This window comes from Solanum lycopersicum, chromosome 2 (assembly GCF_036512215.1).
Source record: "Solanum lycopersicum chromosome 2, SLM_r2.1".
Lineage (NCBI taxonomy): Eukaryota > Viridiplantae > Streptophyta > Magnoliopsida > Solanales > Solanaceae > Solanum > Solanum lycopersicum.
Genome location: NC_090801.1, coordinates 55,722,743 through 55,865,812, shown reverse-complemented (window position 1 = coordinate 55,865,812; position 143,070 = coordinate 55,722,743). Strand labels below are relative to the sequence as shown.

The 143,070-nt window shown below is 33.5% G+C and overlaps 15 protein-coding genes and 1 long non-coding RNA gene across 34 annotated transcripts; 8 read left to right on the top strand and 8 right to left on the bottom strand.

The window, feature by feature from the left end:
* Positions 1-644: 644 nt before the first annotated feature.
* On the top strand, positions 645-4,273 carry LOC101262172 (kxDL motif-containing protein LO9-177). Its single transcript, XM_004233123.5, has 3 exons — positions 645-871; positions 3,488-3,640; positions 3,835-4,273. The coding sequence occupies exons 1-3, from the start codon at positions 756-758 to the stop codon at positions 3,935-3,937; spliced, it is 372 nt and encodes a 123-aa protein (XP_004233171.1). The 5' UTR covers positions 645-755; the 3' UTR covers positions 3,938-4,273.
* A 7,251-nt stretch (positions 4,274-11,524) lies between these two features.
* LOC101265200 (protein ANTI-SILENCING 1-like) lies at positions 11,525-23,922 on the top strand. The gene is made up of 17 exons (XM_010318662.4): positions 11,525-11,646; positions 11,779-11,840; positions 13,038-13,115; positions 13,678-14,070; positions 14,162-14,330; positions 15,856-15,996; positions 16,078-16,203; positions 16,308-16,433; positions 16,522-16,598; positions 16,995-17,021; positions 17,208-17,300; positions 19,470-19,548; positions 19,649-19,739; positions 22,690-22,798; positions 22,892-23,008; positions 23,113-23,186; positions 23,551-23,922. Exons 3-16 carry the CDS (start codon positions 13,083-13,085, stop codon positions 23,176-23,178), a joined length of 1,647 nt encoding a protein of 548 aa, XP_010316964.1. The 5' UTR covers positions 11,525-11,646; positions 11,779-11,840; positions 13,038-13,082; the 3' UTR covers positions 23,179-23,186; positions 23,551-23,922.
* A 5,027-nt stretch (positions 23,923-28,949) lies between these two features.
* On the top strand, positions 28,950-30,213 carry Lehsr203 (Abhydrolase superfamily protein). The gene has a single exon (NM_001329737.1). The coding sequence runs from the start codon at positions 29,015-29,017 to the stop codon at positions 30,020-30,022; it is 1,008 nt and encodes a 335-aa protein (NP_001316666.1). The 5' UTR covers positions 28,950-29,014; the 3' UTR covers positions 30,023-30,213.
* A 1,130-nt stretch (positions 30,214-31,343) lies between these two features.
* LOC101263271 (DNA-damage-repair/toleration protein DRT111, chloroplastic) lies at positions 31,344-35,628 on the bottom strand. The gene is made up of 2 exons (XM_004233127.5): positions 34,497-35,628; positions 31,344-31,926 (listed from the first exon to the last, which is right to left on the bottom strand). The coding sequence occupies exons 1-2, from the start codon at positions 35,382-35,384 to the stop codon at positions 31,633-31,635; spliced, it is 1,182 nt and encodes a 393-aa protein (XP_004233175.1). The 5' UTR covers positions 35,385-35,628; the 3' UTR covers positions 31,344-31,632.
* Positions 35,629-36,831: 1,203 nt separating this feature from the next.
* LOC101262982 (uncharacterized) lies at positions 36,832-57,630 on the bottom strand. 2 transcript variants are annotated; one of them, XM_026029330.2, is made up of 20 exons: positions 57,198-57,630; positions 53,709-53,812; positions 52,251-52,337; positions 52,032-52,107; positions 51,849-51,923; positions 51,318-51,371; positions 50,838-50,897; positions 50,637-50,753; positions 50,429-50,527; positions 50,170-50,264; positions 49,850-50,052; positions 47,906-48,003; positions 45,566-45,669; positions 45,287-45,452; positions 45,055-45,177; positions 42,566-42,648; positions 40,642-40,783; positions 39,697-39,726; positions 37,914-37,984; positions 36,832-37,828 (listed from the first exon to the last, which is right to left on the bottom strand). In XM_026029330.2, exons 1-20 carry the CDS (start codon positions 57,240-57,242, stop codon positions 37,207-37,209), a joined length of 2,454 nt encoding a protein of 817 aa, XP_025885115.2. In that variant the 5' UTR covers positions 57,243-57,630; the 3' UTR covers positions 36,832-37,206. The 2 variants fall into 2 exon arrangements, with proteins under 2 accessions (XP_025885115.2, XP_004233174.2); XM_004233126.5 differs by lacking the exon at positions 50,429-50,527.
* An 840-nt stretch (positions 57,631-58,470) lies between these two features.
* Positions 58,471-67,789, bottom strand: LOC101263568 (WD40-repeat domain-contaning protein). 2 transcript variants are annotated; one of them, XR_740116.3, is made up of 8 exons: positions 67,089-67,789; positions 65,882-66,218; positions 65,369-65,593; positions 63,302-63,524; positions 62,986-63,161; positions 60,305-60,370; positions 59,223-59,376; positions 58,471-58,842 (listed from the first exon to the last, which is right to left on the bottom strand). XR_740116.3 is itself a non-coding variant. In NM_001329740.1 (7 exon segments), coding segments are annotated over 7 exon segments (1,551 nt in total). In that variant the 5' UTR covers positions 67,535-67,677; the 3' UTR covers positions 59,081-59,298.
* Positions 67,790-70,407: 2,618 nt separating this feature from the next.
* Positions 70,408-73,688, bottom strand: LOC104645905 (probable E3 ubiquitin-protein ligase ZFP1). Its single transcript, XM_010318668.4, has 5 exons — positions 73,481-73,688; positions 71,775-71,959; positions 71,103-71,126; positions 70,874-71,008; positions 70,408-70,777 (listed from the first exon to the last, which is right to left on the bottom strand). Exons 2-5 carry the CDS (start codon positions 71,952-71,954, stop codon positions 70,640-70,642), a joined length of 477 nt encoding a protein of 158 aa, XP_010316970.1. The 5' UTR covers positions 71,955-71,959; positions 73,481-73,688; the 3' UTR covers positions 70,408-70,639.
* Positions 73,689-84,269: 10,581 nt separating this feature from the next.
* LOC101264174 (probable choline kinase 2) lies at positions 84,270-94,064 on the top strand. Of its 7 annotated transcripts, none has more exons than XM_026029329.2 (10): positions 84,384-84,711; positions 85,703-85,828; positions 88,321-88,696; positions 91,712-91,833; positions 91,938-92,133; positions 92,631-92,748; positions 92,878-92,925; positions 93,118-93,218; positions 93,509-93,617; positions 93,713-94,064. In XM_026029329.2, exons 1-10 carry the CDS (start codon positions 84,512-84,514, stop codon positions 93,715-93,717), a joined length of 1,401 nt encoding a protein of 466 aa, XP_025885114.1. In that variant the 5' UTR covers positions 84,384-84,511; the 3' UTR covers positions 93,718-94,064. The 7 variants fall into 7 exon arrangements, with proteins under 7 accessions (XP_010316972.1, XP_025885113.1, XP_025885114.1 ...); XM_019212252.3 differs by having other exon boundaries at positions 84,433-84,711; positions 85,743-85,828; XM_019212251.3 differs by having other exon boundaries at positions 84,545-84,711; positions 85,747-85,828.
* Positions 94,065-95,139: 1,075 nt separating this feature from the next.
* Positions 95,140-105,644, bottom strand: LOC101265508 (lysine-specific demethylase JMJ18). Of its 5 annotated transcripts, none has more exons than XM_004233839.5 (13): positions 104,826-105,644; positions 104,583-104,662; positions 103,226-103,371; positions 101,201-101,272; positions 100,717-100,794; positions 100,153-100,632; positions 99,827-100,051; positions 99,330-99,491; positions 98,490-98,858; positions 97,100-97,805; positions 96,890-96,993; positions 96,196-96,396; positions 95,140-95,818 (listed from the first exon to the last, which is right to left on the bottom strand). In XM_004233839.5, the coding sequence occupies exons 3-13, from the start codon at positions 103,229-103,231 to the stop codon at positions 95,456-95,458; spliced, it is 2,766 nt and encodes a 921-aa protein (XP_004233887.1). In that variant the 5' UTR covers positions 103,232-103,371; positions 104,583-104,662; positions 104,826-105,644; the 3' UTR covers positions 95,140-95,455. The 5 variants fall into 5 exon arrangements, with proteins under 5 accessions (XP_004233887.1, XP_019067793.1, XP_069149644.1 ...); XM_019212248.3 differs by having other exon boundaries at positions 105,303-105,360; XM_069293543.1 differs by having other exon boundaries at positions 103,226-103,301; positions 105,303-105,348.
* Positions 105,645-108,994: 3,350 nt separating this feature from the next.
* LOC101264693 (CASP-like protein 1B2) lies at positions 108,995-110,617 on the bottom strand. The gene is made up of 3 exons (XM_004233131.5): positions 110,334-110,617; positions 109,417-109,540; positions 108,995-109,340 (listed from the first exon to the last, which is right to left on the bottom strand). The coding sequence occupies exons 1-3, from the start codon at positions 110,555-110,557 to the stop codon at positions 109,101-109,103; spliced, it is 588 nt and encodes a 195-aa protein (XP_004233179.1). The 5' UTR covers positions 110,558-110,617; the 3' UTR covers positions 108,995-109,100.
* Positions 110,618-111,443: 826 nt separating this feature from the next.
* On the bottom strand, positions 111,444-116,698 carry LOC101265799 (protein LSD1). 6 transcript variants are annotated; one of them, XM_010318672.3, is made up of 8 exons: positions 116,281-116,698; positions 115,742-115,820; positions 115,465-115,578; positions 114,986-115,096; positions 113,493-113,605; positions 112,097-112,174; positions 111,932-112,003; positions 111,444-111,825 (listed from the first exon to the last, which is right to left on the bottom strand). In XM_010318672.3, the coding sequence occupies exons 3-8, from the start codon at positions 115,574-115,576 to the stop codon at positions 111,787-111,789; spliced, it is 525 nt and encodes a 174-aa protein (XP_010316974.1). In that variant the 5' UTR covers positions 115,577-115,578; positions 115,742-115,820; positions 116,281-116,698; the 3' UTR covers positions 111,444-111,786. The 6 variants fall into 6 exon arrangements, with proteins under 6 accessions (XP_010316974.1, XP_025885110.1, XP_010316975.1 ...); XM_026029325.2 differs by having other exon boundaries at positions 115,742-115,823; positions 116,281-116,538; XM_010318673.4 differs by having other exon boundaries at positions 116,220-116,292.
* A 3,938-nt stretch (positions 116,699-120,636) lies between these two features.
* Positions 120,637-126,745, top strand: LOC109119566 (uncharacterized). Of its 2 annotated transcripts, XR_011214727.1 has the most exons (3): positions 120,678-120,999; positions 125,474-125,633; positions 126,421-126,745. It is a non-coding gene; the product is annotated as an uncharacterized lncRNA (long non-coding RNA). The 2 variants fall into 2 exon arrangements; XR_002026836.3 differs by lacking the exon at positions 126,421-126,745 and having other exon boundaries at positions 120,637-120,999; positions 125,474-125,972.
* Positions 120,993-123,435, top strand: LOC101265300 (cation/calcium exchanger 4-like). Its single transcript, XM_004233133.4, has one exon. It carries the CDS (start codon positions 121,217-121,219, stop codon positions 123,155-123,157), a length of 1,941 nt encoding a protein of 646 aa, XP_004233181.1. The 5' UTR covers positions 120,993-121,216; the 3' UTR covers positions 123,158-123,435.
* A 2,939-nt stretch (positions 126,746-129,684) lies between the features above and the next one.
* On the top strand, positions 129,685-131,680 carry LOC101265606 (monolignol oxidoreductase AtBBE-like 15). Its single transcript, XM_004233134.5, has one exon. The coding sequence runs from the start codon at positions 129,878-129,880 to the stop codon at positions 131,519-131,521; it is 1,644 nt and encodes a 547-aa protein (XP_004233182.1). The 5' UTR covers positions 129,685-129,877; the 3' UTR covers positions 131,522-131,680.
* A 117-nt stretch (positions 131,681-131,797) lies between these two features.
* On the bottom strand, positions 131,798-136,588 carry LOC104645908 (vacuolar protein sorting-associated protein 2 homolog 2). Its single transcript, XM_069293539.1, has 11 exons — positions 136,128-136,588; positions 136,001-136,045; positions 134,516-134,550; positions 134,281-134,335; positions 133,298-133,398; positions 133,137-133,208; positions 132,909-132,980; positions 132,666-132,746; positions 132,546-132,581; positions 132,386-132,447; positions 131,798-132,026 (listed from the first exon to the last, which is right to left on the bottom strand). The coding sequence occupies exons 1-11, from the start codon at positions 136,171-136,173 to the stop codon at positions 131,963-131,965; spliced, it is 669 nt and encodes a 222-aa protein (XP_069149640.1). The 5' UTR covers positions 136,174-136,588; the 3' UTR covers positions 131,798-131,962.
* Positions 136,589-137,933: 1,345 nt separating this feature from the next.
* On the top strand, positions 137,934-142,758 carry LOC101264994 (alpha-glucosidase-like). Its single transcript, XM_004233132.5, has 5 exons — positions 137,934-138,265; positions 139,058-139,761; positions 140,456-140,686; positions 140,806-141,452; positions 141,783-142,758. Exons 1-5 carry the CDS (start codon positions 138,015-138,017, stop codon positions 142,659-142,661), a joined length of 2,712 nt encoding a protein of 903 aa, XP_004233180.1. The 5' UTR covers positions 137,934-138,014; the 3' UTR covers positions 142,662-142,758.
* Positions 142,759-143,070: the final 312 nt, after the last annotated feature.

The following is a 143,070-nucleotide window of genomic DNA, read 5'->3' as shown; positions in this document are numbered from 1 at the left end:
CCTCGCCTATGTCCTCCCTCTCCCAATCTCTCTTGCCATATATACAATTACATATCTATAATATACAATTATCTAACCAATATACATATACAATTCACCTTTCTCCCACTCTTTTCCCCCTCTCTCTCCCAGTCTCGCTCACCTCTTTTCTCCAAATAACATGTAGCTTCCAATTATAGTTATCAAACTATAGCTATAGAAAGTAATTAATTATTTTTAAGTTGTTATATATGAAAGTTTCTCAATTTTTTTTTATTATAATCAACATTTCAAATTACTCAGATGGTCCTCGATTCATCATTTTTGAAAAAAAAAAAATCTTAAAAATTGAGAAGGCTAGCCATGTCAAAAATACTTTTGGAATATTAACTATTCGAATAGACGATAATGGAAGTTGAATCGGTAACACTATACCTCTTTGAGAATACTAATAAAATCGATCCTCACATTATTTAGCCTTCAACCAAATACAACTTGCTAATTGAAATCAATATTCAACAATACTCCTTTGCTAAAATAGAAATTCAGACAAAAAAATATTTTTTGAACACAAGTTACTATTTTAGGAGTTTTTTTTTTCCCTTTTTGAAAATTCAGACAAAATATTTTTTGAAATAAGCAAATTTTTTAGGTCTTTTTGGGTAATAAGTGTAGTTTTGCAAACTAGAGAGGCTAGACTTGTAAATTATCGAAGAAGCAGAATAAAATCATACCCCATGGTTTATGCAACATAGTTTAACCCCACTGAGAAAAAAATGGAGGAAACAGAGAAAGAATCCATCAAATCTGCATCCGAAGAGATTTCCAGTGAATTCAAAACCCTAATCAACGCTAAGGATTTGGATTCTTTGAAGCAATTGCAAAACCTCATGTAATTCTCTTTTTTCTTTTCTCTTGGAACTCATTTGTTGACGGAAACTTTCCTGAGTAATTTCTACTTTAATACTGTTCCCTAGTATGCATTGAATTAAAGGGTCAATTGGGTTTCTTGAATGCTATTTTGTGGAATGTTTGATGTATTTGAAGTTGTATTAACTTTTCATTCTGTTCAGTTCTTAGGGATTGCCTCATCAGGCCCAAGATTGTTTTTTCCTTGATTTAGATAGAGTGATTGGCTTAATATGGTAATTTAGGATACTATATGAGTTGGGTAGTTCCGAAAAAATGTCTGATTGATAAACCAGCCTTCGATCACATAGAAGAGTTCTAGGTGTTGTTGGGAAGGAACTCTAAAATGGCTTTCTTTTTACTTGATTTTAAATTATGGGGTTCCTTTATTTTTGCTGAGTCAAACCAGTTTGGATAATTAAGATAAGAAGTGTTCAGTTTAAGATGGAAATGAGAGGATATGTTGTATGTGATTGACTGATGGATTTGTGTGTCCTCTTTTTTGGAAACCAGAACGTGAATGCATGTATGAGCTCTAATATTAGTTTCATAACTTAGTTGATGTTAGGATTAAATGATGACATTTACTTTTTAGAATTTACTGACTCGCAGAGCCTCGCCTGATAGCCAATATTTTTTGCTTATGTTTAGCTCTCTTTTGTTTTGTTTAGAGCTAAGTTGGTAGGACTCGGGCGCGGATGTAGAGGTTGGATCCTTCATGATCTAATTTTTGAGATTCGGGGATATGGATATGGGTGCAAGGATTCGCCTAAAACTAATTAAAATATCTAACGATAGAGCTATAATACCTAAATTATGAGATACTATATGGAGAACTTGAGGAGAATCCAGGAGATTAAAGGAAAATGAGTGACATAGAAATTCCTATATAAAAAGGTATTCCATTTCTTGAATTTCACCTTAGTTTTTGTATTGGTTAAAGAAACCATTAGAACTGTTTCCTCATCGATTTTGGTCAAAGTACCCAAAATCGGTTGACCAAATCGGACACGGATCCCACACCCATGTCGTGTCGACAGGGGTGAGGCACCAAAAGTGAAGAGTTTGAGCAATTTAGGTTTAGAGTATGCTGTAATGGAGCTTTCCTTTTTTATCTTTTCATCTTCTTGATGCCAGCAATACAACATCTTACTTCTACCAACAAAATCATGTTTGGGTTTCCAAATTCCTTTGGCACTACATCAGTGAATGTGTAGTGGGTGCGGTAGCATTTCCAAAAGTCAAAGTCTCCTTTGTTGCAAAAAAATAACTTATAATAGTTGTTGAGTCTAGTTGTAAATCAATTGTTTTATATGTAAGCAATTAGACCCGGGTATGGCCAATTCTCTCTCCTTCTATGATTAGCCAAGCTGTTAAAATTAGGATTTGGGAGCTGTATAGTGAATTAATGATACCAATCTTTGAATGCACTTAAGAGTTTAGATTGTCTATTGTATCTGATCTAGGTTAAAGATCATCTGGTCCTTATTTTTACATGCCAAAGCTCTTCGTGCATCAAGAGTTTGGATTATGAAAGTGTCTCTTTGAGATATGTTGGCTAACAATTGCCAAGTCTCGGAACATTCGGTACGCATTGTGAGACTACTTTGGGTTTTGTATATTGAACTTGTAAAATTCCCTCTTTGAGTATGTAAAATTTGTTGCAATTACCCCCAAGGCCTAGCTCGAGTGGCAAAAGGTGGAGGATATGTGGCTTAGGTCGCAGGTTCAAGCCCCGCACCACGCAAAGTGAAGCTTGGTATTTAAGTGGAGAAGGGTAGAGGACAGACCCATTATCCACCGAGTTTAGAAGGCTGTGATTGGTCCAAAGGGTGGGTCACATACGGATTTCTTGGTTATCCAAAAAAAAGAATTGTTCCGATCTATCCATTACAACAACATAAATCATCAAAAAGCTCATATATATCATATGATTGGGGTCTAAACCCCTTAGATCAGAAAGAAAGTTCCATACAGCAGTATCAGAATTTAGCAACCTTGTGATTAAGAATGAGAAAATATATGGGAACCAAAAGATCACCTGCTTAGTGATCTCTTCTAGTGTTCTCATTTGATTGGAGAAATTTCTTTAAGAAATTTCCCTTAAGAAGCTTTATTTCAGTCACTTATCAGGGGAAAAAGAAGAAGAAAAAACGATTCGAGAGAATTTTTGTTAGTGTAAAGTTCACATAAGGAACTCCTAAAAAAGTTGCTTCCTGGAAGATCATAAAGTACCTAATGTCTTGTTTAGGGCTCTGACTTTTGGTTGAGTTTCGGTTGTTTCTCTATGAAGTCACCCATATGCTACATTCAGAACTTGCTCAAAGCGTTTGAAATCATGATTTTTCATCTGAGCACTAATACTGTTATGATTAGAATGTGGTCATAAATATCAGCCCCTTCCTGAACTCTTCGATGCTTCCGCCTCCTTCAAACTTAGCTTTTTCCACCCTTGTGATTGCTTTTTGTCATAATTCTTGGAAGTGTTTTTTTACCATGTGATATATAGGTTCGTTCAGTCATTTTTGTTCATTGTCTTATTGTCATTCTTGGTGCCTTTTTTCATGATTAACTTATGTCTTGTATGCTCAAACTGCAGATTGGGACGGTTGCAGGACAGCAATGCAGTCCTTTCTCACTTCAATGAGTACTCAGAACATTGTTACGCAGAGGTCTCGGCAGATTTCTCTAGAAATACACGTCTCTTAAAATCTATGAAGTCAGACCTTGATTACATATTTCTGAAGTTGAGGTATGATATTTCTTTTCTTCCCTTGTGTTATTCTTTTCTTTCTGAATTTCAATATCAGTTTTCAATATTGTAATGTTACATAGAGATACCCGGGCATTCTTAGACTACTGGCTCTACTCCCAAAATCGGGCAACCTCTTTGTTTAGTGGTTAATCATTTTCTATTACTTCTAAATGTTTGTTTTCCGTTTTCAGGAACATGAAGGCAAAAATCATATCAACGTACCCAGATGCTCTTCCAGACAATACAACTATTCAGGCACTTGATCAAAGGCCTGATCTTGAAATGCCACAATAAGTAAGTTTGGTAATGTAAATGGTGGGGAAATGTTTGGCTTCTTCTATTTCTTCCTTTGCAAGTATGGAAAAGCTGGTTTAGGGTGGATAGTCTCAACTGTTTTTATCTGATAGTTCTGCAGCTGTATACTTCAAGTCGCGTTATGATAAGTTGTGGTCTCTCCTGAACAGTAGTTGTGCTTCGATTTGTGCTTTGCATATACCTTTTCGGGGGCAAGGCATGGATCTGTTTATCGTAAGGATTCTGAGTTTTCGATTAAAACTTTGATTGATGATGACATGAAAGAGAAGATATTTCGTTCTCGGAATGAAAATGTATGCCTTGTTATTATGCTTATGACGTTTTTCTTATGCTTATGACAATTTTAAATACTTGGCAAGAAGATCAACAGGAACCATTAGATTAGGCGATAGATTTTGTTAGTAATCACAAAATTGCTAATTTATTAACTTTACATATTTATAATCTATAGTTGTAAAATTAATTTTGATTACCATTATTTTCTATTGTGGAATTTACAAATGACAAGACACTGAGGTGATGGAGTGACATTATGACTTTGACAATAAGATCTTATTATAGGAAAGTATAAAATTTCGAGACGTATATTGACGTGTATATCAAAACATGTAATATAAATAGCAATCTTTCTTTCTATTTTTATTTGTCATTGATCTTTATTTTCTTTAGTAGTGTGTATATAATCGTATATTGTTACTAATTTTACATATAATAGTAAAATGAATTTTTTTTAAAAATAAAATTTTAAATATAGAATTTACAAAATGACAATTATATAACGAGCGACATATCATAAATTAATGACAAAAGTTTGGCGTTTCTTTTATTTATATTTCCTAAATAATTTCCACACAATTATTTTTTATATATATATATAATATAATGTAAGTTTTGTTGAGATGGTTTGAAAGAATTTCTGGACTATCTCTAGATCCGCCCTGAATTAATACATCTATATATTTTATTCTTTTCCCGCAATTATTTTGTTGTGAGTTCTAGTAAGAGAACTAACATCAATTTTTAGAAAATATAATCATAATTTATAAACTTATGCTAATGCAATTGCATACTGAATTTGTGATTCTTTTTAGTTGTTATTTACTATATTTTTTGGATGTGAGAAATTAAAGTAGATATTTTTATTACAAAATTAATCGGAAAAAGGATCAAAAATACTTCTAACTTATTGAAAATGGTTATAAAATATCTTTCTTTCATCTTTGTCTAAAAATGTCCCCCTTTCACCTTTTAATCTAAAACTACTCTTAACATCAATTTAATTAAATTGAATTCTTTACTAATTAGTTAATTCTTTTATTTATTCTATAAAGTATATTTTAAATTTAGATTCTTGATATTAACTCATCCCAAAATATTTAAAATATTTAAGTCGAAGAAATAAAATAAAATATCTATTGTGTAAAACTAAAAAAAATAAAATCTCAAATTTCTTATTCTTATTAAAATAAAAAAATGGAAAATCTTAAAATTTATGTTCTTTCATTTTTTACATAATAAATTCTTTATTATAATAACAATTAGAGTGACAATGTTTGTGATATTATAATTGCTATTACTGTATAGTTTTTAGATTTGAAACGTAATACTGTATAATATTTCCACGCTAATCCAAAGCAGAAAAAGAAAATAAGAGAAAATATAGTTTGGGACACCAAATTAAATTACTTTATAATTGATGCCACAAGAATGTGTTTTTCTAAATGGTGTCGAAAGTTTTATTATTTAAACTAGTTTTGTTATTTAACAATATCAAAATAAGAGAGGTGAACGGTAATATCTAAAATCACAAGAAATATTAGGAGTCGATTTCCTAAATGGTCACCCAAGTTAAGAGAATTATTTTAAAATATTATTTATGTTTCATTCAGGATCAAAGTATCACTCAACTATCACTATTTTTCTCAAAATATACTTAACACTTTAAAATCATTACTCTCTCCTAGTTGGCAGTAGACTAATATAATTCATTCAACCTAATTAACTAAAATAATAATCATATTATTTTTACTTTATTTTTAACCTACTAAGAATAAATTTTCATACTTGAAATCTTTAATCAAAATCAAACTTTTTATTTTTTATGTTATGAAAAATACATTTTAAAAAATGTACTATAATTTCATTATTTTTGAATACGTTTTTTTATGTTATGAAGAATACATTTTAAAAATGTACTTTAATTTTATTATTTTTAAATACTTCTAAACACATACATTCAAAAAAATATTGGTATACAAATCACTCATTAAAGCTAATTACATCAATTAATCATAAGTTATTTAACAAATCAATAACATCAAAGGTCAATTAACTATTACAATAATATTAATTGTATATTATGCAATTTATGCTTCCGATATTATTTTTTTTGAAAAAAAAAATGAATAACATTATATTTTTTATCCATTAGAAATACTAAATACCTCAAACCTCAAAAGTCTCCTTAAATTCTAGTTGATATGCCTTGTCATTAAATAAAATTTAAAAAAATAATAGACCTATTTAATTCATCAAACTTATGTCTCTACAAAATAAATATATAAATTACATGAGAATTTATGAAGATTATAAGAAAAGTAATTTAGAAAGTCTAGTAACTTTATATATTATCACCAAACAAAATTCAATGAGAAAATCTCTGTGTGCACTTATTACCTGATAATTTTAAAATTCCTAACTAAATTATTTAAAAAATTTAAATAATTTTTTAAATAAAAGTATTTAGATAAATTTGTAAGGTTGACAAAAAAATTGGTAAGAAAAAGAAAATTATAATTTAACTTTTTTTGATTTTATTGTTATTTTTATTCTTTTATTCTATATTATATTATAACTTTTCATACAATTAAAAATCAATAAATGAACTAATAATTAATTGAATTTACTAATTTAATTCGACAGTATACATATTATATGAGATTAATATACTAATAAATAAATATCAAAATTTTATTTTCTATAAGTATCATTCACTTACTATTTTCTTTTAAAAAAAGATATTGTAAGTATATATGGATTTAACAGCACCCAAATAATTATTTTTTAATAATTAATCGATCTTTAATATTATTGATTTATTATACAATTTATGATTAATTAAAGTAATTAGCGTTCATAAGTGATTTGAATATCAATATTTTTTGAATCTATGTATTTAAAATTGATGAGATTATAGTACGTTTTGCGTAACATAAAAAAATAAAAAGTTTAATTATGATAAAAGATTTTAAGTATGAAAATTTATTCTTAATAAGTTAATTAAAAAAATTAAAAATAATATGATCATTTTTAGTTAAATGAGTTTAATGAATATAATTGGTCTATTATTAAAAAAAGACTTTAATGACATGTCATGCTAACTAGGAGAGAATAATGCTTTTGAGTTGTCAAGTAAATTTGGAGGAAAATAGTGATAGTTGGCTGAGATTTTAGTCCTAAATAAAACATAAATGATATTATAAGGCAATTCCCTTAACTTGGGTGACCATTTGGAAAATTGACTCAAATATTAAAATTATAAAGCTAAATGAGAAAGATTATTCTGTAATTATTTCATCGATTATTCAAGTTTCTGATTCATTATTATATTTATTTATTAAAAAGTAAATCAAGGAAAATACTAAATATTGATATAATTAAATTTTAATATGAAAATTTAATCTAATTTTTAAAATCACTTCAAATAAATTTAAAAAATGATTCCACAAAGTAAAACATAAAAAATATTCTACAAGACATAAAATAAAATAAAGATTTTACTGTGTAAAAATTAAGAATAAGAATTTTAAAAATATTATTGTGTTATTTTAATAATGAGAAGGGGAAAAATACAAATATATCCTCAAACTATCTATCATAAATGATATGCAAATATACTCTTTCATATTTTTGGGACACTGGTGCTTCTATCGTCCGAAAACTAGGACATATATGTCTTTCAATCTAACGGAAGATTAAGTAAAGACACATGGAGCAATCTTACCCGTCGATCCAATATTTAATAAGTATCGAATCAGCGAATAAGATTATGATATCTGTATGTCCGTTGGTGCAAGCAATATATATATTCCACTTTTTGGACAGTAGATGCATCAATGTCCTAAAAGTATGATGGATGATATCTGCATACCATTTACGATAGTTCAAGAATATATTTATCCTTTTTCGCTAGTTCAAGAATATATTTATCCTTTAATTTGTCTAAAGAATAGGAGACTCCTTTTTGTCCATATTAATTAGCCCTCAAACGTTGCTGGGGAGATTAGAGAGGAGAGTTGCCATGAGTTGATAAGGATCGAGATGGCCTTGTCCTTCTTGTTTTCATCTAACGTAATACCTATGGAGTAGAGTTTGTCCTTGATCTCATTAGTAGTCTTTGAATCTACAATTTAAAGACTGCCGCGTGTCGCGCGCCTGAGGCCTCAAATTGGCCGTTTCGATTTTTAGTATAAATAGGGTTTTATTTTAGTTTTATTATCATTCTTTTTCTAATTTCGAACGGAAACACTGGGAGAACGAAACTTTGAAGTTTCTAGGGTTCATTTGCTATCTTTTTTCTTTTCAATCATATTGTGATGATTCAAAAACATTGTAAAATTGATTATCCAATTATGAGTAGATAAATATCCTAGTTATAATGAATTATCATATGAATTTCTCTTATGTTTTTGCTTTTGGTATTTCATGCTTGATCACCATAGAAATAAATATATTGTTCGAATTGAACTCGAGAAAGAAATAAGAGGATAGAATGTGGAGCATAAGGAGCCTGTTTAACTCTAAATATCTAGGGTTGATTCGTTTCTAGGAAAGGGATATACTTAAAACCTTGCTTGGGTCACCATACAGGAAGATATCTTAATGCTCAATTTTTAATCATTCTATCCCCGCTCAATGATGTAGTTATGGTATTAACTATTGTAGGCGATTAGAGGTTAGGAGACCATGATCATACATCTAACCTTATTAACATATATTGATTACATGATTTCTGGTAAAAGCTGAAGCCCTGGATCTTACCCAAATCATTGTTTGAAACTTAAGAAATTGAATTGTAATAGTTATAAGTTAGTTTAAGTAGAATTAGCTAATTAAAAATCTTCACAAAATCTGAAAATTTCACTTGTGTTGAATTACAAGTTGGAGAAATTGATAAATTCTAGTCATAAGTCTTGTGGGTACAAGTTAGCTGAGGCTCGATGCTTGTTGAAGCAAGTCAATCTCAGCCTTTACGTCGTCTTTGAAGGCGTTGTTCGAGAGTTCGTTGAAGACAAGCTTAGGAGTGCGGTTCCATTCTGATAAGCTCAAGCATAAATCTCTTTTACAATGTCTCTATCTAACCATAATTCTCTATGTTATGCACACCAACCTATCTATGAAGAATTATTAAACTGACATATATCCTGGTTGACTCCTAGGGTAAGTAAATTAGACATGAAGAAAACTTCCTTGAGGATGTCTTATCTAGTAATTATCAATTCTTGCTTTCTACAGTCGGAAAAATGAGGCTCGATCAACCTAGCTAATATAATAATCGCTTTCATTCAATTTATATCTAATGAATTGAACCCCACATAGGATTAAAACCAACATCTAGATTTGGATCTATGAGAAAAAAATACTAAATGTATGAGATTGAGTCCGAGTCTAAAATTATATAGCACCAACACCAGACTCATATGTGATTGGCACAATTGAGGGCCACAGTCTCAAGCTAAACTCATAGGTGAATTGGACAATAAACTATCTAGCAGAACAAAAGTTAATACAAATTCACCCGTCTTAGATTTTTATCATAAGATGCACCTCAAAGCTCTCACCAGGTGCATAATACGTAATTAATATAATCTAATCCAGACGAGATGAAGAGTACATACGAGAGACTATATGATTTTATTAACAACCACTGAACCGTCATAGGTATAAAATGAGCTAAAATAGACTTAACAAGATTGTCTTATCATAAAATGGGGAATACCCTATTTCTCTGTATTAATTATCTTTCTGTCTACAACTGATATATCTTGAAACTATTTAAATTCAAAAGTACCTGCAAAATTAATAGCTAGGTTAGTGGAATAATTCACAAGAATATTTTCCTTTCTTAGAGGTGTGTTGTATTCTTGTTGTTAACAAAACCCTCATTCTGTTAATAGAATTGACTTCCAAAGTAACACTCAAAAGAGCAATTCAATCTCCTTTCAACATATTAATTAATGATAAAGACTAAGATTCCAGTATAACTGATGAAAATGTATTCTCCAAACAATATTCAAGTCATTCCTTCAAAGCCATAGCCTTAGCATTAGCCATTATATTTGTTGTGTCTTGCACCTTAGCCCCTTTGCTCCCACCAGATCACCAAAAGAATTCCTAACATAAAATGCAATAGTGCTAGGGCCAATATTACCTCTTGATGCTCCATTTGCATCACATTTTCACCACCCAAAAGGAGGTAGATTCCACCTTTACCACCCTAAATGTAAAAATAGGCCTAAAACCATTCAGAGCAATCATGTGAGGTCAATTATTTAAAATATTGAGATATTTAAATTTCAACTTCATAAATTTTTTATAGTGTTGAAAATACCCCGAATAACCTATATTAGTAGAGTAGTATTTTTTAGTATTATATAATTTTTAAATTTACAGTCAAGTAGTTGAACGCCCCTCGAATCTTCCTTGAGTTGACGTCACTGGGACATCTACCGCTTGGATCCTGCCTTGTTAGTCATCCGTAGAGCTAAAGGGAATTTTGGAAGCCATTCCCATTCCCACACACCAATACCAACCAGGGTAGCTGTTCAGTAAGTTCTACCCCTAAGAGAAAGGAGAAATTGCTTGCGCACTTCGTCAAGTAAGAGAGAGGATCTTAGGCCTAACAGATCACCGGCTCCGAAGTCGCGCTTTGGTCCTTCTTACAGAGACTATCCTTTGTATAAGTTATGATCCATCCAAGGAATGAGCTTCCCCAAAGTAAAATCCTATGGGCTACGAGGAAAAGATAGAATCTCGCCCGACAACAGCAGTTGATTCAATAGCAGATGGTCTTAGAAAGAACCTTTCATTCAATGCTTCTGATTCAACTCCCAGACAACCCATGAAAGTATGCGCGAAGATAGAGTTAGCCCCTGCAGCAAGCATTATCCGAGAACGATTATCCAGGAACTGGAAGATGGTTGACGTGACACGCCTAAATCCCCCACCAAAAGATATCACATTCAAATTATTTTTGCAATTATTCAAAATAATTAATATTAAGAATGAAATTGACTCTAAAAAAAAAAGAGAGTACAACACTACTTAATTAAGGAAGCACGTGGTGTTGTGTTGTGCATGAGAGAATGGTGCCAAATGTTAATCACAACTCCTCCACGTAATTACCGCTTTAATCCTCATAATTTTTATTTCTTAATGAAGAGGACTTCCTTTGAAATTATTGCGAATTCCAAGACATTAACAAGAAATTAGTCTTTAAGTACTACTCCTACTATGATATTATTTATAGTAAAAAAGAAAAAGAAGCTTGCAGCTCATCACATTAGTGTTGTCACATTTTCTGCAAAAACAAGTACTGCACAGAGAAGAAGAAGACGATACGCTAACTCCAGTAACCGTCTCTGTTTTTTGTTTTTGTTTTTGTTGTATTAGTATCTCCATTGCTCAAGGTTTGAATCAGCACTCCTATTTTGTGTTCACATTACCGTTGTCCACGTTGTTTTTGTGGGCGATTGTATTCTAGAAACTTCTAGTATGTTTTAGGATTTTTATGGAGTTTATTTGATAATTTTTTTTTTCAGTGCACTTACTTGCTCTGTTTCCCTTTCCGTTCTCTCTCTCGGCAACTTTTTCTATTCTTCAGGTATGTATGCGATAGGTTGGTTTCATAGGGTTTGGATCATTTGGTTTTTGATCATTGCTGTGTATGGATGTATGGTTAACCGTTCTGCAGTTTCAAGTAGACGGAAAAAACTTTGGATCATTTGGTTTTTGATCATTGCTGTGTATGGATGTATGGTTAATCGTTCTACAGTTTCAAGTAGACGGAAAAAAACTATGTACTCTATGGGTTTTAATGTTTCGAAAAAGATGAATGTGTGTTTTGGTAAATTTTACTTATTGCTCGTACATTATTTTTTTGCTTTCTTTTCTGGTTCAATTTTGTATATGTTCTTGGTTTTTATAGTTTATACTGTGATTTTATTGATCTTTTGTGTATTTGGGTGAACTTGTGAAGTGTTTTTTGGGTAAGTGATTGAAAATTTGTGTGATTTATATTTTGCTCATCTCGTGGATGTGTTGGACTTTAGAAGCATAAAATTTTTACTTTCTTATGGCATTGATGAACTATTGAATTTGTCTTTTATTTTGGTGGGTATTTTCCTTTGCATTGCATTCTAATAGCTCTCCTCCATTTCAACCATCCTATTTTTAATTCTATCTGTTGCATCTATCATACTGTTCTTTTGGAATATAATGTCTAGATATCTAAATTATCCACATTTAAGCCAGGGTTGTTGAAAGTGAAAAAAATTCTAAGGTCGCTCTAAGCGCAAAGCACAAATAAAGTGTGAGCTGGGTTTTAATGAAAAAAACGCAAATGAAGAATAAATACAACTATATATGTTTAGTCCAAGACTAATACGTATAAGCATGAATAACATGTATGGACAATGAATTTGATTTTTATAATGATAAAATAAGATACCAATTGATTAGTGTCGTCACTTTGGGAGATACTTAGAGCCTTGATGACGGCATTCAAACACGCAATAAGCGAGGCAAAGCGCCGAGCATGTTTTGAGCCTCGCTTAGGGTTTAAGTGTGCTTTAAACGCGCCTTTGACAACACAGATCTCAACACTGTAATCCCATGTACATTGCATTGTAGGAGCTAACATATATCGCATATATCATGTCTTTTTTGTTTAAATATTTATTTTGGACAACAGCCGATACTTGTCATCATTCGACAATCATGGAACTCCTTTTTTGAGTCTGGTAAAGTATTGTGTATATCAGTAAAACAAATCTTGTACTAAGTTGGTAGTTGGTACCAGAGAATTACAATCATCGGAACATTTCTGCAAGAAAAACAGAAGGAAATGGTTCCATCTATACACGATTCGAGTCCTGCGGTGAGTTTATGAATTCAATCAAGCTATTCTAATCATCTTTAACATCTTGTAGGTTGCATAAAAAATCCACAAGCATGAGTATTTAATTTACTGTACAGTTTCTAGTTTCTCTTCGAAACATCTTGCATTTCTCTCTTTCCATGTAGATCTAGTAATCCTCTTATGGTATGTTTTCTGGAATGAGATACTCCAGTCATCGCGATGCTCCATCTTCTTTTCTAAGAAAAACCAAGTTCTATGTAATGTGCTAAGATACTCTTTTGAGTTTTATTATATGTTTAATTATTGAATCCCACTTCAAACTGAAAATGATACTTAAGAGGGAACATAGAACATTTTTTCTTTGAATGGCTTGTTCTTTTGGAGTCTACCTTTGTTTGCTTTCTTTGTTTCCTTCTTCTAAAGCGAGGTCTCAGTGTGTGGCTTTCTGCTTTCTTCGAATTCTCTATGAATTTTGGGTCTTTGTATATTATTATGCTTTTATGTAATTGTAGTATGTGCACATCTACTTTTTTAGATGGTTGTTAGTTGTCAATGACAGGCATATGTCTTTCCATTCCAGATCTTCGAAAGATTAACATCAAATTGTGATAAGTATCAAATGTTCCCCCGTCAAGAAGCAGTGGAAGAAGATAGTCCCGAATTTAGTTGGGGTGCCAAGAAGGGAAAGGGTGCCCTTAACAAGGATGTCCAATTTTACAAGTCATTCACTTATGCTGGAGTCGAATTCAACTTATATGATTGTGTTTACATGTATCGTCATGGTGAAGAGGAGCCAGACATTGGTAAGATTGTTAAGGTGTGGGAAACGAAAACACGGAAAAGGTTAGTCAAGGTGGTATGGTTTTTCCGTCCCACCGAGGTAACTCATTGGTTGGGTAATACCAAGGTGCTTGACAATGAGTTACTGTTGGCTTCAGGAGAAGGCGTAGGGCTTTCAAATTGTAATCCACTGGTAATTCTTTCACTCAGCCTTTTAAAGGTATAATTTTAATCTCATCTGTTTTTAGATGTAATGGTCTGACCTCTTTGAGATATTATTACAGGAAGCCATCACCGGTAAATGCAATGTTGTCTGCATATCAATTGATAGGAGGAACCCTCAGCCAAAAGACAGAGATTTGGAAACAGCTGAGTTTTTATTTTATCGCACCTTTGATGTCGGCACTCAGGAGATATCTGAGGAATTTCCAAGTTCAATAGCACAAATTGAAGGTAGCGACTCTAATTCTGTTGCTTCATTTCCATTCAGTCCCACAGTGTTATGCATTTTATGGTTGGATGGAACAGCTTGTTAAATGCTTGAATGGTTTCTGCTTCTCAGATTTCTGTGTCATACATTTGGTTTATTTCGTTAGAACTGCTTTAACATATGATACTACCTTTCAGAATTTTGTTTTCTCAAAATTTTGTGCAACTTATTTGAAAACAGTTTATAAATTCTTCGGGAACCTCGGTTTTATAGTTGCTTAGGATTATGTAATACATTCGAGGACATTGTCTAAATGAAGAAATCAAATAAGTACAAGGATAAAGATATATAAATACCATAAAAAAATTCCCACTACATTGCTGTTTAAAGGGGTAGGACTCTAATTTAACTGACGCAGGTGCTTATTGGTTTTCCTGTGCTCTCGCCCATGCACGTTCTTGTTACAGGATTATTTCCATCACTTGATGTCTTCTTTATTTTGATAAGACAAAAGAATAATAGACAGAACTAGATAATTTTTGCAATATATAGCAGAACATCTTAATATACTATTTCACTTGAGTGTTTTAGTCAAATTGGGATATGTGAAGGCAATATTGCTAGCATTCAGGTTGCTTCTTCTATAGAGGTGGAAAATGGAAGAATAGTAATAAATGGATGTTGGACCTTCATGGCTATTCACAATTACACATTCATTTATGCATTCCCATTCATAGTCATTTGGTTTCAGCCTCTATTTTTTGTCACCTGTTCACCCATTAGTGTTGCCTTTTATCTGATGCATATCTAGAGGGTTGGGTTTCCTAGGACTCTCCAAAGCTCTATGACTTCTGGTGCAGTATTTCTTCAACGTTCTTGGAATTTAGAGCAAGGTCTTGTTTCTTTCAGTTTTTACCTTTCATTCACTGCTTTTTAAGTCATGGCGCCAGTTTTTCTTGAATTTAAGGAGCTCTAGTGATGGATATATTGGTATAAGTTTCTTAGAAGTCTTTATTATGGCTGACATCTTCGTTTAAATGAATGCATTGGATAATGTACTAACCAAAGAACTGTAGTGATGGACATATCTAAAGAGATGTAGTCATGTCTATGATAATTTGACGTTTTATGGTTGGCATTTTGCTTAGCTTTTGATCCAAAAATAAGTTTTGTAAAATTCTCCTCAAAATCTTGCTTATTAATAAAGAAGAAACATCTGCCAATGACTCTATGTAAGTGTTTGCTGTGACTTGTGAGTTGTCAGTATAGGGAGGATGCTGGTGTCAACCGAAGTGGACATGTGCTCTTTTTATTGTATCACACATCGCCAGACACGTGAGGCGAATGATGTAAATTTCTTTGGGATGAACCAAAATGTCTATTTCTTTTTGCTTAGTTTACTTGTATGCATGAAGGTTTATATTGAAACCTAGCCTCTGAGTATAAGTTTGCAGTATAATCTGCTTCTTCAGTTTTTACATTCTTACTCTACTGCATTTAAATACTGAAAATCAATGATTTGAGGCATTTCACTCACTCCTGCTGCAGTGGAGCACTTCTTTAATAAGGTGACAGATCTGAAGCAGCCTCTTCATTATGGAGGAAAAGCAAGTCTTGACAAGCCACATTCATTTGGAGGAGCAACAGTTAAAACAACACTGAAAGACGACCAACCAGGAAGAAACAGTCGTAACTACTTGTAGACATGTGTGGTAAATTCTTAGTTGTGATGTCGACAACCTGTGTTTATTTTCAATTCGGCTTTTGCAGAGTCGACATTGCCACGTGTGGCTCTGGTCAAGCAAACTAAATCCTCCACAAAAGATGTTGCTATGGCAAGAACGGACAAGTGCACTACCATTTCACAGTGTCAGGTGACAGAATTGGTAGAAAGAGGTGATTACTCGGAAAGATAATGGGTTGATTCTTGTAAATTCATATATGAGCTTAACTGTTAATCTGATCATTCCCGGAACTGAATAAAGTCCCAATTATTTTAGGCGGACAAGGCAGACAGGGCAATGTTTCTAAGACGGACAAGACTGTTGCCAGAACTGAAGTAAAACATTCATATTGTACCCCGTCTACTAATGCTTTGAAGAAGAGGAAGCTTCAACACTTATCAGGTTTCTTTCTTACCTGTAACTTTCTCTTAGAGACAGTGAACAAATTATTACGGATGTTGTCTGATCGGGGATATGATGATCCTTGCAGATACTAAAGCATTTGACCAACATAAGATCATGAAATCCACAAATCAGGTCATTGAAGTAACAACAAGAGCGAAGGAGGTATTCCTTTTTTTTTTTTTTTTTTTTTTAAGTATTAGGTCCTTTGAAGGATTTGATTCACATAGAAAACATTTTCCTCCTTTCGTTTTGTAAACAGTGCTACGAAAATTGAATATTAAGGTTTCCCTCTATAATCTGAGTGCTCATACCTGGCATAGTGTTTCTTTTTTGGTTCCGGATTTTTGAAGTACTGCATCCTTGTTTGATGAGAACGGACACTGGTTTTTATTTTTGTTTGTACTAAACTTGTAACTTGATTATTTGTATCTGTTTGCTGGCCCCATCTGTTGTATAACTAAACTTCAGGTTGATAACTGATATCAATGATTGGATACTGTAAGAGACCTCTTAACCTGTTTTGAATTTAGTTCTGATATGATATCTTTTTACTTGCAGGCTGCTAGCACATGGTTTAACGAAGGGGTTAGTCTCCTATCTCCATTGTTATATTTATTCCAAAGTGTTTTCTTTTGAAGTTAAGTTGGTGGGAAAATGATGTAAGCTTCAACTATTTAGGCAAAAGTAGAAGATGTACATGATGTGTTTAGCCTCGAAACAGTTACTTACTCTATATTTTGTGATTTACATATATTATTTTGTTCCGCCCAGCCATGGTATGATAGACTCCAAGCAGCTCAAAAGCGTGGCACACTTGTGTTACTTGAGAATCTTGATCCTTCATATGCATCAACAGAAGTGGAGGTACATAGAATGAATTTTAAGTCTATTTCAGTTTAATATGTGCTTTATTTTGTCCATTTGAGGAATGGAAAATGAAATATTACTGTGTCATTAGGTGTAACTCTTGTGTTAATTCATTTCGTAGACATGTGTATGTTTCCATTTCTATTTCGGGTAATATTGTTTCCAAAGCTCTTGTAAGTCAAAATGTATGTGGTAATAACTTGTTTTCCCTTTTGCTATCTCTTTTCTTCTTCCTTTTTTGACGAAAATAAAAGTTTTACATGAATTACATTTCTTGTATTTTAACTAACTTCTCTTTTGAATTATTGCTATACCTCTTGAAAATTCCAAAAGCAAATTTTGGAATAACCTTACATAACTTATGTTAACCAAGGTTATTGCATCTAGTTTCAGAATTGTTCTATAAATTTGTCTACTTACAAATGTTAATTCTCATCTTCAAGCCACTATATTTAGTGAGTCCATTAGTGGTGATGGTATGTTATGAACTTAAATAGCAGAATTAAACAAGGAAACAAACAATAATTGCAAGTGTTTCGGGGATAATTCACTGTCATATATATCTGAAATTGAGATTAGAGCTAAGCTAAAATATAATGACATAGAAATGGAAAGTTGGAGCTCCATAATAGCTCAAATCTGCAGAAAGTAGTAGAAGAAAGGAGGAAGAGAAAGAGAGAGAAGAGAGTTGAGGAAAGAGAGGAGAAAAGTTCATAAGTTTTCCAGAATATGGATGCCTCTGCCGTTTCTATTACTTTTACTACTGGCTTCATCTCAGCCTTTGAGCATTCATTAAACGCTAAATGATCCTGGCCCTTCATTCAATTTCCTGTCTAATCACTTCTCCCCAATACTTCTATGGTCTACCTCTACCTCTCTTGAAACCATCCATAGCCAGCCTCTCATACCTCTACACTGGGGCATTTAGACATCTCCTCTTCACTTACCCAAACGATATCAATTTTGATTCCCGCATTTTGTCTTTCACTGAAGCCACTCCCACCTTGTCCCAGATATCCTCGTTTTTAATCCTATCTCTCCTAGTTTGCCCACATAGCTATTGTAGCATGACTAGTATCGCCATTTCTGCAACTTTCAACTTTTGAACGTGAGAGTTTGTGACTGCCAACGCTCCGCCCCATACAATATAGTTGGTTTAACTACCACTCTGTAGAACTTGTCTCTAAATTTTGGTGTCACCTTTTTATCACACGAACTCCATATGTAAGCCTCCATTTCATTCACCCTGCACTAATGCAGTGAATGATATTCTTGTTGATCTCTTCATTTTTTTCTATAATAGATCCAAAACTTGAAACTTTCTCTCTTTTAGATGACCCCAATGTCGAGCCTCACTTCCATATCTGTGTCATACATTACATCATTGAACTTGCACTCCAAGTAATTTGTCTTGATCGTGCTTAATCTGAATCCTTTTGACTCCAGGGTCTATCTCCAAATCTCCAGCTTAGCATTAGCTTCGTCATGAGTCTCGTCAATCAGAATTATGTTGCCTGCAAATAACATACACCTTGACACCTCACCTTGAATTTGTTGTGTGAATGCCTTCATCACCAATGCAAATATAAACGGGCTTAGCTTTGGTGCAACCTCATAAAAAATGGGAGGTGCTTTGAGGTCTTACCTCCATCGTACATGTCCTTGAGCTCCTTAATATACTCCACATCAGACCACATGTGTTCAAGTATGTGACCATCTCATCTAAAATCTTAAGCTCTTAGAGAGAGCATACTTTCTATTATTTTATTATATTCTCAACAACAGGTACACTTCTAGCCTCCAAGCATCTTTGTAGAACCTTCCTTGGAGCTTTGTTGTAAGCCTTTTCTAGGTTAATGAAAATCATGTGTGTCTCCTTCTCTATGTACTGCTCCACCAAGCCTCCTTACCAAATGAATGATTTCTATAGTTGAGCATCCCGGAATGAATCCAAATTGATTCAAGAAAAGTTTCACGCCTCTCCTCAAATATTTTCTTATGTCCTTTTATTTGGTAGAGATAGATATATCAGGACAAATTTTTCGTCTGATATATATTGTGGTGGGTTTTTTTCTTGAATTATTCATTGTTGTTTTTGCTCCTAGTTTTATACTCGAAGAACTTGTCTCATTTATCTTTCTTTGTGTTTCATTTTCTATATTCTAGGATATTGTTTGGCATGCCTTAAGGCAAAAGGTTAGTGCAAAAATGGTGCCGCATAACACCTTCTCTAATCCCCTAAATGGTAGGCCATCGTGTATCTTATTCTAAAATCCTGAAGTAAAATTTATTGACATTTTTCTCAGTGAACTCTATGTTTTTTTCTCTCGCATGAACACTACCAGGAAAAGCATTTGTTATCTTCAAATCAAGTGAGGCTGCAGAGACCGCCATTTTTGAGTTGAAAAGGACGTGCCTTATGTTAGGTGATGGAAGGTACTAGATCGGCTTGGCAAGTTTTGTCTCACCCTTTGTTTGTCTTGTTGATTAGATGTTTTTTTGTATGTTCTTACATACACCTTGCCAGTTAACATTCCTTTTTGACAAACTATGCTTTTTGTGTAATGATCTTCAAAGTCCTTGATAACATGAGTTAGTTGGTAATGTTTCAAAAGGCAGGGTGGGGCGAGACGTAAGCCTTGAGATGCAAGGAGTAAGCAAGGCCCATAAATATTTAATTTTTTGTTTTTGATAAATTAATATAATAAGCATATGAATCACAAAAAAGTAAAATTACATTAAATTGTTGAAAATTATAAAATTAGTGTATGTTTATGAATGTAAGAGTGAAAGATGAAAGATGCATCACACCTATAGCCTGGTGGTTATCTACTTGGAGTTTTAAAGTGATAGTTCCTAATAGTTCAAAAAAATAAAAATGACAATAGTATAAAGTTATTGTTTGAAAGCATAAAAAAGGAATTCACAAGTATTTGAAGACAAAGCTTTTGCTCTGTAGTCTGCACTTTGCTGATAAAGAGCCAAAGAATGATTCGTTGCTATAAACGACAGAGAAATGATTATGAAATTAGGATAACAATTAAGAGGAGACTTTGACTTTTGAGTTTGTTTCTTTTTAGTGAGAATTTAAAATTAGCTATCTTTTGAGTGTTTTAAGTAATAAAGAAACTTGCTAAGCAATTTTGATTTTAGGTTTGAGTAGTTCTCTGAACTTACCCCTCAAATGAACTTCCGGAAGATTGAAACCTACGCTTAAGTGAGCATATGCTCGGGAGGTTAGAACTTATGCCCCACGATAGTTTTCCTTTGCCAATCCGTTCTTGTGAGATATAGCCCTCCTAGCTCCATGGCTTGCCCCGTGGGTCGCCGTTGAAAATACTGATTTAGTTTTTTTTAGTAAACTGTGATATATTACCATACCAACAATCAAAAAGTTACACCGAAAGAGCACCCATTATCTCGACCCCATTCTAGGAAGATTGCCAATAATCAGTAGGCCTCCAAAATCAACCAGCTAATTACAAATTGTATGTATTAAATCAAGAGGCACACTTCCTGCCTCTTTTTGTGTATTGAAACATATCTAACCTCTCTCTAACATATCTTCACACATCACACACATGTGGTTATCACACTATCATCAGAAATCTATCCTTTGTGAGTAACCTCCCAAGAGACAGCTAATTACAATATAACCTACGTTTGTGCATTGTAATTCTACTCCATATTAAGTCAGCGTTATACATTCTTGGTGCAGCTGGCAGCACAGTACCCCTTTGAGACAGAGTATTTCCTGTTAGCAGGTAGACAATAATGATCATCTCCTTGTCATCTTCGGCTTTAGTTTTTGCAGCTTTTTCCAGTTGCAGAAATCATCTCCTCCTTTTATATACATACCATTCACCCATTTTATCCATAATAGATCTTTTTTCTTCATCACCATGCATATAAGTTTTCCGAATGCAGCCATATTCCACAACCGACAATTCAGACCTTCATACTTCTTTGGTTGACATAGCTTATCCAAGCCACAAGTGATAGTTTTTTCTTTTCATCAGTACCCCACCAAAGGAACTCCCTACACTTCTTGTCTACCTCCTTTAATGTGATTGGGGAATTATTAATACAGCCCCCCCAAAAAATTGTGTAAGGTGATGTGGTGAACAATACAGAATCAGTGACATGAAGCTTACTAGCATAAGATAAGTGTCTTGCCTGAGACAGCCCTGATCTCCCTGATCTTGTCTGTAATCTTCATCTTTAGTTGGTGACACTCCAATTTGTTCCACTTCTTGGGAGAGAGAGGAAGGACCAAGTACATTATTGGAAATGATCCCAAGGTGAAACCAGTTAGGTTGAGAATTTCCCCTCAAGTATTCTCATCTACACCAGCCATAAACAGACTAGATTCATCTATGTTAAGCCACTAGTCCAGTTGTATTAGAGAAATGTTGTAAGGCCTCCATAACACTTTGTACAGATACCACATTTCCTTTACAGAAAATCATGAAGTCATTAGCAAATATGAGGAGAGTCAACTATTGCCCCTTACACATGGGATGGAATAAAAAATCAGTCAGCTTACACATTTGAGTCGTGGTTCTAGACAGGTACTCCATTACTAGCGCAAATAGTAGGGGAGAGATAGGATCTCCTTGTCTCAGCCCCCTCTTGCCTTCAAAATAATCACGAGTGTTCCCAGTAACTTTGACTGAAAATTTGGTTTTTGTGACATGGACCATAACCAACTGTATGAACTTTGGAGGTAATCCATATCCATTTAGCATTTCTTCTACAAAATTCCATCATACCTTTGAAAACACTGATTATGATGGTGTGATATTACCTTTTCTGTCTTAGAGAATTATCGAGAAGCCTAGAGGTACTTTAATTTCGATAAATAATACTGTCAGCTTTGTCTATGTAATTCCTCCTGATGGTCATCATGGTAGATGTCATATATGTTATTTATACTCAACCATCTCATGGCACTGGATTTTTTTTTCATAAAGAGAAATGATTAGGGTAAATACCTTTCCAAACAAGCTTTCGTTGAGTTTAAGCTTGATGCACCAGGAATCTCTTCTATACTATATTTCCTTCCAATAACCCTCTAACCTGCTCACTATAGAGGGACAAAGAAAAATGATGTAAATCTCATTCATGATAGTGGCCTGTGCTTCTTACTGGAAAGAAAAATGATGTAAATCTAGTCATGATTGTGACTTGTGCTTCTTATTGGATAGAGAAATGATGTAAGCCTCAGTCATGATAGTGGCTTGGGCTTCTTATGGGTGATCTCTATTTGACATTATCTTGGATGAACTTTTGTCAATCCTACTATTTTATTAGAATAAGATGAATGAAGTATGAGAAATAATTAAGATGACAGAGATAATGACATTGTTGTTCATGTCTTGTTAAGGCCAGTTGTTGCTCGGAGGGGGACTATACAGGAGCCGGTGAAAAGTAAAGACTTTCCTGGCCATCTGTCCATTGAAAAAATCAATTTTCAAAAGCTAGGAGAAGAAATGGTACGCATTTGACTGCACACAAAAATAACCTCTTCTCCCTTAATTTGCTATTTGATGATCCAATTTTCATATTCCAATTTCTTTCTTGTAAAGAGAAAAGCAGTATCAACCTCTCACTATGCCCAGAGTAACACAATAGAACATGAGCTGGCGGTCGAATGGCGTGTACTGCAGGAACAATCAAACCGGTGGTGGAAAGCTTTACATCAGGTGATTATGAAGTGTTTATTCCCTGTCATTCCTTTTTAACCCTCTCCAGATTGTTGCTGTTTTCCGCCTGTCCTTTCTAAGTCTATGATTTTTCTTGTTGCAAGGAACAAGCAGCAGAAATTGAACAGCTTAGTAGCAAGTTGAAGAACCCTATTAAGAACTCTGTATAGGATCTAACGTAAGTTCAATCCTCTTTTTTTAGTGTTCTTTAACTAAAGTCTCGGTTGATATCTAGACCCTCCAACTTTGGTTGTGCACATGTAGATCCTTAAAATTTATTGAGTTGAACAAGTGACTACACGCATCCTACATGGAATAATACACTCAGAACACGAATTGCTATGTAGAACACACATGTCAACTTATTTTATTTTATACAAGTTTACTTTCCTACTTGTGTACATCGAAAGTTGGAGAGCATAGACGTCAACTAAGACCAAGTTAAAAGACACATTTATGTATTATGCCTTGATTATCCTTTTTTCTTGTCCTTGTATTATTGTCAAGTTTCACGTAGATTGATATTATTTTCTTTTAAACAGGACTCGTTTTGTTGGGTTTCTTGTGTCCAAGAAGCATACAGATGTGTGGACCCTTTCTGGATATGGGGTTTTGCACCTTAGTACAGAGTTTATGTTTTTGTATAATAATATAAGGCAGCTTTTTTTGCAGCACAAACAATGCATCTTGTGTAGTTCACTGTGTTGGTGTGACTTCCAGAGCTGTGGGCAGAAGATAACTATAGGATTAGTCAAATTAGCCCTTTTGATGAACAACCCTTGATTTAAGGTCATTATTAAATCCATTAGGTGAAATTTTACAAACTTTTGTTGGGGACACCAAAAGTGTCCTTTCGCAAACTTATAATGGGCTATTTATGTTCATTGTGATATTACAGGACAAAGTTTAACAAACCCTTAAACCTGAGGGATAGTTTTGACATTTTCTCATGGGTCGTTTTTGTTGCATGTTAGGAAGGTAGATAGTCATTCCTGCATTAAAAAAGTTAGCATAGCTTATATATCGTGTTTAGCTCTTTAGTTGCTTGATATAAAATTTAGAATATTAAGTATGGTGTTCGGTTATCATTTTACAATTCCCAAAAGAAAATATGAGTAATTTATGAGTCAATTTGTAAATAATTTCATGCAAGGTAGAAGTTGGAATGATTAATACATTTAATAATTAATTTTTGCACTACTAATAGGATGAATACATCAACAGAGTGAATTTTTTTAAAACACTCGAACTGTTACATATTCTGATAGAGTATGTGAACATGTACGAACATATTGTCAAGTGTCTACTTACGTACATGGTACTATTTAAAATATATCACCTTATTCATTAGCCCCATGAGTTGTAATATTCTAGGTATGTTTAAATTGAATATGTAAGACATTTGTGTATATGTGAAAATGTTGCAAAATGTGATGTGCAAGCAGACTACCCGTTGGTGAAATTACTTTTATCTCCTCCCATGTGTAATCAGCTTTTAAATAAATAACAAAAAAAAAAAGACTTTCTTCCCAGTTCACACATCATAACAACCAGTCTATTGTTTTTCCCCCATTTCCAAATTCAACGTTAATCATATATGTGGACTCTTCCAATTTATTTGACTTGATTCAGACTATGAAGCAAAAATCAATTAATGTTTAATGTTAATTTTATTGAAACAAAATTTATTTATTTTAAAAATTACTATATAATAATAATTACTACGTATAACTTACAATAGTTTAATAATTCTAAATATTTTTAAAAATTATGATAAATATATATGTTTTGATCGTTTAATTACTAATTAAGATAAATAAACTAAAATAAAAGAGACCAGGAGTAATATCAAATTAGTTGAAGTGAATGACATCAATATTTTCTCTTTTTCTAATTGTTTGTCGAACTTTTTTTTTTTTTTTACTTATATCTTTTTACTTGTTCATTTTGACAAATTAAAAAAAAATATTTTTTTTACCTATTACATTTTTAGTTAATTAATTAATTTTTTAAAAATAAGTCTTTTTTAAAGTCTTAAATTTTTAGTTCATTAGCTTCATAATTAATATGGGTGATTTATTATGTCAATCATTATTTATTTTAATAGATTTTCTCTCCCTCTGTTCCTTTTTATATCTCATACTTATTATAAATAGTTGGTTCATAATATTTACCATTTCATAAATTAATACATAATTTACAATATTATTCCTATTTTACCTTTATGAATTATGTAGCCTTGAGAATATACAGTTGACTAATATAGAAAAACTAAATAATGATTTATGTTCATTGATTAAATTAATTAATGAGAAAAGACATAAAGTCATTACTGAAATTGTCTTGAATTTTCAAAAAGACACTTTATCTTTGTGGGTGTCCTACTTCTGGATTGAACAGTTTAAGAGTGTTATAAATGTCTATTTTTTTACCCAACCCCAATTGCTAGAAAAAAGGTGCAATCACGCACCAATAGTTGTTTGACACATATTAAGTTTTTTAATTTTTAATTTTATTTTTCAGTTTCATTTTATTATATATATTTTTATTAATTTATTTTCATTTTTTCCTCTTTCTCCTTAAATTACTCAAATCCTTTGTTCTTTGTTGTAAATCCTACAAAAGTAGCAGCCATAGTCACCTTCAATGTAGTCTCTATGATGCTTCCATGTTACAACACTATTTTCGTCACCAAAACATTACTAAATAAAATTAATTCAACTCTCAAGTTACTAAAGCAAGGTAATGAGACCAGAAAAAAAAAAAAGAAACAAAGAAAAGCAAGAGACGAGAAATAAAAAGGATAAAAATGGATGAAGTAAGTAGATCTTCTAAGTTGAAGAAGATGAAGAAAAGGTAATTGGATTTTTAAATTTGGGTGAAGAAGATAATGGAGAAGATGATGTAAATTAATTAAATAATTAATATTAAAGAAATATAATGACACGTCGCACTTTATAACTGATTATGGTAGTGGAAAGACTGAGTCACGCGCCCCATTTGCGTGGTAACAATCCAGACGAGAAAATGGGTCAAAGTGACCCATTTACAAAGATATTAATTAGTTCGGGTGATAGGATAATTTTAAAAGTAAACATGTAATTTACAAAGTGACCCTCAGTTTGACTCATCAATTATTTTTCTAAAATACATGTTTACTTTTATTTGTTATTTTTGACATATCAAAAAGGGAAATTTTTCAAAATGTCAATATTTTAGCATTTAAGAGGACTCATTAGCAACAACTTCAATATTTAGTAAAAATGTCATTTTAGTTTGTTATATATGTTTTTATTATTTATTTTTATTTAAAGAATATAATTATTTAATAAGAGAAAATTAAGGGGGGAATATTTCAAAAAAAAAGGCAAGCATCCTTAATTTTCTCATCAGTTACATTTTCAAATAAAATTTAAATTTTATTTTTTTTTCTCCAGAATTTTTACCTTTTTAAATTATATTCATTCCACAATATATTCTATTTATATTTATTATAGTTTTTTATTAGTTTGTATTCATTCCAATAGGTATGCCGAATTTATCTATATAGTCATTTAAAAAATATATTTGTATTTTCATATATTTTTTTCCCTATATAGTTATTTTTTTCTTCAAAAATCCTGTATGTATTAATTTCAATATGTATTTTATTTGTATTTCTATTTATTCTAGTTTTTATTTAGAATTTTGTATAATAATATATAAAATACAAAAAATTAGTATGATGAAAAAGTGAATGAAATATAAAATTGAAAAGAAATAATTGAATATTTGGTGTACTCATTCTTAAATAAAATACATAACTAGTTGACATATCTTTAGAATAAATACAAATTAGAAAAAAATGTCACATTCAGTTGACATACCTTTATTAGTTTGTATTCATTCCAATATGTATGTCAAATAAAATATAGTTATTTAAGAAATACATTTGTATTCGTATATATTTTTCACTGTGTATTTATTTTTCTTTTCAAGATCTTGTTTCCCTTTCTAAGTCGTATTCATTCCAATATGTCTATTATTTGTATTTGTATTCGAATACAAATAAACTAGTTGACATACATTTGGATGAATACAAATTAGGGACAAATACAAGATTCATAAACCATGCAACATGAAATTTTTAATAAATACAAATATTGATAGTATACATAGTGATTTGAATACAAATTAAGAAAGCATACCAAATTCTAAAAAAGAACTATAAATACAAAACAAACTAATAGAAAATTGTTCGCGATCTTCGTCGTTTTTTTCAAGATCCTCACGAGTAGACAAAGATTCTACATTTGCGTTTTAAATTTGAGGAAGGTTTTGCACACCAATGAGTCTTGTAAATGTTCTTACCCTCTTTCTTCCCTTATTTTAGCAGCGGATCATACATTATACACTATTTGTTAAATAATAAATAAATTAAAGGATGAAAAATCACCAGAAATTGGTTGATTAAGATGAATACCTCTAGTAAGTCTCTTGGATTCAGCCATTGGAGAGTAAATCATAACGGAAGTTGAAAAATACAAATAACATTTTTTTAATATTTAAACAAAAATAAAATTGGAAAAGAAATCTGAAAATAGGATAAAGATTAGAGATACCTTAATCAAAGGGATTCTTGTTGATTCAATTTTGGATTAAAAAAACAATCAAAATATATGGCAAAAAGATATTTGCAACTTGAATGTTGGAGGAAAATCATAAAAGATAACCATGAGAGAGAGAAAATTAAATGGGAGAGAGAATTAACAATTTGAAAAGATAAATATGAGAGAGAATAATTATTTTTTTTAAAAAAAGGATATATAGAATTAATTGAAAAAGAGAGATAAAATAGGAAGAAAATTGAAACACGTAAATTTTTTAAAATAATGACATTTTTGACATTATTGCTAATATTTATAAAATATGGATATTTTTATTAAATATGTTATTTATTTTGACTAGTTTACTAATTTTTCCTATCAAAAAAGAATAATAATTTTTTTCATATGTTACTCTCGACATTAAATACGTATTTTTCAAATTACTTTGAACATATTAAGAAGGGATAATAATTTTTTTCATATTTACCGTCTATATTAAATATTTATTTTTCATATTTTAAGACATCACTTAAAATGAGTATGTCAAGTAGAAAGTAACTTTTATACTTTCATTTGTATTAAACTAGTTAACATATCCGCACTTCGGGCGGACCTTATTAGATTTATAAATAATTTTTTTCGCTTAAATATATTGAGTCGAATATTATTATCATTGAACCTAATAAATTATATTTCTGTCTTACTTCAAAAATGTTTTCTTCCCGGAAAACAATTTTTCCATATTTATACTTTTTTCTTTTTGTGCTCCCTCTACTCATCATTTATTTTTCTAAATATATTTTAGTTTTACTTATTATTTTTGATATATCAAGAAAGAATAATAATTTTTTTTCATATTTTACCCTCGATATTAAATACGTATTATTCAAATTACTTCAAACATATCAAGAAGGGGTGATAATCTTTTCCATATTTACCGTTTATATTAAATACTTATTTTCCATATTTTAAGACATCATTTAAAATGGATATGTGAAGTCGAAAAAGTAATTTTTATACTTTCATTTATATTGAATTTCCATATGTAGTTTAGTTGTTTAAAATCATATAAAAATTTATGATTCTTTTACAATATTTTTCTTTATCATCTAATTTATCCCAGTTTTAAATTTTATTTATTCACTTCCCTTATAAGTCCAATTTGTAAATGTGAACGAAAATCTAAAAGTGGAATGACCCATTTTATGAAATTGTGTAGAAAATGCTCTGTCAATGCCATTACTCTTCCCACTATCTAAAGTCCAAATTTTGTAAAACTCTTTGTATTTTCCATTCAACAACTACTTTTTTTTCCCCACAATTATAAATAACCCATATTCATGCAAATTTATAGTATACCCAAGAAAAAATAAAATTTTTCATAATTTGTGTTTATTTTACTTTTTAGAAATTTCCTAAAATGGTTCATGATAAGCAAGTTAAAGATGTAGTTTCCGGTTGGCTTACAGTTTTTGACGACGGTTCAGTAGACCGGACATGGACTGGTCCACCTGAAGTCAAGTTCATGGCTGAGCCTGTTCCACCGCATGACGACTTCATTGACGGCGTTGCCGTCAAAGATGTGGTCGCCGGGGAGAATTCCGGTAGTCGTTTCCGTATTTACTTACCTGAACGTAATGATAGTTCGGTTGATAAGCTTCCCGTCATTCTTCACTTCCACGGCGGTGGTTTTTGTATCAGCCAAGCTGATTGGTTCATGTACTATGCTGTCTACACTCGCTTAGCGCGTGTGGCAAACGCTATTGTTGTTTCCGTCTTCCTACCTCTGGCGCCGGAGCACCGCCTCCCTGCCGCTTGTGATGCCGGCTTCGCCGGCCTCCTCTGGCTCCGTGACGTATCCCGGGAACAAGGTCACGAGCCCTGGCTCAACGAATACGCCGATTTCAACCGCGTATTCCTCATCGGAGACAGCTCCGGCGGAAACGTCGTCCATCAAGTTGCCGCCAGAGCCGGAGAAGAAGACTTATCTCCGATGAAGCTCGCCGGCGCAATCCCGATCCATCCAGGCTTCATGCGATCCCAGCGAAGCAAATCGGAGCTAGAACAGGAACAAACCCCCTTTCTAACCTTAGATATGGTGGATAAATTTATGGAACTGGCTTTACCGATTGGTAGCACTAAGGATCACCCGATCACTTGTCCGATGGGTGATGCGGCACCGGCGGTGGAGGAGCTGAAATTGCCGCCTTACTTGTACTGTGTAGCGGAGAAGGATCTGATAAAAGACACTGAAATGGAATTTTACGAATCACTGAAAACAGGGGAAAAAGATGTTGAACTGTTGATTAACAATGGCGTGGGACACAGTTTTTACCTGAACAAAATTGCTGTTGATATGGACCCTGTTACTGGTTCTGCAACTGAAAAGCTTTTTGAAGCCATTGCAGAGTTCATCAACAAGCACTGATCAAATGAGAAATTAATTTACTATAAGATTTATGAGTGCAAATAAGCATGATATTTTATGAGAATTTTTTTGCATGCTGAACATCTGAAACGATTGTATCGTATTGTTAGTTTAAATATTCATGTTTGTTTTGATGATTGTTATTTTAACTATATTGTATCCAATTATAAAATATTAAAATTTCATAATAATCGATATGATCGGACTACATCTTTATCATAATATCTTTCTTCTCGTTATGGATTTACTTATCATTTAATAATTCAATTTTTGTTGTTTAGTATGTCTTTATTTAGTGTAGTAGGTTATGTTTATCTTGTATAGTATATTATTTTTTGAAGTGTATTATTTAAATTATTAATATATGATCTAATATAATAACGAAAAATCATACTATCTATTCAAATAGTTACATTCATTAAAACAATATGCAACTTTTTTTTAGTGTTATTTTAAATCATTAAATTCTTTTACCATAATGTAATAGTAAATAAATAGTTATATTTATTAAAACAATATTTACTTCATATCCAACTTTTTGAGAAGTGTTTTTCTTTTTATTCATTAAGAAATTTTACCATAATGCAAATTTCTTCTGCCATACTATTGGGGCAATGATACCCCTGCTATATAAAAGCTAGAGCATATACACCCTCTACTTTAACAGAAGACTAATAGGGATACATAACACAATCTTATCTGTCATCAGATATTTAATTAGTGGATAAAATTACGACAATATATATCCGTTAGTATAAAGGACGTATATGCTTTAATTTTTGGACGGCATGAACATCAATGTTCAAAAAATATGACGAAAAATATTTGCTCACTATTTCCAATAGTACAGGGATATATTTGTCCTCTTTTCCCTTTAAATTAAGTCGATCTCAATCCATTTGATTTTTTTTTTTTAATTGACCACAATGTAATCTCCAATTTTAATTCATTTTAAGACTCTTTTTTAACATTGGTGGAATATATATGTTTATATTGAAGGTATAAATTACTATTTCCTTTATATCTTCTAGATTACATCATTGATAAGACTATATACCAACTTCCACATTACAGAGAACTACAGATGTTTTTTAGTATGGTGGAGATATGTAGTGTGTTCCCCTTTTTAGCAACACATTGATTATCTTTTTTAAAAAAAGAATAGTCATTACAAGCCACTCAAGTTTATCACTTCAAAAAACAATCTCAGATCTTCCTGCCACCAAAAAAGTAAAATAAAAATCGATTACTTGTAAGTTGCAACACACAGAACTTCAAAATTTATGTACACTTAATAATAATGTATAAAGTTCAGGTGGTGTGCATCGAATAAACCTTATATATATACTAATATATGAAAAAGTTAAGACAGTAATGAACCAACGGTAAAACAATAATTCTCTAATATCTTGCATTACAATGAAAACTAAGGACCCAAACCAATTTCCCTCAAGAGTAATAATGTGAAGTTTTTCGATACATAGCTTTGTGTAAACTTGAGACGATAGGTACAAGGAGATGTATCACGTAAGGCACGCTAAACAAGCTTGCAAAATTACAGTCCCGGTTAAAAAATAAAGAGAAGTTACATTTGGACAATAACTGTTTGGTCAAAAGCCAGGAATTTCTCCTGGCATGGGAGCTAATTCGTTATTGCCAAACCTCTCCTCGTCGTAGAAACAGGCATGAACAATCCTACCGCCAAAAAATCGACCTTCAAGTTCTATAAGGGCTTTAGTTGCGTGTTCTGCTCTCTCAAATTGAACGAATATCCGAACAGCTTCTTCATGAGGGAAATTTGTTTCTGTAATCTCAAATATTAAGACACGAGTTACAGTACCAAACTTAGAGCACTCTTCAGCCACCTCACCTTCTAGGTCATCATCAACCTCGCCAGGACCAACCTTCAAAAGAAGGAAAATAGGAACAAAAGATAGGTCAGATCATAAAAAAAAACGCGTTAAAGATTTGTTCGTGTATTATATCCCTACAGATGGTGCATCAGTTCCCTTCACTGAATAACTTCTCTTTTTTTGGCAGAGGGTCTATCGGAAACATCTCTACTCCACAAAGGTAGGGTAAGGTCTGCGTACATCTTACCTCATATGTTGTTTTTGGGTCTACTCTATAACTTGGACACCCCCCCCCCCCCCCCCCACAAAGCCATTCACTACAGGAAAGAGTTCAATATTGCAGATGTGAAGCTCTTGGAAAAGTGTAACCTCATGCAAGCCCCACTTTTCATTAATGGCAAAACTATATTTGATCCAAAATGTTTCAGTAAAAACCAGGAGATCCAGAAAAGAATATAATACACACACAAAGCAATGCAGCAGTCTGCCATTAACTCTCTTATAAGCGAAACATTTAATTCCAAATGATGTGTAACCTAATGCGCTCTTAGTTCCAAACCTCCACCTTATTGCCAGTTCACCATAAAGCATGCGCTCCACCACCCTAGTCCATCTTCCCATCATTCCAAATAATTCTTTAACTAAATTTGGTCGAATTACTTTAAAGTTGTATTTCATAGCTTTATACAACTTAAACCTCATTAATCAAACAAAGAATACATATATCCAATCCATCAACAATTCTTCAGATATAGTTCACTTTAACTGCAACCAAATTCACCATGAACCAGCATTACAATCCTTCCTAAATGAATCTCTACTTCCTCCGCATTGTAATACCATCTATAATCCAAAGGTATCTATGCGTGTATATCCTTGTCCAAAGACCCATACAAGCTAGAGAAGTTTGAGTAAAAGCTAACCCCTTGGTTCATTCACTAAAAGTGACTTCCCCGCTGAGCAGAGCAATTAACCATATTACAAACCCTAGAGTGAGTGGAGAAATACTTAGAATCACAAGAATAGAAGCTAATCAAGGGTTGTACCCTCATTTATGAAGATATTGGTAATCACCAGCACACGAGACCTTAAAGGGGAAAAGAGGTACTTTTTTTCCCCTATATCTAGAGAAAGTTGATTCCCCTTAGTGTAATGTGAAAGCAGTCAGCAAATGCACAGACAAATTTCTGAGGAGATGTTTTAAGTAGCCAATGCCAACAGAAAATGATAGACAGAAGTGGATAATGTTCTAATTAGCTACTTTAGTATTTAACTTATCAGGCAATCATTAAAGATTGATAAAAAATTATACTAATACTCAATAGTTCTCATTTTCCTTAGAAACCAGTAGTACTTATTGTTAGACCCCAAAATAGTTTGGTAGGCACAAATTAATGAAATAAAACATAAGGGTTAAGACTAATTGGTCCTTTATCCTTTTTTAAAAAAGAACCTATAGATCGCATAATAAAAGGTTAAAAAGTTCACATAGATAAATCTGTTGAACAGGTTCAGTATACTATATAAAGACCAGTCAGTGAACCTTATAAAGAAAAAGGATTTGTGAGTGAATCTTAGTACATTAGCTACCACAATTAAATAACTTGTCAAAGTATACGAGTAGCACACTGTCTCTCAAGACCTAACAAATGTCAGAAGAATGAACAATTCAATAGCCAATTATACATAATACCTTTTCACATGATTAAACTACATGACTGCCTCTAGAAACACAAATTCAACAATGAAACGTTAACAGTCTTAACACCCATCATCTAATAAATAAACAATCAGAAACACTCACTACCAAATATTTGACCTTAAATGAGCTCATATAGATAACCAATCAGAAACTTGTTTCTGATAACAAAGGCAGAATGGTAATTCTCTTCTCTGCTATATTAGAAAGATAGCTTTTTTTTTAAAAATGGAAAATAAAAAATGGGGTAGGGAAAGGGGAAATGAGGAAGGGGATTACAAGGTGGGGAATCCAACCCTCACCAACAAGGTGAAAGTTCAGGTAGTCAAACAACTAAGCTACTAAGATAGATTAAGGTGGAAGCCAAATTCTTCTTTTTCTCAATGAGGTGAACAATTTTATTAGGTGGAAGCCAAATTTAAAAGACTATTCTCAATGGCATGGCTGAGCACTTCACTTTTACGGGCCAAAAATAAAAGCAAATTGACGGGTGTGTTGGTCAGAAATCACTAAAGGACGAAAGTTTTTCTACTTCAAATTTCCTCAGCGTAAACAACTCTGATTCAAAACACAGCTGAGCCCCTGGAAACTACTTGCACTAAGTGTAAGACTAAGCCAAAGTTCAAACGACTGAAACCAAATTAACTCATATGAAAGAAACTATTCTAGCAAGAAACCATCATAATTTGTACAGCTAAAAAAGCTCATATAATAAAAATCCCAAATCAAACAGAGCAAATAAGTAAGTCAATAGAACATCATAAAAATCCATATCATATTCCTGAGCGACTTAACTATATGAAAGATACTATTCTAGCAAGAAATCATCATAATTTATGCAGCTAAACAAGCTCATAGAGTAGAACTCCCCAAGCAAGCAGAACAAATAAATAAGTTGACAGAATATCTTAACAATCCATACCATATTCCTAAGCAGCACGACCCTTGTTGGAGGCATATTGAAATTGACACTCTTAACCTTCTTTTCAGGTGCCTGTTGTTGTTGTTGTTGTTGCTGCTGCTGTTGCTGCTGCTGCTTTGCTTCACTAGCCACTATAACCCCACCTCTCTTATCAGTCTTCTTAGCCATCAATGGAGTCGTAATTCCCTGCTCCAGCTTTCCAAGTCCCTGACCCTCCTTCCAACCCATCTTAGCCATCATCCTTTGTGCAGCTGTCATCTTTCCTTCCGCTCCCAATCCCAAACCCCCACTCTCTGACCTCCCAATACTAAACTCATTCCCTGATGGTGGCGAAGGCGAGCGTGGGGGAGCACTGCCTCCTCCTCCACCACCTCCACTCATTGCCGCCCTCCGCCTCCATGCCTCCTCACCTGAAATATTCAATTCTCTCTCTTTTTCTCTCTTCTCCTTTTCCTCCCTCTCTCGCTCCCTCTCCTTTCTCTCTCTTTCTTCCAACTCTCTCCGCACCTCAGCCTCCATTTGCTTCCTCTTCTTCTCCCTCCGATAATCTTCGTAATCATTCGGCCGAGCCGGGTCGTATTCTTCTAATACACTGCTGGTAACAGCCACCAGGGCTGGTTGAAACGACGTCGTTGCAAAGGTGGGATTTGGATTAGTGTTCTCGTCAAGAGGGATCGATGGATTAGGTTTTGGAGCTGCTGAAGGCTGCGGTTTGGGCTTCGGCTGAGGTCGAAGAAGTGTTTGGGGTGGGGCGAAGGGTTTGCGAAGGGCTGAAGGAGCCATCTTAGCACTGCTGGACCACACATTAGCTGTGGTGGCGTTGGTTGGCTTGTCATCGTCGCCGGAGGACGACGGCGGAGGGAGATCGCCGTATAAGCCGCCGAGCATTGTAACGGAAAGCGATCGGAGATTCTAAATTGACCAAATGAAGTTGGACGGAAGTTGAGATTTTAATATGTATTTTACTGCTTTGGTCCTAAATGTTTTTCTTCTTTAGTTAGTTTGCAATCAAAAACATAATAATATTAGGAATAATAGAAATATTCCTATCATAATATTAATCCACTCCATAGTTCAAAAAATTACATAATATCGCATTAATTAATAATTTTGTACTAATTTTCAAGTCAAATATATCACTCATTTCACTGTCAAATTAAATACATATATGTTAAACACATATATTTTTTGACAATAAATACGTTCTAAAATATAAATATATAAAAAGAGAACGACGGCGGGTGAATGTTACGTGTATCTTTTGATATTAGACAAATACATTTTGAAAATCAGATACACAGGGGGAGAGACAAGAGAGAATCAATGTATTCCATATGTGCGTGCTAATCACACTTAAATACGATATATTAAAAAATAAATTACATCTAATTTGATCCGCGAATCTAAGTGAATATGGTATGGAAAATAATTTCAAAAACTAAGCAATACACACATAAATCATAATTATACCCTAAATTAGTGAAATTTATATTTTTTTGCTCTTTAAATTATGACTTTTTTGCAAGTTCCATATGTAACTAATGATTGCTTCTTTTACCTAATGTAACCTATTCTTTTGTATTAAAAGGCATATAAACTCTGAGTTAGTCGCATATCATTTTCTGTTTTCTTTTTTTATAATCATAGTGGCGATGTCAACTTTCACATGCCTCGATTAATTTCAATAACATCTAATATGTATCAAGTATCACATAACTCTATCCATCAAGATAAACACATGAATCTTTTTATGAAAAGAATCACTCAACAACATGCATGTGCAGGCCAACTCAACATCGAAAAGTATTTTACCATAAAGCGAGTGATAAATTGTGTGAACATAAAAAATAGATGGTTAGGATACACCAAATTACATAATCAATGCTATATATTTGTTTAAAATGCATCCCATTCAATTGTTTAAGCGCACCAAAGTTTATTTGTTTAAAACTATCCTATAGCCTTGTGTATGTCAAGACGAGAATGCGTTTACATCTCAAAGTTGTGAAAACTATCAAATGGTACATTTTATTTTGTTTTGGACTACCATAAGTTTGCATATGAAACACACAAATCGACTTGAAAATTGAGAACAAATTAACACAAGTCATGAAGAGAAGCCAAAAAAGGCTTTAAATTATATTGACATCAAATTTTTTTATGGGAAAAGTACGGTGGGAACTACTGAATCGATCTCAACATCTTATTAACTGGGAACCTGCACCGTAATGCTGTGTGCAAGTGTCGAACATAACCTGGTTGACGATTAGGTCTATACTTCACCAAACATGGTCCAGTAAATTTGGCGATGAGAGTGGATCAAGACGTAGAAAAATGACAAAATATGAGATGATATAAAACGAAGATCCTTTCAATGTGTACAGCAACACAACTCCCTTTGGCAGTTTGGACACATCTAGAGGCAGTTGTGTGTTAGTAATAAAAGTATGATCTACTGAATCACCTGCACTAAAGGCCTTTAATAAGTGAGAGGAAAGAGAGAGCATTCTTTACCTATGAGTTGAGGAAAGAATCATCTGTGGCTAAATCGACTTTTAAGCCCAGTAATATACATCAGGCTCCAAAACCACATATTAGTCCCAGCCGATAGCAAGCGCTGAGACTCTCATCAGTGCACCAGACCAATAGCAAAAGTGCCAGGTTTTTTCTCCCGCAACTGCACCTCGAGAATTCACAGTGGTTCCACACTTCACTTTTTGGTTTCTCCACTAGATGATCCCACCGTTCCAGCAGGGGGCTTCTCCACACTACTTGAACTAGCATTGCTAGCGCTTTGGCTGCCACCTGATTCTGGAGGCTGTGAGGTATCACCTGATGATCCTTCTTTCACATTACTGGTGCACACATTAGTGGGTGGAATATGAGCATTTTCTTCTTTTGACCGAGTAGTATCCTTTGGAGCTTCTGATTCCTTTTTGACGTCGCCATTAGGTAAAGGAGGCCCGACCACATCAGCAACACCAGCTGAATCCGAGGTTTGATTGGATGTTGCAATTGTATTAGAGTTTTCTCGCCATTCAACCCATTCAGGAGGCTTAATGGTTTCATTACTTGTAGCACGATGCAAGTCCTCAGACAAACTAGAGGGTGCAGGATGATCAGAACTTTGTTTTGGCTCAGGTCGATCAGATGAGGCAGTGTCTGCCAAATCATCATCTTCATCAGCAGCTGCATCATCATTTGTCCTGGGCCTAATAATATTAGTTTCTTCTGTGTCAGGTGAAGGAGAAGCAACCAAAGCAGTGTACTGTTCACGAATCTCTTTGTCATCCTCAAAAGCAAACCAGTTGGAATTTGTAAAAAGTGATCCACTGAAAAAACAATTATAGGTAACATCATTGTTACTAATAATACTGCGACAGACACAAAGCATTTTGAACACTGTCTTTTACCCACCTTTCCTGATCGTCCCCCAGACGTAGTGAAGATATCACAACTTCAGCAGACTCATCATCAAAATAGACATCCTACAGAAAATCAGAAGAGTTAGTGTAAATGAGTTGCCTGAAGAGGCACAAGTTGTGCATCGCCACAGGCAAAAAGCGTAAAGCAACGTCATGACTACTAAGACTTGAGCGCAAAGCACAAATAGGTCCAGAGAAGAGAGCACTAATGAAGAAAAAATAAATGTAAACACACCAATTATCTGGATTAAGGAATTGAAAGATTAAAATTAAATATATGAAGCAAAAATCATGTCACTGAGTTCAAACATAAATTTGAAGTTCTGATTTAGATGTAGGGATGCAGTGCCAAGTTTTAGTGACTAGGTATTTATACCAAATTTTACTAATTTCTAGTTGTAATCACTCGAACTCCATTCATAATGTTCTATTAGCAATCAATCTACTACTTCACGAACTATATTTACTTTCTAGTATGGTCCTCCTAAAGCCAGAGCCATGGTGATAAAGCATAGGTCCTAGAACCTTGGTGACTGCACTAAAAGGTCATCTAAGCTTAGCCAAAACACCCAACCTGCGCTTCACCAAGCTTTAGGCTTAAGAGGGTTTTTCCATGTGAGCCTTAGTGACATTGGTCATGACAACATAATTAATACTAAATAGGAGGATTTCCAAAAGAAAAAATTAAGTTGGAAAAATGCTTTTGAAATTTCTTAAGGAGAAAGCACACAAGTGAGTTATAAAATCGACCATTATCTCAGAACTGTTATACATACCCTCTATGAGAATTTTAACAAGATATCTATAAATGCTCCAAACTCAAGGTTAAAGGGTATAACAGTTTGTATGAGATTACCCTTTAAACTTTAAAGTCATTTGTAGAGCCTACTTCTTTGAGATATATATATTATAAGATATGACAAGGTGGACATACAGCTAGCAAGAAAATTCCGTTAGATATTCCTACATGCAATATTATATCGCTTCATTCTTCCATCACAAATGACATGTTTATTTAATTAATAAAATAATAAACTAAATATGCACAGATAACTAACTGGCTTTAAAGCAATCAAAAGCTAAGGGCAATGTGGGTATTTTGATAAGCTAATAGGTGACTTCAGAACTACTCCCTCTGTCCCAAAGTACTTGTCAAGTATCGTTTTCTAGAGTGACTAATCTTCGGAGCTAAATTGAATTAGATTAATTTAATATTTTAAGAGTAAAACTTATCGATTCATAAACTATATGAAAAGTACTATAAGTTGCATTTTTTCTAATATCAATACGGTGGAAAATACATCTTAGAATGTTGGATAAGGTTTATGAAGTTTGACCCTCGAAAAAGGAAATGTGACAAGATCCGGACGGAGGGAGTTGTTGGAAGTATTGCTAATGACCAAAAAGAAGTTCCTGTCAGCCACATTGAATTAAAGGGATGATCAGTATTGAAGGTGGAACAGAGGTGGTCTGCCTTACAAATCGACTCAACTTTCTCTAATGATCATCATTATGAAGAATGATATCAATCAATCAATACAATTGACTATGCCTTAGTAACAAATTAGTTGCACCTCCTCTAAATATCTTCCCGCTATATGAAGACGCACTTCATGGCTGTGAATGAAAAGTGGAGGTGAGGGAGAGAAAGTACGCCCTGTACCCTCTCACTAGAGCATATGCAGAAACAGCATATAGAAGTACGGTAGCAGACAGTTCGTATATCTCATTAACTAAGTAATCACTGAAGGACTAAATAAAACCTCAACAGTTACCTCATCATCCCGCTCAAGTGAACCACGAGCCTGCACGCAGATAAAGTCTTCCTTTAGTACATTTTTAATGATTATACACTTAATGACCATGTGCTTAAAAAATTGATATGTGAAGATTAAAGATGAAGTTGAACAAAAAAAGGTTCAAAACAAGAAAAACCAGGAAAGGAAAAAAAAAAAGCAAAATCAAGCATCCATTGTTTTGGCACTTTAAGATATAACTTGTATTGAATTGCTTGCAGACAATCTACAGAGTGCTCCATAGTTTAGGCTACTTGAGATAAGGTTTCTTTAAACTTAAAATGAAAGTCATTTAATAAGGAAGATCACTAAATACCAACATTCCTAATTATGACAGAATTAGGAAGATGCTATTAACAGAATAAAATTCATTCTAGCTCTCACTGGTTTCTGTCTTAACCTACTACATCTAGGCTGTTATACCATGACCATATAACAGTTACAAGAGGCTGGCACAGATTCCCGGACCCTCTGTCTAACCCTGCTACATCTATATTGAATTATGGATCTTATACCATTTTCAGCAGAGGCTTTTTACAGTCAAAAATTCAACCACCGATTCTGAACAACATTCCTGTGATTGGGACTTGCAGATAAAAATCAAAACCACACTTCAAATTCAATTATAAATAATTAGATATGCAAAAAGGTGTGGGCACTTAATATGAATCAAAAAGCACATTTACTGTGCTCATTTTACTTCATCTCTAAAGATTATACATAGCATGCAGCTCTAAGAAAGAACTACTCTAAATATAAGAAAGATAAATTCTCCAACTACCTATCAATGTTCCAAACCTTCTGTCATTACCTTCTCCAGATATAAACACAGGAACCTAGCCAGCACTATTAAATGCTAAAAGATAGAGAGAGATCAAGAAATGCACAATCATGTTGTCTTTTGTTAAGGGATATGAAGAACACCTCATCAAGTTCATCGTTGTTATAGATTCCATAGCGGAAGGCCTGGCTTAAGTTATTTGCCAGAGCTGCAACATCATAGTCTCTATCTTGATAATCATCATCATCACTGTCCCTCATTCGGTCATGCAGTGATGTGGGTCTCCTGAGAGAGGTTACATGAAATAAAAGTCAATATTATGCTGGTATAAAGACTAACAAACTACAATCATGATCAATCCAATGAAAAGATGAAAATATACCATTGGTATTAGAAAGGATGTAATGATTATATTTTCTTCAAAATGTTGTGTCCAACTCAAATGAAAAAATGGCGTACTTTTATAAAATTTACACAAACGATCAAAAGTGAGGAACAGTCAAATCTGGGCATGATTCTCTCCTTCAATCGCGGCAAGAATTTCTTGTAAGGTAAGGTAAATATCATTAGAGGAATTCGGCTAGGAAACTCAAAATGCTTTTTACAGAATAAATGAGACATTCAAGGCCCACAATTTGTTATATATCATGAAACATGGTACTCCCTTTTTCCTAAACTATGTGACACTCATTCCTTTTTAGTCAGTTCCAAAAAGAATGACATCTTTATATACTTCTCCCAATTTATGTGAGGCAAGAAAGAAAGAAAGGCTTTTGAAACTTGTGGTCTCAAACAAGCCATAGATGTTGGTGTGGCTATAAATCATCTCACTAAGGGTAACATAGACATTTTAAAAAGTTTAATTGTACTAAATATAGATATGTATCATTCCTTTTGGGACAGGCTAAAAAGGAAAGTTTGCCACATAAATCGGGACAGAGGGAGTAACAAATGAATTTTATACTTCCCATTCTACCCTTAATGAGAAGATTTTTAATGATACAAATATCTACGGCTTGTTCAAGACCACAAGTTTCAAAATTCATTCTTTCTTAAACTTTGTGCCCAATCAAACACCGCCACATAAATTGAGATGGAGAGAGTAATTAACAAGAAAAATGTCCACTGCCTGAGGCCTCCTGAAAGAAGGTATTCTTTTGCATTGCACTTCTTAATCAAACAACACCAACAATTTAGTACACACACAATCCTTGTTTTCACTGCCTCACACCCCTGCTGTATCAAATAAAAAACAAGCAAAATAAAAATAGAGGTACTAACAATGCAGCTACTATTTGCCTTATTCAGAGTCCAGGTAATGCCTTTTCAACAAGATGGCTAGCAAGTGTTAATTTTATTTTTTTTTGTGTGTGTGAGAGAGAGAGAGTGAGAGTGAGATCTATCATGAGTATCATCCATGTTAACCAACAAAAGGAGAAGCCAGAACTTACGCAGCTCAATTTCTGTTTTTGAATAATTCAACAAATATGTAACCAACTCTGTTTTTGAACTTGGGCAGCTCAGTGTCTGTGAATTTCAGACTTCCATTCCTAAATCGGGATAAAACAAGTTGCAGAACTCAAACCTTTTCTGAATTCTGATAAAGGTGGATGTGTATAGGTTGACAACCAATCTAGAACTAGTCAATTAACAAAGACTCCTCACAATATTATTTGGAGCAAAACGAATAATGAGAAATATAGCTGAGCCAAATTATTTGTGTTACTCACAGAGATCAAGTTATGCCTTTCCAACAAGAAGGTAGCAAGGGGAGGGGGGCAGTAGTGTGTGATTGATACATCTCTTGTATTAACAAACAATGCACAACACATCCCACAACAAAGACTGCTCAATTCCAGTTCTCAAGTATTTCATAATCCTAGTAATGCAGTCACGGTATGACACTACATGAATCTACCTAATATCTTCATATTTGCATCACTATCCTTTGTGCATGCCTTCTTCTCTGCAGGTGGTTTATTTACTTGGAAGCAATCCCCCATCCCCCTACACTATAAAAAAAAAAAATAACCAGCACAAATTGATAGCAGGCAATAAGGCACTCACCCACAAGCCCACTGGAAAACATTTTCCACAGCATTCCGTTTTTGAAGAATATTTGTCTGCCAATCAATCCATTCACTATTCTCCTGCCAAAAAGAACTTGCATTTAGGACAAGGAATTTACATTTAAAAAAAATTGCAAATGTCAAGCATAAAAAGGAACTGTGAAGGGCTCCTACTTGAATACATAACGGAGGCAATCACTAACAACCTCGCAAACTAATGCAGATAGGAAATTTGACCATATCAAATCACTAAAGTGAGACTGCACTAAAGAAAAACAATCAAATAGAAGAGACTTGACGTGAGTAGGTGAATTCTCTATATAATAAAAGGCATCTTCTGAAATTAACCTCAAGGTACCCAAGATGATTATCCCCAAATGATTATATAGATTTTTTTCCAAATGGTCAATTGAAAATCACTCCATCAGAGGTCAATGTAATTTCTCAGTACGTATAGACTAAATAAGTACAGGTAATACACTATACAACTTATAATCATGTGGGCATATCGCATATTTTAGGTAATGGGTAAATAGGTTTTAAAAAGTAGTTGATAGGTGAGTTGGATCTTCTTGATAATTTGTGTACATATTTTGTACTGGAAATTGTTCTTCCACATCAAAAAAATGTGGGCTGGACTTTCTGTTATTTAAATGTAGAATTTAAGTATATTTTAGTTTGTTTGTTTTTTTGAAACTGAAGGTATATTTTAGTTATAAAACTTACATTAGGTACTAAATAACAACATACTAACTGTAGTCCCACAAAGTAGGGTCTGGGGAGGATACCCTACAGTAGAGGTAGAGAGGTTGTTTCCGATAGACCCTCCGCTCAAGGAAAAACAGTACTCCAACACAGTACAGAAAAAGAATAAATAGAAGTGAAAGCATAACAAAGCAATCTGATCGAAGTACAAGAAACAACAAAAAGTAACACAAATCAAGGGACAAAAAAATACACGAGCAATACAACAATTACTAGCAGCAGACAACACACTACTGCCTACTTACTTTAGGTCAATGAAATTTAGCCAAAATCATTCGTCCACTACCAGCCATGAAATTTTGCCAAAATGAAGCTATGTTAAGAAATATGATTAGGTATTAGAGCAACTTTGTAGGTAATCTAAGAGAAACAAGAAAAAGAATCACCTCAACATCAACTTCCCAAACACAGAGCTTTTAGTAAGTCAAGCTTCTTCTAGCAACACAAGTAAACTACCAGGAGAATGTAGCGTCTAATGCAACAGATTTGTAAATCTGCCCCCAAGGCTAGCTCTAGTGGCAAAAGGTGGAGGATTTGCGGCTTAGGTCGCCCTGCACCACACCACGCAAAACGAAGCTTGGTATTTAAGTGGAAAAGTGTAGAGGGGCAGGCCCATTATTCCCCGAGTTTAAAAGGCTGTGATTGGTCCAAATGGCGGGTCACGAACGGATTTCTCAGTTATCAAAAAATGATATGTAAATCTACATTCAGTCTCTAGGAAAAGGTGTGACAATCAAGATGTGACCCATCCATTAAAACAAGATGGTTGAAATATGAGAACACAATGACAGTGTTATGCAATAGAAATTTACACAGAGTGGTTGTATATATGTAATCAAATATTGGGTCTCACAAGATGGATGTCATAAAAATATTAATCCTAAGATGGATGTGCGGCAATACAAGATTGAAAAGACAAAAAAAATTACCACAAGGTGCATATACCATGCAGAGGATAAAAACAGAGAAAGTTGTCTAAGATGGTTTGCACTGTCATATGTGAACCTCCATACGTACAGCAATCTAGGTGCAACACTATAATGAGTAAAGGTGCTAAAAGAGGAGGTAGACCTAAAATCATACACACAGAGTCAGAATCTCTCATATAAAGGATTCATATATGCAATACCAACTAACTGAAATAAAGTTTAATTGTTGATACACTTTAATTAAGTTTGGTATTTGTCATAAGACTCATTAGTCTGCATATAGACTTAGATAACAATGTACATGTGGGATTTAGTGACTTTTTTAAAAGACATAACTTAATATTGGAATGAAATGGGCTCTAATAAAGCAGAATGAATATTGAGGATTCATATAATTAATCCCAACTAGTTAGGGATTGAGGAGTAGTTGATTGAACATCTATTACACTACCAGGTAGTATGAGTAGAGCAACTTCTGCGATGACCAATGAAATATGCATAAAGAAGTCACTTGTGTCCTGTGAAAATTCTCACTCCCTCTATCCCTATTCAATAGTGTCATGCTTCTCATTACTTCCCCTAATTGCCCCACTTGATGAAAATGCAGAACACATTACTTTAGCAACTGCCAAATGGACCTTAAGAAATCTCTATTTATCAAATGCAAAATCAGCTACTCAAAGTGCAAACATCCTTGTGCCTTGTGTAGCTGAATAGCACAGTAAAACAGGACGTAATCAAATTGGAAGAACTACATGAACAAATAACACATGAAACAAGATATTTCAAACACCTGCAGACGCGACTGTATGCCATTATTATTGTTCCCTAGTTGAACAAGTTTGTTAGCTATTCGCGTCACATGCCCAATGTTTCCAATCCTGGGTGGGGTTCTTCCCTCAACAGAGGCCGTTGGCTGCATCCACATTTAAAAACTTAAGTGACCAAAGGTTTCAACATATACAGCCCAATATACAAGTAATATTAAGAATATTGAGTCAAAACACCTAAATTTTGATTAATACCTTGGATTGATCAGCAGCAAGCGTTGAGTTTTTCTCTGCCTCGAGAATTTTCAAGAGAAGATTACAGTCACTAAGAAGATGGTCAACAAATTGAATATTCTTACTCTCCAGGCACGAAATTATTATAGTCTCAACATGATGATGCAAAAAGTTGTTGTATGGATACCTGGATTCAATAACAAAGAAACCGACATCAAATACCTAGACACTCTATCAAGTAACAGAAATCAGAAGGTTATTTGATAATATAGTAACATAGTAATTATAAAGAGCACTTACTCAAAAAACAATTCTAAGATGCGTTTAACAGCACCAAGCCGAATCAACTCCTTTTCAGCAGCTTCACTGCTAACACTCACCAAGACTGAAACAAACTCTATAATCTGAAATTCCCAGTTGATCGAAATCAAAATTTGAGGAATCAAAGTCTAATTTACCACCCAGCATAACATTAAAACACAGTGCAGGTGGACGGGAGGATTTTTTTTTTTTTTGATGAAGTAAATGTTTCATTGAATGGAACAGCAGAGGGCATCACATGATTATTCATTTTTTTGGAGGGACAGTGCAAAGGGGCCTAGGGAAAAACCAAAGAAGTATGAAAAATCTCTGATAAAGGAAGGCTGATAGAGTATAGTCCTCTTATTCACATACTCAAAAATCTTTTTTTACAAGTCTAAAGAGAGCTCGAAAAGCTTTATTAATTTATTTACAAAAAATATAATACTGACGGACTCAACGAAGTACAACAAACACGAGGACTTGCCGCTACTTTAACGCTTAAGCTAAATATTGATCTCCAAACTAGCCCCCTCATTTGTCAACTACTGAACTACACAGTTGAATTTTGAGGGGTTCAATTACCCACTTCCTTGTATCTCACAGCACACACCCTTTTTTTTTTATAATGGTAACTTTACTTCTATATATCCACAGGTATACTACAACCATAATGTAGTACCCCTTCAAAAGTATTACAACTTAAATATTGTGATTCAGTTCTGTGCCTTACAAAAGTTTAAAACATCAAATATCTTCTGCTTGAGCTAGTAGTTTTTGCTCACACCAAAAATAATAAAGGCCTAAACAATTCATTTTAAGATTCTGAATGTTGTTTTGAGTCCCCTCAAAGCACCTTTTGTTCCTCTCAATTCAGATTGACCACCAAATACATGCTGGGACGATCTTCCATTTTTCTTCCTTCTTGCTCACATTACCATCCATATTCCAGCATCTTAGGACATCTAGAATGCTTCCAGGTCTAAGAAGTATTTATTTACCCAAATGAGAAAATGTGTTTATATACACGTGCTGCCACCATGTCATTACCCATTTCTCCTTTTTTTCCCTATTTTAGCTTCACTTTCATCTTCCCTTTCTATACACAAAAACCTCAACTTTCACCACTCGAATCAACAAATCACACGCAAAAAAAACTGATCATTCACTGAAAAAGCAAATGCAAAATCCTAGGACTAAGTCTAACAAGCTTAAGTTGGAGCTATAAGCATCTCTTCAGAAAGCACCTATATAGAAGGTCCCTTTAGATGGATCTAGGATGTGGTTTTGGACTGAAGTCTGCAAGGTGAAGTAAGTGGATTTTGTTATGGGGTAGTTTCCTGCACATGTTAATTGTTTGTTTGCTACGGCTAAATAAGGAGCTCTTAGTGTGATAAAGGAGTTGGATTGGATGTCAGTGAGATAAGCTCGATGTGGGAAGTGGAGGTTCTGGAGACAAGCTACCTGAGTCATGTAGCTCGTTTAATGATAGATAGAGTGAAGTAGAAGTTGAATGGTACAGCTTGGCCGACCAAAAGTTGAGTTCCCAAGCCAAGAGAGTGTTTTCCCGATGCCTCTCATGCGTTTTAAGAGAGTAAATCAATCCATGCTATGTCAGCAAAAGAGGGAACAATAATTCCACTTCAAAATAGTCCGCCGAAGTATAGGAAAAACAATTTTAGTAAGGGGGTGGGGTGTACTTGTGTTTTATTCACAAAAAAAAACCAATTAAAACTCTCAAATAATGAAAGAAGAAAAAGTTTGAACACACTTTTCATTTCCTGCAAAATAAAATTCAGCACAATGTATTCAAGAATTGTGTTGCGCTTAAAGCTCATCAGACCCTGACGTTGTTAAGCACTTTTCGTCTTTGACAATGCTGACCTCTCTAAGTTAGATCAAAAGTGATACTAAATTATATCCATTTCTAATTCCAAGACAGAAGCTTGAAGAGCATTTACTTGATGATTTGAAATAATTACTCAAACCATAAAACTCCGCCTCTAATCCTCCACGAAAAGTAAGAAAGTCTGCATATTTTGACCAATTCAAGGTGAAAAGATGGTATAGTATTTGGTTAGCCTCATAAGAAAGAAATAATCACAACATAACTGCAACGTTTGGTTGGAAGTACTAACTAACACAAACATTAAAGTCATGTGGAATCTAAAGATAGAATGAGAATCGAAAATACGTGTATTAGCAATACGGGGAATAAACTATTCAAAGACAATATTCTGTTCAAGTAATTCATGTATAAAGATCTCCTCATTATTAATCTCCGCATAAACAACCTTTGCATTTACGATCTCTGCATACAAGAAGATGTTTGATAACTACCTTCAGACGATGCTTCCCAAGAGGTGGATGTAAGCTCCCATATGTTGTTGGCAAGACATTATCCTCTGATGAGATATCCAGAAGCTTCAGTAAATTACCTGTATAAACAAGTAATGACAACAGTTATTCCACTTGAATCACAACATACAAGTTAAAATCAGAGCCTATAGATCTAATTTATATGGAAAACATACCGAAACCTAGATAACTGGTATAGCACAATGAATTATCTCAAATTCAGTACTTCCAAAAAAAAGAGTCAGACTTATCCAGCGGAAAGCAAAACAAAATACAACGGGCAGCAGAGAGAAACAATTATAACATCGAAAGGATCTCCAATTAATTAGGATGTAAATTGTTACAGTTGAGGTATGATGCAATGAACCAGTGTACCACTTATTTTTTTCAATAATGAGTGTCACAAAACTCACAATAGCATGTATATATATGTGTACAGGTGTGTCATTTGTATATAGTTGGGTTCATTGCATCATATTTGTATATATGTGTATCATAATACACGACTCATAAAGGGAACCTAGAATCCAAACTTCGCATGAAAAAGAGGTCATAATTAGCCTTTTTATTGAACCATGCATATCTTTGACTTCCTTTGTGTGTTTTTCCTCCAAGAATCCAACTTTGCTGAATTAACACTTCACCATGGAAAGCACACTCCGAGATCTATCCTTCAATCATCACTAAAATAAACAAAACATATTTGTTTTACAAGTGAAGTCACAACACCTACTGAAATTTGATGCCAATCAACACCCTTCAATTTAACCAAACTGTTGCAGGCTCTCTTCTTCTTTTTTTTTTTTCTTTTTTTTTTTTGAAACTGGTGAGGTTGTATTCTACAGCATTAAGGGCATGCTATCCACCACCAAAAAGAGTCAATTAAAAACTTCCTATCAAATCTACAATCTGATCTGTATCTACTATACACAACCGTTTACACCAAAAAAGTAGATATACTATACAATTCCATTTGACCTTGTGTATGGAATTAGATCTATTGTCGAAGCATACACTGTTCCTTCCTTCCAAACTGACCACCATATACATGATGGTATTAACCTCCACCATCTCTTCTGGCTCTTCGTACCTCCTCTTCTTACCCAGCTCTTCAACACGTTTGATGTACGTTCTGGCATTGTCCAATTCAGATTTGTGATGCTAAGGAACAAATTCCAGATTTGAGCAGTGTAATTTCAGTGCAAGAAGAGGTGGCTGTTGGTTTCACTTGTCAAATTGCATAAAAAATTCCTAGGGACCAGCTGTCTACCCTTCTTCTGAAGTACTTCTTGTGTTAAACAAGCTCTCTTTATCACTAGCCAAGTGAAGCATTTCACTTTTGTAGGAATATCCCCCTTCCAAAGATAGTTCCAGAGGTGTTTTGGTCTCCCTGCCATCACCTAGAGACCTCTTCTGTAAGCACTGTTGCCTGAGAAAAAGCCATCTTTGCTGTGCTTTCACAACATCCTTTCTGTGGCATTGGCGTTGATGGTCACTCCGCCTAGCATCCCTAGTATCTCTTAAACCTGCAGGTAACCCCTCTCGAACATAAGATCCCTAGAAGACTTCCCCTTCCCTACAACATCCAGACTAAAATTTGCTACCAAATGGAGACTTTCAGAAACCTCAAGAGGAAATAAAGGCACCACATATTTTTTGTTTTAAAGTGTACTAGTAACGGACAGAAGAGGAGAGAGTGATGTCTGCAGGGTTAAATGTACTAATGGTATAACTTGGAAAAACTTGTATCATGTACGTCAAAAGTCAAATGTATTAAGCACTATAACAGAGCCTAAAATCACTATGGTGCAAGATAAGAATGTCAAAATCCTTTCTATTTAAGGGGGAAGGTGGAAGTTCAAGAAGATGCACAAAAATATTTGTCCACCAATAGACACTGTTCAAAGACGACCAGTAAATCCATACCTAAGCTTCCCAACATCCCTTCCACAGTCTCAGGATTTGCACTTGCTCCAGAGCACTGCATTGACTGGCGACCGTACATGTAATATGTTCCTGAAGCTAGCCTCTTAGGGTCTAATAACGATATGCACACAGATAACGAGTTAACCAACACAGATTTAGGTCGTGACTCCTCCAGAGCATGGCGAAATAACCTCTCAATGAAACTGTGGAACATCATATAACCAAATATGTTAGTGAGACCCGAGAAAATACAATAGTATCACAGGACTAAGGCTTCAATCAAAATCCAAAATTAATGAAGATTCAGAATATTAGAACACCTAGGGCTAGAGATTTTGGCAGCAATCCCAGGAGGAGCATATCGAGTAATGGCACACAAAGTTTCTGCTGCATTAGCATGCACTTCAGGGCAATCCTGCAATTACAGTGAATTCCATTACCATAGTAACCTACACCAGCAATTACAAGATTTGTAGGGTACTCAGTCACTAACTAAATTAGATGAACACCAGACCATCAATATTTGATCCATCCCTACTGAGCACATTATGTTTAACATTTAAATCGATAAAATATAACCTTCTCATCAGCCCCAGCACCTTGGTCGCCTAGAAAGCTGTCATCAGGCATGCAGTAATTCCTTTTTTCAGAATGGCAGCATAAAGCAGGAATGCAGTACTATCTTAGTTCCCCAAGCCAGGTTAGATATCGAAACACACAAATCATGTAATGTCTAATGACTGGGAAAATTAGAATGTTAGTAAATAAATTCAGGAAAATGACATACTGATGAGCTAAACTTATCAACGATCATCTCCAGCACATTTGTATCTTCCAACCACTGCATGTTCTCCGAGAAGTTGCTATACAAATGTTCATCGGTGCCAATTAGGCGGATTAACACCTTAAATCAAAAGCATTGGAACTTCTGGATTTAGTCATGCTAAACAAACAAAACATGCCTTAAACTATTTGAAAAACTACAAACCTCCATGATGGATGTAATTCCAATGAGATCAACCAACTTCTTGATAATATCTTGATGAGCCTACAAGAGAATAAACCATAATTATTAGCTTGACTGTGCTTGACTTTTTATTGAAAGCATTAAGAGGCGGTAGATATCAATGTTTCACCATTTTACAAGGGACAATAAATTTTTAAAAAAGTAGCCAGATGATTGATACATAAATACATAAAGAATTTATTGGTAGACCATACCAGTTACTCGCACAAGAAATGGCATCTCAAACTAAAGAAGATATAAACAAGACACAACAGGCGAACACTCTCCACCATCTTAAAGAACATAAAAGAAATGGATTGGAGACTAAAAGGGAGCAAGGTTTCATTCGGACATCCATAGACCAGCTTTACCTCGACTGACATAAACATCCAATCATTTCCTATATGTGTGTTTTTGTAATGCAAATCAATCGTGATAGCTAATAAGAAGCAGCAGACTTACTTGTACGTAGTTCATAAAAGCTGATGTTTTCCGCAGCAACAAGCATATGACAACCTAAAATAAGAAACTTGGGCATCAAGTACAGTGTAGAAACTGAAAATCATAATAACAGTTCACAGAAGAAATAAACCTTAAAAAATGGAAGTACTTCCAGAAAATATTAATGCAGTATTGTTTTCACCTAAAATCCAGCAAGTAAAGTCCTTCATTCAGTCTTACAGAAGATCTAGCATGCAACTATCACCTTGCTTTTGGTCGAAAAAGGAGCAAAACGATAGAAACTAGACAGGATAAAATTGAAAAATAAACATAGTTTTTCAAAGAGAAGTTTTTTTTTCAAAACTAAAACGTGGTACCGCCAACAGAGAAGTTGTCAACCTTGCAAACTTTTTCCCCAATAAGTAAAGGAATCAACCTTGCAAACTTATTAACCACTCCCCTTCCAGTTAAATATATTTAGAGATATGAACAAAGGAATACATAGCTAAGTGAAGCATAATTCACACTTATGTATCTAGTAGTCAATGATACCTTGCTGAAGTAACCGGCCAACAGAGTACTATGTGTGTGCTCAGGTTCCAAAAATGAGAATAGCAGGTTCATTAGCTGACATCCAAAATGACAAAGCCAATTTATATAAACAATATTCAAGGAACTGAGCATATAGTACAAAGGCAGAATAAAGATATATGACAAAAAAAGAAGAGTGAATACCTCCTCATTCTCAACCAATGCTTTAAGAATTATGTCCACCTCGCATGTAAAGATTTCACAAGCAATAAAAGGAAACCTGTGGCACAGTAAAACAAGATATCTTTTCATACATGCACTGGGGTCAAGGAAAAAGAGAACTCATATTTTCATCCAAAGAAATATTCAGAGCCTATAACATATGAAATGTAAATAACTTTCCAGCACCAGTCAGACACTCACTTAAAAGTTCGTTTCTTCTCTGCATCTTCTGGAGCCTCTTCCACTATGTACCTGACAAGTTGTTCAACTTGAGCTCTTTCTCGCAGACTGTCAGAAAGAAAAGCATAATATGATCAGTTTCTTCCAAGGAATGACTTCCTTTTTTGACAGGTTCTTCCAAGAAATGACCATTAAATCCTACAAGAAGAAAAATTTTGTGCAGAGATGGCACCAGAAGTTCCATAATATTACCATTTTTATAATGGTGACATTCTATGTATTAGCAGGTATTCTATACCAAACTGGGTAGTCCCCCAAAGTTAGACAGTTACAAAATAGAAGCCTGTCATCACATGATACTTCTTCCATATTGTCTAAACAAACAAAAATATCTTACTCGTATTTTTATTTTTATTTTTGACGACAAGGAAAACCCGCAGCCGCCACCCTTTTGGGGGCGCAAAGGGTAAAACCCCGCTCCTATGCGATAGTTCGCAGACCACATAGGAGAGGTTACCCGCACTAGGCAAGCCTGGTGTGACGAGCTCTACCCAGAAGGCAAACCCCTTGCTTTCGTTGGCAAGGGGTTTCGAACTTGTGACCTCCAACATGGAAGTCCCAGCTCAAACCACTGGGTCACCCCGAAGGGTTTACTCGTATTTTAAAAAGCAAAAGCGAAAAAAAATAGCGACAAGGTCCATGATGCTTAAAGCAAAATACTGGAAGTGAAGCATATGCTTCTTTGAAGTAAAACTCAGAATTCACAACATTAAAAAGATCACCAAAATTACATGAATTTAGTAAAATAATGATCAGAATGCAATTAAAATAACTGATTACACAATCCAATAAACAATAACGCTAATATTAATCCGACTATTCAAAGTTGAGATTCAAATAACCGAGACTACTTCGCATTGGGATCACATTGCTTGTCATTGTTTCAAGTGCACACTTTTATGAAGCCCATTGCTTCACCATTTAATTGATAACTCGTAAGAACACTGATCTTTACAGTCTATAGTGAAACAAAACTAAGTTTTGTTAAAATACAAGCACTGCCTCAGCCCACCAACACCCCCACCCTACCCACAAAAACAAAAAACAAAAAATTGTGTTCAAGAAGGATAACTTGGCATGTTTATTTGGTGCACACTAAAATTGTTGTAGTCCTAATTAACATACCAGAATTACAAAGTTAACCACTTGTTCTTACTAAATCCAGACTAGCCAATTTTAAACCGTAAATAAAGCTTCAAATGCACGCATGCATCACTAGACTCCCTCAGATAAACCTCATCATACAGCAGCAAATCCAGACTTTTCTTTTCACAATAAAAGATATTTACTTTAAATGGATTTTCCATGAAACATCAATGGTTGGGATATACTTTGTAGTTTGTACATCACATCCAAGATTAATAGAACTTGATTTTATTACAACTTATATCTAGCATACCAAGCGAATAAGGTGCTTACAAGTTAATAAGGCGTCCATTAAGAGCTTTACATTCTTGAATTATTTCATCCTCGTCCAAGAGCTCATCCAGTGCAAAATTTTCCTTATCCAAAATTGTCTCCACCTGAAAATAGTAAGTGTATCCTATAAATCTATGCACATTATTTTTATTATAAAATATCCACACACATTATTTATTGAGAAACAACATCAATATTCAATTGAACACTGATACAAAGCTTTGGAGTAAGCAATATTGAAAACCGAGAAGTAATGAAATCAAATATTAATTTGCGCTTGCATCCATAAAATTTATGTAGAAGAATATTTCTGAAATACTCCAAAGCAAAAGTTGCAGAATATTTTTAAATTCCATAATATATGATGAAGAATATTCAATTTAATTATTGAGATTGGAACTAAAGATGTGCTTGAGAGATAGTTGTCATACATTCACTGCCTACCTACTGTTTAAATAACACTAGCAAGGTCCAATTTAATAAAGAACCTTGTGTTTTCCAAAGGACAAACTACTATACATGGAGTCCCTACGTTGTTACTAAAATCTTTGAAAAGTTCTCTTTTTTGTCTCCTCCTTATCCTTCATATCAGAAACTCTCAACTGCTTGTTAGGGAACAGTACATGTCAATTTAGTAGACTTGCCATAGGTCATGAGCACAGAAAAAGTTTTTTCTTCTTTCCTAATAATTCAATTATTTTCGTCTCTTTTAACCATCTAGATGACACTGATTGCTGTGGTGAAACCCTGTATCCTTCCAGTGTAATATAAAGTGACTACACATCCACATTGTCTAGAAGAAGATCCATTTGTCCCCGTAGCTAACATGTAAAATCAGCACTCTACAACTGCTTTTTAGGGAACAGTACATGTCAATTTAACTGTTATGTCAACAATCTACATTAGTCCAGTTAACTGACATGTTCACTCTACATTATCATCATGAAACCATCCCTTTGTGTCACATCATCTTTTTGATCAAGTAAACATATTTCATATAATAAACAAGGCCATAAAATGACCATACACAAGTGGTATACCAAAAGGTAAAGAATCTACACAATCAACTGAATCTCTAAAAACTCCACCCAATCGTCTACACAATAGGGGACTTTCTGAGTGCACCAAAATAAAATAAGGGAATGAATGATACTTTGAGGGGAACTCGACTCTACACCTTCAAAAGCTCTTTTATTCTTCTCTCTCCAGACAACCCACATTATGCAAGTTGCACCATATTTCATCCCTTCGTCTTCTTCTCCTCCCACTCTTCCAACTGAACATCAATTCTTTCACCATTTTTTCCATAACCATGGAGCGCCAAACCACCTAAACATATCCCACCATACACTCATTGTCAAACTGCAATGTAGGAGAAGATGATCCACATCCTCACCCGCCTCCTTGCAGATGTAACACCAGCCGATGAATACAATCTTCTGCTTTTTTTAAGTTCTTTATTGTAAAATCGAGCCTCTTATGGCTAACCAAGTGAAAAGCACACCTTCCTTGGTGCCTTTGGGATCCATATTGCATTACATGGAAACACTTGCTCCTCCCTAAGCAATAGATTCTCATAGAAAGTCTTCACAATAAACATGCCATTTTCCCTTAAATCTCTACCACCATGCATCAAGCTTATCAATAGGGTTGTCTTGCCTATGTACTAAGACTAACAATCTTTGGAGCTCACCTACTCCCCAATCATTTTATTATTTTAGACAATTAAAATTACAATTGATACTTCCCAATCATTTAACATCCTTCTAAAGCTCAAGTCCCAAAAAGTCTCTCCGCCTATGTCCCCCTAATTTGTTGAACTATCATCTCTCTCTGGCAAGAAATTCTATAGAGACACTGGAAATCATCTTTCAAAGTGTCATCCCCGCGCCATCTATTTCCCCAAAATTAAACAACGCCTGAAAGGCAAAGTGATGTCTCTAGTTCTCCACCTCGTTCCAAAATTCCATATTTATCCTTTACCCCCCCCCCCCCAAAAAAAAACTCATAGCCATTGTGTCACATCATTATTCAATTAGTTAAGCCTTTATCAAGTTAGCCCATTAAATAAGCTAGCAAACAATTGAGTCAACAAATAGGTGTTAGATATCTTATACTATCGGTGTTATATTTTATGTGTGGTTTAGGCACACATAACAAGTTTTGAACCCTCTAGAGACAAAAGTCTGGTATTAAGTGTAAAAAAGAAGGGGGTTATCCACCAAGTTTCTAACTGTGCGCCACTGATCCTCAGGGAATTCTCTTGGGTAAAGGGGAAAAATATATATTGTACCTATTTAGTACAATTATATGGCTTAAAGTTTCAGAGCACGATCAAATGGACTTCCATTCCTGGAATCTGCTCCTCTAACTTCCATAAAAACAACCAACTTCTTAATGAAAGGCTATCTGGAGATGCTTAGAAAAGGTGTCTAGGATGGGAAAAGGGTAAATTGCCCAAGTATATGGCATAGGACTTGAAATGGCCTATGTATGTGGTACAAAGAAATGGATTTCCATTCCCCGGATCAGCTCCTCTAAATTCCATAAAAACAACAAATTCCAAATGAAAGGCTACCGGGGCATGCTTAGAAAAGGTGTCTAGTATGGGCAAAAGGTACATTGCCCAAGTATGTGGCATAAGAATTGAAGTGAAATAGTGCATTGGGAAGAACATAATTTTACCAAGAGATATCATTTACTTCGTTGATGTCAATCTAGAAAGCAGAATAGCTTAAAATTTGCAACATAATCTAGCACTTAGTTCAGACAAAAAGCAAGTTACAAAAAGTACATTCCTCGAAAAATTCCACAATGCTGCACAAAGTAGAATTGCGGTTCAACATTGAGGACCTAATAGACAGGAACTTCATTGGTACTATTTTCTTCAATTAGCAGTTATAAAGATGTATAATTCATCAAACCACAGCTATTTGTTCAAGAAATTAGATCCAATCATAAGGCCCACCAGTCCATCATAAACTTCTCCTCTGCCACTGTTCCATTGCTCTAAAAATTAACCCAAAAAATATCTTTAAAAATGCCACCATCATCCAAGTCCATCTAACACTCAACTCTCTTCATTTTACCCTCTTTCAATAAGGAATTTAACACTCAGTCTCTTTGAGTTGCATAATTAAGACAATCTGAATATAAGAAGTAAACACCAGACCCCCAAAACATTAACTTCCACTAGAAATTCAGTCCAAAAAAGTACTCCCCACTATAAAAGTCCAGAACAATCACATTACCAATCTTCCCTTACACAATTCTGAATTCAAAATTAAGACTGCTAAAACACAAAACAACATGCATAACAAGAAATTCAACAAAAACCCATTTGCATTAATCAAAATTCTTAAAAAACAAACCACCCAATACAATTCCAATAAATAAACACTAGATGATATAGCACCCCAAACATTCAAATCGTACATAAACTTTCACAAAAAAGTATAAAAATATGAGTCAGGGAATAAAAGGGGTTACTGGAGAAGCAGTGGAGAGGCCAGCCATACGCCAAAACATAGCCATTTTTTCAGAATCAAGAACCGACCCAGAAGAGAATTTTCAACAATTTGGATCTAGGAACAAAAAGAAAACAACCCCAACAATGATCTTGAACCCAGGAAGCCCTAGAAAAAGGTGGGGAGCAGTCTTTGATAAGATTGGATTCGGTTCAATTGTTATCAAGAATTATACTTAGCACCAATTGTGAGACGGTGGAAAGAAGCATTTTTTTTCCTTGCTGTATTTTTTGGGGACCTTTGAGAAGAAAAAAGAAGCCACAAAATAAATTTTATTATTACCTATTATCAAATTTTTTCGGGCGGAATTTAAATTAGTTGGATCGGTGAATTTATTTTTTAAAATAAAATTCCTTATAGTATAATCGAGAGGGAGAAAATGTCAAAAAGAAGCCACGAAATAAATTTTATCAAATGTATGATTAAAAAAAAATATTAAATTAATACTTTTTCATTTTTTACTTGAAAAAAGACGAAATTTAAATTTGTTAGATAGATGAATAAAATAATAATAATAATAATAGTATGATCAAGAGGTAGAAAATGTCAAAACAAATATTTTTATTTGAGAAAGGATAACTTTGCTTGAATATTTTTGAAGATAATTTTTTTTTTTTGATAATTCGAAATGTTTATTTATATCATAAAAGAAGGTAAGTTGTATTTATTACGATAAGATTTGATTTAATTGATGAAAAGTGTATGTGTTCATAATTGAATGCTTTTTCGTCCAATATATGTTCATAACTTGTTAGAAGGAATTTGTGATTGTTAATTAGAATTATGATTATGCATGGTTGGTGTATTTGGATAAAAATGTATGATAATTGGTAGAAAAGAAAAATTGTATGAGAAAAATATTAGGTGCTTTTTTTCCTCGTATATGCAAAGCCTTGGTGCATATTTGTATGGATAGATATTAATGATATCTCGTAAAATTAATCGAGATACATGACTGAATATTATAACTATCAAAAAGAAAAGATTAATACAATTTATAATTTTTGAATAACAGTTACACTTACAATGATACAATTGACGATAATTTGAGCTAGTGCGTTTCTATATAGCCACAAAAATCTAATGAGACCAAATTTTTGAAAATATTTCAAACTAAAAGTTCCTGCAAATAGGTCTGAAAATTTTCCAATCTTGCAAATAGGAAATAAATTAGTGATTAATTGCATTTAAGATTTTAAATATTTTTCATTTTATTATTTTGATCAAAACATTGATTCTTAAATAAAAGAAAATTTATTTGAGAAAAGGTTAATATTTTATTTTTACAATCGTGAAGCTGAATCAACTTTCAAGTACCTCAATTAGTTTCAAAAAATACCAACCACATCTCACCATCAACAACTACAAGATAACGCGACCCACAAAAGCTACGACACATGAAAATGTTATTTTGAATACAACTTCATTGCAAAGTGGATATTATTTCTTATGACCAACCAGGTCATTATTATGCTTTGGCCTGTTGTAAGGGCATCAATTCATACATGCATTATTTTTTTGGTCATTCTAGCAGGGGGACCAATGAATACCAAAAGCCATCTTGGCAACATTTCCATGATTCCCTTGATACAATTGATGATGTTCACCTGTACATTGCAAATGAAGACAACTTTTTTCACTTTGCACTTTTTCCAAATGAATATGTGACGACAAAGAAAACTTCTCTATTGAGGAAAGAGGTCTTAAAGATTCTGTCCTTTACATTTGCGAAGACATGAGCTACAGTAAAATCTGCATACATTCTACACTCCACAAACCTCATTTTATGAGACTATAATGGGTGTATTGTTGTTTCTTGAGAAGTATTAAGTAAAACCTTCAAACTCACTGAAATCATTTGAATTTCAATTAATACACTAAAATTGTTCTGTATTTCTCTATTACGTAGCTGAATTAATATGAACAAAGGTGAAAAGAGCGAATAAAATATATCAAAATTTTTGCCAACATAAAAATAAATATTGACCTCACAAGAAAGTACAGAGAAGGCTATTCCTCCTTTTAGCATGAGCCGAAGTGGACAATGACCAACAAGCTCAGTATCACGAATGCTTCAAAGGATGCACAAAAACTCCATTTCGAACATCAGCAATACGCCCCCACCTTCCTAGGCGAGGTTCCTGCATATCAGAGCAGATGATGGTGCATGAGATAAAATAGCAATATATGGACTATTAAAGATGCTTCAGGTGTGAATTCAATGAATCCCTGTGCTAGAGAATATTGGATGATATTTTGCACATCATCAGGAAACCATGTTCATTACAAAATAAGGTACTCAGATCAATAACCCAAGTCTGACTCAAAACATAGTATTTTCTACCCAGACGAGTCTTGGTCCACAGATACAGTTACGCCTATATCTAAGAAGCTTTTTGGATATGGAACTAAATGTTCTTTCATCTACAAGGGAGAAAAAGTAGTCACTTTCAACTCCAAAAATGTGCCATATATCTATGCTAGCTTTCTGCAACCAACTCAAAATGTTCTTATCATTTCCACACTCTGTTCCCCATACCCTAAGAAGTTCTAAATAATCTTTGTGCAAACAAGGGAGGGAATCTTGCTACCATCATAATAATCAAATTTCAAGTTTCACGTAGGCACATGTTAGCAAACCTTTTGAACATACTCAAGGATAGAACACAGCAGAAGAAATGATAACTTCGTGAAAAACTAAAAAAGGAAAAAGATTTGGTTCTTTGAAGGACGAAGAAGAATTAAGACTTTTACTGAAAACGTCCAAACAAGGAACGGCAAAGACAGGAAATCATACTAAGAAACTATAACTTAATCATCCCAAAAAAAAATTCTAATCCGTCAATAAAAGAATTAACTTGTCATCTCAAATACCGATAGTTCTAAGAGGACACTGATCACAGTCAAAAAGAATTGGCCAAGCAAAAAATTGTTGAGTGATGTATTATACAATTGTATCCAGAAGATGGATCATCAATTCAAACAAATATGGAAGAAATTAAATCTTTTGGATCTGTTCTGCAAAGTTGGAAAACATTGAAACATAAAAATAGAGATAGAACCATTCACCTGCCCTACTGCAGCAACCAAGAACTGTCCTGATTTTGAAAAAACTAAGGAATTTATAAATCCAGCCTGCATTAAAACAATGAACATATCAGCATTGCATTGTTCTAAAGAAGCAACATTAGTCTACAAGGCACAAGCAGCATTCAAATAGCCCCGGAAATATTGCTTATAATAAAGCCCAATGACTTGAGCACGCTTAATCTCATTTGCCAATTTCATTGAGCATCAAGAACAGTGAGCAAGGATAAAGACATGCCAATGTATGTTTACTATTAAGTGCATGAACAACCGTGATAAGCAAGAACGTTAAACTTTTTTTGTTTCTATTGATAGGTAAAAAAATATCTTGCTATTAAGAAATCTTCAAGAATGCAGACCTTCATTCTTTTTTTAATCAAGTAAAAGTATTTTCATTCACAAGCATGACCAAAGGCTGGCACTATACAAGGGTAACCCAAAAGGTAGAGTACCGCAATCCTTTATTCCTATGGTGAGGATATATCCTTTTCCGACATACGATGTGGGGGTGGGGGAACTTGTAACGTTTAGCAGAGTTCATATATGGTTAACTGCTTAAGAAATTCATTGTAAGATAAAGGGTTACTTTATACTCACATCAAACAACTAACTGGAAGATTGACTTTGATTTAAGATGTCAAAGAACTCAACTTGAACATAGATAATGCAAACTAACTAGGCAATCTACAAACAACATTGTGACCCTTCGGGGTGGCCCAGTGTTTCGAGCTTGAGACTTCCATGTTGGAGGTCTCAACTCTCAAGTTCGAAACCCCTTGTCAACAAAAGCAAGGGGTTTGCCTTCTGGGTTGAGCTCGTCGCACCAGGCTTGCCTAGTACGGGTTACCTCTCCTATGTGGTTTGCGAGCTATTACATAGGAGCGGGGGTTTTACCCTGTGCGCACCCAAAGGGTAGCGGCTGAGGGTTTTCCTTATCATAAAAAAAAAAAAAAAAACATTGTTGACAGCTGCTGAAGTCAGTTAACTTTTAAAAGCTCTATTTGTTCTACATATCCAGAGGGAACTTTAGTTTAAAACCAGTGCTAATGCCAATGAGTTAAGAATATAAGTGTTGAATACTTTACTTTAAACTCACGGATTTGTCTTGTTTGCTGATAAAAAAAGGTCAGACTGTATTACAAAGGAGATGATAGTAAGAGACCCCTTTTTCAGAAAATGTTTCTCCAAACAACCTTGTGCTTGCACCTCAACTAATCCAACCAAGACTTGTAGAATGGGATGATTCACCAAATCTGACCTCTGCTGAGATTTTATTCTTGATCCTAAGGCTGTTACTCCAGCTCTTTTTCTCTTGTTTTGAAACAGTCATCTCTTCTTCTTTTTCCACTCCAGATCTTTAATATCTAGGTCAACCCCTTTGTGATAGTTAGGGAGAATTAGGGAGATTGTGGATAGAATTGATATACTGTCACATTTTTTGGCAGGGAAAGGAGACTATGTCAATTCAATATCCCAGTAAAATCATAATACACTTGTCTCACTACAGGTGTGTGCAACAGTCACTATGTTGTATGTTGGCCATGGAAACAGATCTGGGAAGTGGATATACAAATGAAATTTGCATGCTTCTCCTGATTGGTGGAGAAAGAATCGTGCTTGACACAAGAAAATTGGCAGAAAAGTGGTTTTCAGCTGTGTTCTGGGTGAATTTTTCTGTCGGAGGAACCCAGAAACAGTTAGCCATTTATTCCTTCATTGTCCAATAACAGACCAACCATGGCATAATTTTTTAGAAAATATCCTGGCAGCTTTTCTTATATATGGTGGGTCTAAAATGGATGATACCTAGGGATACCAATGGACATTCTAAGATGCTGGTGCAGCAAAGGAATTCAAAGAGGCAGAACAAATGGTGGTGGAACGCAATCCCTGCATGTATAGCAGAAAGAAAGGGATGCAAGGATACTAAAGGCAGAGTCAATCCTATCCAGAAGATCAAGTTAAATTGCATACATGTTTTTCTCTTTTGGTGAAAAAAAAAGAAAAGAAATGGTAATTGACTAACTATGCTCTTTGCCTTGTATACCAGTACAGATCTGCACTTTCTTAGTGCTAATTGAACATTAACAATACCTTTTAAAAAATGATCTTGTTAATAGCTCTTCATTTTTTTCCAGAATAAGCTTCAGTGTGATTGGACTGATAAAACTAATCTGATATTCAGATGAACTATGTTGGGAATGGCAGAATTTTGTTTTAGTTGGCACTTGCTTGGAAAAAAGAGAAGAAGAACAAGAATTGGCAGCACATTTCGACTTGCCCATTTTCGGCATGCTTGGACGAACAGCCATAGATTTGAATAAAATACTGAACAGTCTAAACTCATACCAGTTCTGCATTCTTACAGCCAACTTAAAACCCCTGCAGAGTTATCATTTTTCTATTGAGTCGAAACATAATGTTGTGGGGTTTACATGTCACTAGACCTGTAAAGTGTTGGTAGCCCATCATGCCTTTATAACACAATATTTTCCGCCTTTGTAATACTAGCAGATGTTATGTGAGCCACAAAATCCAGTACACCTCACCCACAATATCCCCTCTACTCCTGGGTATAATTAAGTCACAGACTCCTAGTTTACCAAACTAAATCCAAAGAAGTTCCAACAAAACATATGGGTACACACTGATAGATTCCTTACCACTGGGAGCTCAAACAATGGAGAGATGCCTTTTGATTCATTTTCAATAGTCCACAATTGAACGGACCCGTTGCCAGCTCCTGATGCTGCAAGATCACTATTTCTGCAGACTGTCAGCGCACTAACCCAAGAGAGTGCTGATGAGGAATGACACTGAGGATTAAGTGTGCCATTTTCTGCAAGAAACACATTTAGATTTTCAATTAACTTTTGGTGAAAGAATTCATATTGAAGCAAAATATCGATATTGAAAATACAACTAAAAGAATTCTATCATAGGAGAGAGATAACAGAAAAACACAAAATGAAAGCTTACCCATGTGGCCATTTGATAGGGCCCCATTGCTCTGTTCAATTCCCACTGATTGCAATGAAGCATGTGCATTTTTTACAATGTGGACAGGCTTCTTCCTTGTTACGTTCCAGTGCTCAATACTTCCATCATCAGAACCAGATAGAAACTCATCATTATTGATGAAACAACAGCATTCAAGGGAAGTTGCTGGAGCACGAAATATCAATTGAGATTCCTCTGGAACCTATTGGCAGGATAGAGGGAGGCAAAGTGGTAACGAAAATCATCAAGAGTCAGAACTATCTGTGGATGCATTAGAAAAGTAAAAATTGTAAAAAGAATTTAACTTGTAAACAAAGACACTTCAAGATTTGTTCTTATTAATTCAAGAAAGAACCTTGCGAGGGGAATCTAGTCATAGAACCCTCTCAAGTTAACTTTCGCTTATGGAACTTCAAGGATATATCTATGATGACCACAGTGGTGAACCATAATACACTAAAAAGAAATTAAGTAATCGTGTTTAAAACAGAAAAATAGATCCCCCAAGGCAACTTCATAGTAGCAAAAGACAACTCTCAGAAGAATAGATCAGCCACACCCATAACCTGAACATATAATCTTTCTAAAGATTTTCTAACATCCCATAGAATCTGGGAGCAAGCAAGCAAGAGTACTTCTTTCGCTATTCTACAACCTTAGTAGCACAACTACACAAGAGTCTCAGAAGAAATGGCTCAGCAACACCATTTTTTATCAGGTAAAACAGTTTCATTTCATAAATCAAAAGGCCATCTCCAAATGACCCACATCAAAGCCAGAGGGCAACATTCCATGTCCTGCTCTTTATCCAGCTTTTTCAAGCTTTCCAGCAAAACAACAGTTTCTTCAGTCTTCACAGACCTTGGCATCACCCAAGGTATACCAAATCAACTAAACATATCCCACCCTCATTGCTACGCTGCAGTATAGTAGAAGATGATCTACAACTTCGCCGCCTCCTTGCATAAGTACCACAGCTGATACACACAACCTTCCTTCTCTTAAAGACTTCCACCCTCAAAACCACCCCAGAAGCTAACCATGAGAAAAAGCACACCTACCTCAGCACCTTAGGAATCCGAATTGACTTGACAGAAAAAGCCTCCTTCACCCTCACCAAAAGCTTCTCAAGGACTTGACTTAAAACACACATTTGTTCCCCAATTTCCATCTCACTGTATCGAGTCTTTCAACTCGCTCACAGTGTTGATGTAGTAAAGCTAGCAACCCCTAAAATTCATTCACTTCCCTGTTCTGGAAACCCCTCCTGAATCTCAAATCCCAAACCATCTCTGCCACTTGTGTCCACCTAATTTGCTGGACTACTGCCTCCTTTGACATGATACTGTATTATGACATACTCGGAATCTCATATTTCATAAAAATCTAACCATCCCTTCATGATATTCCTCCACATTCCACACCCTATAACCAACATATAATCTTCATAAAGATTTTCTAACATCCCATTGAAGCTAGGAGTAAGGAAGCAAGAATGTTTTGTCTGGCTATTCTTACAACTTCATAAAAAAAAGGATTCACCAACTTAAATATGACAAATTGCAAATCCTAAAAGTAGGGTTAACCGAATTTACATGCCTTAGTTCCTTTTTAGTTGGACATCCTCAAACTCAATATTCAAGAATATAATGTTCTTTTTAAAATACATCAATCTAACATTTTTACTATTCGCTTTTCAAATTGAAGTTATCTGACATCAGAGACCCGGTAATACTGCTAGAGCAACCTTCAAGGAATCTTGAAAGGAGTTTTGAAAACAAAAACTCTTGGATCAGGATAATGCTCAGACCTCAGGCACTAAGGAAGGACATGGTGGATGACAACTCAACTAATTATGCCTTTTACTGGAAAAATACACCTGTCATGAGAAGGACTTCTTTGTCAACAAGGCGCGAATCTTCGTTTAAATTCCTCATATGGAAACAAATCATTGAATACTTATGAAACAACCAGAGTTACTTTCGCTACACAGATACATAGCTAGGAAAAAGAATTCCTGAAAGCAGATGAAAGGCCATGAACTACCTTCCATAAGTGCATGGTTCGGTCTCGTCCAACTGTCAAGACCCTTTCTTTCCTCAAAGAATCAATGGTTAGAACTTCACTTTGATGACCAAATAAAGTATTTACATAAGCTCTATCTTCCACATTCCATATCTTGATGGATCGATCAAACGACCCCGAAAACAGTTCAGAAGATCCTTGTCTGAATGTCAAACATGAAACAGGTCCCTTATGACCAGGGAATGCCTGTAAAAGAATCATCTTCATATTAGAGTAGCAATGAAGAGTTTAAATAAAGAATCAATGAATTAGCCTCTTACATATTTGAAGAGTGCAAATAGCTCCAAAAAAAATTGAACTTGCAATGGAAATGCCAACTAAGTCACTTGAGTGCTTGTTGCACTTGCAAAGAGAACTCTGACCAACACGAGTTCCAAGCTATCATCTAGCTCAACAGATTTAATTTGAAATAAGAGAGAGAGAGAGAGGGGGAGAGAGAGAGAGAGAGTCAGAATCTAATGTTGATCATGGTACCTTAATATGCTGCCGTGTTCGGATGTCCCACAAATGAACGTGACGATCTAAGCCTCCACTTGCCAAATAGCGTCCATCAGAGCTGACAGCCAAAGCTAAAACATTCTTACTATGTTTTGTTGCTCGACCTTGTGGGTCCTTTGCACCATGTGACTTCAGAGCTTCATCAGTAGGCCATGCATACTTTTCTGTCTTTCCACTGTCCACGTCCCAGCAAACAATAGTGCCATCTTTAGAAGATGAAAATCCCTTTAAGTCATCCTCAGATAAAGTCACAGCAGTTACGGACTGTCGATGTTTCACTAAAAGGTGAAATCCCTCGGTGGGTTTTTGAATCCTGGAGAATGAATAATGGTACAACTCAATAACTATCTAAAACAGTAAAACCTATGTCCTTTTTTATTTAACCACTTGCAAGAATGGAACAATATCTCCTATCATGGTTTTACTGGAACACAACAGCATACGTACCAATTATTTGATTATCTAGATAGTAGATAATGAAGTAGCAACTTTCAACTCAAAAGAACCTCAGCTATAGCCTATGTGCAAGCACAACACTTCTAACATTAAAACAGAAACAAAGATGGGCTATTCATGGCGCTTCTACTCAATTTGGTTGACCACTGAAAATAATCAACTGATTCAATTCATTCGCTCAGTGATAATGGAGTCTAGATCAGCTTGTGCATGGGATTCAAACATGGGCCATTTAGTTTAGATTGTAGGACATACAATCTCACTAAAATTAGTATAAATTATACAATGTTTGGTTGGGATTTAAGGAGGTGAATCTCCACCTAAAAATCAACATTATAACAAGCAAATGTTTATTTTGTTAAAAAAGTATAACAAATATTTTAGTTATACACTGTACACTAGTAATATGTAATATATGAAACTAAACATTCAAAAAGGCATAATCTTTACATTATACATGCCCTACATTACAATCCAAACATTTTTATCATTGCATTACTAATCACTCCACATATAACCCCTGCATAGCTCGTCCCTAAACCAAATGACCTCTAAGTTGTTACTTGCATACATACCTAACCACACCACCATCCCCTTGGGAACCCAAAAATCCAGCAATTACATGAATTACTAAAATACATCTGGAAGCAATAGCAATTACAGCTATCCAGGCCAGAAAAGAGTAAATCCAGGTAAAATGAAATAACAATCCATATTTATCACACACCTGGAAGCAATAGCTTTTCTGGAACGACCACTGCCCTCCATCTGCTCCTTCTGCAACATGTCTACCATCCATGAGTCTCTCATTGCTTCCCTCTCCTCTCTATCATATTCCTCTTCACTCTCTCTTTCTTCCTCTTCCTTCCTCTTCGACTCCCTCATACTATGCAAAAAAGTCTCCGCCAGCCTTTTTCTCTTCTCAGCTGCCGTCTCCTCCTCCTCTTCCTCTTCTTCATCCTTCCGCTCATTCCTATCCACTCCTTCATCATCAGACCCATAAATGTCCTCTGAATCATCACTGCTCTCTATATCTTCATCATCTCCAAATCTCTTTCGCCTTTTCAAGTCGTTGTCTTCATGGAAAAATGGGTCGCTTTCAATTGAAAATCTCTTCTTACTACCCTTCTGGGTGTTTTGAGCTGAAGCTTTCTTCTTTTTCAGGTTCTTCATGATTCAATTGTGAGCTTAAAGTTCACAACTTTTGCAGAAATATGTTACAATCAGTTGCAAATTTGGACTGATATTGAAATAAAAGCAAAGGAACAGCAATGTAGTAACTAGGGTTTTAGGACCAGTGAACAATGGCAGCACACGGAGTTTAGGGTTTAAGGGTAGTAGAAGAAACAGAAAGAGAGAGATGTTAGAAACGGGTAAATGGGCCGTGCGGTTTTGGGTCTCACACTAAGGTATAATGGGCGGAAGTTTTGCAACGGGTCTTCTTTATTGGAGAATTTTCATATATAGCCATTTTAAAATGGGCAACTTTCACATATAGCAAATAAAAAATTCATATTTGTATGCTATAGCAAACTTTGCATAATTGCGCTCCATAGCAAACATAAAAACTGTATAATTCGCTATACATATACAAGTGTATAATTCGCTGGCCTATTTCGCTGCAATTGTATAATTCGCTATCCTATTTCACTGCAATTGTATAATGCACAATTATATAATTCACTACCTATTATCGCTGCAATATTAAGTGTATAGCAAGAAGATATATGTTTTTCTCTCGCTTTATACAAAAACAGAAACACAATATATATACTTCTGTTGTTTAAAGCTAGAGAAAATTATATTTCACTGCAATTGTATAATTCGCAATTGTATAATTCGTTGACCTTTTTCTCTATAATATTTGAAGTAAAATGTTTGTAAATTGTATAATTAAGTGTATAACATGAAGATATATATTTTTGCATGTGTATATACAATTTTCTCTCGCTTTATACAAAACAGAAACAGAATTATACACTTCTGTGTATAAAGCGAGAGAGGCGAGCGAGAATGGAGAGTGGCGAGCGAGATTTCTGGGAGAGAGACGCTGGGAAATTTTAGCTAACGTTTGCTATGGAGCACAATTAAATCAAACCCTAGCTATTCCATTTATTTTAGTTTATTAGTTTTGCTATTATATACAATTTTCCCATTTAAAAATAGCTTAATTATTTTTCATAAATATAGTTTGATAATTACAATTTGTAGCTACATGTTATAGGGATGAGAGAGGTGAGCTAGACTGGAAGAGAGAGGAGAGAGGCAAGAGAGGGGGGGGGGGGGAAGAGTGGAGAAAGATGAATTGCATATGTATATCAGCTAGATAATTGTATATTATATATATATATATATATTTGTATATTTGGCAAGCAAGAGAGGGAGAGGGAAGAGAGAGGTGAGCAACACTGGGAGAGGGAGGAGAGAGACAAGCGAGAGAGGGCAGAGAGTGGGAGAGAGGTGAATTATATGTGGTATATAATTGTATATTATACATATGCATTTTTATATATAGCAAGCGAGATTGGAAGAGGGAGGAGAGAGGCGAGCGATATTGGGAGAGGAAGGAGAGAGGCGATCAAGAGAGAGCATAGAGCGGGAGAGAGGTGAATTGTATATGTATATAGGTTAAATAATTGTATATTATACATATGTATTAGTAAATTCTGTCGAATTATACATATACAAACGTGACTAATTATACAAACTCGAAGTCAGTCCACGTAATTAATGTATGATGTTAATCGCGAGTGGTAATTTCAGCAAATTATAGTTATGATGAGTAATCAAATAGTACAAGTTTACTTTGTTGCGTAATTTTCCTGTTTTTTTGGATGCTCTATAATGGAGTTGTTTGAAACTAAATCCGAAAAAATAATTGAATAAAAAAAATGATTGATTTATTAATATAGGTTATTGATTTAGATAGTTTGATAAGGGAAGATTATATAATTAAGCTAACATTTAATACTTAATTATGCTACGTGACTATAGTTTTAATTATTAATTATAGAAAATGGTTATTGTTTAAGAAAATTGTTAAATTGGGCCTACGTTTTTTTAATAGAATGTGTAGTAACCCAATTCCCATTTTACACAAATCTTTCCACTACCTCACTCTCTTCCGCTCTCACTTAATTTTCTCTATTAGTCTCTCGATCCCCATAAATCTCTCAACTGAATCAATTTTGGATTTTGAAAAAAAAAACTCCCATCAATTTTTATTTTATTCTTTTTAATTTCTCTCGTAGTTTAATATTTTTTCAATCATAATTTTGATATCAGAAGATATTCTTCATCCATCTTTTCAGACTACATATACCCTTGGGCCTTGAAACTAAAATTTTCCTATATATTTATTTCTTTAAAAATTATTTTTTACGAGTCATTTTCTCTTATTAGTGAAATAAAATTATTTTTTGATTAAAAGTTACCTGATCAGAAATAATATACCCGCCCTATGAGAAAGAGATGGACCTCTATTTTAAATAACAAACACAGATGTTGTTCATTTTAGATGATGGTCACGGAGACAACATAATTAAAAGGAAGCAAATACTTGAATTAATTATTGTGTATACTACATAAGAAGATCTTAGATCATGTTAATATTCTAATATTTATGTCAACTAATGGGATATCTATATAAATTGGCATTGTCGATTCAAGTTATTCGAGCCTTGCTCCTCCACTCAACACTTTTATAGCTAAAGAAGACAATCACTAAATCATAATAGTTGAAAATAACTAACGGCCACTAATATATATTATAAAATCACTAATTAACCCAAATGTTCTATGATGATGATCTCTCTTTAAATATATGCGTTTGTGATTTCTTGTGTTATCATTGTGATAATGGAAGCGAGAAGCTTAGAGATTTGAATAAGCCTAGCGATTTTTGTTATTGAAGGTTTGGAATGACAATATATACTTTTCTTTTTGGTGTTTAGTTGAATATAGTGCCTACTTCCTATATATGAAAAAATTGGAAGACATTCAAAGCGAAGAATCAAGAGGCTTTCAAAACCTCTAGTAAGCATCAATTATAAACCAAATTCGCTCAATATCGAAAATTCAAACCAACATGAGTATCAATTTATGCTCAGCTTCAAAGTCTAGATAAAACTTAGTATAATTGAAAATGAAAGAAAATACTTCAAACTTAAAGACCATTATCTTTCTCAAACTTAAAATGGTTCCTCAATTTAAGGTTTAATTCAACTCTCTTGAGTTTAACAATGTCACTCCACTAGTTAGTCCACCCCAATGAAAATTTTAATTGATTCTTGCACATGCATCCCTCTTGCAAATAGGGCAAAAGTTCTTGAGTTTGATCCACTCTCTAATACAATCCAAATGGTATAAATGACCACAGATGATTTGAATGAGTTTTTCCTTATCGTAATAGTCATCCTAAGACAAACATGACCCATAAAAGGAGAAGGTCAGAACCAAACTTAAATAAGTTTACATACTTGGGGTGGGGTTCTAAAATTAGGTGTCACTTACCAAGCATATGGAGCAACGCTCCTTGCCATCAAGACATGTTGACTTGGGCAATTGGTATGTATGGACCTTAATGCTTAAATGAAAAGCCAATAATCTTAATCTAGCAGCAATTTGCGCGTGGAGTTCCAAAATTTCCTAAAATATAAGAAACCCATGTAACATGATAACATATCCATTAAAAGAAAATTCAAATATCAAACTTTAAATTATTGCGTTTTCAAAGCATTACCTGACCATCGCCTCCAAATCTTTCCTGAAATATTGAAATCATTTAGGAGTAGACTCATTGCCCAACAAAATAGAAAAAACATCTAATATACAAAAAACATACAAGTTCGCAACACTTTTAGAACAATCAACTCACAAGGAAATGAAAAGGATACCAAAGGCATCAAGAAAATGAAAAGAACAATACTTTAATTTCCATTTTCTATGTGAAATGTTTAAATCCACTAGATTAAAGGGAATTTTGATAAATTTGACAACAATATTAATTTAGGACTAGATGATTAAAAGGTTTACTTTATTTTCTTAAAATACATGTCAAGTCAAACTAGGTCATTCTTTTTTAAGCCAAGGGGGTATCATTTATAGGGAAAATGTTTCCCAACTGAATATACTCATCAAACATTTATTAGATTTCGAAATATAATTAAGAGTTGAATATTGTTTGAACATCTGACAATTTCTGAAATATTTACAATTGAAAATAACCCAACCAAGAATTACTGAAAAATAACAATAAATGTTTTCTGAGTGGGTATTTTTTTATATTAGCAACAAATACCTAAATTAAATAAAAGCATACAATTATGTTTAAAATCAAGTGACAAACACAATTTAATTAGTAAGGCATGAAAAAGATAAACAAAACAACCTTGGTTAAGTGAAGAAACTTAACTGGAATCACGTTTTGTGTAGGGAATAGAGCAAGATATGTATGATAAAGTCTTTGGTAGGCTGCCCGTTGTTCCTCGATTCCAACAATACTTTCAGTTGTGCCTACATCTCTTGGCACATTGGCAGGGGTTGAATTTCCACTGAAGGTCGAGTTGTCAATGTGAGAATTGTTACTCTCCATTTGAGCTGCAACGAAAAATATTTTGTTGTGTGTTAGACTGATTGGTTGAGATTTTGAAATGTCTTTTGTGGAATGAAAAAACTAAATTGTACACAAAGCACATGAAAGTGACACTAGTAGACAATGGTTAGCACATATAAAGAACACTTGTGTCACATAAGAACATCTTTAAAGCAACATGTTGAATGTCTAGTGTATATTATCATCTATAAAGATAATATTGTTACATACTTACTTCTTTTTCACCACCGTATGGAAAGTACTTTCATATTTTACAAGATTTTAAATACATGTAAAGTAGCTGATACTGATAATTAAGTAGTGTTATTTAATAAACTTAATGGTAACTTATTGGAGCTACTAGAAAGAACATCACTTTCTGTTCTCTCTCTTTTTCACATATATTTTGAATAAATGATTAAAGTACTTCTATGAGAATCGAATGCACCCAACGGAAAAAAGAGGAATTTAATTGGACATATTAAAGTACTTAGAATTTTGAACCAAATTTCCTTATATCACACTTGAGATTACCTAAGGAAAAATCTATCCATAAAGTGCTCAACCACCCTAAGGCTTCCCCAAACTGCAACAACATATGCACGCGGGACAAATGATACCTCGTTTTAAGCTATACCTACCCCCGCCCAGGGACAACTCAACTTTCAAAAATGAGGAATCCGTCGTAGTCACCCAAATTTAAAGCCCCCATTAAAAAATATTTTCAAACACATATACATACAGTTTAAAATCATAGAAAAATTAAAAAAAAATAATTAAAAAAAGATAAATTTACATTTAAAAATAAAAAATTAAAAGTTAGAACTCAGATTTATTTGTCTTTAGGCCACTAATTAGCCCGAGCTGTCAAACCCCCTCCCCACAACAAAAAATCCCTCTTTTCTATTCAGCAATGATCATTCATCAAATTAATTCAACATCAAGCCAACTTCCACATAAACAAAATTGCAAAGAGAACAGTCCCACTAAAAAGTTCAGAAGAAATTATAGCTAACAGAGATAGAAAAACTACAAAAAAAAAGAGGTTCATATGCATACTAATTGTTAAAATAAGAAAAAGAAATAATTCTCTCTTGCCATAGAGAAGTATCTAGCTTTGAATTTTTATTTTAATTATAAGCTAGTCTTCTTCAAGAAGGAAAGGAGTATCATTGGTATCTAATTAATCCGAACTAAAAATCAATGATAATCACCCAAAAAAATTATCAATTACTCAATCAATTTTCCCTCAATTTCAAATTTCGTAGGTTGGCTATATGACTTTCTTCGAATCTATTTCATTGTATATAAGATCTTCCCCAAACACAAGAAATCCAAATAAACCTCTTGTTCTTAAACTATTTAGAAGGTTCATCATCGTTGGACTAATTTTAAGTGATTTTGTTAAAAGTTTAATGGATAAAAGAATAAGAACAAACTAAAACCAAATCAAATGATACAAAACCTCAACCACATTCAAAAAAAAATAATACAACTACTAAGAGGAAAAATTTAGGGCAACTTACGAAGAAGAGTTTCACAAAGCGGCGCAGAGAAAATATGTATCTTCAATCAAACAAAATGATAGAGGAAAATGAGGGAGAGAGTAATAAATATTTAATACCACATAAATTACAATAATCTAGACTCATGAGTAATAATGTTAAAACAACAAATTACAACATCTCTTTTCTTTTTTGGGAGTAAAATATAAATAATGTATCTTCTATACGAGATAGTAAATGTGCAATTGCATATTTTTCCACTTCAATTAGACTAAAATAAAAGGCATTATAAATAATTTTAAAAAAATCCACTCAACTAGATCCCAGTTGGCAAGTAAGCATTTTAGCTTTGATAGTGCACATAAAGACACCTCAACTAGTATTTTAATATAAATTTCTAATGTTTCAATTCATTGATGTATTCTCAAGTCAAGTGAGACTATCTCAAGTTGTTAAGCACGTCCACCATCAATCGGTGTTAGGAAAAATACTATAATATTGATATTGGATAAGATTTACAAAGAACTGAAAAGCTTATCACAAACTCTGTGTCGTGACAAGCCACTGCCTTGAAGTGATTTTGATTGGACTTCGGTGCAAATCGTTGTAGCCGATCACTCCCCAAGATTCCATTGTTACTCTCAAACACGTACACTCGTGGCTGGAAGTTTGGAGTTTGCCTGTGACATACGGGGAGCACCCCTAGACGTAACTGACGTCCTCGTCCTCGTCCTCGAAGAGGACTTAGACAATCCCGTAGCATTCGTCATTACATGTCATAGGTCAAAACACGAAAAAATTAGAACTTTTTACATATGCATAGTGAAGTGTACTTAAACTTTTCACATATCGTATAGGCAGTTTACATAGACTCCTCTCACAGGAAGCTTATATAGGGTTCTCTTTTAGACAACATAACCAATATACATAAGATAGTCTAATAAGATCTTCGTCTCACATAAAACCATCTAAAACGAGTACAATATTGGACTTAGCCATTACAACTTTAGTATGCCATATAGGCTTACAACAATGTATCAAATGATAAAGAAAAGAACAATTTCTTTAGACAAGACGATTACAAAGCTAGAATATGGAAAAGGTAACATCCCCGAACATGAGGACCTACCAACCCTTGGTGAAAGAAATCCAAGTCTTCTTCAATCAATCTTCTAGGAACTCAATGGCCAAAACCTACATAATTGTAAAAAACATAGAAATATGGGTTAGTACAACCACTTGTACTAAGCATGGATATATGCACACAAAACATTTGAAAGCATGCATGAAAGTGACTATTTCTTTGAAAACATGCTAAGTCATTTAGAAAGTCTTTAGTGCACATACAAGAGAGAATATACAATATAAGGATCACAATAACATAAAACATGTCCATAACCAAACATAACATCAATACAAATCCATATCAACATTACATATTCAATATCTCATATTAACATATCATACAAAATCCTTACCAACAATCCCATCTCAAGCCTACAAGTGCAATGCTCATGCAAAGCCTCATAACCGCACACAATCAAGTAAACAAGATAGGAGATCATAATTAATGTTTTGCTTCATATAACATATATAATAGATAGTCATTACCACATATAACAATTTAGACCAACAACATGTTCATCAATATAGACAACATCATATAAGAGTATCATCACTTAAAGTCAACATTTCATAATACATAACATCGTAATGCATAAGACCATCTCCTAGGACTCTCTTTAGAGTTAATTTGTGCAATGTCTAGGTAGATTCTCATACCGCTGCCTATTCTAAGTAAACCCCTCAAGTCATCCTAATCAATGTCTAATCTTCATTTATATTTAGTCATTCCTTTTACTCTCGAGAACAATTTCCTTAACCGATATAGACCACACATGAGCTAAATATGGAATCCGGTGTCATGAAACCCTACATCGAAAGAAGGTGATTTACTTTCCAAGGTAGAATCAAACATGTACATAGCCTCTAGGTGGATCCGCTACCTAGTATTCCTATTGGGGCAACATAGTTCACGAACAAGGAGACGTTGTAGAGACCATCTTTGTGCCATTCGCATTGTAATCTCTATATCATGAGAACACAGTTAACCTACCTTACCTACTTGGGAAGGGACACTTTTCATTACTAGTTCACTCGATGCTAAGCTAAAGTCCCTTTTTTGTTATGCCTTAAAATCAACCATAATGTAGGTCATATGGACTAACCCCTTGTATAATCAAGTCATTAGCTTTTCAGGTATAGAATGAGAACTACCTTTCATTTACACCATCATAAGTGAGATCATCATAATCAATTCAGACTCAAACTTGCATGATCATATCCCTATCAAGATCTCACAACCATCCTATTCATTCCAACGCATAATAATAATCATATCATCTTAGTCTCAATCTAATCTCATATACTACTTCAATTGCACATCATCATCAAATACAATCAATCATCATTGAAGTAAAGGATTAAGATTACAAAGTCTTACCACATAACCTTTATAAGCCATCTTAAAGATCTTACCATCAACCCATCACAGTTGCCCAATAATCCACAATATCACCATTATAATATAGTGAATTAAACAATAACATAATCAAATCCATTGACCATAATCATCTACCAATCCAATTCATAACTAGGGTTAGGTAAAATGGTTCATCTATGAATTCTTCAAGAATTATATCTAATCCCCAAAATACACGACAATAGGCAGTCCATGAATGAAATTGAATAGTTAACATAAGTCTAACAATCAATATATTCATCACTTTCCGTCATATCATAAGCAAGATCCAAGAGAAAAATTACAATAATTCAACATCAATTACTGAATAATATACAACTAATAAATCATAGGTAATCACAATTCGTCATAATCAATCATCAATTTCAAGTTTAGAAGAAAACTCATTTGTAGAGAAAAATCGTTGGAATTGGGTGATTTAGATTTCAACTTTGAAAGGACCTATTGGGGAAAGGAATCCCAAGAGTGAAGAACTCATACCTTAATGAAGCTTTATCCACAAAATTTGATTAAGAACCATGGAGACTTTGTCTCCTTCTTCAAACTTCTTTTTTCCTTCAATGGAGGATGAATAGAGAGAGAAAGTAGAGAGAGGTGAGAGCTTTTGGGTTTTGATATGAAAATTTTGATTTGAGTGAGTGAATGTGAGGTAATTGAAAATCAATAAATAATCCTCCCATAAAATACCCAAAGACCCCTCACTTAAGTTGACCATTTAATGAAGTCAAACTTAAATTCTAAATGTAAGATTTTCATCGGGAAATAAGTTCGCATCGCGGAGCTATTCCTGCAAGATTTTCTAAATTAATTTTCCAAATAATGGAGTCCTCTACGTGTCCGCGATGCGGACCAAGACTTTTGGTCCTTGGTGGACTATGTATGCGACGTGGAATCATTTCATCTCAGTGCAATTTATCGCTGCCTTAGGCGACTTGCTTTGGCCAAGGGTAGGGTCCCTTCGTGGACCCCTAGGGCGATCCTTGGGGGGTCGAAACTGGACATTTTGACCCTATATACATCATCTTACCTATTTAAAATGATTGTACACGTTTTATACTTCATTTAATACTTCCAAACCTTCACAAGACCTAAGGACATTTACTAGCTCAATTTGCACTAATTTTCGAATGTCACGACGTTTCTTGACGTTTTGACTCTAAAACTTCCTAATTGATTTATATACATTATTTAAGTCCTATAAATAGTGTCTCAAGTCTTAGTTAAACATGTGAGGCTCTAGACTACGCCATGGACTTTGGGAGTGTTACATTGCCCTCAAACCAATTGCTAAAAGAATTCTAAGAATAAGATAAGAAGAAGGGAAAATTTATAAGTACCCCCTAAACTATGACCGAAATCTTAGAGACACATCTTAACTAAACTAAGGTCCTATTGCCCCCATATAATAAAGTGTTTAGTGCACTTTTGGCCAAATATGGGGTTAAACAACATAAGATGACAACACTGTATCATCCGCAAGCAAGTGATCAAGTCGAGGTATTGAACCGGGAGATCAAAGAGATATTGGAAAAGACAGTGAATACCAACAAGACAGATTGGGAAAGGAAGTTGCATGATGTTTTGTGGGCATATTGGATAGCTTTCAAGACACCCCTTAGTATGTCTCCATATAAGTTGGTGTTTGGAAAGGCATGTTATATGTCTGTCGAGCTAGAGCATAAGGTTCTTTGAGCACTAAAAAGTTGAGCCTCGGTTAGAGTGAAGCACCAAACCTGCAACTAGATCAGATTAATGAAATGGAAGAATTCCTTTAAGGGCTTATGAACGGTCTGCACTGTATAAGCAAAGAATGAAGTCATATGATGATAAACACATTGAGAAAAATATTTTCAGTTGTAGTGACTTAGTGATACTTTTCAACTCCAAACTTCATCTATTTCCTGGAAATTGAGATCCAAATGGTCTGGGCCATTTAAGATAACTTAGGTATTTCAGTCGGGTGTGATTGAGCTTGAGAATTACAAATGTAAGAGGTTCAAATCCAATGTTAGTGAAACAAGACATACTTAGGAATCCCAGGGGAAGTAAAAATAGTGGAGGATTGCAAACTTGATAAAATCTGAGTAATCAAGAAACGTTAAATTATGCACTTCTTGGGAAGCAACCCATGATTGTAAATATAATAGGTAATTATATTTTAGCATATTTTTCATTGTTAATATAGTGTCACTGTATGTTGGTGCGTGTAGGAAAGAGTTGATCAAAGAACTAAGGATATGGGAGTAAGAAGGTCTTCATGGGTACCCTCACAGGGCGTGGTGCTCTTCACGAGCAAACTCAAGGCCCGTCTTAATCACCAACAGCCTTAGAGGAGCTACTGGAAATCGCAACAATAGGTTCACGAAAGGGTTTATAGTACGTCAGACCCTATACAAACTGTTTATCCTTTCACGAACCTCAAGTTAGTTCTCTAACCTAAGAAATGTACATGAGCACTCACACGGACATGATGCTCTTCACGAGCACCATCACAGTCCGTCATGAGTTAAGTCGGCAATGCTAGTTCTAAACCGATCCAACCATATTTTTAAATATTTGTAAATATTTTGTATAGTCCCTAAAGTGCCAAGGGTCGAATTTCTTCCTTTTTTCTATCACTTGTAACTGTTTACAGTGCTATTAAACAATTTTTGTAATACCCTGGAAATTAGTAAATTAAACTAGTTCTAGATCTTTATGATTGAGTTGTAGAGTTTGATGTGAGGGTTAGAGTTATAAAATGACTTCCCGAACTTAGAATGAAGGTTTTGGGGGTTAAATGTCAAAGTAAGACTCTTCAAGGACCACTTAAAGGGTCATTGAGAAGGACCCTAAAACAACCCCAAAATCTGTCAAAAATCAGCCTTCCACGAAGGGCATCTACTGCCAGTAGATGAACCCATATCCGTGGGAAGGGGTCGTGGGTCAAGGCCAAAGTTTCTACTGTTTTCATAGAGGTGCAATATGGCCCGTAAACCCGCCTACGGTCCGTGGGTCGTGGTTCTCCTGGGTGGGGCTTTTTTTGAGTTTAGTTATTTTAAGTTGGGACTTAGGGGTTAGTTCATAATTAATTAGGGGGTAAATGAGGTCGGTAAATTAGTTATTAGGCCACCTGTATAAGCTTAATAGATCCCTAAACTAAGGAAATTAAATCATTCTTCCAAGACCTCAAAACTAACCTAAATTCTCTCTCTAAAAGAAGAGGAAGAGGAAGAAGAATAAATAGAGTTACATAAATTTTTCAGATTTACAAACATTAATTTCAGATTTTATACAAATATATACATTTATTGTATATTTTTTTTGTCCAATAGTGCTACATATACAATAAGATTCATTTGTATTTATCAATTTTTTAATATATAATTTTTTGATACATTTGATTTGTTTAATTTATGAAAATTTTCTAATTGTATAATCTTAGCATACAGTTAAATGTATGATAATACAAATATAATAATCACTTCATACCAATATAATGTATATAAATTATATTCTAATACATATACATATTCATTATGATTTTTAGACAACTATACAAAAATTAATCATCAAAATTATACTTATACAAAATAAATGTGCAATGTATACGTTTCAGTAAACGAAATATGTAACTCATATAAGTCAATATATACAAATATAAATACAAAACAATTGATAATAAATATTTGTTAGCATGGAGTAACTCTAATAAGATACAATTTCATAATTTATGAGATTATTTTATTTTTTGTCAATCGAAATTATCGTCTAAATTTATTAATTTTTGAAAAATGAATTGTATATACTATTAAAATCATGTGAAATATACAAAGGAATATTTTATAGCTACTGAAACTATAACTATGTAATGTAATTAGGAAAACTATTACTAGAAAGCCTAATTAAGTTTCATATAGTAGCAATTTGTGAAAATTTCCCTTTTGATAACAATTATGGTTATTATCGGGCTATTAATTCTTAGGGTGTGTTTGTTAGGAAGGAACACATTTTTCAAAACTTTCTTCCAACTTCAAATTATAATTTTTTTGTTGAAAAGATTAATTTTTTTTGTCCCTCCCCCACCCCCACCCTAAAAAAATCACAACTTAAAATTTTAGAGAAAATAGCTAAATGCCTCCTTCATCTATTAGCCAATTCTCAACTACACACTTATCATTTACGGTGTACCCCCCATAACTTTTTATTCTTGATATTTTGTGACCCTCAAACGCTTACCTGTCCAAGAAGGTGAATACACCTCTTGTAGGCATGTAAGGGCTCAACAATAAGACATAAAATGACTAAAATTGAACTAAAGTCCACGTGGCAGTCTCTCATTGGAGATTATATAATTAATTCATTTTTTATTCTCTCTCTTTCATTATATCACAAAATTGTTATACACATTTCATATTTCTTCAAGTTTTTCTCAAAGTCCTTCAAGTGGTGGTCTTCTAAATTTCATCTCTAGGAACTCTGAATCAGTTTGTAGCTACTGATTTATGCTTAGTTAATCATACATCAATCGTTTATAGCAACAATAACCACCTAACTCATAAGAAACTTCATATATAAAGCTAAAAAATGGAGTAGTTCAAGTTTTTTCTTAAACCCCCCCCCCCCCATAATTTCAGCAAAAAAAAAAAGAAAAAAAAAGTCAAACCACAATGAACCGACAATGGTGAATTTGAAATTTCACTTTCTAGTTTCATTCTTACCAAAATTTCACTTCCCATTTGTGAATACCTATTTGTGAATTTTTGTATTTATTTGAAGGCATTTTATGTAAATTTCAATTTTCAATTTTGATAAAAATAGAAATTTTACATAACATGGAATTATTAAATTATTATTTTTATAATATTTATAATTAACAGTAAAAAAATTTTAAAAATAAATGTTTGGTGATTCATCGCCTGTGATGCACTGTTTGACATAAAACTGATTATGACGTTTTAGGGAGGTGATTATTGTTGAAAGAAGCTTGACGACTAATGGAACACATCGAAGGAACATGTTCATCGAAGCAAGCTGAAGAGTTAGAGTTAAAGTCTACTAACTCTAACTCGTCAGCCTGCTTTGATGAAGTGTTCCATCAGTCGTCAAGATTCTTTCAACATGAATATCTTTATTTTGTTGAGACATTCAAGAATCTCAGAAACTGAGGTGAGTTGTAACGATACATAAGTGACAAAAGAGTTTTTGGACAAAATCTTTTTTTTGTGAATGTTGAATCAGCCGTTACAACTTGGAGATCGATGAGTTGAGGAAAATTTTGGAGATTCGATACTTTACAGAGACAAGCGTACTTTATCCCTATATAATTGTTTGAAGATCCTCTCAATTCTTATATGAAATTGTCAGAAAAATAATTAGAATTCTTCTCAAGTTCAATGAAGATCCTCTCAATTTTTATTCAAAATTTTCAAAAAAGAAAAATTGAGATTCAAAATTCTTGTCTCAATTCATCAAAAATCCTTTCATATTTTGTTCAAAAATATTGAAAATATTGAAAATTTTGAGAAGAGACATCGTGAATATATTCCCTAGTCTGTATTTGGAAGTGAAGAAACATGAGTAGGAATTTGCAATACTATGCGTTGATACAACACACAAAAAAACTGTAGAGATTTTGTGTAGTCAAATTTTTGATTTGCGATCTCGAGATGGATATATTACTCATGATACATTGTTGTTTTAAAAATATTTGGTAAATTGTTAAGTATTGTACCTAATATATTAGAGTAGTAAAAGTTGTCTATAAGGTGTTTGATTTTAGATTGATAGATTAACGTGTGATAATTATTATGTATCAGATACATGTAGTGTTAATTTGTATAAATGTATTTCATTCTTAGATGAATATTGCTTGTTTGATTTTATATCAAAACATTACTGTGTGATATATATTAAATATCAGGTACACACATATAGTGTTAGTTTGTATGAATGTATCATTGTCAGAGAACATATATTTTATGGTAATTTGTATAATGTATCATGACTATTAATATGTATCCGAATACGAGTGATACACACTAGTTATTAATTTGTATCAGTTATAATACATTATGGTTTATGTACCAAGATTATTATTGGTGAACATCAATATACAACAAAAAAATTGATTTATTACTATCTATATTCTTTTAAAATTAAAAAATGTTGAAGATATATTATAAATCTTGATATATTGTAAATGATACATTAGACATTACTTATGTCTCATGTATGTAAGTATTCAACATGAAACTCACTAGTCGAGTATTCATTAATATTAGGGTTATCAGAAATTTCATAATCTATTGTAGCAATAATGTATCAGAAATTCATACCAGTATCAAAGGCTAATTTATGAAACAAGATAACCGACAAGACTATATCTTAATGGTTTAGCATGCCTACTAACCGAAAATTGATAGGTTATTATTAAACTCTACAATCACAAGGGGCTATGAAATGTCGGTAATTGCATTGTCTAATTACTATTGAGTTCCTTTAGATTTATTCGTTTTGTTTCCATTTATTATTTTTTAAATTCTTTTATTATTCTAATATTTTCTAAAAATATACTTTTTGTTTTATCTATATTTTATTTCCTTCTCATTCTCAACATTTATTTCACGTGATTCCATTCAATTTATGTATTATCTATTTACTTTCTTTTTTCATTATCATGTTTATGTTAGTATTTTTAAATTAAAGTAGAATTCATTGTTAAATGAGTTTTTAGACGTACATTCTCTTTTTATTTAAAATTTTATTTCATGTACATTTTATTGAGATTTGACATAAGAGTATTTTGTTGAAGTTTTTGTTTTGAATTGGTTTTATTTGTTTTACCAGTATTGACTTAATAGTTTACATAATTGTAAGTCATTTATTTTTTTAGTTAGGCTTCACAAATTATCCTTTTTTTAAAAAAAATTTAATAGATAATTAACTTATATTATTAAAACTTAATATGACCTTAGATTGCAATTGTGCAATCAAACATGACATTTATAATTACGGCGCAATTATACTAACTATGACAAACAAATAAGTTGGTGTAATTACTAGACTAATAATTACTACTTTAGTAACTACACCAATTCGAAGTAGCAATATCCAAGTGATCTTCCAAATAAACCTTAAAGGGTCGTTTAGTGTACTAGATAAGAAAAAATATTTATTAGATAATTTTTAGTATCACTTAATTTTTGTCTCGTTATAAAGTGGGTTAACTTATCTTAATACTAATAATTTTGACATAGATAAGTTATCCCTACTTGTGGATGGAATACTAGTAATGAAATAACTAATTCCGAAATAAAAATGTAAAATATACTCCCTTAAACCATCTTGTATACATTACTTTGACATACATGTATATTGAAATAATTTTTAATATCATTTATAATAATATTCACAACATTTACTACTCATCAGTGTTTCCAAAAAATATTTTTGGATCGAGTCTCGGGGCGGAGCGTACCAAAAACGCTTCGGGGCGCAAATTGAAGATGTCATAAAGTGTAAGAATTTGGAGTGTAAGCCCCGAGCAAAAAGTGTAAGTCCTGAGCGTAAAAACACAAGTCTCATCCGTTTTTTTTCTTTTTTCTTAAATCATATTTTTTAATGTTAGTATAATGATATTTCTCAATTATAACTTTTTTTTCTTTGCTATTGATTATTAATACCTATCTCAAATGAAATAATTATTATTCTACATATTATAAGTTATTTAAAAAATATTATTTGTAAAATTATTGAACATTTCACTTTTGTTTATTTTCTTGTAAAAAGTTATAAAATTGAATATACATGAGGCTACGCACCGTAGATGGACAGTACTTACGTCCTGTGTCTTGAAACTTATGCCTCGCTCCGTACTGCATAAAACGCCTCACTTCACGCCCCCACCTTTTAAAACACTCCTACTCGTTATTTTATGGTTAATATTTTTCCACTAAAAAATTACATGATATAAATATAATTTATATTTATGAATATATCATACATTAATGAATTTATTTGACTAATACTTATGTTTATCTTATATATATTTATTTCTCTTAACTGTTCACTCCGTTACAAATCTTAATTGAAAAGTTTTTTAGTCACTTGTAAATTTTTATTTTATATATGCGCTTAAACAATGTGACACGAATAATAAAATCCCTTTTACTTTAACAAATTTTAGATGATTTTTTTTAAAAATTAAATTAAATAAATATATATAAGATATAATTACGAGAATATACATATAAATATAAAGCTTATAAGAAAAATATAAAAGCTGAATCAAATTAAGAAAGAGTTTTTATAAACAAACAACTAATTCTCAAAAATTATGTGCATATTATTTAAAAATGAAAAATCAAACTATCTATAAAAAATAATCTCCTCACCAATATTTCTGAACAAAATTGTCTTCCCGTTCAAATAAATCATTCAAATACTTTAGGGCTAAAATAATTGGCTATATTGTTTACTCCGAACTATCGAAGAAGGAAAATTAGGAAATTACGAATTTATCCTCCAGAATGTCTAATTACTCCAAGGCTCACATTTGCCAGTGCTTGAGCCGGCTGTCGACGGCTCGCCGGAGCTCAACGGTGATGATAATCGGAGAGAGGAGGAAGACCGGCATGAAATTTGTCGGGGGAGATTTGGGCCTGGCCCATGGGCTAATTCAATTGGGCCTTAAGCCCGGTGATGTCGTCGCTATTTCTGCTCTTAACAGGTACATCAAATGTACAACTTTCATTGCATTAGGTGCTTGTATTGAAGAATCTTTATTTATGATTAACTCACTTAATATAAAAAGTTCATATATAATTTGTGAGCTCAAAAATTAAAATTTTATTTTTAGTGATATATTTTCTATAGAAATTAAGTTAGGCATGTTACAGCATTAGTCGTGTTATATTGTGATACCAAAAAATAAATTAACGTGGAGCGAAAATTATTTTTTATTTTAGTGTGAGAGATATTTTGAAAATCTATTTTTTTACATAAAATATTGTAAGGAAAATAATAATATCTCTTAAAAGGTCATAATTTGTACATTCTAAAACTAAACTTTTTACACATGAAAGCGTAATCAATAAACTCCGAACTAAAATAAAGCTTATTAATTTAGTAATTCAATAATAATTTTATTTTTTTTATACTGAATTATTTGCTATAAATGATTTTCCTTTTTTTTTAAACGGGTTAACGGATAACCCAATAGTAAGTTAATAAATTATATTTATACAACTTGATATATTTTAGGTCAGAGTTTAGTTTCATACTTTAACATGAATAGCTGAGCAGATTGATCGTTTACTTTTTTCTAACAGGTATACATTATCATACATATGATATATATATATATATATATATATATATATATAAAATAATTTTAACCATGTATAGAGCGTAATTTTTTGCCGAATCAGCCTTGTCACAGTCTGCGCTGCTCTTATGTACTTAAACAATGACAATAATAGAGATAAACCAACATATTACGTAATTATAATGACCAAAGATGACGATTTCATTTGGAAAAAGACACTTGATATTGAAAAAATTGTTTTCTAATAATATGGCCGGTGGAAAAGTAACATAGGCAACTACTCTGTAGTTGCTTAGAAAAAATTAAACTTGATAATACTGTTTTTTTGTTCTATATAAGGCTATTATATAGTGAACAATTTCATATTCTATAGTTCTAATTTATATCCACAAAGTGAAAGAATTATGATGATGATGCAAGATGTTTGGAATCAGTTAGGTCCAGCCATTGCAACAATCATGTTTGCCTGGACCATGTACCAGAACTATTTCCCTCATGAACTTCGTGGCCATATTCGAAGGTATACCGATAAACTTGTGAGCTATATCTATCCTTATATACATATTACATTTCATGAATATGAAACTGATGGTTGGTTTGAGCGTAGTAAAGCTTATGAAGCTATCGAAAGGTATTTAAGTAAGAACTCTAGTATACAAGCTAAGCGTCTAAAAGCTAATGTAGTTAAAGATGGTCAATCTCTTGTTCTGTCGATGGATGATCATGAGGAGGTAACCGATGATTATGAAGGGGCGAAGGTTTGGTGGATATCTAGCCAAAAAGAAGCTATTAGACCGACAATTGCTTGGTACCCGAGGGATGATGAGAATAGGTATTTCAAGCTTAAGTTTCATAGGAAAAATCGCGATCTTATAACCATTTTGTACTTGAAATATGTGTTGGATGAAGGGAAGGCGATTTCTGTTAGAGAAAGGCAGAGGAAATTGTACACGAATAATAAGGGATCGGATGGTGGATTTGGTGGTTATAACAGGAGAATGTGGAGTCAAGTAGTGTTTGAACATCCGTCAACGTTTAATACTTTAGCTATGGAGCCAAACAAGAAACAAGAGATTAAGGATGATCTCGAGACGTTTTCTAAGTCAAAGGACTACTATGCTAAGATTGGTAAGGCGTGGAAGCGTGGTTATCTTCTTTATGGTCCTCCAGGAACAGGTAAGTCTAGCATGATTGCTGCTATGGCTAACTTCTTGCAATATGATGTGTATGATCTCGAATTGACAGCTGTTAAGGATAACACAGAGCTAAGAAAGTTATTGATTGATACTACTAGTAAGTCTATCATTGTGATTGAAGACATCGATTGCTCCCTTGATCTTACTGGCCAAAGGAAGCCGAAGAAGGAGAAGGAGAAGGACGAGAAAGTTGAGAAAGACATCATCAAGGAGGAGTTGAAAAAAGCAGGAGAGGAGAAAAAGCAAAGTGAGGTAACTTTATCTGGGCTTTTGAACTTTATTGATGGATTGTGGTCAGCTATTGGTGGTGAAAGGCTTATTGTTTTCACAACTAATTTTGTCGAAAAGCTTGATCCTGCTTTAATTCGGAGGGGGAGAATGGACAAACACATTGAGCTATCATACTGTTGTTTTGAGTCCTTCAAGGTGCTTGCTAATAATTATCTAGACGTTACGTCTCATGATGATTACTTTCCTGAGATTCATCGTTTATTAGGGGAAACTAATATAACTCCAGCTGATGTTGCTGAGAGTTTGATGCCCAAGTCTTCTAAGGAAAATGCAGATACTTGCTTGGAGAGGTTAGTTAAAGCTATTGAAACAGCAAAGGTGGAAGCAAAATTGAAGGCTGAGGAAGAAAAGGCAGAGAAGGAGAAGGAAGAGAACGAGAACGAAAAGAAAAAGAAAGAAGCAGCAGCTGCTGCAGAAGACGCGAAAAGGGCTGATGATGTGAACGAAAATGGGACGTCGATGGAGACTAAGGAAAAGCCAGAAAGTGATGGTGCTAAGGAAAATTGCAAGTCTGAGATAGTAATGGACTAATGATGATGTTAGTAAAGGGTTAGTAAAGTTTGATCATGGAAATATTTGATCAATTAGGTGTTGCCCATAGAACCAGGATTCAGATATTTTGAATAATTTTGTTGTTGAACATTGTTGATTTTGTTATTCAAGAGATACTATGATGATGTAGGAAGTGGTTGTTGCATAATACATAGTGTAGTATCTTATCTTTTTGTGTAACAAAATATTTACATCTTAGTAACTTGGTGATATATGTCAATTTCCTCTTATATTCTGAAGTTATTTTCACAACTTCTAGTGCACGTGCATTGCACATGTATGATGAGTCGTGTAATATTGATCCAGAATTTCTATTAAGGGGTTTCGAAAAAAACAGAACAACTTATGTGCACGTGCACTGCACACATGGTATGGTGAGTCGTGTAATCAATGGTGTGTCTAAAATTTGATCTTGTAATCTCATGGTAAGTTTTGAAACCCTCAACCATTAAGCCAATCTTTAATCTTATTACATTTAGAAGGTTCAAATCAATATATAAATGTATAAAAGGTATAAATACAACACAATTTTTTATCAAGATGAGCATTATCTAGGTCCGCCCGTGCGTGTAATAATAATACAAAATTCATTGAGAGAAAGGACTCATCATCAACGAGGAAGGCATAAATCTATATTTAAATTCTTGATAAGAAAAATAAGTGATTTTCTAAATTTATTTTTTCATGTTTGATTAGTAAGTACGGTTCCAAACTCTTGTCCAAACACAAGAGCCCAATGAATTTGGTCTATGTTTAATTCAAAGTCGAGTCATCATAATTTAGGATCGAGTTGGACATTAGATTTCGAATTAGATTGAGGCTAGAGTCGAGTCGCCAATAAAAAAAAAGAAAAATATTGTGGGGTAACACTCTTACGAAACACACCCTATATAGGTGCCACGTGAGGCAATAAATATGACCAGCACATTCTCAGCATCTCTTTGGCACAAACATAACTTCAAACATTTCGCAGGCATTTGATTGCATGTGATTCCATGGAAAATTCAAAATCAGTGAACAAGGAGGACGTGATTCCTGAAGAAGCGAAGGTGAAATTGAAGAAATTGGCGTCAGAATGGGACGATATAGTGGATCCGAATGCATTAGATGTGTTCAGATTGAAGGGCGCGATGACGAACGAGGTGTATCAAATCAAATGGCCCAGTAAGAACCCGGAAAAGCAACGATCTAGGAAGGTGTTGGTGAGGATCTATGGGAAAGGTGTTGATGTGTTCTTTGATCGGCAGAATGAAATTAAGATTTTTGAGTTTATGTCTAAGCAAGGCCAAGGACCTCGCTTGCTTGGTCGATTTCAGAGTGGTCGTATTGAGGAATTCATTCGAGCTCGGGTTAGTTTTTTTTCTTTCTATTTGAAAACAACATTTTTCTTGGACCTGAAGTTTACATATGGATTTTTACAATTTTAGTGATCTGCATGGATGTGTAAAAATGCATTTTAGCTGAGATTCTCGTTCGATTATCATTAGTTTAACATGGAACCGGGATGTCCAGGCCATTTTTGGTACATCTGACTAATTCCACTGAATACATGCCACCTCCCTACTACAGATGGTTCTATGTAACTCTATCCACCAAGTTATCCACCAAGTCTAGGAAGAAATCACTAGTGTTTTTGGTACATCTGACTAATTGCACGGGGTACATGCCACCTCCCAACGACAGGTGATTCTAGGTAACTCTGACCACCAAGTCTAGGATAGATACAAAGAAATCGCTAGTGTTTTTGGCACATTTGACTAATTCCACGAGCTACGTGCCACCTCCCAAGTCCAACTACAGGTGGTTTTACTTAACCCTGTCTACCAAGTCTAGGACATATAGGAAGAGATCGCTAGTGTTTTTGGCACATCTGACTAATTGCACGGGGTACATGCCACCTCCCAACTACTGGTGATCCTAGGTAACTCTGACCACCAAGTCTAGGATAGATACGGAGAAATCACTAGTGTTTTTGGAACATTTGACTAATTCCATGAGGTACATGCCACTTCCCAAGTCCAACTACAGGTGGTTCTACGTAACCCTGTCGACCAAGTCTAGGACATATAGGAAGAGATCACTAGTGATTTTGTCTTTGTTGGAATTCGAACATGAGACCTCATGGTCCTCAAACCACTGCATTGACCAATAGGCCCCATACTCTTGGGTGCTAACATGTATTATTTTAGGATGGATGGAGTATCTGATGGTGATCATCATCATCCTTGTGAATATTTTGTTTCTTTTTTTCCAGCCTGCTGTTGCTATTGTTTCTGTTTTTGTTATGACTGCTACAAGAATGGCGTATGATGCTTTTTAGCTGATACTTTGTGATTAAGAAGTGATTTTTCTGGCATGCACTGCTGGGTACAATTTGATAATATGGTATACAGTATAATCCTCAATATTGTATATATGCTTTTGTTTTCTCGCTGTTACTCCACTTTCCAGTTAAAAACAAAGAACCCATTTTGGATGTAAATGTAAGGTCTAATGCCCAAAAATAGACCATAGTATGATTTGATCATGTTTGACATATGTTCTTGCTTGATGACTCTATGAGGCGGAGGGGCAGCATAATAACCTTTGGCGGTTGGCCTATCAGTGTGATGTTGTTAACTTTGTTACTCAAGTGCAATCATAGTTATTTGAGGCACAAGATTTTAGGTTTTAGTTAGAGTTTAATACTCCCTGTATCTAAAAAGTTTAGAAGTATCTAATTCGGTCATCATTTTCTTCTCCATTCCTCTAGTTGGCAATGTCAGATGCTAACAATTTACATGTAAATGAGGGAGAATTTAGGGGTTAAGTTTCACTGGTACTCTATATTCATCCTTCCCTTCTCTGTGCTGTGTAATTTTTTCCTGTTGTTTATATACATCCGTGTACATAAACATTTGTGCAACAGAAAATTTAATAGGATTTCTCTCTTGGTATTTAGAATTTTAAAATTTTGACAAGATTCTGATAGTTTTCGTTGATCTGATAGTATCTCTAGGATGATGCTTTGCTAGATCCTGATATCCTCATCTAGGATCCAGAAGAATAATCACCTAGATGACCAGCTTAATCAACTGGTTAATTTCATAAATTTCTGTAGTATGCTTACCTTGATCCGAATTTGAAGCAAGTTTCTTAAATGATAATTTTTCTGGGCCTTCACAAGTGATTTTGTTTCAATACCACCTCTTCTCAAAGACTACATAAATTTCTTTTCCCTTTACTGAAAGGAATATATACCCGTTTGCTGTTTCTGCATAATATTTCGAAAGAATGATTGGTTTGGTAAAAATTTAGATCAAGTAATAGCTGCCAATACATAATTAACCTTTGTTATTCATATAATTCTTGTTTGGTATAAGCTGAACTAATAGGTCTAACCAAACATAATAATCTCGTCTTTCTTGCCCATTATCCTAAAAAACCAGCAAAGGGGTTCCTTAATCCATCTCCCCCACTACTGGTTACTGCTGTCTCCATGTTTCATGTCCATCAATAAACTTATTAGCACAGGATAAAGAAGAAATTAAAGGTGAAATTACTGCCGTGATTAATTGAAAGACATGTAAGAATTTTGAAGGAAGAAAATCGAAACAGATGAACAAGTTGGGACGCATAAAAAGTATTTCTGTTGAGATGAAGGATGTATATGTGATGTGGGGCAAGGGCAGCCTTTTCAGGTCACAACCAAGTGACCTTATGCTGCCTGGGGAAAGCTACAGGGTTTGAGGATACCAGGAGAGGGGTTGCGTAAATTCTGAATGATATGAGAAGCGATCTAGATTAACAGTTAAATGCATAATATCCACTTATATGTTAAGCTTATTAAACTAAGAACTCCAAGCTTTCTGTTAGCTTATCCGCCTCTCCTTAGAAAAAACAATTAATTTGGGGTTTTGAGCCCTCTCCTAGTGGTTTCTTATATGATGCATTCAAGTTAACCCACTATTTGGTTTTGTTTATTGGTGAAGTTCTGATCCGCCACCTCTGGATAATCTTGATGTGACTGGCTGGCTTAGATGCTCAAAGACTTATGTTTCATGTTAGTTCATAGTAATACTTTGACAAAAGCATCTGGCCTCCCTTTGCCAAACCTAATTATTATGAAGCCAAGCAGATTTAGATTCTTCAGAGCTCATGATCACCATATTGCAGTTTCTTTGTAAGAGCTCCTGGGATCGTCAAAGTTTGCCTGGTTCCTCTAGGATTGCCTAATTTTCCTAGGTTTATCTCATGCTTGATTGACACTATTCTTAACCTACCTCTAATCTATTATTATCTGTGATGCTGTTGTAATTACTGATACTTCAGGAGAATGGGCACATTCATTAAATGTAATGCAATCTCCATGATTGGTATTTCAGACATTATCAGCTCCTGATCTGCGTGATCCAGAGATATCTTCCTTGATAGCTGCCAAAATGAGAGAATTTCATGTGCTTGATATGCCTGGTCCTAAGACCGTCATCCTCTGGGATAGACTGCAGTATGCTCTTCTTTTTACTGTATATATGATAAATAAAAACTGCTAAATTATGTTTATCTTATACCAAAATGTCTAAATAACCTTTTGTTCTCGTATTGCTCTAGAAATTGGCTTAATGTAGCCAAAGGTCTGGCTTCTACTGAAGAAGCTAAGGACTTTAAGTTGGACCTTCTAAAAGATGAGATTGTATTGTTGGAAAAGAATCTTGCTGGCAATCATCTAAGCACGGGATGCTGCCACAACGACTTGCAGTATGGGAACATAATGATGGATGAAGAGACAAGATCAATAACCTTTATTGTAAGTACTAAGTTTTTTATTCATCAATGTTCAGATGAAAAACTAAGAGGACAAATACAATTTACTAAATGAGATGCATATCTCACTAAATTTTAGCTATAGCAGTGTCTGCATGTGGTGATTACATCTAAATCTAATTTGGGCTTCCATGATCAATAACTAGGCAGTGCTTTATCCTGACATGTTTGCTGCAGGATGTAGGTGGGTCCTGGTTCAAAAACTTCTTCAAGCTCTTACTTATTTAGGAGCTGCACTTTTGTTTCTCGCCTTTGTATTTTGTTTCAGTTATTGATCATCCACTTGATAAGGAGCAAAAGGATAAGATAAATATTTGAAAAACCTAAACATTTCAAGAAAAATTGACGGACTTTTCAATGATAAGTTCTGTTTCCTGCTAGGTTGGCAATTGCCTAATTTCTGCAAATAATTCTTGCTGTTCATACAGTTATTATTTGGACTTAATTTCTGGTATTTTCTTTAATCTTTCCTATTAACAGGACTATGAATATGCTGGTTACAACCATGTTGCATTTGATATAGCAAATCATTTTTGTGAAATGGTTGCTGACTACCATACAGAAACACCTCATATTATGGACTTCAGAAAGTATCCTGGTGAGTCAGTCACTAGTAAATCATCTTAAGCAAATCTGTTTTGTTGATCTGATTCCCTGAAATGGCACGAGCAAGTACTTCCTGGATATTTATGTTAAATCTAATTAAACCCCTTACAACATGTGGCAGGTCTGGAGGAGCGTAAAAGATTTTTGAGTACATATCTTTTTAGTTCAGGTAGATGAATACTTGCATCTTCTATGATTTATCATATGTGGAACCATTCATATTTCATGATGGTGCTTTCTTAAGCTCATATCTGTATACCAAGAGTAGTAACAACTATATAAATTTAGTTAATCTCTAGATTTCGATCATTATTTATCTTTATTTCATTACGAATCTCAGATGTATTGGTCTGGTAAACAGGTCGCTCTCCCAGTGAACCGGAACTGGAGAAATTAGTTCAAGAAGTGGAGAAGTATACTCTTGCCAGTCATCTTTTTTGGGGTCTATGGGGAATAATATCGGTACTTCTCCTGACCTTATATATTCTGTCATGATAAGAGTAGTTATGAGCTGCGTACACAAAAAGAACAGTGAATAGTCTAAGTAGGAACTTGGAACTACCTAGTCTTTAACTGTAGAAAACTTTATATTGAAAGTCCGTCAACAATTAATAGATACATGGTTTGCCGCATTTTGTGCCCAAGCCATAACAGATTTGGCTCTTTTTCTACCTTTTTTGCCTTCGACAACAATGTTGTTATTGAGCTGCATAGGCCTTTCTTAACATCCTTCATTTCCTCCCCTTTTTCAGCATCATGTCAATAAGATAGACTTCGATTACTTGGGGTATGCTAGGCAGAGGTTCCAGCCATATTGGTCGAAGAAATCTGAGCTATTGGGATCATCAGGTTCCAAGAAAGGTACTTCAATTATTTTGTTCAATTCCTTTTCCTTAAACAAGTCTATTTGAAGTTTTGAGTTTGGGGTTTCTTAACTGAGCACTTTGGCCTTGCAGGTTAATATGAAAGCAATGACTTCTTGATCCATTTGTTTGATTTACAGAGTAGTAGTAGTTGTTATCCGTTGGGGTTTTGCTTCAACAAGTACTTTTTTTTAAACTTCCGAAAACCGAGAGTCTTGATGGAATTTTTCTGGTGATGAAGTTTATTATCTAAATCTAGGATTAGATCATCAAGTGTATTAGCATTTCTGTCAATTTTGCCTCCTTTTCTTGTGTAAATCTCTACAGAGGTGCTGGTTTTATTTTTGTTTTTACCTGAAATAATGCAGATGCAAGTCTATTTGTTTATTTGAAAGATCATACAGTGAAAGTAAATAAAGATCTAATGGTTTTTTCTTGGATGAAATTTGTTACAGATAGTAACTAATTGGAGATTTAGCGTTGCACAGTAACTTTTAGTCAGTTCAAATATTATATTCCCTTTCATCTTTTCTGGAAATATTATATTTTACATCAGCAAATTATGATCAAAATTAACTAAGTAGATCCTTGAACCTCCAGTTCTTGACTGGATAGGATCAGTTTGGGTATGTAGAGTTTCATTAGAATTTACGGTTCTAACCTTGCAAAATAATAAATATAATTTGCCTAGCAAAATAATAATAATTTGCGGTTCAACCTTGCGAAATAATAAAGATGAATGGTGCTATATCGCTTTGGTGTCCTACCATGAGATTTATATCGCGAGGTGTTAAGATAAAAATGTTAAATCAATATTGGTATCTTAATTGTGCCCTCACTGAGATGACATTATCTCAATGATGTCCTCACTAAGATTTGAAACACTTTAGATACATGTTCTGAAAGTGAGGCTTAGTTTGAAGCAGATTTCAATGTCATAACTTTTGTCTTCCTTGCTCGCTCTGTTTTTATTATTGAAAATTTAGATTTATATATACTTCTACTTTTGCCTTCCTTGCTCGCTTTGTTTTTATTATTGAAAATTTAGATTTATATATACTCTGCATATGCTTCTTGTGTGTTTGTTGGAGTTCAATGTGTAACTAAAAACAGTTACAATTATTACGTTAATTTCCAAACAAGTAAGGTTAACTAGTATGAATCTTCGCATATCATATCGCTCTATTTAATCTCATCTAAGATTCATATACGTAAACACGATATAGTCCTAACTCCCAACAAAAGCAAAGTATCGGTGGATACTGCGCTCACACCTCTATCCTTCTCCACTTAAATATCAGGCTCACACCTGCAACCTAAGTCACAAATCCTCCGCCTTTTACCACTCGAGCTAGGCCTCGAGGCATGAAGTAATGTTCATGTATTGAATGACGAGTAAACCAAAAATAATAAATACGTCTCAGTCTCAAATAAGACGATATCAGTTATCATGACACTAGGAATACCAACATTGGGTCTATTTAGAATGAAACTATAACAGAAAAAAGAACAAGGAAACATTTTTAACAACATAACAACTTATTTCAGGAAATTGAGATTTTTCCTTTTAAACTTTTTTTTTCCTCTGTAACTAAAACTTAAAAAACTTTTTTTTTTCTAGTTATATCAAAAGAAAGTAATATTCATTTGTTCTTTTGCAGCCTATTCAAAAGCAAAAAACTTTTACTTCTATATATCATGAGCAACCGCGTAACTAACATCTCCTACGCGGCGCTCAACCCTTCCCCCTCCCTCCTCCTTATGTTAATATTTTCAAAAGAATTAAGCTGATGAAGACAGCCTAACTAAGACCAAAGAATGAGAGATCCCAAAAACTTACACTTTCCTCAGGATCTCTTGACTCAATGTTGCAAATGCTATTCTCCACTCAGGGCTCGTCGATCCACTGCACAAGATCTTGTGCATTATTCTCAGTTCTTCTGGATCTGCTTTATTCAGAAGCCTCCTAAGTACTAATTGTAACTCGGTGTTAGATGAACTATAGTTAGCATGTTCCTCCTCAGTAGCCACCTTGGTTCCCGAACACTGACCTCTTTCCATCACAGCAGATCTTGCCATGTCAACAGTACTCTCCGATGAACCTGAAGGCCCTTTGACAGTTACACACTCGTCCTTGAGTTTTAGCTTGTTTTTCCAGTACTCCAGACATTGATAGTTTGTATCAAGAGCTTCAATGGACTGTATACACCAGAGTTAGCACAATGTAAGAATAATTCACTTGGAAGGAAGTGTTTTACTTATTGAAAGAGTCAGAAATAAGAAAGCTGCATAAGAAGAGAGTCTTCTCAACAACGAAGAATGGATCCTAGGTTTCAAATAAGAAATGTGCGTAAGAATGTAAAACTTAAGTTGATGACAATAAGGTGATTCCGCTAATAAACCAATTACAAGATCACAAGATAGAAACCTATTGTCCTTAGTGGGATCCATTTTTTCTGGAAATGTCGCATTAATCCAAAATCGCAGGTCAGATTATTCGTTGGTCAAACTAAAGCCAGTAAATCACAAACTTGAAAGAGCAAAATCATGCACACAGCAACATAATATAGGTATACCTGAACTATCGGTGGGGAGAGTAACCCAAACATTCCGAGACCGTTGATGCATTCTGTGTCAGGTTGCAATGGTGGCAAATCTTGCCTTCCTGGATTTAACTTCGTTGCTAGTTCTTCAAAGACTCTATGCGAGATCATTTCCCAGCATTTCTGCGCTGATGAACTCACTAAGTTCGTATCTGGACACTCTTCTAAGCTAACCTGAAATCAGAAACTCCAAGTAGACAATAATTAGCATCCAGCAAATTCATAGAAACTAGAATCAAGTAGACAATCGTCATTTGCAAGGCCACTAACGAAAATTAAAAGGCAGAAGGCAAGGCGACAGCCACAATAATAAAATTTAAAAGCAGCACAATTGCAAATAGTTCGTGCATAACAGGCCTAAAGGTTCTTTTGTATGAGCTCATAAACATGAAAAATTATTAACGAGAAGACTTAGAAAGGGTTAGTGGTGGACTAAGTTTTGGAGATCAAGTGCTAGATTCTTAGCTGCGACAAATAAAGTAAATGTACCTCCTCTGCACACAAAATAATATGAATTTTTCCTTACACAAACCCCTATGCAAAAATAATGAGAATAACTCACATATTTTTCTTCCAAGTACTAGCATAAAATAACAGTAATCCTCATTATCCATTTTTTTTCTCAACTCGCATATTTTATCGGGCAAAGTTATGAATAACATCTTACCTTGAATAGAGGTCCAATGAGCCCACCATTCAGGATCTCGCATATATAGCTACTAGTTATCTCAGGACTGCTGGCATCGAAGAACTTAACACGACTTCTAAATCCTGTTAAAGAGCATCAACATTGAAATATACAGTGAGACCATTGCAATTTGAATAAAATGTTGCATCAAATGAAAATTTCTTAGTATGAAAAGTATATTCAACAAACCTATGGGGAATATTGCCTGCTTACTGCACCAAAGCTTTCCTGAGGCGATTGACCCTAACTTTAGAGGGTCAACATGGTACAAAAGCGTTCGTTCTGAAACCTTGGTGCTCAGGGGATCTATTTCTGAGTCAAATGTTCCGTTTTGTTGAACACTAGGAGAACCCCTGGAAAGATCAACCCCAAATAACTTCTTGCCACTACTGTGATTCGAAGCATACGAGGTGGTTGCATCATCAGAGCATGAGCTGCACTGCTTCTTTGGATTATGAGTTTGTTCTCTCAACAAACCTGATAAGCTATCATTTTTCATCGAGGGATCCGTTTCAAATCCATCCCTCTCTGAATCCTGCTTCACAGAGTTATGCTGCCTCCTATTTAAAGAAAAATTATCAGGATCCTTGGAAGTCCATTGTTCAATGGCATCCAATTTCCCCTCCAATGCTTGTACCAGTGTGTTCAGTTCATCCCTGTTGTAACGGACGAGAACAGTCTTGTTCTCTGGTTCGCAGGAGCACATTAGATTGGAGTGTTTAAGGCATGAAAACTGTCCCGGGGAACATTGGCATTTAACTGCGGACAGATGCAGGTCGTAAAAGCAGGAAAAGCATTCCTGCTCATCTTTCAAGCCAAAATCTTTGTCCATTGTCTGAAGTTGTACAAGCGGTAAAAGACGCTTCAGTCTTTCCTCCTCCATTTCAATTCTTCCCTATAAGTAAGAAGAAAAACAAATTACTAAAACAATATGAGCTTCTTTTTCACTTCTAAGTATATGAAATTTTTGTAATATTGCATCCATACATCCTTAAGTATTTAATTCTATGATAAGAAATCAATATTTAACACACCTTGCTGACTGGTCAGTTCTTATTCCTTTAAGATGGCACTCTTAAAGTCGAGGGTACTTAATCATATTCTAACATGTGTTGTTTTTTTAAGGGATGTGCCCACAATTACCAAAAAAATCGCATTGAAGTGATTGAAGTTATTATTCTACTTGTAAAATAAACAAAACAGTTACCACAGTTCTACCTCTCCTTTCTTATCCTATGTTATTGTTGGTAAGTGTCAAAAGCGGAGGTGAATTCTGTACTTCAACCCAAACAAAATTTCATTTTGATAAAGAACTCAAATACAAGTTTACTTGTACCTGATAATGGAAAGTATAATCTTTTTTGCTCGGAGGACAACAGAAAATTTCAAATGAAAACTAAAAGTACATCTAAGGGAGTTTATGCTGTACATACTTGGACCGGGAGGGCAGAACCTTACAACACCTTAGTAAAAATTATCCCTAAAGTGTGAAGATACCTAATCTATGGAGTCAAACCACAATGACAGATGAATTCAAATGCACAACCATATGTTTTGACAGACGTATTCAGAAATTTACCTTTATAGCTTTAGTAAGCATGCCGTCCTTCCCACAGAAACTTCTCCATCTCAAGTTTATACTGTTAATATTCTCAACAGCTGAGAGCTCCCACAGTGCTCGGATGGCTTCACTAGCTGCTCCTATAAGCAACTTATCATGTGAAAGCGAGGTTTTACGACATTGCTTACTGTAGAGCTCCACAGCAGTTAGTCCATGCTCTAACCAATCAACAGGGCCTAGATTAACAGCCTCTGCGCAGTTGAACCCACAGTTAAATCCAGAATGATAGGCTCTTGGGAACGTGAGCACAAACTCCCCTGCGTTCTGAACAGCGCGGTACACTGGTACACCCTCTGACTTCAAAACTGAAGGAGACAACTGAGTCACCTGAAAGAGAGAATAATAAGTTTGACAGGAGCATGGACGCAAATTATACCATTCAAACAATCAAGAAATTGCCAATGCACTGGAAATAGATTAGTGGACTGAAGGGAGACGGATTAACACAAGAAAAGAATATTGATGGCCATTGGTACAATTTACAGTTAAAATTATCAGAATAGAATGTCAGGTGTTTCACATGTGATGAGCCAAAAATTATGTTACAATATTCACATTGGTAAGTTGATGAGCAGACTTGAAAATTAGGTGAAGTTTATTGATAAGGAAAAGGGACTTGTAAGTTGAAAACAGTAACTCGTAACCAGATGAGGTTGATAAACAGAAAAAGGAGCTTGCACAGCTTATCATTGCCCGATTTAGTTGACTAGAACCTATAAAAGTCTATGTAGATGTGATTATTTCTCAAATACAATAAGGATGAGTAGTGCTTGATCAAGATTTAACTTGTATACTTACTAGTTCGTGAAGCAAATCAGGTTGTTCCTCAAACAGATCTGGCAAATGCTTTCTCATTGCATCCTCCAGGGCTGCAGCATGACTTCCTGGCACTCCATACCAAATCTTCGGTTCACCCCAATGCATATAATTCAGAGAATAAAGATGGTGGTCCTCAACATGCTTTAAGAAATCAGATTAAAGGATTTAAGTATATAGCAAATATAAAGCAAATAACTTGATCTAATAATAATGAAAGAAACCAAGAAAAGAAAGAGAAAGAAAGGGGGGGAAAGAAAGATAGACCTATGACCCAAGATGTTCCCTCAAAAAATAGCCGTCAGTAACAATAAATACTTGGAGACAAAGGATCAATACTATTTAGGTTTATATGTATAGGATGCAACAAAGGAAGAACTCATAAATGCACAGAGTTTGCTATCTTCGATAAGTTCAATTGGTCAACTATGCATTAAGATTAAGCTGAATGCTTAAATAAAAAAGTTTTCATGACATACCCAACAAAATGATGAGAAGCACATTCCAATATACAGCCATGGGACTAGAACTCCTGAGATATTGTTCTCCTCAAAGCACAATACAGAACACGGCAGGCGCGGTAAGTTGTTTAAGTTCCAACCAGAAGTCGCATACTGATCTAAAGTACTAGATTTTGGAGATGAAGATTCAAGAGGGAATCCACTGCCAAATACTCCAGTTTCCAGATCAGCTCCATATAACACCTATTCATCAGAGGAAGGCCAAACATTTAGTCTTATCCAACCAGTGAGCATGTAATAGATATATCAAAAGACAAAGTAAATATCAAACTAGATTTCCTTACCTCAACTTCATCTGTTGGATTCTCAACGATGCGCCAATACTCACCTTCAATTTCTTCAATGGAGGGTTTCCAAACCTCAGTATCCTTCATCCTAAAATATAACTCTTTAAAATCTTTGGAAAATGTCTGAAATTCCTCAAATGTGAAGTCAGATCCTGACTGAAACCCAAACTTGTCATCACTACTGTCTGAATGAGTATTTGATTCAGAACCTAGAGATCTAGGTTGTCTCCTTGTTGATCCTGTCTTTGAGTGCAATCGTCTTTTCCTCTTCCTGGTTTTTTTCTTTTTCATGGGCTCCCTATTCTGAAGTAAATCAACTTGCTGGATTCGAGTCGAGAACTTAGCACATTCCCACACATTCTTCTCTCTAAGTGGACAGGGTGGACTCCAAGAAGCAGGTGGTATAATCTTGCATATACCATATTTCTGTGCGTTGTGGCGAATGCTTGCAATATAACCAAGTGGATCTTTGAACTCCTATAATTTAACCACAGGATGAGCTTAACCACTGGCTTTATGCAATCAAAAGAGAATATAATAACTCTTTAATGTGACAATTACCTCATCATTTGGATAGTACACGGGAGCTTCCTCTAAGATGGGCCTACGTGCTTCACCAGGACTCCATATTGCTGATTCCTGTTCCAGAACAAGAAAGCACTGTTTATGTAGAGAGAGAGAGAGAGATCATTTGACTGCCAGGATAAGGGTGAAATAAACTATTGAAAACTTACCACTTACCCACCCCACCTCCCTAATCCCCAACCCTGCTCACCTCGTGGAAAAACGCATTAGACAGCAATGGAATCATACTTAAAATAGAGGTTAGAAATTAAACTAAAATTTTGATGAGTTAATTATCAAAGTGGATTATCAACATCCAGCAGATGCCAAGAAATGAGAACACATACACGAATATGTTGCCTAAGACATCAAATGTGGAGAATGGGAACGTTTTTATACTCATAGATTACTAATCATATTTCTGCAAGCCACACGATGATGAAACCACATTGAGAAGGACTTATAGATATGTCATTTTTACCTTCCGCCTACGAGAGCTTCCTGAACATTCAATGTTATTTTCACCTTTTGGAGCCTGTCTAGAAGGATGTCCCTGCAAGAGAAGGCAAAAGAATTAAATTTGAATCAGATGAATGAATTCAGTCTTGAAATGAGTTCTTCTTAAGAATCAAATGTGATTTCTACTTGAGAAATTTCCTTTTAGTCAAAAAGCATTAAAAAATAAATCGTTTCAAATTTGTTTAGCTATGCCTTGAAGCATGTAAGATCTTGCCAGTACGGAGTACAATATAAAACTGTGTAGGACGAGAGCAAATGAATAAAAATGGATATACAAGTGTACATGTTATCAGTCAGACACCTAGCCTAAATATTCATGAAATAACTATGATGGGGTCTTTGTAAAGGCAAACAAAAGAATAATGGAAATTCTGCAAAAGGTGGAACCTTTTGTAACGTACAGGTATGTATCTTAATTTCTTTTTGCTGCGATGGCATTCACTCATTCATCACTTTACGGGATATCATTGGATCACACAACCTCTTATCAGTTAAATACCAGTTATGCTTGCTGGGAGAGGAGACCTTTTCAAAGATTTTCCCTAATTTCACCTTAGTAATATTTATTAGATGATCTGTCCCAGTGACTAAGTACGGACCAGTTCATAAGTTAAATCTAGTTCCACAAAAGCTCCCTATCCTCTGAAGGGATTAATCCCATGGTTTCTTTTCTAATCATAAGTTCCTACCTAGTTGAGGGATCAAAAGAACAAGAAAACATGAATACAGTTTACTGCAAGATATGACAAAGCACTTAAAAGTTTTAAGAGATACAGTTTATTAACGAAATGGATCTTGGGCCTAACTCAACCCAAAAACTAGCTCAAGAGGTGAGCATTGCCCAAGCCATATAAAGAGACTACCCGTCCCTTGTTCATCAGATGTGGGACTTTTCAACACCCCGTCACAGACAAGAGCGGGAATCTGAACAATGGGTTATTTAACATGGGGGTCCAACATCGGAAAACTGATACCATGTTAAAGAAATGGATTTTCGGTCCAATTCCACCTTAAAAATAAGCTCAAGAGGTGAGGACTACCTAAGCTATGTAAAGAGACCACCCATCCCTTTTTCATCCTATGTTGCAACAACCCCACGCACAGGACTTGCATATCTGGAATGTGGACAATTTAATGAGGCCTAACATCGAGAAACAAGAATCACTACAAAAAACAGGTCAAAAACTGACGGACTTGACTCCCGTAATTTCTCAACTTGATTTTTAATCGAGGACATCCATTGGTTTTCTTAAATTAAAAATTAATATAATTTTATTTTAAAAAATGACTGATCGGAAATACATACATATATATATATATATTGGAACAATTTTACCACTACACCATACATGCTCTTAGATGACATACTTCTATTGTTTTTAATTTGTACTCCAAAACTGCAATTTTGCACTTAATAATCGACAGAGTCCCTCAATTTTTGCAAATAAAAAATAAAAAATCAAGGCTCTCTGACAGAAAATAAACGGACATCTGTTGGTTTTATTTAAAAAATTAAAATTAATTTTTTTTAATTGAAAAACAGACAGAGTCCGTCGACTTTTATCTTTTTTTAAAGTAGTGGATTGAGATTGGTCCTACTATGATACCATGGAAATGGATCTTGGCCCTAAATCAACCACAACCATATGAAAAGACCACTAATCCCTTTTATACCCAATGTAGGAATCTTCAACACCCTCACTAGTTCAAAAGGAAATCCCGACAAAGCGTTTAGGGCCATCTTACATCCCAAAATGTTTTTTTTAACTTGCGTGCAGTTTAATTAGTCCTCGAGATATCCAATTCTTTCTTTACAAATCACTCAATCACATAAACCGAGATCTAAACAAGTACAGATCTTAACTACACATATAGGGTAAAGGAGACGTGATATATCCAAGAAGAAGATAGATACGGGAAAGAAATTAACGCTTCAAAATCAGTCAAAATACAAAAACAAATTAAAAATCAAAGTCGAAATTCAAACCTTCATGCTCCTTTTTCAGATTGCACGCCAATGCACAGAACCTAATTTTATGCCTGAAGGATGGTGTAACCTCGCTCTGAAGATGACAAATCCACAGTTTATGGAATTCAGAAATTTGTATTGATGATACAGATAACAATTTTCAACTGTCAACACAGAAAAACGACAAGGTAAGGAAAAACGGAAGATAATTGATATAAATGACCATTTTACGAGAATCTTCCAAGGATTACCGCTAACTTAAATAAACAGGTAGTGGAAGAGAAAACAAATTTATTCAATGCATGAACTATTATTTACATCTCCCTTAGTAATTCAAGATACTGAAAATTTCTCATTTTGCATTTTTAGGGAATATACTTGGCCGTGCAGGTAGCGTGCCTTGGCCGTGTGCCACCCACGTTCTCTTTATATCAATATATTGACCAGTATTTCAAAATTTAATGGTGATTTAATATTCAATGGAAACACGTACTTATAGAATGGAAATTCTATGCCTTCAATGCATTTAGAAGTGAATTCTGAATTCTCCAAATCAATCATACAAATCTTAAATGCTACCTTTGTGCAGTTTAGCTACGTTAATTAGTGATTACACCTCCTGCGCCAAATAAGATTAATGACCTAATTCTGACTAAGCTACTCGCGATCTCTCACCGCTTTCAAGTTCCTAGGGAAGGGACTTAGGATAGACAGGCAAAACCGTGCATCAAAACCATTAATCCTAAGTTGACCTAATCGGGATTGTTGAAGCTAGAATCCATTAACTCGAGTAAATTCTTCAGAGGACACAAAATGCATCAAAATACAAGCAGTTCTCTTATATGGCAATACTAGATTGGCGAGACAAGAGAGGAAGCTTAGAAAGTAGTAAGGTGTCAATGGCGCTTGCCTAACAGGTAATGACTATATACCACTTATATATCGAACATATCTTCACACTCAATGGAGTCATTTCGATACACCCTAGAAGAAACTTACAAAATACCAAACATGGATAATCCGTAGCAGAATGATTGTCTAGATCATTAACTTCAGTACGGAAGAACCCCTATACGAAGAAGCCAAAAGAGAGTTCAAACATCTATATAAAAAAACAAAATTTTTATCATACATAAAAATATAAATTTAACCATGAATAAACCGTGAAAGTTTCTGTCAAACCCCCTCGGCCCTACCAAACTCCGCCCCTGACCCCACCCCCACCACAAACACCACAAAAAAACAGAACTTTTCTGTACAAACTTCAGGAAAATGGCATTTTAAATCACAAATATTACAATGCATTTAACAAAATGAAAGACAATTAAACAATGCAATAAACACAGATTAAATACAAAAGATTGAAGCTTTATACCTCCAAGATCATAAAAAAAAATCAGCTAACTGAAACTCTAATCACTGATTTAATCCAATTCAACCCTAAATTAACCAAACCTGCAAAGACAACAAATTCAGTCAAAATTCATTAAAACAACATTCTTGAATTTAATATGCATTATTCATTCAAACTGCAAAAAAAAAACTATAAACAGAAAAATAAATATATTAACAGAAAACCCCAAAATTAAAAAAAAAAAACAGAGAAGCAATTATATACCAAATTAAACCCTCTCTGTAATCAATGATTCACGTAAGCAAATTCTTGTACTCACAGAATCAAAGAACAAATTATTCAGACCTCAAATTTCACCAAATTAAATTCCAAACAAAATTAAAAAAAGAAGAAGAAAAAAATCAAATCTTTTTTACTTAAATCTAATAAAGGATATAAAATCAATAGGTAAAAATCAAATCTTGGAAAACTGGGTAAATTTAAGGAATAGTTACAAAATACCCAAAAACAAAAAAAAAAAATATGAATAGGAAAGACTCAACAAATTCAAATAAATTTTTAAAAAATTATAATAAAATCAAGAAATCCCCAAAAAGACACCAATTTTTATATATTTATAAATATATCTTCATGGTCTTTTTTTTTTTTTACTAAACACATACTACGTGATGTACATTACATAACAAGAAAGCCCCAGACTGAAGAAAAGAATAACAAAAAAAAATATAAAAATAAAATTACCTCAAAAATAACAGTTCCTTAATTCCTCTAATGGAGTTAATAAAATATTGAGTATTTGACTTTTTATAGTTTATAGTTTATATTTATAGTAATTAATAAAATGTCTATCCAACTTATACTTTAATTGGGAAAAGATTATTCATTATTTATAGTTAAAAAAAAACTATATTTATTATTTTTTCCGGAAAAGGAATTATATTGCTGCTTATAAATTATATTATCAGTTCAAGAAAGTATTTAAGATTATTCTATTTTTAAATAAATAATTTAACACAAAAAAATATAATATTTAAATTTGAAAATATATATATTAAAAAAAAAACGAGTAATTTGGATCTTGAAAGAGAGAGACTATTGAAAACGTGTTTCTGTTTTTATCAGTCAGAGAAAGAAAAATTGTGCGTTGAGAAGTGAATGGCTAAACTTATGTGGAAAAATTCCATTTCTTTTTCCTTTTTATTTTTTTCAAGTCAAACTTCGTATTAAAATACGTGGTGTAATTTTAACTTATCGAAGAGATGATCTTAAATAAGAAATTGTGAAGCGTGTAAAATATGATAGGAGGTTAGTTGGTAATAGTATGTTGTTTTAATTTATATTCGTGCGTAATTTTATTACTTTTGCTTTTTTTTAATCCTTCTTTTAGACTGTTTTTGGATTGATTTTTCTTGAATTGATTATCTATAAAAATAATAATCTATCTCTACAGTAAAGATAATGTGTGTGTGCGTACGTACGTGCGTACACCGTGTATTATATTCTCCTCAAACTTCACTTTATAAATCTATATTAAGTCTATTATTATCGTTTTTAATGTAAAAAAAAGTATTTACGAAAAAGATAAAACTGCTCAGCTTTAATTTGAAGTAAAAGCTCAAAAACTGTTCTATTACTTTTTATTTGTTCCTTTTCTAGACTGTTTTGAATTGTTTTTTCTTGAATTGATTATCTATCAAATATAACAATTTTAATTCTATAATAAAAGTAAGGTGTGCGTGCGAACCTCGTGCTTTATATCCTCCTCAAATTTCATTTTATGTAAGTACACTAAGGAAAAATTAAAATTATTTGGCCGTGAAGTATATATATATAGATATATATTATTTTTAAGGCAAGATTAACTTTATAAAAAAATGTACAACAACAATAAGAACATATATATCTAGTGCAGTCTCCTACACTAAAATTTATATTAAAAATATATATTCATCAAATTACAATTAACAATAACTTTATTTCAAATAATTTAACTCTTCAATAAATATTTTAATTAGTATTTTTGAGAAGTTAGAACAAAATATTCCTATTAGATGGACATCTTTTTGCTGCAAATTAGAGCCAAAGACAAGTAGCATTTGACCATGACAATTTTCTTTGAATACCTTTTCAGTCAAGCTTGATAAAAGTTGTCAAAATGATTTTAATGAATTATTTTAATAGTCAAATTTCAAATCAATGTTTTTAAAATGATTTTTATAAGCATAAAAACGAATAAGGAGTAAAAATAATGAATTATATATCATAAGATCCCAATTAAAATCATTGGTTTTGATATATAGAATTGTTTAAAATCTATTTCATCTCTTAGAAATAAAGTTTCGATTTCATAAATTAGACGTCTTGTTATTACATGTTCATGTTTAGCAAAAGGGGATTTTTTTTCTTCACCCTCCTTTTTTTCTTCTAATGGAAAAGATAAGACTTAGAGCGGATTTATTAGAAATCTATCAATCAATTTTTTTTTCACATTTTCATTTTTTTTATCCTTCGCGCGATAATTCTTTTATGAATTATTTTCATGTTAGAAAAATTATCGATTAAAAATATGTTTTTATTTTTGTATTTTTGTATTTTTGCACATTGATTTTTAAAAAATTATTTTAATATTCAAATCTCTTATTTTTTTTAAAAAAAAAAATTACAATTATAATGGTAAAAATAATGAATTATGTACCTTAAAATTACAACAGCTATCAAATAAATCAACCTAAATCTACTTTTCACTTATTAGAAAAAACTTTGATTTCACAAACTATACGTTATATTGTTGTTGTGTGTTTCTATTTTAGTAAAAGAGAAATTGTTTTCTTCACTCTCTTTTACTCTTCTAATAGGAAATATATAAATATATGAGAGCGGAGTTAATTAGAAAAGTTACTGATCGAAAAACTTTGCACGTATTTTTAATTTTATATTTTTGTACAATAGCTTTTTTTAGAATTTCTAGATAATGTTTTTTGATATTATCTTCAAATGAATTCAATCAATCCACATGCACAATTTATATATATATATATATATATAACAACAGAGTTAATTAGTAAACTTATTTATCGAAAAACTTTGCACGTATTTTTACTTTTATATTTTTGTATAATAATTTCTTTTAGAATTTGTAGGTAGCATTTTTTTATATTATATTCGATCAAATGAAATCAAATCCATTTTAAGCATATAAAGATCATGATATGTATTATTTTTTCCTTTAATTAATTTTATTAATACAAATTTAAATTAATCGCGATATAAATTTAGTATTGGAAGTGAACCCACGTTCGCACACGGTTTGTGACAAGAATTAACCAATGGGTCAGTATCAGATGGGGCCCAATAAAGTACTATTTCAAGTGGACCCACTTTGGAGCTTGAATCTAATGACGTGGCACTTCTATAACCCATTTAAAGTACTTTTTTGTTTTTGTTTTCTATTTTTAGAATTAACTTTAGGTACTATGTTAGTCTGTTAAAAAATAAAAAAGTGAGTACAATGGTGTTAATTAATTTTATTAATACAAATTCAAATTAATCGCGGTATAAATTTGCTAGATAATTAGAATTTTAAAATGTTAGAATTATAGCTTCTAATCATCTATTATACAATTATGTAATATTTAAGATTTGAGGATATACATCAACACGTTGAATGGGAACGATTATATTTTCGTGTAATATTTTTTTTGAAGTTTTCTTTCATTGATTAAAAGTTATTTTTTTAGAATTAAAAAGCAAAAAAAAAAACAATAGTTTTACCTCGTAAAGAACAACTAAAAGTTAAAACAATTAGCTCGACTATTTGATCAAAAGAAAAAGAAATTTTTTTAAAAATGTTTTTCAATGCAAAATAATTATCTTTGTCGATTCATTTACTTTGACGTTTATTAAAATTAATTATTCAACTACATAGCTTCGTTATATTTTAGTGACGTGATGATAATATGATGTGACGTCAATATGTTATCTGTTGTATTTTCTTCTTTCACTTTTTCCACCTTTTATGTTTGTTTTATATTTTATATTAACAAAAAATAACTCATAGTACCTTTTTTCCTATATCAACTATAAAAAACTAGGTCATTTTAACAAATTTAGTAAGTATAAAATTATACAAAGAGGAAGAATAATGAATTGTATATCTTGAAACCGACACACATATTGTACGTTAATTTTGCTATCAAAATGATTACTTTAAATATGAACCTCTTGAAAATCATATATATATATATATATATATATATATATATATATATATATATATAAAAGAAAACCTTATAATATTTTAAAAACATGATAACATAAGAATTTCTTTATAATATCGATATCATAAATTAAACTTACATATATACATTTTTTTTTTGTTTTTTTTTGGGGGGGGTGGGGGTGGGGGAATTAATGCATTAAAGCCAATACGAAAATTATCATTAAAATGAACATTACATTAAGAGGACATTACAATACAACAATCGAAAACCATACAAGTTTGAGAAAAAAAAAATGAAATGACAATTAGGATATTCTTGATTAAGGAATATTAATGGCACAATTATTGATGTTTTTAAGCTTAATTATATTAATTGCAGTAGTAATTATCATTAAGAGCAAACCAATAAAAGAAGCAATAATAGCTCCTTCACCATGGTTACAAAATGTATAAAATTTATCACAAATTTTATTCCATCTTGCATGAGAATTTCCATTCCTACCAAGTTGTCCCATAAATGCTGCTGAACTTGCTCCACCAGAGATTAATGCCACATTTATCTTTCATAATACAAGAGATTAATTAATAATATTAATTGAAAAAAAAGAGTAATTAATTAATTAATTAATTAATTACCATGTCTAGGATTCCAATTACATAAAATCGTAGTCCCTTGTAATCATATTTATTTCCAATAAAACAAAATGCTAGCATGAGGAGGTTATGGAGACTAACTAGTCCGTTTGCTATAACAAAGAACCTGCGTTCACAGAAAAATCGTTTTCAAATGTATATTTAAGAGAAAAAATAACGTTGAATTTTTTTTAATCGATAGATTAACAAAGCACATATATAAGACAAATAACATTTTTATACACTATGTGATTTCTTATTATTGGATTAAATCTTGGCTGAAATGATGAGAAAAGAAAAAATAGTATTTCATGTGTCTTATATTGATTGATCACTTTCCTTTTAACATGTATATTAAGAAATTAAAAATAAAAAGATAATTTTACTAATTCACCTCTTAAAAAAATTCTCGGAAATTTTACAGACAAAGGTGACACTTTTAAAAAAGAAGTAATTACAAGGGTAATTGGAAAAATTTAAGTAATACTTTCTTGATTTAGTAAAATAATCACCTGTATTTAGTAAAATGATCAACTAATATGTGGAGGGAGTAATGTTTTCATATGCAAAAAATTAGAATATTTTTTTTACTATTTCAGTGAGAATCTGTTTTCCACCATGCATTTTTCAACTAGCTGATTCAATGAGAAATCAATAGGAAAATAAGGTTCTATAATGCAATTCTTTCACTGAATTTGTGACGGAAAAAAACCATTGTTTCTAGTAGTATGGTGACCTGGTATACACAAGGTGATCATTTCTTTATCATTTGTCCAAAATCTTAATGGACAAAGTTGCTCGATACATTTATGCTAGTAGAAAATAACAAAGTACCTCATAAGATCAATCAAAATACCCATAAACTTACTCAAACACCACAGTTATATACTATAAAAAAAAAAGAAGTAGAAAGGGCTTACACAAAAGCTGGAGTATGTTGGAACTTAGCATTGAGAGTAGCTTGAATAGGAGTGGTACCAATAGTGGCAACAACAATAGTTTTCTTTTGGTTGTTAAGTGCCATAACTAATGTTGCTGAAATTGTTGCACCAAATGCCAATAACCTCAACAATGGCATCACCCAATTATAGTATACCTTAGACTTAGCCACATCTATTTTTTGTCCATTTCCTTCTTGAGCCATTTTGTATTATATGTTTTGTTTTTCATCCTACTGACACTTTATATAGAAAGAGTCATCAAATTAGGTTAATCAGTTGGTGGGAAAAAGGAAGATTTTTGTATGAAGTATGCAACAAGTTTAGACATAATCTTCTAAGTAGGTATATGCAGTGTGTCTGAGCTAGATAGGGACTAGGGGTTCATCCGTGCCTCGTTTAATGAAAAGTTAATACTATTTATATATAGTTAAAATTATCTTTTATATATATGTAGTAAACGTTAAAACCCCTAATAATTCTTTGCGTGTTTACTTTTTCATATTGAATCTGCTTGATAAAAATTCTGACTCACCCACCGAATATACTTGTAAGGTGATTATGAAAGTAAATTTTTTTTCAAAATAAAGTTACTCTTGGACCTTGTGAGAAGTGTTGTACCATATTACTTTTGTTGTTGAACAAAATCATGCTATTATATATATATATATTGAGTTGTATAAACAAGTTTTCAACTTAAAGAAGATACCAAAGGGCAAAGTAGTTGGGAATAAAAGGAAGACATATAGGGAGGAGGAAGAAGGAATTTAAAAAAAGAAAAATTACTACTACCCCCGCCCCCTCCTTTTCGTTCTCGTATTTTAACCAGAGACTACTTTCGAGGGGCAGAGGCAAATAAGGAAATGAGATTTCTTGCCCTCTTACAATTATGATTTTATACGAAGTGAGATTTCTCTTGAAGAAAACCATATCATATTCATAACAATTGGAGACAAATTCCAGACAAGTCTGCAGGTGCCATTACACACATGCACAAGGGAAAAGATGCATACATCTAATAAAAACCGCACTCATTCAAAGCTCACTAACTCTAGTCTCTAGATCCTGAATTCGCCTCTCAAAAGCAAGGTGTTTAGGCAGTAAGGTTCACGGTATACAGTCATATACAATAATATGGCATATAAGGTACATAATAACATTCTTCACTTATGACTTTGGGCATAGCACGCCACAAATCTAACGCGTAGTTATCAATTACAGACTCCAAATAGTCACAACACTAGTAGTAGTAGCTTCAATCACCCCACAATCATAATATCAAAATGTTAACAAAAGAAAAACAGGGGTATGGTTGTAGTATTAACACTAAACACTACCATATTTATATGCAGCGGCTGTCTTTATTCTCCTCTTTCCAATTGTTGCGAGCAAAACTCTCAATTGTTGTCCACGAACAGCAAGTTTAGCAGACGAGCTATGATGTTGTTGTTACACCAACAACTACATTACTCACCTAGAAATGTAAAATGGTATCGTTAATGATAAGGTGGATAACTTGAGAGTGAAGAAGCCAAAAGATATAAATGAAAGGAGGTTAATCATGTTGGAAACAAACTTACCAACTTGCCACTCTCATCGACAGACATTGGGTTTTGGACGACAACAGTTTGATTTTGTGAACGAGCCTTGGCCTAAAGCAGATATGAACATATTTCAGAAATCAATTTAGTCAATTTAGAACCTAGTAAGTAAGAAAAGAACATGCGGCAGACTTATGAACTCACAGTTGAAGAGGATCCTGAAGCAGTAGTAGCAGTGCCGTTAGGAGGGTTCAAAGGTGCATGGGCTCTTCCATCTCCTGCCTGCAAAAAAATACATATAAACACATGAAAACTGAAATTCCTTATCATATTCATGTACGCATGTTGTCTAGTCTCTCTTATCAATATTATTATTATTACTCTCCTACTATCTTATTCTTCAATTCTACTAGTACCTGTTGTTTCCTTCTTTTAGTTATCATATTATTTGTTTCTTTTCTCCATTATTTTCTACATGGCTTCTTCACTACTGCATTTCCTTTTCTTACTGATTTCGATATGCTTTACTTGAGTCAAGGTCTATCAAAAACAACTTCTCTACCTTCGGAATGTAAGGGTAAGGCTGTGTATACACTAACCAGATTCCACTTATGGGATTACACTGAGCATATTCTTGTTGTATTCCGATACATACGCAAATAACATAAGCAATGGACTAGTAACCAAAAGACCTTATTTTGCTTCCTCACTCACCCACTTACCCCTTCTTTTTCCACAATCTGTGATATCAATAACTTCTAAAATTTGCAACTAAAAGTTCAAAATAAGTTTGTATTTAAGTGGGCTGATGATGCTGATATCAAAAGCTCAAGATAAACTTACCTTCCAACATAAGCCTTCTCCGTTAAACTTTCATAAGGATTAAACCACTCTTAACACTTTGCTTTATGTGAAAGTCCTCGAAATGTGCTGACGATTTTCAATTTAATTTACTTGCTTTACAATCCATGATATGAAGCAAGGCTAATCGCTATAATCTACTGATTCCTATAGGTTCAGACTATTAAGTGGAGAAGGAAGAACCAGAGAAGAGCAGCTTAAACAGAGACAAACCCAACAATTCTCCATGAGTAACAATGACTCGGGAATTGGCTATTTTGAAGCATCAACAACAACATGTTCACTGTGCTAATTATTCCCTTCTTATCTTCTTCAATTCCGATCATTCTAATATCATAAATCTTACTATTTACATAAAAGGCTCAACATTGTCATTTTGATTGATTTGCATCACCCTTGAGCAACAAAATAAAAAAACTTACCCGCACTGGTGTTTACACCAACCAATGCATGCAAGACAAGTCTTTCATACACTCATTTTATCACTTATTTACAGTCAAGTTGATATATATTCTCACTTTAAATTGTAATTAAACTAAGACAATATGGTAGTTGGCTATTCTCTGATCCTAACAAAGTAAGTAAATATTATATTACGCACAAAATAGAATTCTCATTACCAAAAGCACAATCTTAAAATTCATTCCTCTTTGTTATTTTACTTCTTTAACTATATGGACCAAGCATCAGCTAAAATTTTTACCAAAGATCAAAAAGAAAAATGAATCATCATACTCACATTAACATTGGTAATATAATGGCATACTGCACATTTAACCGATGGAGCTCCACATGGATACATCAGCATCATACGGCAGTTCCCGCAGTAGACATGAGCAAACTGGTTTGGACCTGAAGATCGACAGCACAATTATATGTCATCCAGGTAACAAGAAACCTAAGCTCTATCGAATGTACAAATCCTCAAACACAAACAATTCATGTAGCTCTTTACCCTATTAAATTCTAGTGAAAGATAGAACATGCAAATGATTCAGGTATAGTCCCCTTAAAATTCAATGAGTTACTATCTCATCTTAAACATCTGTCTTTACCGCTTAGCTCTAGTAAAAGGCACCTGATTTTGCACATAACATTAGTGCCCAATCAGCATTGTGACACTACATTTCTTACTTCTTGGAATGGTCAACCTACAAATGTTGTTGCCTTCAGGACCACCATCCAACTTCAAATAATGTAGCTTCTGACCAAGGGAAGAATGAAAAAATATATTCCCAGCACTATAAACAAGATAGAAGACCTAGGGGGAAAGAAAACTTTTGAGATTGGAAAGGAAAGAGAACAATTCAATATACACCCACTCTGGTTACTCATGCATAGATTCCAGTAATATCTTCTTAAAACCAAAAAAGACACATAGGAACAGACTAGTCAATGACATTTAAGAACATGTGCTTGGAGAAAAATGTATACACCAAGTTAAATCCACCAATTACCAGTCATAACTAAGTTCTGTTTGCAAATTACAGATGTGCTGCAAAATGAAGCAGATATGACCAAAAAGTAAAGCTGATAAGAAGATTAAACAGCAGATATCTATATCTTATGTGACTGGCTACTAGTTTACAAAGAGCACCAGATCAGGTTATTATTTTCGAGGAATAACCACACTCAAGAGAAATCAATTGGACTTACACCTATCTGTCAGGCAAAACTTCTGATAAATTGAGCATCAATAGGAAAAAACATAACACAAACATACAATAATGAAGCTTTTTGGTGATCCCATAACCATATTCCACCAAGTCTGACAAAGACATAAATTTATACAGCTCCCTTCCCCCAGGCAAAAGCTTGAAGTGCTCGAAAGTTGTGAATTTCAGCTGGGACCACACTCTAAACTCATAAGTCATAACATAGTTCAACTAAAAACACAACCATACCGAAATGTTCACTTATGTATTACATAGTTAGATCATCAAAGTAATGTTACTCTTCCAACAGATTTTTCTGATGTAATACAAGAATAAAAATGCTGGTATCTCAATTTGAGATCTCATATGATAAACTTTTGATGAATATGTAGGAAAAAGATCTCATATGATAAATGAAAACAACCGAAGGTCAAGCTTAAGTGGATAATATCAAAAGTTAGATTCATATTCTGTTCAAATGAAGGAAACATTTCATTCCAGCAAAGAGACACTAGATTTTCATAACCAGACAAACATTAGTCTCCGAAATCAAGGGAAGGGATGTTATAAACTGTACCTGGGACAAGGTTCACCGTATGACAGCAGGAGCATCTCACACTGTTCGCTCCACGTGGATGCATAAGTAATGTACGACAGCCTCCACATATCAATTGAGCCATTTCCATTCCTGAGAAAGATCAAAATTTAAGCAACACCTTCGAGTAACAGAACACAATAACAACTACGCTTCAATCCATGTCAAGGCAAAACAACAAACAATACTACATCTCAATCCAAACAGATCTATACACCAAGCCTCCCCAAACCTAGCCCACTTTATGGCTTTATTTACCATGTCAGCATCAAGCATAGCGTTACTATTAGATACTCAAAATGTTTTTAAGTGCACTAATTTTCTTTCCTAACAACAATCTTCTAGCAACAACACTTGTAATCAACATGGAAGGGGGCCATAATCCAAAAATCAGCCACACAAATTTGAAAGAAAAAAAAAAGTACTTATAACCACATCAGAATCAAGAAAAGCACAGATACCAGGTGGTGGGACAGGGGTGAGTGCATTGCACACTGCACAGCAGACATTAGAAGCTCCTCTGGGATAAAGAAGCATTGTCCTGCACCCACTGCACATCAACTGACTCTGCATATCTGTCGAACAAAAAACATTAACCAAATAGTAATGGCAAGCTCACAAACTAAATTGCAAAATGATCTTTGAGTTACAGTTCTCAAGATTGTAATAAATCTAAAAGTCCATCATGAAACAATGAACTTCGTCTTAACAATCTCTGTTGAGACAAAAAGGTTTCACCTTTCAATCTGTTTGAATATCGAGTCGTCTGAGGTAGAAGAGCTAATTTCTGCCGATCTGTGAGGTAAATTTATTCTTCCTGCTTGACAAAATGAAAGAGAACAATAAATACTTTTCTTCAAGAAAGTTCCTTTCATAATTATTCATCCAATGGTTGAAGCTACAATCTTTTTTCTCAGGATTCACAGATTATACACACAAGAAAAATTCCTATATCAAGTTTTTCATGCTAAGACGGGTCAAACACAAATCTTACAAAAAAAATTGTTTAATCAAACACCCATAACCATGAGTGTGGCTCATCAACCAGGTTCAAATCTCAGCAGAGGAAGAAAAAGCTAGGTAATTTCTAGAGCTAACCAAAACGAGAGCCCTTGCCCCAAATTCTTCCTACCCACCAACCAAAATTTATCCACAATCAATTACACCCATCACAAACATGATTGAAAAGTAAAAAAAAATATCATGTTTAGCCTACCAAATTAAAAGGGAAAACCCCCCAAGAAATTGGATAAAGAAAAAAAAAGCAATCTTCTTACCAGTCAATGAACAAATCTGGAAGATAGGGTACCCCTCTATTATAATATATATATCCCCACACACGAAAAAAAAAAAATATACAGTGAAGGGTACTTGAGATTATCTGAAAATGGGTTGGAATTCAAATGGAAATCTGAGCGAAAATTCCGACAGAAATTGGGTAAATTCAAGATTTCAAAAGATTGGTTTTTGGATATTTTTCTTACATCTCCTTTTTTCTTCTTGTTAAATATTGGGAATAAATGTCTTTTGACCTGTCTACGAATAAAATAAAATAAAATAAATTCTTCCGCTTTCAATTTATTTATTTTATTTTATTTTTTATAAAATAATTTTTTAATTATAATTTTATATGATATATTTAAAATTGCAAAATTATAACTGAAGCTATTTTTAGATAAGGTATAATGCGTATATATGTTTTACCGAAATTAATATGTGATGTATAGAAGTTAAATATATTATCTATTAAAATTACATATTTAATTTTATACGCAATTCACATAATTTAAAAGAATATTTGTTCATAGCTAGTCAAAGTTTTTTACTTTGCTATTGCTACGCTGCATTAGATTGAAATGAGATTCGAAAAAAATAATGTTATTTTTTAAAAAAATTGTGTTAAAATAAAAATAAAATAAATGAATTGAAATGAGAGAATATAAATATTAATTAAAAATACAGTTATTATTTTTTTTTTTTAAATAAGAAGAAGGCTTTTGAATAAGGAACAGAGAGTATTCCTGTAAATTTTGAAATTTATTTGTCAAATTTTATCCAAACGCGTTAACTTATATTTTCTAATAATTTTTCCTTTTGTTGACATCAAAGATTTCTACGTAAAAATAAATATTTAAAAAATTAAAGAGAGATAGAACCGAGTGATGAGATTTTGTCAACAGAGAAAAAAATTATGACGATAGATTATTTTAATCACAAGATTTGTCATAAAATTTTCTATTAAAGATTAATCATATGTATTCTAGTCATCCCATAAGAATTCTTAATAGTTGATTCTAGAATTCATTTATCATTTAAATATGTACCTCGTCTACAGTCACACTGGATATTTTTTGTCGTAAAATTACATTATAAATATATATATATTAATAGCTTAGCTAAAAATTTTATGAAGGATATTTAAAAATTTTATAGCTCGTAAAAATAATTTAAAAAATGAGTGTCTTTAAATTTTGTAAATCAAACTACAAAATATTAATTATTATTTTTTAAAATTAAAATATACCAAAATTTTTGAAATCAAAGTACATACTAATTTAGCTTTAATGTTTACGTTTATCTATCTCATAAGAGTGAACGAACAAAAAAAAAGATATTTTAGTTTAGAGTAAAATCACTTTTATACTCCAAGATTTCACAAACCTCTGATGACCAACAACGAGAAATGAAAAATAAAAAATAGAATCAAATGAGTTATATTAAAAGAGAATTTATATAAAGTATTTTCACTTTTAGTAGCATTATGAAATAAATAAATAAAATTTGCTTATTAACTTTAAATTAAATAATTTCTTTTAAATTTTATTTAAATTTTCAATGAAAAGAAAAAAAATAGATTTTGCTTATTAAATTTAAATTAAATACTTATTTTCAAACTTTATAAAAGTGTTTAATGAAAAGAAAAAATAAAAGTCAAATAACGGGAATCGAATCTGCACACCGCAACTTGAAAATAACTTAGTAAGAGTTGAACAATTAAAATCACTAAGCTAGAAATTTTTATTGTTTTTTAAGGGTGTCTAAAATATATTATTTAACCATTTAAATTGTTATTTTACTTATTAATACGGCTTAATTTTCTAACAAAGAGTGTCCACCAAAGGGTAGCTACGCCCCCGATATATATATAAATATAAAATGTTAAACAAATTAAAATTAAATGCAATGAATAATAACGTAATTTCAATAATAAATGAAAATAGACTTAAATTTACACATATATTACATTCGTTGAAAGCGTCTTATGTTTTTATTTCTCAACTCAATTAATGTTAAGTATAAAATGAAAAAAATAATTATCTTTTCTTGATATAATGAAAGTATTAAATAAAAGAAATAAATATATTTAAAAAATTTTGGACAAAAAGTATTAAACTGAAGGGGTAATAACATAATTTCAATAATAAATGGGAAGAGACTAAAACTTACACATATTTTGCATTTTTTGAATGTGTTTTATGCCTTTCTTAACAGAAGAGGTAATAACATAATTTCAATGATAAATGAAAAGAGATTGAAACTTACACATAAATCGCATTCATCGCATTCGTTGAATGCGTTTTATGTCCTTTTTTTAAACTCATTTAGTGTTGAGTCTAAGATGAAAAATATTTTTATCGGTATAATAAAAGTATAAAATCAAAGAAATAAATATGTTTCAAAAATATTGGACAAATAATATTAGACAAAAAGGGTAATAACGTAATTTCAACAATAAATAAGAAAAAACTTAAACTTACACATAAATCGCATTCGTTGAATGCGTTTGATGACTTTCTTAACGGAATGGGTATAAAGTTATTTCAACGATAAATAAGAGATTGAAACTTACACATAAATTGCATTCGTTGAATATATTTTATGTCTTTCTTTCTCGGCTCAATTATAGTTGAGTATAAAATGAAAAACAAATATCTTTTATTTGATACAATAAAAGTTTTAAATGAAAGAAATAAATATATTTCAAAAATATTGGACAAATTAAATTATGAAGAAGGGTAATAATAACAATAAATGGGAAGAGACCAATAGTTACAATAAATCGAATTTGTTGAATGAACTTTATGTCTTTCTTTCTTAAGTCAATTAATGTTGAGTATAAAATGAAAAAAAGAATAATTATCTTTTCTTTATAAGTTAAAAGCAGAGGCGGATCTAAAATTTGGAGGTCAGGGGTGCCACAACGTTCAAGTAAGATGAAAGGATCGGTTGCTCTAATTTTGCGTTACAACTCAAATTATTAATTTTATTTATTTTTATAAATGAATCGATCAAATATGTATGTGCTAATATTTTCTTTTAGATATTATGTGATTAGATTTAACTAAACAATTCAATTTTCTTTTCTTTTCGGAATTTGATGTCTTCTTCGCTAAAACTTTTAAGAAAAAAAAATTCAAATTTGAGTTTGTATAAACCATCTAATAGTATTAATATGATATATTCATCTTTCATTGACTTTATGTGTTACTGGAAATATATAGTTGAGAAAGAATAACAATTATAGTTTCAGCCTAATCATCTTACATAGCAAAAACGTCGATGAAGATCGCAAGAACCGTTAAATTAAAAAAATCATTTTTGAACTTGTGTTTTTTTGAAACTACTATTTAAATATATTCTTCATAATACTTATTTGATGCTTATAATTCAGTACTCACTAATTGATAAAAAAAATAAACACGTTACACTCATATCAATAGATCAATAATTAGTGCAAGAGAAAAAAAGAAAGAAAACTCAAAATTAATTATGAAAAGGGGTCAATTTGAATTAATAAAAAATAGTAATAAATAAATAAGAACAAATGTAGAAAAAGAAAAGAAAAGCTAAAAAAATGGTCAATTTGAATTAATATAGAATAGTCATAAATAAATAAGAAAGAATAGAGAAAAAGAAAAGAAAAGAAAAAAAAATGGAGCAAGCAAAAAAGGAAGTGTTGACGGCTAGGTTCCAACCTACATAACCTAGGAGGGAGATCCGCTCGCTGAGTTATTTTGCAATATAGTTACTGGATGGCAAAACAAATATTTACACTTAATATAATATATACATATATATACAATGTTTTTTCCGAGATCAATGAATGTCGTGGCATTCCCACGTAGCCACGTAGATTCGCCCCTAGATAAAAGTAATAAATAAAATAAATAAATATATTTTAAAAATATTTGAAATAAAATTAAATAAATTGGGTAATAATGTAATTCCAACAATAAATGGGTAGAGACTCAGACCTACATATGAATCGCATACGCTGAATGCGTTTGATGCATTCCTTTCTCAGCTCAATTAATATTAAGTATAAAATGAAAAAAAAATATTTTAAATGTAATAAATAAAAGAAAAAAAATATATTTTAAAAAATATTGCAGTAATGAAATTATACGGAAGGAGTAATAACATAATTTCAACAATAAATGAAAAGAATTCGAAAAATCGCATTCGTTTTATGTGTTTTATGCCATTCTTTTTCACCTCATTCAATGTTGAGTATTGAAAAATAAATTATCTTTTTTCGATAGAATAAAAGTAATAACAAAAGAAACAAATATATTTAAAAAATAGTAAACGAATACAATTAAATTAAAAGACAATAATAACATAATTTCAACATAAATAAAAAGAAACTGAAATTCATACATAAATAGTTTAAGAATGTATATTAGATTTGAGTCGAGAAGATTTTAGAATATTATTTAGTCATACAATTTGTTTTTGTTTGAAAAAACAAAGGGTATCCTTTTTTTAAAAAAAAATTCAATCTTCATAATAAATTATTAGTACCAATTATACAAATTAGTTTCTAGAGAAAAAAATAATCTTGAGATTGTACGTTTACCATTACCATCCAAAGGGAACATTGAGATTTTTGTGAAAGGTTTGTGGGAAGCTTCGCAGAAAGATCAAAGATTTTCATGAACCCCATAACTCTTCAAACCTCGTAACAGCTTCGAATTTCAAACCCCATCAATCTGGTAAGTACCCATTTTTGCTTTTGAGCTATTTTTGTTCTTGTCTTGTACAAAAATTCCAAGACTTTTTCGATGTGTTTTGCTGAATTTCAGTAGTTTCTAATTGAAAACTGAGGATTAGGGTTCTTGGGTTTTCGATGCGTTTTGCTGAGTTTCAGTAGTTTTTAATTGAAACTGAGGGGATTATGGTTCTTGGGTAATTTGAAATATTTGTTGACAAATGGAGAAATCTGATGGGTTTTTCATTAGAAAAAGTCCAAGACTTCGTGGGGTGTTCAATCTTGTGTGTTCCCTAGTCCTTGTGTTTATGTTCTACAACCGTGAAGATATTGTGAGCAATCCAATTATAAAGAAGTCATCTTTAGTTTCTAGTCAGTGGAACCCAAGCAGTAGATTTGATGGTTATTCTTCACATACCCGAGTGGTTCGTCGAGGGATGTTAGAAGTGAACGGGTCGGATGCTGATGATTTGGTGGTAAAAAAGCCTCAGTTATGTGCAGGATTGTTTGATCATGTGGGGTTTAAAAGTAGTTGTGACTTCTTGAAAGTTCACCCGGATTGCTCGTCTGGAGGGTTCTTTGATTACCTTAAGTTCTATTACTGTGGTTGTAATGGAAGTGCGTGGGCGTTTGTAGTATTTGGTGTCTGGCTTGCTGCATTGTTCTATCTTTTGGGTAACACTGCAGCTGATTACTTTTGTGGTTCATTGGAGAAACTGGCTAGTTTGTTGAAGCTATCTCCTACAGTTGCTGGAGTTGTTTTGCTCCCGCTTGGTAATGGTGCTCCGGATGTATTTGCGAGTATTGCTGCGTTTGTAGGAAGTGGTGCTGGTGATGTTGGGCTTAACAGTGTTCTAGGTGGGGCTGTGTTTGTTACTTGCGTTGTTGTGGGTGCTGTTTCTCTTTGTGTAGCTGATCAGGATGTTCAGGTTGACAAAAAATGTTTTATTAGGGATATTGCCTTTTTCATTGTAACACTGATGTCACTATTATTGATCTTGATAGTTGGTGAAGTTAGTGTTGGAGCAACTATTGCATTTGTATTGATCTATGTTATTTATGCCTTTGTTGTTGCTGCCAATGAGATTTTGAGGAAGCATGCTCGAAGATTGAGATTGGATGTTGTTACTCCTTTGCTTCCTGTAAGAGGAAGTATATTTTCTGAAGGGACTCAGGAGGAGGATTCTGTTTATAGCACTTTGCTTGATGTTGAGACAGAGGACAATAACATACAGTCACATGGTTCCTTGCCTCAGTGGATGTGGGCATCCAATGTGGCAATATATTCTAATCAGTCATTGAGGGTGCATGATGGGGAAAGGCCTTTGTGGGGTTGGATTGATGAGGGTGTAGAAGTCAAGAGCCCATCATTTTCCTGCTCTCAGCTCTGTTCACTTCTAGAGTTGCCATTGACTGTGCCAAGACGATTAACCATTCCATTAGTTGAGGAAGAAACTTGGTCAAAACCATACGCTGTAGGCAGTGCTACTTTAGCTCCTTTTCTTCTTGCAGCTTTATGGAATACTCAGGATTATGTGAGTTACCTAGGCAGAAGTGTTGCTATAGTTCTTGGCATTTCTGTTGGTTGCACACTGGGTATACTTGCATACAAGCATACAAGAGCTGACCGTCCTCCGCAGATATTTTTGCTTCCATGGGTTTTGGGGGGTTTTATTATGAGTATCGTGTGGTTTTATATGATTGCGAATGAATTGGTGGCACTGCTGGTTGGATTGGGTGTTGTACTGGGGGTTAATCCCTCTATTCTTGGGCTCACTGTTTTGGCTTGGGGCAATTCAATGGGTGATCTGGTCTCTAATGTTGCTTTGGCGATGAATGGGGGAGATGGTGTGCAGATTGCTTTATCTGGATGCTATGCAGGTCCCATGTTCAATACACTTATTGGGATAGGAATCTCATTATTCCTCGGTGCCTGGTCAGAGAAACCTTCTTCATTCATACTTCCAGGGGATAGAAGTTTGTTTTACACCATATGTTTTCTCTTGTTTGGTCTTTTATGGGCCCTTGTTGTTCTTCCCAAGAATGACATGCGCCCTAACAAGATGCTTGGTGTAGGCCTTATCATCATTTATTTGGTATTTCTGTCTGTTAGACTGAGTAGTGCGATAGGGATTGTTTCATTGTTTGGGGTTAGTGACTAATAGTTGCATGTTCAGAAAGGTTAGCATTGAAATCATCTGAACTTGAGATTCAGATTGTCCCACTTCACTTGACTAGTGAACTTGATTGGTATCTTCATCATGGGACAAAGTTCCAATATAAGGAGCTTGTTATGCTCATCAATGATGTATTCTGCTGTACAAATACTCATAAAGTATGTGCTCTTCGACTCCTTTTTTGAGCCTTCTTCTCTCTGTGTTGCATGATCTTCATACTGTTTGTATTTCTGTAATAAAATTTCTTTTCATAGAATCAAAAATTCCTCCCGGTGCAATGAAATCTGAAACTAATTAGTTGATGGTACCTGTTTTAGTCAATGAGCAGCTAGATGCCTGTTTCACTGAAAAGATGGCAAGAAAAGTTGTACAATGAACAAGTTGATCACCATTTCGTCTGGAGACATTATAGTGCTGTTGGACTAGAAAATGATTTTGTTTTGGGATAATTGGTACTGGTTTTGTTTTCGGTAGAACTAGTGTGACTGTTTGGATTTAGTGTTTAATAAGCTTTGGGTTTGCTTTTGGGAGAATTATTGTTTGATTTCTTTTATTGGAAAATAATACCACTAAAACTCAAAACATTTTAGAACATTTTTATATGAGTAAGGATTAACATTGACTAAATATCTTTATTTGATGCTAAACATATTTTCAAAGAGATGGGTTTTATGAGTAAATTAAATTCAGTTAAAGATATAGATAAAGGCTGGTTAAAAGTGAAACTCAGGCCAAGCAAATAGTGACTAAATTGTCACATTGTCGGGGTCAAGTGAATCCACCTATCAGAACTACAAAACAAATGTGGATTAAGGCTCGTAGTTTTGTTTTAGGAAAACATCTTTTATTAACACACCAAAATGGTTTGGTTTCTAACCAGAGTTATGTGGTACCATCCTGGTTTTTGGTGTCCCCCGGTGCATATTGGTTTTACCAGTGGCAATGAAGCTGGTGCAGTAGGTGGATGTCAGTGGGATCATATTGCTGTACGAAGCCCTCTTCTTCTTGTCATATCAAGGGAGCATGGCTCTATTTCAGGCTCACGTGGTAGGCGTGGTTTTCACTTAGTAACTGCTGGATGTATTAGTTGAAAGAAGTCTGAAGTTTGATTTCGAGTTCTTTGGTTTCCCATTGGTGTTATTGTTGCTTGCGAAGTACAATATGCTTTGTCTTGAGTGCTTTCAGTGAAATGTCGTCAAGAGTTTCTTGAGGAATTTCATGGCTGTCTCTCTCTCCAGTGATTCATGCTCCAATGTGTCTGCTGTATAGCATGTCAGTTCTTCCTGATTATACAACAAAATAAAACCTAATGTCAGAGTGAAGGAGAGTGTTACAATGTGTTGAATTAGATGGCTACTTTCTGGTTCAGTCTCTTTTTCGTCTCATTTGTGACGTTGTCTTTAGCCACCATAATTTGACAGCATTGTACTGATCTTTCTCTTGATAAGTTGAGATCATTTGCTTGATATTACACGAAGTTAATGTCAAAATTGCGTACAACTATGTGGAGGCTTAAACACCATTACTATAAACTGTCCCAATCTCCTATATACACCGATTGCTTTACACCGAAAAGATACATGTAAGTAAGGACATTTTGATACATCAAATGTTATTCTGACCGTATGAAATGATCTCCATTTGTTTCAGTCTATGTAGTCTAAAAAAGGAACAAGGGTATGATTTTCAGTACTCCCCTGTTCAACCACCACATGAGAAGGAGACATTGGGATACATTCCTATATACTTCTTACTTCTAGAAATGATATTTTGTTCCTTACATTCCATTTGTCCAGAAAAGGCCTAGGTATGATCTGCCATACTGCCCTCGTTGGCTTGCCTACCCCTCTATGTGCTCTTACAAGTAGCAGTTGTAAAAAAAATCTGCAACTTACCTCATATAACCGTTGTTAGTGTCTATAGTTGCTTTCTCTTACATTACAATTATGTTTTTTGGTTATTTTTCATATGCACATTTCTTCATTAAAGCTCACGTTTTGATTGTGCTTTGCACTCTCTAATTCAATATCCAGCAGATTTTGGCTCCTTTTTATGCCTTTTGCCTTTGATAACACCAGTACGTATCTTGGAGCATGCATGCATTATCTGTTGTTTTAGTTTGTTCGATAAACCATCAAGATAGATGAGAAAAGACAGTGCCATTTTAGATACGATGTGTGAAGACTGTTCCAAGTCCATTTAGAAGTAATTGGTCTCCATTTAGGACAATCAATCAATTATAAAAGGATATGTCCCTGCATGTTTCTGAGATTTTTAACTTTGGTTACTTGGATAAAATAGGATCTGGAAAAGAGAGAGAAAACTAGAGTCATTTCTGAAAGACTACATTGTGATTTATGTCATTGCCTTTTAGACTGCAAATGTCTTTTGATAAAGCTATCCATCTCTCTGTTGGTGACTCAAACAAGTGGTTCAGCTTTTTTCATCTCGCGTCTATCAGGTAAAATCTTCTTTACTTTCTCAATCTTCTACGAAATAATTTGTCTGTGTGAGATGGTCTGTTCTAATAGTGACACCTTAGATACTTCTTGTTACAGTATTCGATATTTGACACCTCAGTTACTGGTTATATATCTTCTTGTTACAGTATTCGATATTTGACACCTTAGTCTTACACTACTCGATTTGTAGTTGCTCGTTATGCATGGTGGCTTTAGTATTGTTTTGCAGATACTGTTATGGAGCAGTATATACTGGCCTTAGCCCTTGTATCTAACATTGGACATTGAAAGTTATTTAGCCCTTGTATCTAACATTGGGCATTGAAAGTTATTTTCCACTAGCATGAGTTTTATGCATATATACTTTATGATAATCCATAGATCTACTTGTTTCCAGCTTCAAAATGGGTGGATAATGGGTCCGCTCTTTTACCCTTCTTTGCTTAAATACTACACTTGATTTCGATGAATCAAGAATTATTGACAAAAGTATTCGTTACTCCCTGAACTTGAAGCTTTTTATTCGGTGTACATCTAAATTATGTTCCGTTCTAATTATCTCCGAACTTGTTTATTCCTCCATCGCGTACACTTTTTTTGTCCACCTGCTCCTATTGTGACTACACGCGTGCTACAATTGGCAAAAGTGGTAATTTTCACTTGGATAAATAATAGTCACCTAGGTAAATAGAGATTTTACGTCTTTTTACCGTTGTAGCTTTATGATGTGGCAAAAAATCACTTGCTCATGTGCCTAATAGAGTGTGTTGTCAATTTCTACACCAGGTGAACAATAAAGGTGTACGTGATGGAGGAATAAATAAGTTTGGGATAATTAAAGCGGAATATAATTTAGGTGTACGCACTACACAGAATAAAAAGCTCAAGTTCAGAAAGGTAATGAATAGTTTTGCCTAATTTATTCGTTTTTTTAAAAATAATTTTGTTTGGTGGTCAAGTATTCTAGAAAGCTGTTAGTTGGTTTGTGTTGACCTTTAATAATTTTTTTCTTTTTCCTTTTACTTGTTCAACATATTAAAAAATATTTTTTTTCTCTTTTTATATATTCATTTTAATAAATTAAAAGATGTAATTATTTTTTCTTTCGATATACCATTATCCTGGAGTATCCATTTTATGTAAGTCACAATTCTGTTAATCAATTTGCACATTTATAAAATTCCCACAAAAAAAATTAATTTATCAATGGAATCTTTTTTGGCCAAAATTGCACATTATTTGGGCAAAAGAACAACATTTTAATACGATAATGTCAACAATTAGCCAATCGAATTGCTTATTCGTTAATTAATAATTTTGAATTTAAATTTTGAGTGTGAAAAAAATTCTTAATAAAATCTCGCGCATTCGGATTATTGTCAACCATTTGACTTTCATTAAAGCCCTTTCATAGCTATAACCTCCTCCCTCCCCAATCCCCAAGTCAACCCCACCCCCTCCATATGATCCTATTTTTTAAAATTATTATATTAGATCTTTGATTAAAAAAATATTATTTATAAATAAAATATTTTTATTTAAATTATTCGAAACTTCGAATAAATATCCAATGGAAAGGCCCCACCCCACCAAAGGAATAAGTTTGCATTGTTATTGGAGGTTTTAAATATTTATTATATGTTCCAATCGACGTGCTAAATAATATTTTTGTTATTTTTTTAAAAAAAAATAATTCTCTAGAATCTATTATTCTTTTCAAAATTATTTCTGATTAAAACTTTTGAAAATAGTTAGCATGTCTTAGTCCTATGAGGCTAGCTCCTACAAATTTTTTTATTGCCAAGACCATAACATTCACATATCAACAATTTAAGCATGGTATATTCTATAAAATTATGGAGAAAATAAATAGGGAAATGAAGTAAAAAAAAAAAGAAAATAATAAGTCTAAGAGACTTTATTTATATCTCCAAAAGTATACTTGAGAATTCCTATCTTAATTGTCGAATTCGAGTTTTAAATATGAAAAATCTTTTTCATCAAATTAATAATTTTGATATATGTAGATAGTTATTAAGTTTATATGGTTGTTAGACCTACCATTGACTCAATTATTTCATCAATGACTTGGCTTTTCAATTTTATTTTTTTTAAAAATAATCTCGGAGACTTTTCAAGTGTGCTCTAAATAAGTAAAATAATAATTAAAATTAGTCCCATCTCATTTTAGGAAAAAAGAATTCCATTTCTTAGAAGATCAAAAAGAAAATTAGAAAAGGGTGTGATATACCTCACAATTTCATCATTTGAAGATTGATATTTTTTTGGTTATGAAAGTGACTTATATAGACCCATACCATTATACAAACGGTTCACATATACCTTTACACTCTAACAGAAGTGAAAATATTAATTTTTTAAAAAAATAATATATAATCCACATGGTATATTTATTCCCCCTCACATGTATATACCATATGGATTTATATATATATATATATATTATATTTTTAAAAAAATTAAAAAATTAAATTAATTTTTTTTTAAATTTCGTTAAAAAAATAGGTACATGTAAGCCATTTATATAACACCAGAAAAATATATGAGTCAGTTTTATAATGAAGAATATATCAATTTTACATCACAAATTTAAAAGATATATTTGACCAAAGAAGATTTATAAATACCATGTGAAACAAAAATAAACAGATACCAAAAGACAAAATAGAGATTTCAATTTTGATTGACATCATTTACAACTAAACCACTTCTATTCATTTTTATTTATTAAAAAATAAAAGTAAAGGTGATAGTGTTGCTTTCTCTAGTAGTTCATTAAAAAATTAGTCCTTTATTTTTTTTTCTTTTGTTTGGATTTATAACTTTGAATATTTCATGTAAACCTAATTTTTTTCTCAATATGTTTCTTTTTGAAAATTTAATTTTTAAAAACCTTTTACTATATACTTATCCTTACGTTCATTTTTTTTAATTGTTCAATATTGACTTGACACATTCTTTAAAAAATAATAAATAACACGACAATTTTACTATATCTCCTTCTGGAAATAATAAATTCAACATATTAGGAAATGAACAGTTATCTTTTAGTTTTTCAAACTGAATGAGTAAAAACAGACAATGAAACATCTATTTTTAATATCATTGACAAGTAAAAACGGACGAAAAGAGTAACACTTGGACAATAAAAAACTATATCAAGTGGATATTTATTAGAGGAAATGCTTATTAGTAATTCTTTAAGGCAAGATACTGACAAATTTATTAGAAGGCAAGTAAACTACCATTCTTCTTTAATAAATTTTGAAGTCCCTTATAATATAAGACCTCTCATGCATCCTAAAATTTAGGCAAAAAATAAAGCATATGTTGACTTTTTTTAAAAAAAAAGTTTTTAGTCTTTAAGTTTTAGACTCCCATGAATACAACTAGCCACTACTTATTTCCACAAATCTCAATTTTTTTTTTCATTGTTAATAAGAGATTGCTCATTAAGTCACCTACCAAAAACTTGCTTTTTGGGGAAGGAGAAAAATGAAAGAAATGGAAAATGGAAAAAGCTAAAGTAAAAGAAAAAGGAAAAGGTTAATAGGACAGAATTAACAACACTTTTTGGTCCCTCGATTATTGATAAATTTTATAGTTTTTTTACGATATCTGTCTAAGTATATTTAATCTTACATTAAATGAAATGCGCACTTTTGATTTCTTTGTTTTTGCTTATTCACAAATTTATCATACTGATTAACCATTCCACCGTTTAATTACTCGTATATTATGTTAAATTTGTATTGTTACTCCATATTTGAGAGAGTAATATAGTTCTAAAAAGAAGTTCAAATATATCATATTTCTTCGATAAAAGGACCAAACTCATTTTATGACTATGGTGTCCGAGTCGGCTTTTGCTCACCTCGATTAATTCTATAGGATATCTGTCGTATGCTACTAACAGATATAACGTAACAATATCCACCAAGACTAAAAAAATATATAAAAAAATTACCTAATGTTATTTTTTCTCCACTAGAATCTTAACTTGAGACCTCGTGACTCTTAATCACTTCGTTGACGACTAGGTCAGTCAGATTTTCCTCCCCATTCTCTTCCAACCCAAACAAAAGGACTATATATTTTTTCTTTGCCCCACTGTCTTCCCCATTTCCTCTCCCATTTATTACTCTCTTTCCCATCCTCCAAACATGGCATAAGGTCTAGAAAATTTTGAATACAAGGCCTCTCATTTACACAAGAAAGGCTTATGGCTTCTTCAATCTCTATGAATATTCTTTTTTCATTCATATTACTATTTTCAGCTTCATGTGTTGTTTCATATACAATTCAAGATCAATTCTACCAATGTATTACACTCTATTCGGATCGTTCGATCCCTTTCTCCACAGCTTTCTTCACTCCTACTTCCAATGCTACTTCATTCAACTCTGTCCTTAAATCCACTGCCCAAAATCTAAGGTGTTTATCACCTTCTCAACAAAAACCTCTGCTTATTTTCACTGCTTTGATTGAATCTCATGTTCAAGCAGCAGTTATTTGCGCGAAAGAGCTAAAAGTTCAGCTCAGAGTTAGGAGTGGAGGTCATGATTATGAAGGCATATCTTATACATCAGAAATGAAAAGATCAGTGCCTTTTATCATGCTTGACTTAGCTAAGCTTCGTGCGATTAAAGTGGACATTGAGGACAACAGTGCATGGGTTCAAGCTGGTGCGACGATTGGTGAAGTGTACTATAGGATTGCAGAAAAAAGCAAGACACATGGTTACCCTGCTGGCCTATGTACCAGCTTAGGAATTGGTGGTCATATTACTGGAGGAGCTTATGGTCCTATGATGAGGAAATATGGTCTTGGAGCAGACAATGTTGTCGATGCTCGGATTGTTGATGTCAGTGGCAGAGTTCTTGACAGGGCCTTAATGGGAGAGGATTTGTTTTGGGCAATCAGAGGGGGTGGAGGAGGCAGTTTTGGCATAATCTTGGCTTGGAAAGTTAGACTTGTTCCTGTTCCATCAACTGTGACAGTTTTCACAGTTCCAAAGACACTGGAAACTGGTGCAACAAAAGTCTTACACAAATGGCAACATGTTGCACACAAGATTGATGAAGATCTCTTCATCAGAATCCTCATAACTACAGTCAATTCAACAAAGGGGAAGAAAACAGTGCAAACAGCTTACCAAGCTTTGTTTCTTGGAAAAACTGATAGGCTTCTTGATGTGATGAATCATAGCTTCCCTGAATTGGGATTGACACAAAAAGATTGTGTCGAAATGAGCTGGATTCAATCAGTCATTTACATTGCTGGTTATCCAAGTAACATTAAACCTGAGTTCCTACTTCAAGGGAAGTCATTATTCCCTGCAGTAAACTTCAAGGCTAAATCGGATTTTCTCCGTGTACCAGTTCCAGTAACTGGACTTCAAGGGATGTGGGAGAAGTTTTTACAAGATGATTCACCTATGATGATATGGAATCCCTATGGAGGAATGATGGGAAAGATATCAGAATCTTCAATCCCATTCCCACATAGAAAAGGAGTCATCTGCAAGATACAGTACTTAACAGCCTGGACAGATGGAGACAAGAAAACTGCAGATAAACATATCAACTGGATCAGAGGACTTTATGAGTACATGGGCACTTTTGTATCCAAGTACCCTAGAGAAGCTTATGTGAATTATAGAGATCTTGATCTGGGTATGAACAAAAATGCCAACTCAAATATCTTGGAAGCTAGTGTCTGGGGGAAAAAGTACTACAAGAACAATTATGACAGGCTTGTGCTTGTCAAGACTAAGGTTGATCCTGATAACTTCTTCTGGCATGAACAGAGTCTACCAATCCTTCCATTCAAAGTTGGTCAAGATGGGAAAAGTTTGATTCACTGAAGAACTGCATTTGGCTTGATGGTGTATTGTAATATTTAAGGAAAAAAGTAAAAATAAGTTTAAGTTTTGCTTTTCATTTGGTTTCATGACATGTAATGTATTGTAGCAGAAGTTTGTATTGATATGAAATGTGAAACAAATTTGAGGAACAACAACAAACCTAGTGGGGTATGACGAGGGTGGGTGCACGTAGACGACCTTCTCTCTACCTTGTGAGGGTAAGGTATATCAATGAATTCAAGGAACTACATACAAAACTTACATGGAGAAGGATCATAAAACCCAAAAAGGATCCACTTCATTCTTACAGCATAAATGTCATGTTTGGTGCTATAGGATTATAGTTGAGAAATACAAATTGGTACCATAATACATACTATATTTTTAATTCTAAAAGCGAAATTTGTACAAGGATCATATAAAAGTTGTCCACGTTCTTCATCAAATTCTTCGAAGAGAGGCCAACCTCTTCTCAAGTTCCTCGACATCTGCAGCAGTATCAGAACTGCATTCACATGGGAAGAATTGTTAGGTAGACTTAACATGTTCCCAGAAGAACTAGGAAGGATATTCTTAGGAGTCCATATTAACGCCAATAACAATTATAGAGGAATTCTAGATTGGGTTCAGTACAAGAATCAATCAAACTTTATAGTCCCGTAGGTCAAAGGAGTCCGCATGATCAGAAACACAAGGAGAGTATAACCAGAGAACAGAAAGGAAGTACTGTTGAGAATTGACTGTGACAGTTTAATATGGAAATGCAGAAGAAACGTAGCTCGACACATGTAGACACACAAAAATCCAACTCAACTACACAAGAAAATCCATGTATGGCGTGTGATTTAAAACAGTTCCACATACCTAGGGGGGGCAACATTTTCAACTTTCTTCGATGCAATCCGGCCTTTTGGAGCTGAAGATAACTGCCAAAATAAAAATCAATAATGAATGAACAGCTCGTGAACTAAAGATGAGGAAAGCAACTGATTATACGCTCAACTATCCTTAATCCGAAATCTACCTGTGATGCAATGTCCACACCAATCTCGTCAAGCACCTAAACATGAAAACACAAATTAGAATAGATGACTAGAAAAATACAATTAGGAAACTGACTAAGCCTGATGAGTAACAATTGAACCTGGTTTGTAAGCTCCTCAGTTTCTTCTTCAGCTTCATCTTTATCCAAAGTCTCATCAATGGATTCAGACATCATCTCAATCTGGAAAAATCAGATGGCTTCATTAGTATGCTTAGGCTGAACTTCACATCAAACTGAAATGTTTGCCTTCAAGACGTTGCATTTGTCCACAAGTACAGAGAGCTTATAGCATGAAGTAAGTCCATAATGTGAAGCATCGCTTAGAAGGATGAAAGTGCTTACTGTCATGTCCAACTGTGATGACTGCTTCTGGAATTCTCTGATCACTTTAACTTGTTTTGCAGGTGCCATTTGCTGAGAAGTAAAAACACAAGAATAAACCAATTGGGGGGCTTTACCACCTTAATAATTAAATGGTAGCACAAACGCAAACAAAATGGATGAGTATCAAAAGTTTTAAGGATTAAAAGGAAAAGAGAAAAGAAACTCACAACAACAAATAATCAGTACCTTGTTCATGGCAGACATCGCTTTAGTTGCACCTTTCATTCCAGTAGACATAGAGGTGCTAGCATATAGTGCCTACAGAAGAGAAAAGAAGACACATATAAGATCCAGTAAAAATTTCAATTACTTTTCATACACAATAATAATTGGGAGAAAAGGTTGACCTGTGTATGAGTTGCTACACCCCTAATTTGAGCACGACTACCTTGCAAATTGACAATTTGTTGCCGTAACCTCACAAGTTGACGAGCTAGAATTTTGGTGGCTGCCTGATAAGTCAAAGTATGTGAGCAAGATTTACTTTTGAGGGAAAAAAATGGCTTATAGCAGATGCGATGAGTTCTTTACTCACCCTTTTTTCAAAAATACCATTCATTTCTCACCTGGATCACAAGTATAATTATCCATGTTTACCACCAAAGCTTTAACTGAATCAAGTTCTCAATGAATATCCAAGCCTTTAATTAGCCTTGATTCAAACTTGAGTCTTATTACACCGAGTAAAATCAGTGTTTCAAAGACCAACTGAATAGAGTCTTCAATATATTTGTAAGCCTTAGCGAGCATTAAATCAAGTTACTACATTCCTTTCAAGTAGAGCTCCTTTTTCAACTCAGTCCTGCCTGCTCGATAGCAAGTGCTTCGGGCACTGCCTTTCTTTTCAACAACTCAGTTAACTGCCTCGTTTCAGCCTCTCTTTCTCTATTTTGAAACATTTCCAGCTAACATGGCTCACCCTCCCTCATACAAGCATTTAATGGTAAATACATAAACTAATACATATATAAATTTTGTGAATTGTTTGTTGGTGAGAGAATTCAGAACATTAAGAATTTAAAATTAGTTAAACTATGTTGGCTCTAATTCTTCCGATGTCTTTCGAATTCTGATAATTCCCTATCAAATAATCTTTCTCTAAGGTTGTGACTATGCATGAATTCTTCAGAAGGGCAACGATTTATGCAATCTGAGAATGGCTCATCTCTCAAGAGACTGTATTTCAAATTCTGATAAACAAAAGAATCATCGGGATGCAAAAAGTATGCAGTTTCCAATGCAAATAAGCACCCACTAGAAGCCATTATCTATTAGAATGATCACAATTCCAAGTAAAGTAGTCAGGAAAAAAGAATTAATTTGCAAACACTTGCCTCGTTTCCTGTTTTGGCTGTTTGCTTGATCTCTGCAACTAACTTTTTCTCCTACGAGATAGTCAAATAAGAAGTATATAAGTTCACAAGTAAGTAGATTCACACAGATGAAAAGATGATTATTGAAAGAATACTCTGAAGTTCTCGTGACTTAAATTTCACAAGAATACTCTGAACTTACTGAACAAACACACTTGCCTCATGTATATGAACATTTTCCTAATAACTTACCTCCATTTGTAAGGATGAGATCTCCCGTTCGATGCCTAAAGTTATACATGAACAAAAACGGAGACGAATTAATGAAAAGTAAAAACACCAAATAAGAAACGAGGAAGCCAATGCAAGTTATCATAATCAAACCCATTATATAACAACACAAAAGATAACGTGGATCAAAATGATAATGATCTAAAGAAAAAATAAGAATAACATCCAACTATGATACATTCTGGACAATGATTTTCCAAAATTGTTTAATACTTTTTGCATTCTCCAACTGCTTGCTTGTGCAAATGACAATGATGTGAAATATACTATTTTTTATAAAATAAATTTATGACAAGGGAAGCCCACAGCCGTAGGAGAGGTAACCTGCACCAGGAGCTTGACCTAGAAGGCAAACCCCTTTCTTTCGCTGGCAAGGGGTTTCGAACTAGAGACCTCCAACATGGAAGTCCAAAAGCTCAAACCACTGGGCCACCCCGAAGGGTAATGATGTGAAATATACTAGAATGGTGTAAAAATGATGATAGTTCAAAATATAAAACCTGGAATATGTAATTTGTTTCCTCATTTAGCAAACAGCTGACCCCTGATAGCTTTATCAAAATTAAGAAGGAGACCCAACAATGACACCAAAAGTAAACAAAAGAGTCAATAAAACCTTCAAGTACTTGAGTTCATACAGCCAGTCACTTGCAAAGGAAACAAGTACCTCTAGATTTTACCCAACATAGCACTTCTTCCAACTCTGTGAATTGTCCAGGCAAAGCAGGTTATATTGTTTCACAATGCACCTGAACTACCTTTTAGTCCCAAAAACTAATTATACCATTTTTCCTAATATCATATCCTGTTATGAAGCAACAGTGCCATAGAGAATTGAAATAGAAGGTAATAGAGCGGAGCCATCCACCTATTCTACCTAATCCTTCACCGATATTACATGACTTTGTTGTCTAATTACTAATGAACGTTCAACCAGTATATCCTCAATAAAAACTTTCACATAAAAATGGAACCTTTTCACTATCACTCATCCTTGTTATTCTTATTGCAAAGTAGAAACTATGAAGAACAAAGGCACAACAACCTTAACCTAATATTTCCGAGGGGTTTCCTTTAGTTGATATACCTAATAGTATTTCAAATTCCAAATATCGAAGACCGAAATTTCCACCAAGAGCGATTCTTTTTCTCTCTTTGCCGGAGCATATATTTCTAGACGTCCAAACAAATTAAGCATCTCTTGCTTAACAAGGAAAAGATCATAGCATTCGATGTACATTTAAAATCAAACTAAAAAGAATACAACCACTATTATAGCATCCCCAAAAGAAAGATGTTTATGCATAACACGAACAATGGGCATAAGCGCCTATGCATTTGAGATCCAAAATGAGCTTACAGAGTATTATTTCTAAATCAAATAATGCGAAGCTACTCTTTCATAAAACAAAACTAAATCAAATTCTCAGCTAGTGAGTCATGTACCTCTGGTAGCAACAGCCATTTCCCTTTTGCTGGTCCTCAATGCTTCTGTTAATCAATTACAAAAAAAATTCACCATAGATCATAACTCCAAACACAAAATTAAAAAAAAAGGGGGCAAAAATCTTACCTTTTGGTGAAGTCTTCTTCTTGAAAATGCTGTTCAACTTCTCCATCTTCTTTTGTTAATGATTCTTGAACCCTAGAATTTTCTTGAAATGGAAGAGGAAAAAAACCCTAATGGCTTTTGAAGAAAAGCTGAATCATGAAAATGGGTGATTAAAAATGGGTTTTTTTTCCCTTTGTTTTTTGGAATTTTTGTGAGAAAGTTAAGCAGGAGTGGCAATTTTTTAGCGGCCGACTTGTACTTCTAGGGGAGCGTGCAGTGGACTGGACTCTCCTATTTCCCACTATCATTATATCTAACGGACACCAAATAAGTAGCCGTTGTGAGCAAAGGAAATGACCAAACTACCCCTCTCTAGTTTGATATCGCAAAGATCAAAAGACAATATTGCCCTTGTTTTGTTGCTTCAGAAACGAGGAAAATACGTATAATACTTTGGGTCTCTAAGGGGTCGTTTGGTTACTGGTTAAAGTTATATAGGGTTTAGTTAGTTATGCTAGAGTTTTGTTATGCAGGATTTAGTTATGTTGAGTTTAATTATGTGGATATTAGCTATGCGGATATTAGTTATGTAAGTATTATTTTTGTTACGTAGATATTATAATATATGAATTTTTATAATTGAATATTAAATTTGTTGTAAGTTATTAATATATATTATTTACAAAATAATAATATATGCTAATAAAATATGGAATATATTGAATAATATATAATGCTAATATTTGATTAACATATGTACCGTCAAAAAATATACAATTTAATTTTAATATTAAAAAAATGTTTATATTTGCATAAATAAATAAAAATGGTAAGTATATAAGAAGAAATGAAAATAGTCCATATATAATAGGAAAACAGTAAAGTTGTCAATTAAAAAATAAAATAAATTTATAGGGTAAATGTGTAATTTATCATTTTAATACATGTATAACTAATACCCACATAACTTATTTCACCTTCTACCCTGCATAACTTTACACATAAATTCCCTCATAAATTGTGTTGGTACTAATTATGTAGGACTACAAAAATGCAACCAAGCACCGTATAAATTAATACATGAATAACTTTTATACAACATCTAAATTCTTACCAACCAAACATGATATAAGTTATGTTAACTTTTATACCTAACACAAAACTTCTACCAAACATAGTAAAACTAATGTAACTTTTAACTTATACAATAACCAAACGATTCCTAAATGATTAATTTAGTGGCACAAATGATTTTCTAGTTTCTTATAAATTAATATATATATATATATATATATATTAGATCTTTATTTTATGTATATACCAAAAAGATTTTATGCAAACCCCTCACTGAATTTTTGGTAAATATGTGTTTTGAATTTAAAATTGATATTAATTTAAATAAATTATAAATGAGTAAGAAATCTCATTCATCAAACAAAAATCAGACTTATCAAACTAATAATTGAAATCGAAATTGAAACAAACAAATCGACTGTACCGTTAATATAACACTTGTTGAAAGCCAAAATCAAAATAATAAATCAAATTATAGTCTGTTTTTAATTGTATATTTTTTTTTATAATTATTCTTAGTCATTTATTCATTTTGACAAATCAAGAAATGATAATTTTATTTATTAGTATATTCTCAATTAAATAACTAATTACTTTGAGAAATGTAAATCTTTTCATCTATTTCATAATTAATATGGGTAAATTGATAAACCCGCTATCATATTAATAATTTTATTAATAGCTGTGTCAATTTAAAAATTGACAAGTAATATTAGGAGTGGAAGAGAAAGAAAAAGGAAAGTGACATTTTCCACAAAGAACTAAACATAAAATGACCACTTTAATTCCTAATGGCAACTCTGTTCCTCCATAGATTGAAAAAAAAAATAATAAATGAAAGGAATACAATTTCCATCTTTAAACAGAAACACCTTTATAATCTTCTTTTTGATCCATTTATCAATATTTTCACCATATTTTGCCATATCCATTAAACAGAAAGAAGCTCAACAGCAAGTAATTGGCTATGGTTACTCAATCAAATCTGTGGCTATCACTGGAAATTCAATTTTTGCTAATCTTCAACTCATCAGCACTTCTTCTGTTTTTGGTACTGATATTCACAATCTTATCCTCATTGCCAGGTTATTTTTCTTTACCTTTCTTATTTATTTTGGATCCGAATCTGATATTACTATTACTCGCCTGATATAATCGGTAAAATTGTTATTATATGTAAATTATAAAGTTATTATTATATGATTAAAAAATCGGGGTTGAAATTATGAAGGCAATCTTTTTCAGAAATATGGGATAAAATTGTTAACTAAAAAAATTAATATAACAAATTAGAAGGTAAATTCTTGTCATTGTGAATAACGTCACAACATAGAATGATTGATTGACGTTGACGTTTTATTTTTGAATGTAAATATCAAATTTCAATATTGAGTTAATATATTTTCAATTGATAATAGGTATTTGTAGATTAGTTTAATATTGAGCGTATTTTAATATAAATAAAATAAGAGTTATATTATAAAATTTGCCAAAAAATAATAATTCAAGTAAATAATATAATATATATAAAAATACTTATTCGCTTATGACATGAATTTTATATAATATAGTAAAATACATGTCAATTAATTGTGATTAAATAAAATAAATTATTAATTTAAACATATATCATAATTAAGTAAAATGAATTATTAATTTAAACATATATCATGCATTGTATTGCTTTGGTTTGTGCAGGTAAGTTTTAATCCTAATATATAGTTATGAAAATTGTAATTTTTTTTTTTATCATCTATATATAACTTCTTCTTTTTTTAATTTTAGTCTTATAATAAACAATATTTTGTTTAGTTAATGTAAATAAATTAACTTTATTAAAAAAATTGTTTAATTTGTTTTTTTTTCCCTCGTTACAGTTTGGAAACAAACGATCGTCTCCGAATACGAATAACGGACGTTAACCACCAACGATGGGAAGTGCCGGAAGAAATTCTCCGCCGTCCACCACCGCCATCGCCGCCGTCAACTTCCAACTCCTCATCAGAAAACCACTTCCCAATTACGCTCTCTAACCCAAACTCAGACCTAGAGTTCACCCTTCACAACACCACCCCATTCAGCTTCACCGTCCGCCGGCGATTCACCGGGGATACTCTTTTCGATACTTCGCCGGAGAACGAAAACCCCGATACATTCCTCATATTCAAAGATCAGTACATCCAGATCTCCTCGGCACTACCAACTACCAGAGCTAACCTTTACGGGCTCGGAGAGCACACTAAAAGCTCGTTTAAGCTTACGCACAACCAGACTTTGACTCTATGGAATGCCGACATTGGAAGTTCCAACGCGGACCTTAATCTCTATGGATCCCATCCTTTTTATATGGACGTCCGGTCGTCGGATCCGGCGAAGGAAACGGCCGCCGGAGTTAGTCATGGGGTTTTGCTTCTGAGTAGCAATGGCATGGATATTGTATATACGGGTGATAGAATTATTTACAAGGTAATTGAAGGGTTAATTGATTTGTATTTCTTCGCCGGACCTTCGCCGGAAATGGTGGTGGATCAGTATACTCAGCTTATTGGTCGTCCTGCTGCTATGCCATATTGGTCTTTCGGTAATGACTCTCTTTTTCCGTTTGTTGTTTTTTTCTCGTGCACACCTCGACTAATTCCACTTTCTTTTTTTGTTTGTTGTTTTTCTCTTATGCACACCTCAACTAATTCCAAGGACCTATGCCATACATGGATAGAAAGGCATTGAATAGAGCTTAAACTATTATCTATGAGCTTTTCTTATGTAGGTTGCATTGCTCAACATAGATTACAAGTACCACTAGTTCTTAGTTAGGACAATGGAAGATGGTTTTTTTTACAATAGTGGTGTCCAGGCCAGCTTGTGTATACCTCGACTAATTTCATAGAGTATCTACTACCTCACACCAACGTAGATACTGGTCCACCAAGACTTAGACATATAAGAAGAAATCACCTAGAGTTTTGTCGGATCAGTTGTTTGTGAAAGGGAAATATGAAGTAAAATTATATAAAGGCATATTGTTCACTATACGTTGCCTCATTCGCAAAGACGACATTGCTTTGAATATTGTGCTGAGCTTCACATGTGGAAAGTGAGCCAAGAAGAAATTTAGGAATGCTAGATTCTTCCGCCCCTGTCATTCCTATACTGATCGAAGTTGAAATTGTCTTGTTCGATTCTCAGCTTCTACCTTCATTCTTTAGGAAACAACTGTTACACATGAAAATGCTCACATCTCAAAGTAATGGTATTGATTATGTGATATGGTGTAGGATTTCACCAATGCCGGTGGGGTTACAAGAATATTGATGATGTTGAACTGGTAGTGGAAAGTTATGCAAAGGCTAGGATACCGCTGGAGGTTATGTGGACTGATATTGATTACATGGATGGTTTTAAGGACTTCACACTCGATCCAGTTAACTTCCCACTGGAGCGGGTAAATTTTTTTCTCAGGAAGCTTCATCAGAATGATCAGAAATATGTACTAATAGTAGATCCAGGTAACTGGTCTCCGTCATCAAGTTTTAACAATTTAACATTTACCTAGATAAATTAGATACGAGTACGTCTCATCATCATGTAACAAGTGTTATTTTGTTTGTCTTTCTTTTTACCGCAGGAATTAGTATCAACAATACATATGACACCTATAGGAGAGGCATGGAAGCAGATGTCTTCATAAAACGCGATAATATGCCCCACCAAGGGGTTGTTTGGCCAGGGAATGTTTACTATCCTGATTTTCTAAATCCAGCTACTGAAGTATTTTGGAGAAATGAAATTGAGAAGTTCCAGGATCTCGTACCTTTTGATGGCCTGTGGCTTGACATGAATGAATTGTCAAACTTCATTACTTCCCCTCCTACACCATCATCCACCTTTGATGACCCTCCGTACAAGATAAACAACTCTGGCGATCACTTGCCCATCAACTATAGAACAGTTCCAGCCACTTCAACACATTTTGGTAATACAATAGATTATAATGTCCATAACCTTTATGGATTACTAGAATCTAGAGCCACCTATAGTGCTTTGGTTAATGTCACTGGTAAAAGGCCATTCATTCTTGCAAGATCAACTTTTCTTGGCTCTGGCAGATATACGTCACATTGGACTGGAGACAATGCTGCTACATGGAATGATTTGGCATACTCCATTCCTACTATCTTGAACTTTGGATTGTTTGGAATTCCAATGGTTGGAGCTGATATATGTGGTTTTTCAAGTAACACTACTGAAGAGCTTTGCCGCCGCTGGATTCAGGTAAATTCATGCTTGGAGTTTTGTCAACAATGCCGCCTCCAATCTCTCTTTCTCCCCCTAAAGCTTTAACTTTTCACCAATGTTAAATAGCCATGAAATGTGTTGTTTTTCAAGGAACACTGTTGCATTATAAAGTTCAATGAACCAGAGTTATTCGTCGTCTTAAATAGTATGCTTTAAAATTGTGTTTAAGAAAAGTTAAAGCATGTGTCTATCTCTCAGTTTGACCAAATCGTTAGTTTGATACCGTAGAAGAAGAATTTTATCATAATATTAGGAGCTCTCTTCGTCTTTGACTTCTTTGTAATGAGAGAGATTGGCTTTATGCAGCTTGGAGCATTCTATCCATTTGCAAGAGACCACTCTGCTAAGGACACAACCCCCCAAGAGCTCTATAGTTGGGATTCAGTTGCTGCAGCGGCCAAGAAAGTCCTTGGGCTCCGATATCAGTTACTTCCGTACTTTTATATGCTTATGTACAAGGCACATACAAAAGGGACTCCCATTGCACGACCCCTCTTCTTCTCTTTCCCTCAAGATGCCAAGACATTTGATATCAGCACGCAGTTCCTTCTCGGTAAAGGTGTCATGATCTCACCTGTACTTAAGCAAGGAGCAACCTCTGTTGATGCATATTTCCCTGCTGGAAACTGGTTTGACCTCTTCAATTACTCTCGCTTCGTGAGTTTGAATCAAGGAACATATCTGACACTTGACGCACCACCAGATCATATAAATGTACACGTTCGTGAAGGGAACATATTGGTCATGCAAGGGGAAGCAATGACAACACAAGCTGCACAGAGGACTGCATTCAAACTCCTTGTCGTGCTGAGCAGCAGCGAAAACAGCACAGGAGAACTATTTGTGGACGATGACGATGAGGTGCAGATGGGAAGAGAGGGAGGGAGGTGGACGTTCGTTAAGTTTAACAGCAATATCATTGGCAATAAAATTGTGGTTAAATCAGAGGTTGTGAATGGACGGTACGCGCTGGATCAAGGATTGGTCCTTGAAAAGATGACATTATTAGGTTTGGAAAATGTGAGAGGATTGAAGAGCTATGAGCTTGTTGGATCACACCAGCAAGGGAACACAACAATGAAGGAAAAACTTAAACAGAGTGGACAGTTTGTTGCTATGGAAATCTCAGAGATGTCAATACTGATAGGGAAAGAGTTCAAATTGGAGCTATACATCATTACTTAAACAAATGAATTGTGTTATATAAGCTTGCTGTATGAAATTTTCTCACACTATCAATGCCGTTTAATTTATGATATTATGTTCTTCCTATTTTTACCAACTTACCTGTTAATGTTTATACATGTGATTGATTACCTTGTTTCTTTTTGTATATTATATGGTTGAATCTCCTTTCTGTTTGGCTTAAACCTATCCACCTGACCCCATGATTAAGGTATTAAGATAAATCATACAGCTATATACAAGTTCACCGTTACCTTAACCAAGCAAGGAAGAACAAAATTCAAGAGTTCATACAAGAACAATGCGTCGCGGTCATTTCAACCATCAGTGAAGGAGAGTGCCATTATCCGTCACTTTGTCATACTACTTAGCCATAAAATTATCCATATGAAAGCATAAATGTGCTAGA

Bases quoted from the DNA above. Each gene is read 5' to 3' on its own strand.
- LOC101265799 (XM_010318672.3), bottom strand. From the start codon at position 115,576: ATGCAGAGTCAGTTGATGTGCAGTGGGTGCAGGACAATGCTTCTTTAT. The intron at 113,606-114,985 runs GTACAGTTTATA...GTCGATCTTCAG, and splicing joins TACGGTGAACCTTGTCCCAG to GTCCAAACCAGTTTGCTCAT. The intron at 112,175-113,492 runs GTGAGTATGATG...ATTTTTTTGCAG, and splicing joins ATTATATTACCAATGTTAAT to GCAGGAGATGGAAGAGCCCA.
- LOC101264994 (XM_004233132.5), top strand. From the start codon at position 138,015: ATGAAAGGAATACAATTTCCATCTTTAAACAGAAACACCTTTATAATC. The intron at 138,266-139,057 runs GTTATTTTTCTT...CCCTCGTTACAG, and splicing joins AATCTTATCCTCATTGCCAG to TTTGGAAACAAACGATCGTC. The intron at 140,687-140,805 runs GTAACTGGTCTC...TTTTTACCGCAG, and splicing joins TGTACTAATAGTAGATCCAG to GAATTAGTATCAACAATACA.
- Lehsr203 (NM_001329737.1), top strand. From the start codon at position 29,015: ATGGTTCATGATAAGCAAGTTAAAGATGTAGTTTCCGGTTGGCTTACA.
- LOC101262982 (XM_026029330.2), bottom strand. From the start codon at position 57,242: ATGGCTATGTTTTGGCGTATGGCTGGCCTCTCCACTGCTTCTCCA. The intron at 50,053-50,169 runs GTGTTCTAATAT...GATGTTCCACAG, and splicing joins GCCAAAATCTCTAGCCCTAG to TTTCATTGAGAGGTTATTTC. The intron at 39,727-40,641 runs GTGTTCTTCATA...ATCTGCGTGCAG, and splicing joins ACAACGATGAACTTGATGAG to GCTCGTGGTTCACTTGAGCG.
- LOC101265508 (XM_004233839.5), bottom strand. The intron at 100,633-100,716 runs GTAATTGTCACA...GTTAAATTATAG, and splicing joins TGTACTATCCAAATGATGAG to GAGTTCAAAGATCCACTTGG. The intron at 97,806-98,489 runs GTAAATTTCTGA...TCTTACTTATAG, and splicing joins TGCTTACTAAAGCTATAAAG to GGAAGAATTGAAATGGAGGA.
- LOC101264174 (XM_026029328.2), top strand. From the start codon at position 84,512: ATGTCTAATTACTCCAAGGCTCACATTTGCCAGTGCTTGAGCCGGCTG. The intron at 84,712-85,702 runs GTACATCAAATG...ATATCCACAAAG, and splicing joins GCTATTTCTGCTCTTAACAG to TGAAAGAATTATGATGATGA.
- LOC101264693 (XM_004233131.5), bottom strand. From the start codon at position 110,557: ATGGCTCAAGAAGGAAATGGACAAAAAATAGATGTGGCTAAGTCTAAG. The intron at 109,541-110,333 runs GTAAGCCCTTTC...CTGTGAACGCAG, and splicing joins CAACATACTCCAGCTTTTGT to GTTCTTTGTTATAGCAAACG. The intron at 109,341-109,416 runs GTAATTAATTAA...GTATTATGAAAG, and splicing joins TAATTGGAATCCTAGACATG to ATAAATGTGGCATTAATCTC.
- LOC104645908 (XM_069293539.1), bottom strand. From the start codon at position 136,173: ATGGAGAAGTTGAACAGCATTTTCAAGAAGAAGACTTCACCAAAAG. The intron at 136,046-136,127 runs GTAAGATTTTTG...ATTGATTAACAG, and splicing joins GAAGAAGACTTCACCAAAAG to AAGCATTGAGGACCAGCAAA. The intron at 134,336-134,515 runs GTAAGTTATTAG...ACTATCTCGTAG, and splicing joins TCTCATCCTTACAAATGGAG to GAGAAAAAGTTAGTTGCAGA.
- LOC101265300 (XM_004233133.4), top strand. From the start codon at position 121,217: ATGGAGAAATCTGATGGGTTTTTCATTAGAAAAAGTCCAAGACTTCGT.
- LOC101262172 (XM_004233123.5), top strand. From the start codon at position 756: ATGGAGGAAACAGAGAAAGAATCCATCAAATCTGCATCCGAAGAGATT. The intron at 872-3,487 runs GTAATTCTCTTT...CTCAAACTGCAG, and splicing joins AAGCAATTGCAAAACCTCAT to ATTGGGACGGTTGCAGGACA. The intron at 3,641-3,834 runs GTATGATATTTC...TTCCGTTTTCAG, and splicing joins TACATATTTCTGAAGTTGAG to GAACATGAAGGCAAAAATCA.
- LOC104645905 (XM_010318668.4), bottom strand. From the start codon at position 71,954: ATGGAGAGTAACAATTCTCACATTGACAACTCGACCTTCAGTGGAAAT. The intron at 71,127-71,774 runs GTTAAGTTTCTT...TCAATATTTCAG, and splicing joins CTACACAAAACGTGATTCCA to GAAAGATTTGGAGGCGATGG. The intron at 71,009-71,102 runs GTAATGCTTTGA...CTTATATTTTAG, and splicing joins GATTTGGAGGCGATGGTCAG to GAAATTTTGGAACTCCACGC.
- LOC101265200 (XM_010318662.4), top strand. From the start codon at position 13,083: ATGGTTCCATCTATACACGATTCGAGTCCTGCG. The intron at 16,204-16,307 runs GTGATTACTCGG...CAATTATTTTAG, and splicing joins GACAGAATTGGTAGAAAGAG to GCGGACAAGGCAGACAGGGC. The intron at 22,799-22,891 runs GTACGCATTTGA...TTTCTTGTAAAG, and splicing joins AAAAGCTAGGAGAAGAAATG to AGAAAAGCAGTATCAACCTC.
- LOC101263271 (XM_004233127.5), bottom strand. From the start codon at position 35,384: ATGCTCGGCGGCTTATACGGCGATCTCCCTCCGCCGTCGTCCTCCGGC. The intron at 31,927-34,496 runs GTATGGATTGTT...CTTCTTTTGAAG, and splicing joins TCGTGCTGCTTAGGAATATG to GTTGGTCCTGGCGAGGTTGA.
- LOC101265606 (XM_004233134.5), top strand. From the start codon at position 129,878: ATGGCTTCTTCAATCTCTATGAATATTCTTTTTTCATTCATATTACTA.